The sequence below is a fragment of the Haemaphysalis longicornis genome, unplaced genomic scaffold, assembly GCF_048455015.1.
Source record: "Haemaphysalis longicornis isolate Haplotype H1 unplaced genomic scaffold, Haemaphysalis longicornis Haplotype H1 scaffold_1, whole genome shotgun sequence".
NCBI classification, from domain to species: Eukaryota; Metazoa; Arthropoda; class Arachnida; order Ixodida; family Ixodidae; genus Haemaphysalis; species Haemaphysalis longicornis.
In genome coordinates this window covers 476,211,160-476,333,055 of record NW_027526203.1, presented here as the reverse complement: position 1 = coordinate 476,333,055, position 121,896 = coordinate 476,211,160, and the positions used below count along the sequence as shown (strand labels likewise).

The window sequence follows — 121,896 nt, the reverse complement described above, 5'->3', positions numbered from 1 at the left end:
AGAGGGCAAACTCGGCCATTCAAACACCCTGGATCTGTCAGAGTGACTAATTGGCCGTTTTCATTTCTTAAATTTTCAATTAGGACATCTTGGGGCCACAGCAAAGCACTCTCGGTCGGTGGCTTTTACGCGTGATTATAACATCCGCGCCGGCTTCCTCTAGAAGCAAGGGGAAAAAACGCCGCAGCTTTCTGCATGTAGTGAATCACAAGATCTTAAGCAGGACCCTAATAACGCCCTTAAGATATCAAGGTTACTAACTACAAGGTACCGGGCGCAAGCCAATATTGAGTGGGATTTTAATGTAGCGCCGCCAAACTACACCACTGTTCCTAGAAATTTGCTCTAACAAGAAATCTCGATTTATTCGCTAATAATACTCATCACTGTGGATGTCTTTTTCTTCTTATTTGTGATCAATGGTGATGTGTACTAACCATTGGCATCTTTCGCAACTGATGCAGCCTCATTGAACAGCTTTCAAGTGACACTAAAGGTTGCATTTCACCAGTTTTTCCAGTTTACGTATTGAAATGCAAAAGTTGACGGTGTAGCCACAAGAGGAGTGGCTCCCCAAATTCCAACACCCGGGAACGACCTACGGACCATGCGCAGCCCCGTAACAAGTCTACGCGCACACATTTTACTATCCCCCCCCCTCCCCCTCTCCGGCCTTCCTCAGAAGGCGAGACGGTATGACACGCTCGGCAGGTGGCTGAGTGAATAAGACGGAACCAGGTTCCTGCGACTCCTCGGGGATCGTCGAGGACATCTACCCTTCTTCTCCGAAGTTTGCAGCACAAGGAATTGCTAAGCAACACCGCGGGCAGTCCGATGTTTGTGTGCGCGTACTAAACGCACCAATGTAAGCCCAACTCGTGGCTTGACGTTACGGCGGAAAGCTGGGCTGTTTGGTTCAGAGTACCGAGAGATACACGGCAGCACAAAACCAGAAAAGACGAAGAGAGCCTGATGCACACGGGGCGAGCGCTTCGTCCTTGTTCCGTTGCGCTACCGTTATACTCCTCGGGGAATGAGGTACTCCGGAAAGCAACTGCGAATACAGGTAAGTCATCCTTATTAACTGTAGAAAACAATGGTAGATTCTTTTGCCCCGCGCGTTTCTGCGCCTTTGTGTGAAAACCAGCTCCTATTTATACTTCCGCGCCGTAATCGACAAAGTCATAAATCGATAAGTTCGGATTAGTTGAAATCAGAGCCCTCTACACAAACCTTCAATGACATTCTCCTTTTGGTCGTGGACAATAAAAACAAGTATCTTATTGGTCCTGACAAGGGAAGAATTGTTCATCCTAAATACCTTATTCTACGCAGATACCACGACTGCTTTAGCACGAAGTTATCATCCAAACGGAAAAATGCCGTACAAGTGGACCCACGGTTTCGTAGGTACGCGTGCTCACAAAATGCTCGACAACCTGTTCAACAGAAGCATGCGTACAAAAAGGAATTTTTTTTATAACCAGTCGCTTCGATATTCAGTGTGCTGTCTTTTGACATGGTCCTGGATTTGGATGTACCTCTCGTGGACCGAAGAAAGCACCGTCATCGGCACATCGAATAGTGCGTGCGCGGCCCGTTGATGGAAGAAATCTCCTGTCACTGGAGGGACCATTAAAAATAACCTCAATTAATTAGCCTTTACGGGCTCGTTCACCAAAGCCCTCATGCGTATGGCTCAGTTTCCCTCTGGTGATTGGCGGTGTTTCACAACGTAAACTCCAGGTGAGTGAAATTTTGGTCAGTCCTGCGTCACGTCCTTCGGTGTCCAGGGCTGCCTCCATGCTTACGTCCTCCAGGGTGGGCCTGCATTAGCAAGAAAAAGGCAGAACATGTACAGCCCCAGAAGAGTTGAAGTTTGAGCCGGTTGGTACATAACTTTGAGGGTACGGGGCAGCGCAACAAACGGGACGAAGCACAGACGAGACAAACACAAGCGCTTACTAACAACAAAACGATTGATTGCATCGGGGCGCCAGCTTTATACATGATAGTCAATCACCATAAAAAAAAGAAGGAAAAAATGAGGAGAGACAGGGGACAAGAAACAAGGAAAAAGCGCAAGAAGTTAATTCCTAAACACGCACAGCAATGGCGGCGGGGCACATGTTCCAAGTTTTCGGATAGCGAATTTCTTTCTCAATGAACGATACACTCGGTGTACCAACGTAGCCTTCACCGCACATAACAATGCAAAATACCTCGAAAATCTCGCGTGCCTTCTGCTCCCTACATCGGCCCAAAATGCTGCATTTTTCAAACTACGGCATGCAGCCACAGCTTTAGTAGTGTGCTGCAAGGTGACCGCCAACAAACCCATTGAGGGCATTGGAGTGATCGCACAAATGGTCGTTGATGCAATGACCCGTATGGCCGATGTAATTTTTTTTCGCAACTTCAGATTTGCACCCAGCAACAGGCCGAGGGTGCTTCTTTTCGCAAGTCTTGGCTGCACTGCGCTGGGAATTAGCTTTCCTGCACAAGCGTGAAAGTTTGCTCGGCGGGGTGAAAACGATGCGAACGCCGGCTCTTCAAACTACTTTTTTAATATTGTGCGAAACCTTATGTACGGCAAAATGGCCGCCGTAGCTGAAATGCGTGCCTCAGTGTTGGTACCCTAATGCCTTATGTACTCACACTACGCTGGGCTTCTCTGGCGGCAAATGCTGGGTCCTGCCTAGCCTGACGCATGCGCTCGGTGTCTTGGGCGACACTAGTCCTGCCTAGCCTTCACAGATAATCTGCAAACATATTTATCGGGAACACAAGGCGGTGGGGAGGGGGGAGTTCCATTGTTCACAGGCGCCTTATCATCCCTAATGCGGTTTCCTTGAATGAATTCTGAGCTCCATGCTGTATGCCTGATTAGCATGACGCATGCGCTCGGCGTCTTACGTCTTGGCGCCTTGGCGTTTTCGCCCACGGAGATCGTATTTGCCCACGGCGATGAAACCGTGGGGTATAGAGGTATAAAGCTTTGCCGTAAAAAGGACATTCCGAGCGCAAGGCATTCAAATCAGCAAGACACGAAATCATCAGTGTGCATGGCACACTGCGCCAAGGGAGAGAAGACCACGAGAAGGAATTAGTCCACGCTGGAGGACTGCTTGGCAGGCCCACGCTCCACGGCGGCGACACTTTCTGTGATCCACGGCCTGTGACCTGGGCCGTCGTCAGGAAGCCAAGGCACCATGTCGCCGCCGGCAACGCTGGGCCATGGTGATACCACCATTGCCACTAATCTTCCACTGAGACTGTCTTCACTGCACGGCCTATCATTTCGCAAAGCAGATAGCAGCCCGGTACCGGTACTGGGTACGGCGATACCGGTGAAAACTCTGCGTTCCTACAACCTTCAAGTTCCCCAACTACTCTTCCATGCACCAATCGATACTATGCGGTGAGGCTCCTGAATTACTTCCCTCTTTTGTGGGACTACTAGTTGCTTTTCCGTTTACCCTAGTTTATTGTTCATTAAAATCTCCCATGTAGCTTTTGTTAGGTTCACGTTTTCTTGTTTGCGTATACTAAATAAACTTTCTTCCCACTTATATGGGCCAAACCGGTATTGCGATCTTTTACTCCTGTCTCCAACTATCGCGTCATGATTTCCCGAACCTTAACATCACAAACTCCGAGCAATATCCTAGCAGGCAGTCGCAACGACATCCTGGCAGGTTGGCCAGTATTTTTGAAGGGGTGCGCCTCATTACTGCCTAAATTCAGAGTTTAGGAGAAAGAATTGCGGTTTCGCGAACACACGAGCGAGTATTTATTAGAAGCACGTGCTGGTCGCGTATCGGCTTGCCTCACTGTAAATGTCGTTTGCCATGTCACTGCTCTCTCGCTATGGCGGTGGTAATTTATTAAGAAAGCAGGGAAGAGAAATGAACTGAGGATATTGTTGAACTCAACAGGAAGTTCACCCTCATACAACCCAGTTCAGGGAAGGGAAGTGGGGGTTCCAAAGATAGAGAGAGAGAAAGGGATGGAAGAAGGAGGTGAGTGGGGGACAGTCTTTGTCGCGTGCGTGTCGGCCAAGGCTCGACGGGTACGAACGCTGCACTAGTAATGTCATAACCAGGAAGTTGAGGAGGTGCTGGGAGACCTCCCGTCGGAAAGCGTCCGGTCCCATGGGGAACCGGAAGTCTTCCAGCTTGTGGCTTGGTGCACCGAGTCCCTGGAGTGCGGCCCGGAGTTCCTCCCTCGCGGTGTCATTCTGGCGCAAGAGCACAGTAAGTGCTCGAGCGTCCCTGGCTCTGGGCAGTCGGCGCAAGTGGGGGACGCCCTGGTGGTTCAGGCGGCCTCCCACGTTGCAGCAATTAAGCCGTAGGCGAAGCAGGAGTGACCGGGCGGATCTGCTGATGCGCCCGGGCAGGACCCGTGGGGCCTGACCACTGACCACTCGGGCATGTGGACGCAGGGCCTCCACCCCTCGGGCTAGGATAGTCCTTGCAGCATCGAATGACACCTCATCCCGGGAGGCTGGGACCCCTGCCTGGCGAGCAACACCCTTGGCCAGGGCGTCTGCAACCTCGTTGCCCATGATGTCCACGTGCGATGGCAGCCAGTGAACTCGCAGTGGACACCCCTGGGCCTCCACCGCATGAAGCTTGGCCGCCAGCGACCGCTCTACGTGGGTAGCTCGCAGCTCGCAGATCGGCAGCTCGCAGACGGAGCCCGCAGATCGGCAGCTCGCAGACGGAGGAGGACAGACCGGGAGTCAGTCAGGATGATGGCCCCCCGGACCTCTGCCGCTCTGCCAAGGCCTCCGCGGTTATGCCCAAGGACATGGCGGAGGCCAGCAGAGGGCGCCGATTGGTGATGGCAGGCAGAAAAGGCCCGGAAGACTCTCCAGGCTTTGGCTGGATCCCTACTCGGGTCCATGGAGTAGCAGAGCGACTCCCAGCTCTGCCTCCGCCGTAGCTTGGCTCCCTCCTGCACTGCGCATCCACCTGCCGTTACGCCGTCAAATCTTCCGGACGCCTGCTCCGGATGGCCCGCCATTGCAGCTGGTTGCGCCTGGCCCGGAGTCTCAGGAGCTCCCGCTCTGAGCTCGCACCCCTCGCGCTATTCTCCTTCCCTCTTACCAAGATCATTCCCACCTTCTCACTGCTCGGGACAACGCGCATCCTTTTATTTATTTCGTATTCATTGTTCTGCCTGCAACAGCACGAGTCAGAGTTCTGTTCATTGTGCGCTTGCTTTCATCTCGCGTGTGCTGGAGCCTTTCTGCGTTATTTTTAACGCGTGCTTTCTTTATTTCTCTTGCTACGGTAAAAACTGAAGTGACGTGTACTCCTAGCTAAAAGAACGCGGGGACTACAGGTTTGTGCCTGAGGTTTTCTTTAAGCTAAGAAATGGGGTCATGTGTCAGTTAGTCCAGCAGTTTTAGTAGTTTGTAACGGTTCTGCATATATGTAGTTCTCTTTGACCAATTGATTCAGCTTTTGGCGCGAAGGCTGTATCTAGGGACAGACAGACAGACAGACAGACAGACAGACAGACAGACAGACAGACAGACAGACAGACAGACAGACATTTTCGCGTTCGAGTAGCCAAAGGTAATCTTTTTTGTGAGACAGGCATGGACAATAACAGAAGAATTGACGGTACGAGGAAAGTCTAGGACTGTAATACGAGGGAAACGGAACGGTGTGGGTCGCGATGTCGTCCAAGTGTTGCCTCAATGTAAGTGGCCTTCACGGGGACGCGCACCCTCAGCTGTTTCCGGTGAGAAGTGACCCGGGATGGCGCCGGGGAACTCAATCCGTGGCTGCCACGGCGGGAGCGCTGGGCGAAATGCCTGTCCTGGATTCCTGGCCATGAACAGATCTGGGAAAGTCTCCAGTTCCGTAGCCACTGGACCTGTTGCCCGCCTTGCCTTGACGCCTTGTATCTCATGCGACAACTGTACGCCCACTTCTTTATGCCTTCCCTCATACACATTCCCATTAGGGATTTTACCTTGGTCTCCTGTCGCTTGTAAAATTCTTCTCGCTTGTTCTTGCTAAAGTTTTGCCACATCAGCCACATCATTACAGGGGCTTCATTGCTGCTTGATAAATTTGCCTTCATTCTTTTGGGCCTGCCGAGACGGCACGTGCCATTACTCACGAGCCTGCCAGGATTGACCAATTTTAGGCCAACTTCATCCGGTTCTGTTACTCGTCTTGCGTGGAGAAAAGATGGACTTTCTGGGAATTTTGATGAAGGCCATCTAATAAGGTTTGAGCAAGAAAAAAGTCCTGAGCATTTATGAGCGTGGAGTCAAAAGAATTCAAGATGAGGCGCGCGAGAATCAAGAGAAGGTGATCCGTTTATTGATTGATTGATTGACTGATTGATTGATGATATTTTTATTAAAGAAGAGGGAGGAAAGAAGGTGGCTATCCTAATTCCAGAATTACACTGGCCTCCAACGCCGCTGTGGCTCTCTCTACCAGCCATCGCTCGCAGGCAGGGTCATCTCTGCTCAGGTTGGCCTGCCACTGCTCCCTTGACGTGTTTGTGATTGGGTGTGTACAGTAAAAGCTTGTTAATTCCGACTGCAAGGGGATGCAACCTCAGTTCGAATTCATGGAAGTTCGACCTTACGAATGTGAAGAACGGAAGCCGTACAATGCTACTGGGGAGGAGTACGGGATGTCAGCAGTTAATTGCTTGAGAAAGTCCGCGACTTAAGCTGCATTTTATCCTTCAATGCAAAAGCCAAACTTTTTTTCTCTACTGGGTGAATGTTGCGGAAGGCCTCCTGTCCACGTATACTCCAAAACTGAAAAAGAGGCGGACAGCATTCTGTCCAGGCATTACTTCCAAACGATGGCCGCACTGGCGCTTTGTCCACCCCCTTCTCGTGGTCTTTGGCAGTGACAAGCAGTGTTGCTAGGTCCTCAGAACAAGTGGCCAGAAAATTTCTAAAAGTAGCCGGGAAAGTCGCCACCTCGAACTAAATGTTTGAAAAGTAGCCAGAAAATAGCCATTTTTTGAAAACGATGCTAGCAATTTCTTTTCGATGTAGAGTTGCCACCTGCAGGGTTTTTGACAGCGGGATGGTTGGCAGTCCGTACTTAAAACCGCCCGTCATTGGCCGGGTTTTTGGCCATCGTGCCGCGATTTTTTTGTTTTATTTTTTTGCATTTTGTAAGCGCCAATCCAGCAATTAACTACAACGATAAATACGTGAGAAACGTCAGAAACAGCGGGAAAGGACAGGACGTAGAGTAGAAGACAAATACGCGGCGCTGAAATACGACACACGCGTTTTGCGAGTCCCTGAGAAGGCAAGAGGCTCCCGAACAGCAAGAGGACGTCAGTAGGGACGAAGGAATTCTTGACCGAGAATCCGTACAGCCGGGCTTTACATGTTGCCAAGGCAATGGGGTTGATGTAGATGGTTGAGGATTGAAGGCACGAAGGAGACAGCAAAGGAAGGACAGAGCGCGGTGTACTAGAAATGTATCTCAGAACGGGGAGCAAGTGGGCTGGTTGGAGCATGTTAAAAATTTCTAACATGCACCAACCAGCCCGCTTGCTCCCCGTTCTGAGACAAATATGTGTCGGAAAGTTGTGCAAGGACACGCGAGCAGGGAAAATACGCGGGCTAGCGCGCTTTCTGAGATGGAAGGGGACGAAGGGGAGGAACAATAGAACAAAATACCGCGGGCAGGTGGCACAGTATTACAAGTATTGCACAGTATTGCGCATATTTCTCCGAACGGGAAATATCCCTAGGTGGCCATCATTAATCCGGACCCCTCCGCTACGGCGCGCTTCGTAATCCAGGTGTGGCTTCAACAGCCAGAATTATTTGGAATTACTGAGGCGACATGAGCACATGAGCATCTCTGATGACCGTCGATGCAATCCTTCGGCTTGTTTGGCCGATTTGTGTCGACGAACTGAAATTAATGCACCCGCCCCCCCTCTTTTGAGGCCGACATGTAGTCGATAGTCGGTCCACCGCCGTATATGGCGACCTTCCAAGCAACGTGATCACGCCTGCGCGCAACCTGCCGTAACAGGTGCCTTTCAACATTGCTTTCGGTGCGCCGCCAGCAGAAACTGTTTGAAGGCAAACTGACTGATTGATAGGGAGGTCTAGTGGAGGGCTCCGGATTCATTTTGACCACCTGCGCGCGGGGGGGGGATGGAGTTTTCGCTTCCATCGGAAAAGCGGCCGGGAATCGAACCCGCAATGTCCTCGGCCTCAGCACCACGACGCCATAGCCACTGAGGCAAACTAATGGGGCTGTAGAAATGCACGAAACAAGGTTCAGCAGTGGTGTGAGGATGCGCCAGATGCTGACCGTCTATCGTCGTCGTCACAGTACTCACGGTAGCAGGAGTGCCTGTGGCGAGTGGCGTCCGCCTTGAGGCAGCGGCTCGTGCAGTACGAGGCCAGGCCGCAGTCGATGCACTTGACGCGTCCTGGCTGGCTGCAGTCGGGCCTCTGGCACACGCCCAATGGACCAACTGCGAGTCACACACGACGGAACAAGTCGTGATCGTCTCGCCTGCTGGACTGCTCAGATTTATAACACGCCCAATACGACTCGGAACACTGGCCGAGTTTACAAGTACCATATGAGCACCAACTTTCCAGGGTGGTGACAGAATCGTACAGAATACTCTAGTTTTAAGACCAATGCTTTTCTTTGGCTTTGCCCCGAGCTTCTCCTTCACGGGGTAGGGTGTCGGAACAGGGCGAAAACCGGAACCGAAAAACAAAAAAAAAATTACGCCCACCTCCCCTCGCGGGAACCCTGGTGTGATGCGACGCTGAGGGGGGTTCAAGGGCAAGCGGAGAGCAACCGCCGACCGAAGGGCCGCCGGAGAGCGGCACACCGGTTATATGCGCAGCGCGCCCGAAGGAGAGGATACCGCGGAGAGAGAGAGTACTGCACATGCGCAGCACCGCGCGCAGCGCCGCCCACCGAGAGCGTGCTGGGCCGCACACGCTCACACCTGGGCACGCGCCGGCGCCAGTGCGTCTGCTGCGGCTGTGACGCAACACAATCCAACACAATCCACTTCAATCCAATCCAATCCAATCCTAGTTAAGCCAAGCCAAGCCAAGCCAAGCCAATCCAATCCAATCCAATGCCCCTCGCGAGAGAGTGTTCGCTACCAGAGAGGAGAGCGGGAGAGTGGCTGCGGACAACAACGGACGCACGCAGGAAGGACAGGGCCGCCGACAAGAGATGCTCTGAGCGTCGCATCTAAAAACGATATTTCTGGCCGGAACAAAAACGAAACTGGGACGTTACTTATTATTTCGTTCAGCAGCAAAACCGAAAAAATATCATTTCGTTTTTCGGTTTCAGTGATCAGTTAAGGCATTTCAGGATTCATTTCAAGTTTCATGCGAAGAAATGGGAGATTGCCGCCCGCTGGCATAAGAACGCCTTTCGTCTCGCGGGCGCCCTCCCTCTTCTTCGACACGTCTCTCCGTCTGTCTCAATGGTCAGTGCTGAGCTCCCCGCGTGGTCGCGGCGCGCAGATGGCTGCGATACAGACATCGCACACTTATATATTCATTGACGTACTGGCTTACATAAACGCGAATAATCTGAAACACGACATAGCAATAGAAAAGAAACAATAGAATGTTTGTCGTGAATACAGCAGCCTACACAATAACATCGAAAGCAGCAGATTACAGCGGCACACTCAACGGAAACTGCTACAAGTCTTGTTGCGCTTTTACGCAAATGCCGCCAGCGCGGAGCAGAAAACAATTCAAAACGGCGAAAAGAACAGTGTCGGTCAAGGCATTCCTATCTTTAATAGCTTTTGGAAAAATGCGCTTGAAATGCGGATGTGCGCCATGAATATTCACCAAATTTGTTAATTTTGTCCCTTCGTCTGGCCGTATACGTAAGGGAAGGGGGGGGGGGGGGGGGGGGGGGCTGAAGGTATGACGGTACAGATGATGATCCGTTTCTACCTCTTCTGGTGCAATCTGTTTTTAAGATTAAGCAAATAGAAAAGGTGCGCCGGAGCCTCAGAGTGTCCCATGGGACAGTGTGTGTTAAAGTTGTAACGATAGTATAACAACTTTTCGAGTTACTAGTAACAAAGCAAACGCACAGCAGAATTTTGAATAAATTTAATTTATTCATAAGGCTTTTTGTGTTCAGATCCCAGGCCAATGGGGCATACTCAAGCATTGAGCGTACGCGGGCAGCACGCCGATTTTTCTGGAGGCTTCCCGTGTTCACACCAAAGACTTGTATACTTCGCCACAGTAGGGCACCCCCAAAACAAATAGCGCTCAGATTTTTCGTCTACAAGAGCGTCTGAATCAAGCCTGGGTACCAGGCTAAGCACTGCCTTTATATAGCTTCTGGGGAACAGGGGCCCCAGAATCTGCGGCATCTGCTGCGCCATTTGCAGCTGCGCCATCAAGAAGTATATAAGAAGTGCTTAGTTGTCCGTGTTTTTTTTTGTGTGTGTGTGTGTGTGTGTGTGCAGCTGAGCTATTTAACAGACGCTTTCACAAAAGTAAATAAGAATCACTTGATTTTTTTAGATATCTTCATATTTTTAATGTTTTTAGCATATTTCATAAATGTCCATTGTCATTGCGCGGAGAAGCGAACCGTTATAAATCGTCACGAACCATTATTTTTTTCATTCTGGAGCTGAACCGGAACGGAACTTAAAGCGCGTAGAAAAAAATGCCCCAAATCAAGCGCTTCCGGACGGTTTCCCCTCTTCCGCTAATGCCTTGCGCACACCATCGCCCACCGCGTTCTCGCTCCCATGCGGCTGCCGCCCATGCTAGCATGCAAGCAGGTGTTGAAGGCATGGAAGCGACACGACTCCGCCGCCTCCTCACCGAGCGCGGTAGCGGCCCCGAGAAGACTGTACATCCACCTCATCAGGGGAAGCGCACTTGCAGGGGGACATGCGGCGCATAGTTCGATATGTCGAATGTGCCCGTGATCGGGAGTTCGATACACGCGTACGACAGCGCTATACTTTTGCATGGGATTTCCAAGGGGATCTTCAGACTTTTCGGTATAGACAATAACTCGATGTATCCGTGTTCGATATATCCGTGTTCGACTGTATAGCAGTATAAAAAACCAAGGTCACGAAATCGGAACATTTTTTCGAGAAAAAGTAGCAAACCGTGAAGAGAAACTCATAGAGAACATTTTTCACCCTCTATAATGTTCGCACACATGTTAAAATATGAATAATGACTCATTTAGGCCTTCCATGAAATCGTGCTCTTCTGTCGCTGTGCTCTTCAGTCGCGCGCCTTTTTGTCGCTGTGCGCTTCTTTCGTGTGCGCTTTGTCGCGTGCTCTTTCGACGCCGTGCTGTTAGTCGGTGCTCTTCTGTCACGTGCCCTTTCAGAGAGAGAGAGAGAGAGATAAAACATTTATTATAATGTCCAGCAGTAGTGGGGTGGGGAAAGAAGGGATGGGGCGGCGAGATGTGTGGTGGACCTCCCCGCTACGGCCGCCTACTCACTGCGCGTCTCGGTGGAGACGGCGTTTTCGGCCGTTGCCGCGCGAGGATGTCCATCACCTGCCGGACCGTGCCGCGTTGATGGCCGATGTCGTCGCTTCTTATGGCGAGTGCCATGCTTGGTGGCATTGGGTCTTGGGTGTCTTCTGGGGGCCTGCAGTCCCATAAAAGATGTGGTGTTGTAGCCCTGGCGGCGTTGCAGTGTTGACAGTGGTCGGTCGGGTAAACCATGGGGCAGATGTGCTTGGCAAATACGGGGGTCCATATCGCTTCCGTTTGGAGTTGATGGAGTATCGTCGACTCCGCTCGTGGGAGGTCGGGGTGCGGCGGTGGGTACTTTCGTCTGGTGTCGCGGTACCAGGCTAGAATCTCACCGTATGTGAGGAGCGGCGTGGGTTTGGGGGGGAGCTGTTGGACGGAACGTGCGGGGTCGTGTACGGTCAACGCGTGCTGTTTTGACGCCACCGCGACCCTTGCGGCAGCAAAGCCACCAAAGTTATCAAAGCGAAGCTCTCTATGCCTCACTGGATGGCGACCATCCCGTCGCCAAAACGCACTGCAGGAAAGCCAACTTTACACAACAACGGGTTTCCCAAAACGATTATGATGATGATAAGCGAAGGCGCATCGAGTGCCTCGTGGCAAAAACCCCTGCCGTGGTCGGAGTCGATCCTGGGTTCTACGCCGTCTATCCGACTGCGTCATTCCGACGTGGTCGAAGCAGCTTAGATTTCGGGCCTTGACTTTCCCTCAGGCTGCATGGGAGAAAGCCTCGCGTTTTAATCGCCTTTCTCTCAAGAAAGCGGCCTTGATTTTGTTTACGATGACACAAAGGCGCCAGCAGTTCAACATAGCCGTTAAATTGTCCCATAAAACTGCTGGACTAACGGGGATCCATTGGCTGAATTCAACAAGCCACTGCTCACAAAATGTGAAATAAACATGTTCAACAACAACAACACATTCATGTTCAATGGCCAGTGTCGCTCCCTCGAGGGTCACATGGGACGAAACAGGCACGAAAAAGAAAACTTGAGAGCTTGGCATACTGATTAAAGAAAGCGCTATTTTATGTCTGCCTGGCGCAATTCAATTACGACACAACAAAAGAAGATAGTGTAATAAATTACACTATCTTCCCGTGGGGAACCATGAGAAAGATGCGAAGCATCATGGGGTTCCGTGTAGGTTCCATTGTGTTGCCGTTGTTTTTTTTTTTTTTTTTCATTTATCGGAGCACGAATGGGAACGTAGTGTGAACCCCCATGTAGAGGCAGAGAAATGTAGAGAAATGTAGAGACAGCGAAGAGACCGACACCCGCGTTACCTGATCGAACACCTCCTGGTTCTGGTCTTCCTTTATTGCGTGCTCACGCTCCTACCCCGCTGCCCGCCCTCTTCCTCCTTTTCTCTGGTTGAGCTGCAAGGCGCGTGGCGCTTCCCGTCACAGCTTTCCCACGGGAAATTCAACATCCTCCTCTAAAGTTTTCAGTTCGTCATTTCCGGTGACGTTCAGCTTCGCGTGCCTTCGTTGTATCAGTAGCTTCTTGACGTAGTTTGAATGAGTAAAGGAGATAAGGCGCGTTCGTAGCACATGCTCCCGTCTCGGTTTGTAGCGCAGTGGGAAGAGCGCCACGTACCTCCCGTTGCGGCCAGAGAGTCGTGGAATCGAAACCAGGTGCCGCCTAACTATTTCTTTATTTATAGTGAACTGCGCTGACGTCTGGCCAAATGCCGACGGGGCTGAACGGACGCGCATGCGCAGTAGAGTGCGGACGGCGGACAACAGCGACAACAAGGGAGGGAGGGACACAGCCCCGAGCATGAGATGCTTCGCATCTAAAACGCAAAAGAGACTACGATCTATCAGGAAATTAACATGCTCACATGGGTACTGTTAGATACAACTCTGGCAATTTTTTTATAATCAACAATATTATCCGAATTGTTCAGGCAAGACGTTCTAACACTGCATAACCGTGACACAATCACATTTGAAGAGCGTTTTTCAGAATGTGTTTTTTTATTTTTGATGACAGATTTTTGATGGAAAAGCGTGTTTTAGAGACGGTTGGCACCGAATTTTAAGGCGTAAGTGAATGCAGCTGCGCAGTGATTCGTTCCCTCTTCAATATAGAAATGACCTGCCAACAAAGGCTGGTTCCATGCTCTACCATTGACTGAAAATGGAGTTGGATTTCATAATGTCTTTAGAAAGGAGGGTGCGACTGGATATGTTTGAAAAAATCTGTTCGAAGAGCACGCGAAACCTATAGTCTAAGAAGCACTATAAAAAAATTGTGAAAACAATAGGAAACTACCACGATGTCCACATTTCTGGATTCAAATATGTGCCTCTTGTCACTGAGAATTACCGTCCCATTCCACTCCTTCAAGCGGTTGTTTTCCGGGAGTTTGTTGAACTATAAGTGCCGATTTTCCTGTAAGCGCCGATTTTGATAATAGGCATTTATAGGCATTTTAGGTAGTTAGACACAAACGCCCAAATCGGCATTTATAGGCACTATGAAAACACCATGAAACCTTTATTAATCCCGAATCCATGCTTATATATGAAAGTGGTGCGATATGGGCGCAAGGAACAAAATAGGCATTTGCCTAAATCCGGTCTCCAGTGGTTACGTATGGGGCGGAAACTTTGAGCCTTAGTAAACAACTGGAAAGCAAGCGTACGTCGACTCAGCGGGGCATGAAACGAAGAGTGATGGGATTGAGAAACGAGCTTCCTGAATCAGGGAACAAACTCGAGTTCAAATTAAGGGCTCTAAACTTCTCATGCATTTTTGCAGATTTTGAGGTACGTTTTTGTCAGCATCTACTAAAGGTATCTACATAATTCATGCATCATTTTCTTTCAAATTTTAGGCTATTTTAACGGTACCAGAATTATTGGAATCAGAATAAAATTAAAGTTTTTGGCTTAGAAATGTTGGCTTTATTTGCATATTGAAAATTGCGTTACAAAAAAAAACTGCTGCGGGCATATTTTCAATTCTGGCACAGTACATTTGACAATTTATGTAGATGACAGGGGGAAAATCAGGCCGTTATCCTGGAAGACAGGAAATAATTGTTTTTATTACTGAAAAAGTAAGAAAAGACGTAAAAAATGCTTTTTTGCCACGAACACCACTTCAGTCCTTTATTTCGTAAGCACCATCTTCGTAAGCACCAGCTTCGTAATCACCATTGAAGTCATTTCTTTCTTTTTTTTTTTCCTTTTCAGCCCGTCGTCTGTCCTGCCTTGCCTATTTTGTGAACTCTCATGCAGCTCTGTTCGCAAAGTATCTTAGCTTGTGGTCAACCTCTTTCGGCCACTTGATGGTTGTGTTGTGAACAGGGTTCGACACGAATAATTTCAAAAGGCTGGCTCGTGCGTTGCTATCATCATTGAATGAAAGAACAGAAGCCCGTGTTGCAATCTGGAGAGTGTGAAGCCCAGCAGACAATTTTCGTTGCGCTGCTCCGAAGCACAAATGTAAAAAAAACGTGCACAGCGTCTTTGGATTGCCTTGGCTGAAAAATCAGCTATGCACTGGTTGCCAAGCAATGTTTTAATACAGCTGGTTCCAGAAAAGCTCTTTGATCTGGAGCTGGAAGTTTCTTAATGGGAAGAAATGACAATAAACACGGAGTACATTTTGAAAGATGACGTGGTCACGTGCTACTTTCTTACAAAAAAAACTGTTTTTGAGCCATAAATACGACTTTCTAAGAAAAGTGTGATTATGGAAAGTGTGAATAAGAAAAGCCCAAATTGCGAAGCAAAAAAGTCTTTTTTTTTTACTTTTCCCTTACCGTGCGCCCTTAAGAAAAAGATATGGACTTGGGCAGGTCATGTAGTGAGACGAAATGAGAACCAGTGGTCCACCAGGGTAACGCAGTAATCCCGAGAGACGGGTCTGGAGGAAGGCCACTAGCTCGATGGAGGGACGAAATTAGGAAATTCGGGGGCAACTCGAGCAGCGCAAGGCAGGAGCGGGTGGAGCTCAGTGGGAGAGGCCTTCGTCCTGCAGTGGACCTCAGTAAGCTGTTGCTGTTGATTATGACTCTTATGTGCAGTAAAATGTATATGTATTTTATGTAACAAGTATTAAGCGGTGCATTCAAAGTGTATCGACCTTTGCTCACCGTAAGTGTGTACGCTGTTGTTCATCTTCCTCCACGGCCTTGTAGGCATCACTTTCCTGGCCAGCGATGAGGCGTGGTTAACATCTGGGAGAAAAAGCACAATGCTTACCGCCACTCTCGAGAGATCTTTGAGCACATGAAGACACCGAGGCCCTCCTCCGAGCTTCAGCGACGCCACCCAAGAGAGTGTAATTAAAAACCCCGCAGGTGAATTTTCAAAGTGCTCTTGCAGGCCCATATTTAAGGCCAGCAATGACTTGGCCGTTTTGCTGCTCGTGCCGAGGACGATCCTGGCCGCAACGGTTCCGATGTCGGCGAAAAAAGGATAACACCCGTGTGTGCAAATTTTGGCAAAACTTCAATATCACCAAGTGGTCTAAATTAAACCATACGGCATCCCCATATATAGCTCAAGTGTAGCGTCAGCACGTAACCCCCCAAAAAAGAATGGTTTGTGTTCGGTGGCAGGCCCTATTGAACGACCTGCGAAATATACAGCCTTTGCCAAAATTTTCTAGGCCACGTCCACAGTTTATGGCCCACAAAGAATTCGGAGCGACGGCTTGACATACACGTGTTACCGAGACATTTTATGACAGCAAGAAAAAGAAATGTGCTTTTGCCAGCTTTCTGGCGCAATCGTTTTCCCTCTCGCTCGAGAGATAAGCTCGCATTTGTAGTTAGTTTTAGCCTGCCTACTTTTGGAATGGCCTAGAAACCGCTGACGATGACACACGCCTCAAGTCGCACGAGTCTATGAACAAGCCATGCAGCCCGCGGTGTCAGCGATGTCTTTTCTTGATGACGACGGATGTGACGACGGATCCATTTGCTCATGCAGCTGTTATTGAGTAGCGCCTGCTTGCGCAACTAAAGAAGGCCTTGCGCGCTCGGCACCCTCAACCCAGGCCTAGCGGATGCGGCTGAAATGCTTACGCACCCCGGGGACATTCCTTGGGTGGTTAGTAACCCGTGACGGCGCCAGGAACTTCATGAAGGGTAGCAGGGGGCACCAACAGCTGGGAACGTTGGAACTAAAAAAATCAGTTTCCTCTCTCTGAAGGGTGTTGAAATGTATAAGCGGGGCCCCCAGTACTTAAGAAAGGTGTTGCCTATATGTACTTCGTGTCCAGGTGCCTTTTTACAGTAGAAATGCTTTTAGAAGGGCATACAGACGTCCAGGAGCTGAAACCGGCTTCAAAAAAGCGACGCCAAGAATTTATGGCACGAAATTGACGCCACAGGACCTCTCCGAGTTCACGAAGATATGCTCTACATATAAAACTTTGAAACGACCGAGCCTCGACCAGCTAGCACACGCTGTCTAAATATTTTTAGCCCATCCACGCGTTTGCGGCGCGCTCGTGGGTTTGCAGTTTCACGCCCGTCTTCGTGAAAGGATTGGTTTTATTTCGTGCGTGTTTGTCCTAAAATAATGGCAAGCGCTAGTTTCATTGGCTGTAAGGGGTTTTGGTGCCTATCTATGGCGCGCTTTTTTTGGAGGACAATCACAAGCGGATGTTTTGTACGCACAAGCTGCGCTCGATAACCAGTCCGCGAACTGTCGAGTCGCTAAATTCTGCACTCTTGTGCCTTCGTGCCAGAGCTTCCGTGATATGTGCAAGCTGCTGTGACCTTGAAAATGGGAACTCACCTGGGTCATGGCTGATTACGGGAGGCGTCGTAGAGCTGGGCTCTTCCCACGAGAGCGGAGACGTCTCCACGACCTCTGCGAAGTTTCCATGCTGCAGTCAAGTCTACGCTCTTTCCACTGCGTAGCTTATCTTAGGGGTGTTTACTCAGGTTCAATGGGGAGAGCACTGAAGAAAGCGTAACTCTTAATGCGAAAGCGTTATGTACCAGATGAGGCAAGAAACCGGGCGTTTTTAGAAACCGGGAATTTCGGGGCCACTGGGTGGCCCCAAAATTCCCCACCCCTTCGATAAACGAAAATATAACCCAGGAGCGCGTGGTGACTTGATCACAGCTGTACGCCTATGCCACACGGGTCACGGCTTTCGAGGTACACCTAAGTCTGAATACGCCCGTTGAATGCGTTATAGCTTCCCCTGGCGATTCCTTACTGCTACATCACGCGTGTACATCATGCTGGTTTTATGAAGTTGCCATAATACAGATTCGCAGTATCCGTGTTCCAAGTTCAGGCTGGCCACGCACCTAGCTACTCAAGGGGACTGGCCAATATCGATAGCAGCTGCCGTCAGAAGCAGCTCACGGCCGATTCACCAATACATATTTGGTTGTCACGTCAACCCAGCAGCCAAGAATGTCCAAATGCCCACCCAGGGGAATTTGAGGGTGAAGATGGCAGCTGCTGTAAGAGGCTCAGGACTGATTCCCATTGTCATCATGCCTATCATTCAATGCGCGTAAGCACAATGTAGTACCCAAGTAAGTTTTGTCAGGGGTGGTTGAACCCTCTGTTGGAAATTATGAGTACAATAATATAACCATGGCACGCATTACGGGGCCTCGCAGAATTCTCCCGTTTGATGATTGAAATGCGTTTATATTTCTGAATTTTTTTCTCGCCCAGTTAGTGTTTAAAATTAAAGCGTCCGTAAAAGTAGAAGGCATCAGGCGCAAATCTTTTTACTACTTATTACAAATTCTGAAGTGTTGAGCAAAATTTTATTTGTTGTCATAAAACAAAATAAACCCAGTTCCACTCGGTGAGAAATTTGCTAAAACAGCAGACTTGTGGTTCTCTTGTGCCGGCTGAAATGTCAACGGGCGCTCGGCCAGAAACGGCAGCGCCGTCGCCGCGCAAATTGTACGGTTCGCGCAGAGGAATCGGCGGCTAAACGTCAGCGGTAAGAGGCTACCTCCCCGAACGCGACGGAGGGAAACCGCACCCTGCTAGAGTTCCTCTATATAGCTCCCGCAGGGAGCTAAGAGTTGCGCGACCTCCCGCCATCTTGTTATCCGGATTGCTGCGGGAAAACTGCCCGTCGCGCGTGTAGGAGCCGCGCCGCAACGCTTTTGACGGCGGCCGACGCGCGGTGGGGGGCGCTTCGGTCGGCGGCGCCTTACGGCGGCTACGCTGGATTCCTGCGATGTCGCGCACGCTGCTGCTGCTGCTGCTGCTCCTGGGCGAGGCGCGGTGCTGCCCGCATCGGCGGCTTCGGCGCAGCCGTAGCGGGAGCTTCTCTGCGCGGCATGGATAACCGGAGTGACGTCATCACGGCGGCGCGTGGAAAAGGGTCGCGGTACTCTTAGAGGAACTCTAGACCCTGCGACACCACCGCGCCCTCTATCGGTGAGTTTGGGAAACGGTTTCTGCAAGGCCGCTGCCGGTTCTGAGAATCTGCTCCTATCTCTACGCACGGAGTACGAACAGGACAGGAGGGGAAACGGTGCTTCCTAGAGCTGCCAGATTACGTCACAAGCGCTTGGCCTAGGCAGCACCTCCTGTGTTTTTTTCAATGCCTAAAACATCGCCCGCTTCAGAATAAGCGTGCCTGGGAAGACTGTTTCGCCCACATGTCGTAAGGTGGGGCCCAGAGCTTAACCTAGACCACCCGACCGTGACTGAATTCGAGAACGGCTTGTGCCTGGTTGCCAAGGCAACCGATGTTCGAGATTGCCCAAGTAGCGGTGCTCTGGCCAGCGATATAAAACTGAGTGCCGCTGCGGAGCACGTTTTGCCGACGTTGCCGCTTTCAACCACGCGACGAACCCGAGATTAACCGGCCACGTGGCTAAAGTGCTGGGCGACCATAAAGTTTCTCACTAGCTTACCTAGAGTGGATTCTGGCGCTAGTGCCTACCTTATTCCGCGAAAGCGCTCCATTCTCCATGGGCGATCCCATTCCCGGTAGTTCGGCCGGAAGTTCGGCGTGGCATGGCCGGCAACGACTTTGTGGCTACGCAAATGAAGCTTTTAAAAAAATGCTGCCAAAAGTTCCGTGATTAACAAATTTTACATTGTCTAAAGCTGGTGGGTTCGAGTGCTTACTTTGAGAAATATCTCTGGAGGTTAGAAAGGGGAAAAAAAGCAGGAGTCCTGCATTTTGCTCACGCTCCGTATATATTTATAAATTATTACATACTCTAAACTATAGATATATAGATTCTGAATTTTTCGTTTTTTGCGATATTTAGCTAAACATTAATTATTTATACTGTCTTAAACTGTATTCATGCTTCCTCTCAATACCGTATTATTATCGTCTGCTTCTCCCTTGGCAGGCGAAGCACATGCAACAGCTAGGGATGGAAAAAGTGATTTAGTCGCCCTATATTTATTTGTTTTGTCCAAGCAGATATAAATGAAGCATTATAGGAAGCCTATATATTATCGCAAGTAAGTCTTCAAGCACGCGCGCAAAGCATCATGAAATTGCATTAAAGGCACACTGGAGTGAATTTGTCAAGCTCCCGTTTTTGCTTGCACTGAGTAAACTGGCTCAAATGAACGCACTTTTCATCGTTTATCCGGGCGATAAGGCAGTATTTATTTTATAAAGCCTGAAAGAAGAAAAAATACCATGCGTGGTTTGCGGCGGCTGCACCAACTAACCGCATGCAGTTACGTCAGGTAAGGGTGCTACGTGGTTGGACGATGTCCAAGATTAGCATTCAAACAAGTTTCGACCCGCCGCGGTGGCTCAGTGGCTAAGGCGTTGCGCTACTGAGCACGAGGTCGCGGGTTCGATTCCCGGCCGCGGCGGCAGCTTTTCTGATGGAGGCGAAAAGCAAAAACGCCCGTGTGTACGAGATTTCGGCGCACGTTAAAGATCCCCAGGTGGTCAAAATTAATCCGGAGCCCTCCACTACGGCGCGCCTCATCGCCTGCGTTGCGTCGGCGCGTTAAACCCCCACAATCAATCAATCAATCAAACAAGTTTCGGTTTCGGTTGTGTGAAACAACATGCCTGGTATCCGACGTTATCGTTTGATGGGCATTCTCGATATCTCAATAATCGCCAAACCGCGCTTCTGTCATGTTGATGACTGTAAAACGCCTTAGATAAGCCTACCAGGACGGCTTGGAATCGTAGCAATCACTAGCCGAGGCCTGCGCAGTGGATGAACGCCCTCCGCGTCACCGCAGACGCTCAAATGCCATGCGCTTTTCCCGCATATTCGGAGCTTGTCTCACTCATGCCGTATCGTAAAAAGCGTGTTTGCACTAACCAAGGGTCTCCTGATTCTGGCCTGTGCCCACTGCCCGCAAGCAGTCGGTACTTACGGCAACAGCACGCCAACGAGATCTCGCTAGCGCGTCAGTGTTATTCTGTTCGCGTTCTGCGAACTCTCTCGTGGAGCAATGAACGTTACGACCCAAAAAATGGTGAATTCAGTATAGAAAACATCGCCCGAAAACGAAGAAATCAACTTACAAAAAAAAAATCGCGCCAATCCACCCCGTGAATGTGGTTGGAAAGCAAAGCTGTAAACAGGACCCCCAACGATTAACCATGCGACGTCACTTAAATTCACTCACATCGCTCTACAATAGTAAAACCAGAGAGAAGTGAAATGCACTTAACCACACCATTTATTACTTCAAAGAGATATTCTTGGTAAGGTTAAATCAATGCATGATGCATGAACGGTGGTAGGTTGAGTTGTATTGGTGTAGCACAAGAGTGGAAAGTTTTTGTATAAAGTTAAAGTAAGCTCCAACACGGTGTTAGACGATCTGACTTCTCCGTCTCTGCACCGCGGACGGAGGCAACGACATTTGTGGCAGAGACGGGGGAGGAGGAGCCGGAGGAAGAACTACTTCTGCTCAGATTTCTGAACGGCCAAGAGTGCAGCCCAGGGGAGTGATTCCTTCTTCTGCGGGGCCCATATGCAGTTCGCGCGGCCTGTGTTCTGTCCACCCGCTGAAGCTGGGTAGGTAGAGATGGCCTGGACAGCAGCATCTCCCATTGCTCTTGCTGGGTAGTTGACGGAAAGAAAGGAGGGTGTTCAGGGCTTAAGTCGCACACCCCGATTACGGGGCGGAGTGTTCGTACTTCTGAGCAAAATTTACATTCATTCAGCGTCGTCGCGATACGGATGCATTAAGTGAAGACGCGGAGGCTGTGGGAAGGAGGCCAGATTGTATGAGCCGTAGGGTAGTTTGTAGTTCTCTGGAAAGGTCAGTGTAAGACGAAGGTACGGTCTGTCTCAGAAGGCGATAATGCTGGGTTATCTCCCTGAACGTGACAAGCGGGTGACTGTCCTCGTGCAGCTCCATAGCACGGGAGGTAATAGCGCAGGCTTGTTGGGTGGGCGTATTCATTTCCCTCCATTGAAGCGTAAAGGGGTGTCCAGATGAGCTGAGTGGAACCGTTTGGGGAGTGGTTTTTTAGCACGCGCAGTGCAGGTCAGGACACCCAACACGACAGGTAATTCCAGTAGGCTTGCTGGGAATCGGTGACTACCCTCCGAACCCATGGTTGAGTGAGAGCCAAGGTGATGGCTGCCTTTTCTGCTGCCGTCATTTCTTGGGTCCTAAGCGAGGTACACGCAAGGAGGTTGGTTCTGGAGATAGCCACGATGATGGCGTATTGCTGCCCTAGATGTTTGGAGGCGTCTGTGTGGATAACTGCATGATCCCCACCGAGGGTGGTGTTTAACGCTTGAGCCCGTGCTTTTCGGTGACCCTCGTCATGTGAGGGGTTCAAATTTCTAAGCGAAGCGAGCATCCTTAGTTTCAGTCGCCAAGAGTCTGGGAGCACATCAAGCGGAGTGACATTCTGGGCTGCCCAGCCAATCTGGTGAAGCTTGCGGTTACCCACCCCAGTTCTGATTCGGACCTTCTGGTTAGAAAGATGGCCTTATATCAGGTCTCCCACCGTGTTGTAGAGCCCCGTGCTAAGCAGCCTCTGTGCGGACGCACTCATGAGAAGACCAATGGCCTGCTCGACCGCGATTCTAATCATTATATAAAGCATCTCTATGTCCTCCTCGTCGAGAAGAAGACAGGGGGTTGACGTAAGTGACTCTCGAGAGGACAAAAGCTTCAATTAATCGAAAGGTACCGGATTCCTTTAGGCCTCGCTTCTTGGTGGCAACTCGCCTGATCATGTGTATGATTTGATTAATGCTGTTTTTGAGGCACTGCAAGAAGACGTCACTCTTGGTGTTAGCCTGGAGATGTAGGCCCAGGATCTTGATGCTATGGTTTGGAGTGATGGCCTGGCCATCAAGGAGTATTTGAATGTATTCCTTGATTTGGCGTGAGAGCGGACGACAAGGAGCGGTGATTTTTTACGTGAACACTGGAGGCCACAGGCTTTAGCACATTGGCGTACTAGAAGTGAGATGCCATGCATTGGTGTGAGCTTCCTTTAATTTTTGTAACTCTTAGCACATGAGCAAGGTGCGCACAGGGCCGCTAGGTGGGCGTGAGTGGTCGCGTGACGCTTTCACGTGGCACTCAGCAAGAACGCAGGGGGAAAACCCGTAGATGTTCTTGGTGAGTACACCACCTGTCTTCCCCGTCTTCGCGTGGGCTTGTAGCTAAATCGGTAAGACAACGGGCTCTCGCTTTGTTAGTCCATTAGTTCCAGGTTCGATACCCGGCGGCGCCAGTAAATTCTTTTATTTGTTCGCTGGAGTTTTCTGGTGACACCAACGGTCGCGAAAGAACCCTTGGGGGGTAGAGGTAAAAAGCTTTGCTTTAAAATAGCAAAGAAAACTGACTGTTTTATTCATTACTGCGCTGATTGAGGCCGCGCTTGACGAATGAGCGAATCGGCGACATCGGTGGGCTCCGCAGTTATCAGGCGTAGCGTTGCGCTGCCCTTACCGCGCCATAACAACGATGGTCGCGGCCGTCTCTTTCTGTGATCAAGCCATAAACTTGTTACATAGTAGCGGACGATGGCGTGGCGGCGGTGGCGGCCGGGAAGGTGATAACGCAACAAAGCTTGCATTAAAGCAGAGAGCCCAACTATGTTACTAAAAGCGATTGAAAGAAAAATTAGCGCCAATCCACACTGTGGTAAAAAAATTAGCGCCAATCCACACTGTGAATGTGGTTGGAAAGCAAAGCTGTAAACGACACCCACAGTGATTACCCATGCGACGTCACTTAAATTCACTCACGTCGCTCTACATATTGTGAAACCAGAGGGAAGTGGAATGCACTTAACCACACCCTCTATTACTGTAAGAGATATTCTTGGTAAGGTTAAATTAATGCACGATGCATGAACGGTGGTTGATTGAGTTGTTTGGTGGAACACATGAGTAAAAACTCATTTTTTAAGAAGTTATAGCTCAAACCCAGTGTTAGACGATCTCACTTCTCAGTCTCTGCCTTCGCGGACGGAGGCGATCAGATCGGCTGCAGAAATGGGGGAGGAGCAAGAGAGGAGGGAGAGCATCAGTAAATACTTAAATTCAGATTTCTGAACGGCACAGAGTGCCGCCCAGGGGAGTGGTTCCTTCTTCACTGTAGCGCATATTCAGTCCGCGCCGACTGTGCTCTGCCCAGCAGCTGAAACTGGGTAGGCAGAGAGGGGCTGGACAGCAGCATCTCACATTGCTCTTGTTCGGTGGTTGACGGAAAGAGAGGAGGGTGCTCAGGGCTAAAGTCGCACACCCCGATTATGTGGCAGAGTGTTCCTACTTCTGAGAAAAATTTACATTCAGCGACGTAGCGATTGGGGTTCATTAAGTGAATGCGCGTCGGGTGTGGGAAGGAGCCGGATTGTACGAGCCGTAGGGTAGTTTGTTTTTCTATGGAGAGGTCAGGGTAAGGTGAAGGTAGGGTCTGTCTCAGAAGGCGATAATGCTGGGTTGTGTCCCTGAACGAGAGAAGCGGGTGACTGTCCTCGTGCAGCTCCATAGGATGGGGGGAGGAGGTGAAAGTGCAGGCTGGGTGGTCGTATTCGTTGCCTCCTGTGGAAGCGTTTGCGGGTGTCCAGATGAGCTGAATGGAACCATTTCGTGGTGTTAGCCTGGATGTTGGGAGGCGTATGTGTAGATAACGACATGATGGCCACCGAGGCTGGTGTTGAGCCTTTGAGCCGTGCTTGTCGGCGACCCTCGTCGTGTGAGGGGTTTATATTTCAAAGAAAAGGGAGCATATTTAGTTCTTGTCGCCAAACGTCCAGGAGTATATCAAGCGGATTGGCATTCTGTGCTGCCCAGCTAATCTGGTGAAGGATGCGGCGACCCGCCGCAGTTCTGCTCATTCGGTGCTTCTATACACAAAGATGGCCCTCTAACCGCTTTTCCACCGTCTTGTAGAGCCCCGTGCGAAGCAGCCTTTCGGTAGACGCACTCATGGGAAGACCAGTGGCTTGCTCAACCGCCTTTCTAGTCATTATATAAAGCATCTTAAGTCCTCCTTGCCGTAAAGAAGGCAGGGGGCTGACGTAAGTGATTCGCAAGAGGACAAAGGCTTGAAGTAATCGAAAGGTATCAGATTCCTTGCGGCCTCGCTTCTTGGTGTTAACTTGCCTGATCATGTGTATGATTTTATTGATAGTGTGAGGCCCTGCAATGATCTGTCACTCTTGGTGTTGGTCTGAAGATGTAGGCGCAAAATCTTGATGCTGGGGCTTGGAGTGATGGCCTGGCCATCAAGGGGTATTTCAATGTGTTCCTTGAGGTGTCGTTTGACGTGAGGGCGGACGACCAGAAGCTGATAATTTTTACGTGTTTACTGGAAGCCACAGGTTTTAGCACACTGGCGTACTAGAAGTGAGGTGCCATGGGTTGGTGTGAGCGTCTTTTAATCGCTATCACGTGGCATTCAGCGAGAATGCAGGGGTTGAATCCGTAGATGTGCTTGCTGAGTACACCCCTTTTCTTCCCTATCTTCGCATGGGCTCGTAGCTAAATCGGAAAGATAACGGGTTTTGCTTTGTTGCCCGGTTAGTTCCAGGTTCGATTCCTGGCGGTGCAGTAAATTCTTTTATTTGTTCTCGGGAGTTTTCTGGTGACACCAACGGTCGCGAAAGAACCCTTGGGGGGTAGAGGTAGAAAGCTTTGCTTTAAAAAGATTGTGTGATGTTGTTCAACTCAACACCCGCCTTTCGCTCACTGTTGGATCAACGTTACTCGATCGCCTTATGGTGTTGACGCCAATTTTAACCTGAAGAAATGTGTTTCCCTTGCCAGCCTCGGCTGCTGTCCTAATTTTTATATAGATGCTAAGCGTTTTTATATCTCTTATGTCCAATATTTGGTACTTTGGTTGTGATCTTTATGAGTGAAGCGTCACATTACGCTGCATGTCGTCATAGGTATACGTGCAACACGTCACTGATTCCGTACATTGTGTTCACGCAAAAAACATGGCGAATTCATTGTGAATTTATGCGGGCGAGAACATAGCCCCGGGTACCCACAATTCGCATGGCAGCGTGCGATTGTAGCGGCAGTTTCCCCTCTATAGGTTATATTGAGAAACTCTATGGGGAAGGCTAGCAATTGAGGGATTGATGCGTTTGGAATTGAAAACTACAGGAGGTGATGGCCTAGGTTAAGCTAGCCACATCTGTCGCGGAAGAAGAAACTGCGCGGCCGCCGCGATCGGGATTTCACTGTGCAGCCCCGGAATGAATTGTTGCCGCTATTATTTCGTCTAACAGATGCCGCTACCCTCTCCTTCGCCGTCGAAGCTACGAAGCTTGGTAGTCCGCGTTCGTTTTCATTGCCGCATTATCTGGTCGCACGCCAGCGCTTTGTGCCACGGGCCGCTTCACTTCCTATGTTCCTGTGTAGATTCTTGCTGCGTGCCTCTTCGTGACACACAAGCTACAGCAGACGGGCGAAAAGACTCGAAATGCAACAGCTCAGGTGCTCAAAACTTGCGTCATGCTAAATGTTGCCTTTGTGAAGGGGCTTTTCTGGATTTCCGAAAGGTGGAGCCTTCGTCCGAGATGGTGGGCATGTAAAATGCAATATCCGGAACATTTTAACAGCCGAGCTATTTTACAAGCCGTAAGTTCGACATTGCAGGAAAAAATATTAAGAAATTGGCGAGCGCTCGTGAGCGCGTGCCTCTCGGCGACCGCCCAGCGTCCGCGGCACGCGCAGTGGCATAAGGAAAAAATGGCGAAAACCTCGAGGCGCGACAAAAAGGCGAGCGCTCGTGAGCGCATGCCTTTTGTCGCTCTCTAACACAAAATTTTGAAACCGTTTCTAACACAACATTTTGCGTAGAACAAGCTGTGACGTGAAGCCGCAACTGTTCAAAAAGCGTTGCTAAACCTTAAATACATTTTATCTCAACAGTTCCCAGATGTTCATTGAGAACCACCAGTATTGACTGGCGATAAAAATGTAAAAATACAAGGTTCTTTTTGGTGGTAAACAGCTGTGACCCATAGCTGGTGTCCAAGAGACGGTGGGGTACGATTCCGGCAAACGTGCCACCGGCCAGTCGTGACCTTTGAGGCTGAGATGCGTGACTGTCAATGCAGCCAGCATGTTAGGAGTCAATGGAATTGATAACAGGGGCAACGCAAAATATTTCCAGTGAAAGCACTTGCCAGGAATCGCTTTTTCTTCAACCCAACACTCGGGCCCCACTCCCAAATCACGGAATGGCCTTCGTTACTACTGTAAAGAACGCATCGTTTTAACTCAAAATATCCCACATTTGTGGCAGAAGGGGTTTATACTCCTCATCCCGAACGGCTTCGGTACGTAGCTCGGACGCGCTCCCACTCGGTCGCAGTAAAGCAAATGCGGCCCGTGCAGCAAGACTCTCACCCGTGTTCTCTCGCAGCATGATGGCGCGCGAGGGGTAAACGTGCTGGACGACGCAGGCAGCAACCTCCCGAGGGCTCAGGGGCCGGTAGGCCTCGGTGACGAAGCCGAAGCGTGACGCAGTGAGCTCCCGCAACGCTCCATCTGGCGCCTTACTCAGCGCGGCCCGCAGCTCTGCCAGAGTCACTGGCCGGTCAAGTGGCAGCTCCAGCGATCCCACGCAGTCTCGGCCTCCGCCTGCCAGCAGGCAGATCTGGTACAGTGCTGCCGGGCCTGCGGGGGCGTCGCGCGTGCTTGAAGGCAAGTGCTTGGACAAGGGAGTCGCGGAAGCATATTTAGTACCGAAAATGTCCCTTCCTCGTGGTCTGGTGAGAAAAAGGGCTGTCAGCGAAACGTTGCCGCGCCATTACGGCTCAATGACTAAGCAGTTCTGTTCTTTCACGATTCACTCGCCCCTGACCTCATATCCCTTCTTCAGAGAATGGGAGAAAAAAATGTCGGATCACACGCATAGGTGTAAATCCTTAATACCGCCAAGCTTTACTCGTGCGCTTGTACACTTCATTGCTTGCTTTTGGACGTAGATTGGCCATGTCGTCACAAACGTCGCGCGGACGGGTCGTAACCGTGTGGTCGACGTCCATTCGCCCGTTAACTTTTTGTCCGACGGTACCGAACTGAACGCCGTGCATCAGGCACCTAATCTTCATTAGTTGTTCCGCGTGTGGTTTTGTAGCGTAGCTAGTGCTCACGACGCTCGTCCTCTTTCATGGCCGCCCCGCGACCCAGCATACATTCGCGGTCGGCACCATGTTTCACTGCACCCGCCGCGGTGGTTCAGTGGCTAAGCCGTTGCGCTGCTGAGCACGAGGTCGCGGGTTCGATTCCCGGCCGCGGCGGCCGCTTTTCTGATGGAGGCGAAAAGCAAAAACGCCCGTGTGTGCGAGATCTCGGCGCACGTTAAAGATCCCCAGGTGGTCAAAATTAATCCGGAGCCCTCCACTACGGCGCGCCTCATCGCCTGCGTTGCGTCGGCGCGTTAAACCCCCACAATCAATCAACCATGTTTCACTGCGTAGCGAAGACGCTACTGTTGACGCTGTTTAGACGCCGGCTCCTAGCGCAAAACACGTGATACACGCATAAACCATGGAACATTTCCCCGTCCCGCCGGGTGCAATGATTGATTGATTGATTGATTGATTGATTGATTGATTGATTGATTGATTGATTGATTGATTGATTGATTGATTGATTGATTGATTGATTGATTGATTGATTGATTGATTGATTGGGTTTGTTGATAGATAATGATTTTATCCCATTTATATCGGGGAGATGACACACATCCCCGCAACGAAGAAGTCACTGCATCTGTGTTATACTACTCTTAAAATATCTGCATCCCTCTTAGACGCAGGCTTAAACTAAATTTGTCGTTACAGGCGGTCCTAAGCTGTACTCCCCTCTGCTTTTCCTCCCCCAGCCTTCAATCGTTATTTACACTCGGGGACAACTTACTGTGGCAATGCAGTCAAGGCTACAGAGCCGAACCACACCGTTTTTCTGCGCACCTGGAAGTTGTTAAAAAAATAATTGGCTGGCTCTAACCTAGGCAGTTCAATAATATATGGTTCTTGAGTTTTAGCCTTTGCTTGATAAAGACACTAAATTACTAGGCAGAATATATGAAACAGAGAGCATTATTTTTAAAGCAAAGCTTTCTAGCTCTACCAGCCAACGGTCCTTTCGTGGCGTGCGCGACAACAAACTCCCAACGCGTCGGAGGCGGTGGCGAAGGGCGGGAGGGCGGCGGAAAGTTTCACTCACGGAGCACACTAGAGATGGCGCGGCGAATTTACCCAGCGTTCCCCGCCCAGAAGTGCCTGCTCGCCGGCGGTGGCGTCGGCGGTACGGCTTTGTCATCTGCTTTAGCGATGGTTCATTTGGGCCTGTTTTGGTGCAGCTGTACGCCAATTGCGCGCTTCCCTTGCGCGGATTGATTAACTTGTTCGACAGCACCTTCTGTGTAATCCGGACCCGACAGAATTAAATGGTCGTACGGCAAAGATGCGTTAAGGATTGGTTTGCAGGGCGGGAAAAAATGTCGAGACCACATATAGACATCTGGCCGCTAGAGAAACGCTATACCTTTTGGCCATTGCTTGCCACGAGTGGCACTCCGTTTTCTAAATTGGTGATTAACAATTCGGTTGTGCTTCAAGAGGCATCACAAAAGACCAAAGTAGCAACTGGTTATGATAAATAGCGGTTATAAACGTTCCCTCAACTTTCTCGCAATTCTCATACTTACTAAACTAACTAGTTTAAATCGGTATAAATGGGAATCCCAAAGCTCACATGCCGAATTGTTTCGGTGTCTGTGCTCGTGTCGCGCGGTGGTGTAGCCCCAAGCTAGCACATCAGGATGGCTATGTTCCGCTGTCTCACCCATCGAAAAACGCTCCTCTCCGGTTTTTTTTTTTTTTTTTTTCCTACCGACTTACGACCGGGCTACAGCGGCGGCATCCGCCGCTTCAGCCCGGACGTGGCCGACGCTGCTGCTGCGTTCGGGACGCCGCCCCCGCGAATTCCAGGGAACGGCTGGCAGAATCTCTGGTTGCCCTATTTGTAGAGCCACGTGTGTGAATTCAAGTGACGTCGCGTGGGCAATTGTTCTGGGTGTTGTTTAAAGCTTCGCTTTCCAACCACCTTCACAGCGTGGACTGGAGCCAATTTTTGCAAATTTGCTCCAGCTTGGCCAAATAAAGTTGCCTGGCCAAATAAACTTGCTCTGTCTGTCGGGTGACAGCGACTCATCCGAGTCTGACGATTCAGACGACATGTCGACTGCTTGGGTGAGTGCGGACCATGTGCAATCGTAGCAGACGATGCGGCGAACGTCCCTGACGTCACGGGTGAGACCGTGACGTCCGACTGGCCCGCTTGCAGGCTGGCCTTCGAACGGCCATTTTCCCGCGCGGCGACCGAATTTGAAACTGGTTGCAATAAACGTGCTATAATTAATTCTGTGTTGGCGGCTGACGGCTTTCGGTTCGATTTTACTGGGCCAATAGGTACTCTTTACAGCATAAAAACTGAAAGCGAGAAATTTAGTGTCAGTACTCCTTTAACCGGAAGTACGTCACGATGAAAGGGACGCAAAAGGGACGTTTTCAAAAGGGACAGTTACGAGAATACCGCCCCTGGTCGCGCCATCGAGCGCAGTGTCACCACCTAAATATATTCTTACGCCATGGCCTGGTGCGAACACGCCCCTTACGATACAGGCACAACCCAGGCGATGGGGGAAAACTAAGCTCCCAAAGATGGGGACAAAGCGCATCGCAGTTGAGCGTCTGCGGTGACGCGGAAGGCGTTCATCCACTGCGTATGCCTCGGCTAGTGATTGTTACGATTCCAAGCCGTGCTGGTACGCTTATCTGGCGCATTTTATCGCCGACAACATGGCGGAAGCGCGGTATGCCGAATAATGAGATATCGAGAATGCCCATCCAATGATAAGGTCGGATGCCAAGCATGCATGTTTCACAGAACCGTAACCGAAGCTGGTTTGAATTCTAATCTTGGACATCGTCCAATCACGTAGCACCTTCTATTGACGTCACTGCTGTTAGTTGGTGCGGCCGCCGCAAACCGCGCATGGTAGTTTTTCTAAGGAATTCATCGTACTAGCGAACATTCAGACAGGGACACAGCTAAAGAGAAGACGAAACACGCGCTAGAACTTCAACTCAGTTTATGCCACATAAACAGGAAAACACCAATAAGTACATGAAAAAGGAATGGGTTATCGTGGGGAAAAAAAACGTAATGAAACACTATCACTTATATCACAGGCCACATTACAGCGCCGGTACATATCATATTGCGGAAATTTAACAGACACGTGCAAACAGCCTTCATCCTTCGCCCGCTCTCAACCACCTTCCCCTCTCCAAAAAATTATTTTCCTTTGCGGATAGTGCCAAAGACGGTGCGCTGACGCATACATCCCCCTTTCTTCCTATCAAAAAGGCTTCCACAATTTCTCGGTCGGTTTGTTTCGTCTTCTCTTTAGCTGTGTCCCTGTCTTAACGTTCGCTACTACGATGAATTTCTTAGTATACAGTAACCAACTCGCCCAACTTAGCGCTTTGGTAGTTTTTCTTCTTTCAGGCTTTATACCGCCTTATTGCCCAGATAAAACGATGAAAACTGTGTTTGATGAAAAACGATGAAAAACTGTTATTTGGGCCCTTCTACGCAGTGCAAGCAAAAACAGGAGCGTGACAAATTCACTTCAGTGTTCCTTAAAAAAGAGCCGACGCTGCGCAACATATGTTGTTGAATTTTTAAAACTGCCCTCAACACGAGCACCTCAAAAGCATTTCTAAAGCCCCAAAAGTAAATGCAATGAGCCTCAAGTTTGCGTGGCAGATGGGATTGATTCTTGGCATTTTTTACGGACCAATATGGCGTTAGATTTTAAAATTCGAGGCCCACAATTGAAAATTAGGCAGAGGTGCAGTTCATGTCAATTATTCTAGCGTTTTTCTGTAAACGCTCCCAGCAAATCTTCTTGTTATTAGCGGAAACAAAATCAATTTAAAATGTTTCTTGAATATTGATGCTGCACATGGGAAAAACGAAAATGTGTGCTTATTAATAACAGGTACTTCCGGTCAGTATAAGCGCCAGAAGGATTCCAGCGTTGCTTTCCGTGACGCCTGAAAGATTTCAGTTATCAGCGTGTGACCTTTTGTTTCACGAAGAGGGTTTTCATGCATTGTTAAACTTTGCCGTAGGAAAGGTTTAATGGATCAAGTTCACGGTGTAAGGTACTTTTTAGTATCTTACACAAAGCCTAAAAAGCTGTCACATAAAATTGGCGCGCCGAGTGGGGATCGAAAGGTGACTTAGTTGCATTGGCGGATCCAGAGGTGGTGGGGTGGGCGGGGTCTGGATGTCCTGACCTCCCCCCCCCCCCCTTAATTTTTGAATTTATACCCCCAAGATGACCCCTCAGGTAGCACAAAAAGAGTATAGTTGCTGCTTTTTTCTATTTTTTGTATTTGTGGTTTTCCGAAATTTCGGTGAATAAAAAAGGCTACCATCCTCCTGCTCCTCATCGTCACCATCATCATCATCATCATCATCATCATCGTCACTGACCTTTCCCCCCCTTCCCCAGAAACAAACTGGATCCGCCCCTGCCTGGTGAAGGAACTCGCTCCTTGGCAGCATTCTATACTTTACGCGTACTCTCCATCAGATGGCTCTACTACCAACGACTGCCCGAATCACGGCTGTTCAATGCACCAGTGGAGGGGAAGCCTATGTGGTAACGTTCGTTTTGATTCGTCCGCATGGCCTCGACAAGACAGTGACCTGATGAACGTTATTTCTTCCTATGCACTTTGCCATTAGAGAGTATTTGGTTATTGGTTTTGTCGCGCCTAGAAAATGAACTTGTGTTTGGTGCGTCAATTTGAAGTACTTTGGTGGGACCCCATTGGGTTAGCAGAATTTAGAAAAAATCGTGTACTGCAGGGAATTGGCGTAGTGAGTCCACTGACTACCGTGGCGGCCATGAAGGCCCCTCCCTAGCTAGTAGACAGACATCGGCGGCGGGAGCCCCCATTTGCAGCGTCTCTCCCTTCACCTTTCAACTCCTTGTCACGGTAGCTTAAACACCAGTGCGGGGTCCGTGCTGTCTCCACTTCCCGTCACCATGAATACTCACTGAGGCGCCTCGTGCGGGGCCTTCAGACTATGTAATGTAGGCGTGCTCATTATACTTCCGAAATATCTCTATTACCTTGCTGATGACATGAAAGCAATCAAATGTTAAGTAGCCTTTCCTTTCTCTAAGTTATTAGAAACGGAGGCTGTTGCCTATTCGGCTAACCGTCGGCTTTATAGTAGGCTTATCGGTCTGTGATTTTAAGCTTCTTGTGAAGCAGAATTATGCTGTCCAGTGTATACCTTTGACACCAGGAAGCTTCCTCCCCCACCCCTCAACACCGAGAAGTCCGGGGTCTCCCAACAGCTTGGTATCAGCTGTGAACGCCGCTGAGCACTCCTTTGAGTTTCCCGCTGCGGGTATGACGTGGTGTTCTCTTTTCTCGTTCCGCGCCGGGCCATGTTGTCGAGCTTTGCGGTGCAGTAGGGGCGCTTTTTTCCTCTGAGTTTCTACGCGAGCGTGCTGGCTGCAGTCCGTAATCACTGTTGAGGCTGCGCAGCGCGGCCTTGTTCGCTGGTTAATCACTGTCACGACGCCCCGTGAGGTCCTTGGTGGCGTGTACCTGCCCCGCTGCACTCCGCCTCCAACGGGGTTTTGCGCATGCCCGGCCGTGGCCTATAGCATTGCGGTCATTTTATTGCGTTTTACTAATGCGAATCATGCGCTATGGAAATGCTTGGCGAAATTATTAAAAAAAAGATGGGTATTATAAGGGAGGTTTTTCGCGACGAATATACGCCTGGGTTACGATACACGCTGTAGTGGAGGGCTCCAGATTAATTTTGACCTCCTGGAGAACCACTATAAAATTTTCAAGGCCTGTGTTGTAATTTCTGTTTAAATTTTCGTAATGTTCCGAATAGCCTGTACTCTTCGGACAGATAGCCTCAGCTGATGTGGAGGCATTTACGTGTGTTTAACCCTTAAGCGCCCGCAGGGAAGCTAATTCCCACTTCATTCAAATTCCTCCATAGCCCGCTGGGTTGCATATAGACCTTATGCAAAAACTGGCGCCCTCTTGCGGGAACCGCGTGCACTTCCGCCATGTTGGGGGATTCCCGGATCTCCTGGTACCGCTGTATACATGATAGCCCGGGGTTAGCGACACGCACGTCGGCATTTATCGTTGTCCAAGATGCCCAAATGCTGCCGTGTAACTTGCTGTGCTCAAAGATGATACGAGGACGACCACGAAAATAGCGTACACATCTTTTTTTATTATTATTTCTTAACGGAAGCGTGACTCGAGCCCTGCGTGAAGTTGCTTGCGGGTGTCGACTTCCCTTCGCGCAGTAATTTATAGCTAGATCGCATGCATTGTCAGGAAACGAATAATATGTGCAGGACTAAAAAGGTCCCAAAGTGAGTTGTTTTCTAGCCCTGTGTTTGCCGAGGAGCACTCCTCCCTGCTGGTAGTTAAGCGCACAGCATCGGTCAGCTCATACTTTATCGTGCGGGTAGAGTTTTGAGTCTGCCGTTCGTGCTTTGCGCGCCCGCATTTTCTTTTTATTCTGGACGTTCGGTAGGCTTTTATGGAAGTACTACGCATTCTTTTGTTTGCCAAACGTTACAGGAAATAAGGGATCCGCGAGAGTTGCACCCTTCACGTAGCACCATGAGTAGCGCAAGTAACATACATAGTAACCCGTGTATCGGTCATTTACCGCTCGTCGCCTGCTGTTCGACCGCAGCCTATTTTCCCAAGATCAAATTTTTCAAGCGGAATTTTCTAAGTGGTAGTGTGCACCCAGTTTTATTTTCCACGGCCCAAGCAAAAGACGCTCAGCGGTCGCCACGAGGCACGCGGTCACGAGCGCTCGGTATTTTCTCGCTGTTTAAGGCTTTCGCAGTTTTTTTTTTTTTTTTTTTTTTTCGCTAAAGCCTTACGTGTGCTGGGGATGCTTGGCGGTCGCCGCGAGGCACGCGCTCACCAGCGCTCGGCAATTTATTGGTAAGTTAATTATTCATTGCCAATTTACTGGTAATTTATTGGCAATGTTTAACGCGTTACTCACCACACACGTTGCGCGCTACACTTTTCGGCCAGCTACAACAGCTCCGCTGTTAAAAAATGCCAGGTATGTAATTTATTTTTTAAGTGCTTTTTTTTCGTTTGCAGGTTTCCTCTGCGTCCCAGGGGATCCTTAGCGTATAGCTATATCGAGTGCCCCCCTCCCCCATTTCCACCCCAGGACAGCCCGCAAGTTTCGAAGTGTTTCAGGAATGACCTCCTGAGAAACCCACAGGATGCAAACCGACACAGAGGTACTTTCAAAGCCAAAAAAAAAAGAGGAAAAGAAATGCTACAGCCTCCAACAGCTTCCCTGCCGGTGCCTCCCTGACTGCTTTTTCGATGCATAATGCGTATTTACGAAGTCGCCTGCAAATGTGGGCAAGCAACAGAGAAAGGTCCACAGATCACTCGTCGCTCATTATGCTGCACTTAAATCTGAATACAACACGGCGTCGCGTGCTCGTTTCGTTTTTCTTCCGGTAGATGGCGGCACTTTTGCATAACATATATTCCATGGAGGAAAGAAAAGGGTGGAGAGGCCCTGACCATAGGCGTGCGCACAGGGGGGGCAGGGGGGGCGGCCGCCCCCCCTAATCATCTGAAGGGGGGTACCAAATTTGCCCCATGCCTTGTCGATGTAACACATGAAAGTAAAAATTTCTGTTCATAAATATTTTGTATGTGTTGAAATTCCATCGCACTGAAATAAAAATTTTACGAGCATCCCTCTTTGCACTGCGTTCGGACCGCTAGGCCTTCAGTGGGAAGAGGTCGGTAGTTGCTGTAAGGGGGGGGGGGGGGGGGGGGGGGCGCAGCGGTAAGACATTGCCCCCCCTAATCGATAACTCTGCGCACGCCTATGGCCCTGACGTCACATTTGTGAAGCCGAGTCCCGCCATGACTTGAGCCCACTGAGCCCAGCACTCTATCCCATCATTCTTTGCTGCTTCCGGTTTGATTTGACTAACATGGCGTCGCCCGCCCTGCCCTCCCGCTTCGCAGCGAAAACAGCTTCGTCGATAATTTTTCGGTGCGATGTCATGTTCAAAGCTGTTGATTTCGCTTTCAATTTGCCCATTCCAACCATCACCTAAAGTTTTAATAGAAAAATGGCCTTCGTTTTTGTGATCGAAGGAAGATTTCTCAGCTCTTAAGCCTGGCAAAGTAGCGTTTGTCGTCGTCATAGCAACAGTCTCGCGGGATGGCGAACGCAGACGACGGGATCAGTGTTTGGGGTCGTACAGCACGGCAGTCTTTGCGCGCTACGTCTCAGCAGCAATGAATTTCACTTCACTTCATAACGAAGAAACACAAAGTGATCAAAGAACGAACTGTGGCTCTCGTCAACGCTGAGCGAAGGGGAATTTCCCGGCAGGTCGCCGGCGGCGGCAGCGGCTCGCTCCGCCGATCTCGACGCGACGTAAACGCCGCTGCGGCCAGGGTACGAGTTAAGCCGCCTCCGGCGGCGGCGTTTTCGAACTGGCCTAATCTAAAAACGTTTCTCGTAGCGACTGCGCTGGTTTGCAAGCGCAGCGAGACTGCCACATACCAAGCGCCTTAAAAATTTCTCCGTTTTATTCGCCCAAATTTGGCCACCGCAGTTGTAAACAAGTAAGCAACATTGTCTAATGGCCCCATTGTCTATTGCAGCAGATTGCGCGACGAAGCAAGTACGAGTGTGTGTGTGTTGTGCGCGATTGTGCGCGAGCATGCGAGTTTTTGTTGTGCGCGCGGGTGTATGAGTGTGTGTGGGCGGGAGGGTGAACACGGGGGAAAAGGGAGGTAAGGGTCTGTTAACCGTCCCCACAAGGATCTGTTAACCGTCCCCACAACTCCATGTCACGGCAACGGTTTTGAGGCTCGGACGACGAGCACCGGCAGGCACCGGCGGCTGAGACGCTCGCTGCAATGGGCAAGACGCGCGTAAAACGGGCCAAGGCGGACGCGAGCACGGAGAGTGGAGATGAGGAAACATTGGTAGAGTGCGCAGGGTGCGGGGAATGGTGGGAGTTGAGTAGAACATCTTCAAGACCAAGGAAGAGGCCAAGGCGACACCTAGATATGACTGCAAGCAGTGCACCAGGCTCACCTTCATACAGGAGACGATGACGCAGCGACTTAAAGGGACACTGAAGTGATTTGTAAACAATGTGGGATTACGAGCGCAAATTGTAGACCGGAGTCCCTAGGCCCTGTTTCGACCACTCTGAGCGCGTTTACGCGAATTTATGTAGTAGAAAAATCTATTCGAAAATGCTGTCCTCCTCTCTGCACTCTCGCCCATTTTCTGTGGCGTTTTCGTGTGACGTCAGCAGGAGAGGAGCTGGCAATTGGCTGCGCTACTGCACAGCTCGCCCACCTTCCGCGACCGAGTCAGTCGGCCCAACGTTTAGTCCGCCGGCCGCCGACGGCAGTCATGGCAATTCGCTCGATCAGTTGAAACTAAGCCACAACGTTTGTGAATGGAAGAATGTGCCTGTCTTTACTTCGTTAGTTTGTACACTGTATCTAGCTCCAAGTCAAGGTCGCTTCACACAAGCGCTGCACAAGCGCACATACGACGCTTCGCTGACTGGTACGCCAGTAGGAAAATCTAAGGCCTCTTGAAGGGGGAGAAGAGTCAGCCAAGTCAATATAGTTACTAAGGAAATAAAATCAACTGATATTTTTACCGTACAGCGTAAAACTAGGGTGCGGGAAGCCCTTTTTTGCGCTGGGCGAACAAGCACAGCGGTCAGCAGCACGACTACGCATCTGCGAACGCTTTTCCGTCTAAGAAAGGCAATTGCTAGACGTGAGCTATTGTGGAAACTCGGGGGACGCTTAGTGCACGAGCGCAATACAACAAATACTCTCCTAAGCTGCTTGAAATACCAAAACTAAATAAAAGTATAAACTGGTTATACAATATATACCTTATATTAGCAAGGTCACCAGAGCCCGCCCCGTGGCCCAGTTGTATGGAGCGCTGGGTATGCCATCGCAGGTGTTTTGCAAGTCGCGAGTTCGAATCCCCGCGGGTAGATGGTTTTTTTTTGTTTTTGTTTTTTTTATAAGTCAACTTTTTCGCTTTTCGCCGATGTTTTCTATTCTGGGAGTTCACCTTTTTTTGGGCCGCAACGTTCACTGCTCCACGAACTAGTCCACAGAACTCGCGCAGGCTGGCACTGGCGCGCTAGCGAGTTCTCGTTGGCGTGCTGTTGCCATAAGCACCGACTGCTTGAAGGCACAGGCCAGAATCAACAGACCCTTGGCATGGTGCGAACACGCTTTTTACGATACAGGCATGAGCGAGGCAAGCTCCAAATATGGGGGGAAAGCGCATGCATTTCAGCGTCTGCGGGGGCGCGGAGGGCGTTCATGCACTGCGTAGGCCTCGGCTAGTGAATGCTACGATTCCAAGCCGTCCTGGGAGGTTTATATTATGCATTTTACAGCCGACAACATGGCACAAGCGCGGTACTACGATTACTGGGATATTGAGAATGCCCATCCAACGACGCCATCGGATGTCAAACATGTTGTTTTACAGAACCGAAACTGAAACCGAAACTTGTTTGATTGCTAACATTGGGCAGCGTCCAATCACGGTTCCCCCTCCTCCTAACGTCACAGAACGTCACAGCTTAGTTGGTGCGGCCGCCGCAAACCGCGCATGGTAGTTTTTCTTCTTTCGCGCTTTGTAAAATAGTTACCGATTTGTCAACCGCATAAACGATGAAAAGTGTGCTAATTTGAGCCAGTCTACGCAGTGCAAGCAAAAACGGGAGCTTGACAAATTCACTTCAGTGTCCCTTTAAACGGATCAGCGAAGAATGGGAGCTACGTGTCCAGGGGTAGGATGCCCAAATGTCGGGCGCAAACGAGGCCCATGACCTTACAGTGGCAAAGCTCGAATCCCAATGGCAACAGGAAAAAAAGCTGGAGGACCAGGTAGGAATACTGAAGGGACTAGTCGCCAGTATGCAGTACAGCGGAGTCCCAACATCAACCGCAGGGTTGCAGGAAGTGCAACGCCAGACCGAGAGGAAAGAAGGCGAGACAGATTGCGGTGCTCCTTGGGTGGAAGAGATCGCCGCACCTACTGGAAAAACCACTCAGACGGCTTTGGGCAATGCCAAGGAAAGCAGCACGGAATCCCCGATATTAAAGGAGGACAACAAGCCTCAGGACTGCGCACAACTGGGGATGAAGGAGAGGACACGGGAATAAAGCAGAAGCGACGACCCAGAGAGCCAGTCACTGCTCATGAACAGCAACGAAGAGGAGAAAGGGAGGACAACTCCTGTAAGGTCCCAAGGCAACGGGGAACCAGCAGCGGTAACCGACAGTCCAATGGACTCCGAAGGGTGGCAGTCAGGACGAAGAAAGAGGAAGCGAAGGATCCGGGCTCAGATGCCGACCCAGGTCCAACCAAGCAAACAGCTTGAGACCCAGAAGCAGCCGCAAGCCCAAATGAGCCAGTGCCAAAACACTCCAGCTCATCCAATTAAACAGCATCATGTTGGGGGCAGCAACCTTGAAGTCCGACGCAGAGCGCTGGTTGTGGGTGACACCAACGCGCACAAGCTTAAGCACCGAGCCCTGGGGTGGGCTAAGGGGGATAGGCGCATGTGGTTCTATACCAAGGAGCGTGCAACGCTGCGGGAGGCAGCGGTGAAAGTTGATGAAGAGCTGCGAAAGCACACCAACTGTCAGCACTTGGTTATTCTCCATGCAGGCCAGTCTGACCTCGTAGATGACTGGGACCCCCAGGTAGAGGTGCAGTGGCTGAGGAAAAGGTTGGCCAATGGGTCCAACAGTTCCCTCAGAACCACTACTTCATCTATGCCATTCCAGTCATGGAGGGGAATGCCGAGGAAACAAAGGGCAAAAGGCACCGCTGGAATGAGCTGGTCCAGGGTTTTAGTCGGGTGCTGGGACCACAGGTTGAATTTGTCCGGACAGCCGGCCACATCACGGAGAGGGACATGAGTGGCGACGGATACTCCTGGGAGACAGCCCATGGGTTGGGCACAAGGCTGGGCAAGCGCGTGTGTGCTTTTTTAGGGGTTGCGGTGCGGCAGCACAGTGCCCAAAGATCCCCCAGCACGTTGGGAATGGCAATCCACAAACCCAGCAAACGTTGATGGCTGCGATGGGCAACATGCTCCTGCAGCTGAGCAGGCGCGTCTGAGCGGCAGAAAGCATGGGCTCCCAGCGGCGGTAAGGGAGACTGGGAATACACCCGGGCCCAAGGACACCCCCCATCGTCAGCATGCAAAGAATGCACCAGACTGTAGGAGGCGACGACGTAGGAGGAGACGACGGGCAGGAGTCCAGGCTGTATCGGGCATTGCATACCTCAATATCCAGGGTGGCAGATCGCAAAGCAAGTGGGAAGAGATCTTCAAGGCCCTGGAGGACGAACACTTGTTCATTTATGGTGTGGCTGAGTCACAACTCCGGGAGTCTGAAGTGCCACCTGGACATGCACAGTTCTGTTGGGAGGGGTGCAACAGGGGAGCCGGTGAGCGGAGAGGAGGAGGCGTGGGAGTATTGTTCCGGCAGGATCTCGGGTGGTCCCGAGTGCGTCCAGAGTGCCGGGAACATGTGTGGCTGGCAGGTGACTTGATGGGACAAAGGACGGCAGTAGGTGTGGTGTACATGTGGTGCGGTCAGGCCGACAGGCAGCAAAATGAGAAGCTGTGGAAGTGCTTAAGACAGGACATAAAATACCTTCAGACTGAACACCAGATGCTGATACTGGGCGACTTCAATGGCCACCTAGAAGACCTTGGTGATATGACGGACAGAAATGGCCAGGAGCTTCTGGACACCATGAACAGACACCATCTAGTTCTCGCTAATCTTCAGCACAAGCGTGAGGGCCGAGTGACCTGGTCGTCTGGGAACCGCTCATCAGCAATTGACTTTGGCATAATGTCACAAGGCCTTTACGAGAAGCTTACGAGGATGGAGATTGATGAAGCTGGAACCCAAAGCCTGGGCAGTGATCACAACCGGCTGCTGCTTATGTTTGGGGGAAGGTATGAGAGAAGGAGCAGTGCTAACGTTAGGGCACACTTGACTGAGCAGGAGGTGCAACTCATTGCACAAGTGCTGGAGGAAAAACCTGTGGTTGAGTACTCGAAGTTGGTCAAGCAGGTGCAGGCTGCGAAAAGGATGAAGCAAGGCCGAAGCCAGCGTACCAAGCTGCAAGCATGGGCCAAAGAGATGGTGGAACGCAGCTGTCCAAACTGCACTACAGGAGAGGAAGGCAGCATGTCGACAACATCGGACGGCGGTACGGGCTCAGCAACCTGAGCCAGTTCGCAAACAGCTGTGGGACACCTACAGAGAAAAGAAGTACGTGGCAGCCTGCACCGTACAGAACAGCATCCGACAAGTAAACAAGAAATTCATTGAGGAGTTGAAAAGGAGTGGGCGGGAGGCACCCCGAAAGTTCTGGCAACATGTCCAACGCTCGCACAAGCATGCAGAGTCCAAACAGCAGCTGCGACACCCAGAGACTCAACAGCTTCTGTCAGAGAGGGACAGCAGGGAGCTCATGGTGTCTGTCGTTGCGGCTCTCTTCAGGAAAGAACAGCCGAGTGGCGCCTCAGAAGTGATTGAGCATGGAGGCACTACGCAGGACTGCGCAGAGACCTGCACAGGTGGGCAAGGGCAGGATGGAGGGCCTGCGGCAGACCTAGAAGAGTGGCTTGGGTCGGTAGGGGAAACAGAGTTGAAGTGGGCTCTAACTCACATCCCGACCCGAACAGCGACAGGTCTGGGCGGCTTACCAGCGACTCTGCTGAAGTGTCTGGGCCCAAGGCAGTGTGAGGCATTGCGGGAAATGTTCGGCATGATCCTGGTGACGGGCAGGTGCCCAAAGAGTGGAACTGCAGCCGGATGGTGTTCATTCCGAAGGGAACTGGAGATCGCAGCAGCTGGAAGGCCTGCAGGCCAATCACTGTCACAGCGGTATTGTACCGAGTCTTCACCCAGATCCTTCGCAGACGGCTGCAGGCATGGGCAGAACGAGAGGGAGCCCTGGGAGAGCTCCAAAACGGCTTTCGCAGGGGTAGACGGCTGGATGACAACCTCTACGTCCTGACCCAGTGCATAGAGGTGGCCCGTCTGCAAGGGCGGGAACTGTGGGCTGCCTTCCTGGACGGGGAGAAGGCATACGACAGAGTTGACCACACCTTACTGTGGAAGAAACTACAGGACAAGGGCCTGCCAGTGGAAGTAGTGGGATTGCTGCAGAGCCTGTATGCGGACACAGAAGTGGTAGTGGAATGGCAGGGCGTGTGCTCCCAGCCGGTGCCTGTCGAACGGGGCCTCCGTCAGGGCTGCCCTTTGTCCCCTCTGCTATTCATGCTGTTCCTGGGCGATCTGGAGGCAGAGCTGGAGGGAAGTGCAATAGGCTTTGACTGGACCTATATGGAGGAGGGGAGGACGATCCATCAGCGCCTACCGGGCCTCATGTACGCTGATGATATTGTCCTTACAGCGGACTCTCGTTCAGACCTGCAGCGACTCCTGGACATTTGCACCAAACACGCAGAGCTGTTGGGGCTGAGGTTCAGTGCGCCGAAGTGTGCCATACTTCGCTGGGGGGACACGAGCGCACTACCAGATGGAGAAGCGCTCACAGTGCAGGGGAAGCCTGTCCCTTTTGCAGCGACGTACCGGTACCTGGGTGTGGACTTGACCACCGATCCGGACTACTTGGCTGCACATGAGCGGGGGCTTCGCGGAAAGTCACTGCGCAGCCAGAACATCCTGAGGGCCCGAATCCTCTGGTCCTTCAACAGGGTGGAGGTTGTCAGGAGCCTCTGGAAGATGGTGCACGTCCCGGTGCTCACGTTTGCTAATGCAGTGCTTTGCCTGTCATCAGCCACCCGGAAGTACTTGGAGAGACGACAAAGGGAGGTGGGACGACTGGCCCTGGGTGCCCACCGGTCGACACCAAATGAGGCAGTCCAAGGGGATGTATCCTGGTCCTCATTCGAGGCACGAGAGGCCGTGGCCAAGCTCGGTTTAGAGATCCGAGCATGCTCGCTGAGCAACACGCTCTGGGTACACCGGGTTCACCGGTGTATGCTGTTAGCAGGTGACGCCACAAGGTGGAAGAGACGGGTGCGCGCACTGGGCCACAAGAACGAGGTGCCGCTACCGGTCTTAAATAGCATCAAGGAGACCAGCCTGAGCGGGAAACAGCTGCGGGAGAGAGTGGTAGCTGCGGAAACGAAAAGATGGGCGGACAGGGCCGTGGCGAAACCATCTCTCCGTCTGTACGCGTCACACAAACACACCATTTCTCAGGAGCACTTTGACGACAACTTGCCAGGAAGTGCGATGCTGTTCGAAGCGCGGGCTGGGGTGCTAAGGACGCGGATGTGGAGGCGGAAATGGGACGATGCGGAGGAGGTGATGTGTGCGGTGTGTGGTGAGGAAGAGGAGACTGCAGAACGCATTGCGTTGCGGTGCGAACAATTGAATCAGGCCTCTCAAGCTTGGACGTTCCCTGGTTTCCCTATAGGCGGCGTAAAAATCGACGCCCCACGTGACCAACCTACAGGGCACTTTTCGACCATCAAGTCCACCGGACGGCGCAAGCGAAAAGTTACTTTTGGTATAGAATACAAAACATTCATTCCGTGACTCAAAGAGCCCACACAGTTCGCTTACAATGTGTTATTTAAAAATAATATTAACAATTTTCGCATCAAACATCTGTTGAGCAAAAAAATTGCCCCCACCTCCCCGAAGGTAATCGTGAGGATGTGCGAATGCATTTCTTGCGCCGAGAGTACACGGCGTAGTAATTCTGACATCGCCTTGAGAGGCGCCCAGCCAGCGAACGGTCTAAACTGGAGCAGAGCGAGCAAGAGACTAGCGAGAGAGCGCGCGCGAGCCGACCCACAGAGGTCTGGCGGTTTATCGCTGCATATAAAGGGGGGTACGCCGCTCGAGCGCGCCGAGCCAGGTGGCTGAGAGAGGAGGCGGGCGCGCGAGAGAGAGGGGTGCGCGCGCAGCTGCAGCCAGCGAGGAGAGAGGAGGAGCGAGCGAAGGGGGAGGGGGACGCGCGCAGCGGCGCACGGCAGCTGCCGGGAGAGGAGGTGGTGCGTGACGTCACGGCGCGGGTGAGGAGAGGGATGCGCGCGGCGCACACCACCGCGCCGCGAGGGAGCGGTGAGGGCGTGGCGTCACGTGGTGAGTGACGTCACTGCGCCGTTGCTACCGACGCTCCTCTCCGCTCTGCGCCGTTGCTAGGGAGAGCAGGGCTGCGGACGCCGCCGCCGCCGGCGGTGGATGGTTTGGGGTCGCTTATAAAGTGCATCGCACTTAAAATGTACGCAACTTTTTACGAACAGCCGACTGGTGCACCACCTCGTTGCTGAATTAGCAACCACAAATCCGCCAATTCAAATTGAAACCGGTGCAACGGCCCACCGTTTCTATGTGCGCGGAGCACTGGTTTCGTGACTGTTATTGCTGTTATGTGCTTTTGCGTCCATCAGTTGTTGAGAGGACTGGCAAAACACGGGAATTGAGTGCATGTGGAGTGACAAATGTGGGAAATTCCGCATCGGAAGACAGCTGTCGAGGCCAGAATATTTTATTCTTCCAACAGCTGAGTGTTATGCACTCCGCTAGAAAGACGGTGCAAACGAAACCGTTGTCACCGTCAATACCTCATTTGTGCCCTTCGTTCGAAATCTTAGCGCAAGTGAACGAGATGGCAAAAAAAAATGTTCTCACGGCAGCGACGTACAATTGCAGCGATCGAAATGAAATGATGTCCTGGCCTCTGTAAACTTGCGGATGTCAATAAACGATTTGTTCTCACTTGCTGCTCACTGTGGTCTGTGCCAGTCGAGGCCATCTGGTCACCTGGCGTAACATCACTTCACTAGCGCGGCGCAAGTAAACACGCGGCCAGCGTGCCAGCCAAGAACCAGCAGGAGCAGCCACGGCCGGACTCGACGCTCCTTTCGCGCGCGGGAGGAGAGTCGAGTCCGGCCGTGAAGCAGCGAGCCGGCGGCCGCCGTGCGAGGGCAGCCATGTTATTAAGGAGCTCAAGCGGCCTGTGCAAAAAGCATCCGCCATGTTTACGAAGCCGTGTTTACAGCGCCATCAAGCGGGCGTTCTCGGTAGTTCACGACGCCGCCACTACACTTTTTCTGGCACTACAGGCAAAGCTAGACCTTTGCTTCTCTAAAATCGTCCCTGTTGTGTGATTGAATCCCCACCACCCTAGTGATACCACCATGGCGGAGGCGCTTCGCTTCGTTGCGCATCCCCCGCCAGGGGGCACACTGGGCACGGGCGACACCACGGATGCGAGTGCAGTGCCACCGGGGCGGGTGACTGGTGACGTGGTGCCGAATCCGGTCGGCACTACGAGGCGCCGACTGGAGGAATGGCGAAGACGCGCCCGTTAGCATGAGGAAAGGAGACGACGTACAAAACTTGAGGCTAGGGCGCCGGGGGGATTATATGCCCTAAGGAGTGTCCCCCCGATACAAAGGGGCAGCCACCAAGCCATCATCATCATCATCGTCATCTCAAGAAAAATGACGTCACTTCCTTCACAGTTTTTGCAATGCATTGGGATGCTAGGGGCCTCTCCTGAGTATTCTTATTCCCTCACAGTATTGTGGCGCCATCTAGCGCGATGCCTGCCTACCATGACAGGAAAAAATCGTTCTTTTATCTTCATTCCACTAACTGCCGCTGCAGGTATTGTGATCATATGCCGCAATTTTCTGTCAATCTTGACTTGCGCACATTGAGCACCATAATGGCTACGGGATATGAATTACTAAGTAATCCACTGCGGGCAAAGTAAGGAAATACTATTGATATGATAAGCTGATGTCTTAGCTAGCGTAGTTTTGAGCCCCCTTTTTGCTTTTATGTACTAGGAGTAAGGCTTGGATCAAATCTACCACATGGGAACGTATTTCCCTACGGGCTTTCAGTGCATTCGAATATTTTTGCGCTATTTTCTTTTTTGTTTTGTATGGCTCGGCATCTGACGGCAGAGGAGGTTTACAACCTTTTTATTACCTTCCTGACAATGTAGATAGTGGAAGATTATGTTGATGAGGCTTCAGCTGTATATACCCATTCAAAAGACGCAGAAATTGATAGCATTGCAGACATGGCCAGCTTGTCAAACGCCAATGCTAGCAGGGACATGTTTTGAAGAACATGAATGTAATTATGACCGCTGGGACATACACTCCCTTCAGCAAAAAAAAAGCAGCACGAATTTCGATTTACAGTCACGAGCTTCATTGAAGCATACCGCGTATTACACGTACATGATTTTTGACTTATTGACGCATTATTTTGTTATAGAGTGAAAATTCTTGTAGAGCAAGTAAACCTTTTGCGAAGCAAGGCAACCTGTTTGCGAAACAAGGAAAGATAATGGGCTGGCAGGATACAGGAGATAAAAAAAGGGCCCATCTCCCCGCGAGGGGGACTCGAGTAAATGCGACGCATAGGGGGTGGGTGTATTGCGTTAACGTTTAGTGTTTGGGGAGTTGGTGGTAGTGAATGCGTTGTATCAGCAGCTTCTTGACGTAGCTTGAATGAGTCAAGGATATAAGGCGCGTTCGTAGCCTTCCATTCTGTGTCGGCTTTGTGGCGCAGAGGGAAGAGCACCATGTACCTCGCGTTCCGCCCACAGGTAGTGAATGCGTTCTATCAGCAGCTTCTTGACGTAGTTTGAATGAGTCAAGGATATAAGGCGCGTTCGTAGCCTTCCATTCTGTGTCGGCTTTGTGGCGCAGTGGGTAGAGCACCATGTACCTTGCGTTCCGCCCGCAGGGTCGTGGGATCGAAACCAGGCGCCGGTAAGCATTATTTTTTTATATAGTGTAGGGGGAGGGGTGCGGACCTGTTGTTGAGAGCGAGGAGGGTAGCGTGATGCGGGAGAGGAGGAGTGGGGGAGAGGGCGCACCTGGAACGGCTGTTGCGGACGCCGAGGCACGCCAACGCCGGGTGACATCGTGAGTTAAAGAAATGCTCTGCATTTAAAATTGACAGCGAGAGCGAACGCCGAGAACTGCCCCATCACGGCACGACCGCGCCACGACCACGTCACGACTACGTCACGATCACGCCACAACTGTTGTTGCTCCCGCGCCAAACTACGACGCATGCGCGCCCCACCTGTTGCTGAACGCGATCCGAGCACGCAGAGAACACGCGAGGAGCAGCGGAGAGCAGGCGAGGAGGAGTGGGGGAGAGGGCGCACCTGGAACGGCTGTTGCGGACGCCGAGGCACGTCAACGCCGGGTGACATCGTGAGTTAAAGAAATACTCTGCATTTAATATACGTTCCTTTATTCTTAGGATGAAGATGTGTTTTCATACGCCACGCCCCTTTTCTCACAGGCATTAGCGCCGTACGTGCGGTTAGATATTGTTCAAGGGCAAAAAGCCACAATCGGTCCAAGATAACTTGCACAACATACAAGGTTGGCCTCTGCGCGGCTCTGGCTTCGCGAAGTTTCCTATAAAGTAGGACACTCCTGAATGCCCACAGGGAACAATATCCCCATAGCTGTATTTCTTGTTCCTTGCAACTGCAGGGGTTTTATCTGTTGTAGTTGTGTTCACAGCCTAATAAATAGCGTTTCTGGAAGAACTCACTCATTTATCTTCAATAGAAACCTTATGGGCCTTTAAAGGTTAAGACCTATGATAGTTTAATCCTTTCTGACTTCTTACCGCTGATTTATACGGGCGTTATCACTCCACATCCACAGCGCGAGCAACGGTTCTTTCCTGACGCTTTAAGAATGGGCGCGCTTCCGGAATCAGCTGAGGCGGGGCTCCTACCTGTTTCTCGTAGCCGATGTCTTTGTCACGAAGATTGCTCTCTCATGTTGGCCATATATAATCCCCTTTTTGCGCAATAAACTATATTCGTCAGTCAGCACCCATCCTCACCTTTTGCGTTGCTCTGTTTTTGAACCATCCATTGTTTGTGTTTGTTTGTTTGTTTGTCTGTTTTAAACTTGAATGCATAACCCTCACCCATCTTCGCAGCCCTGAGCCGTGAAACTAGTCAATTCCACGTACCAGCGCAAAAACTGGGCAGGCAGGCACGCGACGCTTTGCGGACTTTTTTTTTTCTTTGGTTTACAAATTCATTCAGCGCTAATATCTACAGCTCTAGCGGAGTTAGGTGTCTACGAGAACACTGGAGTGCACTAAGGCCTCACACTGTGCGAGGCTCGCTTGATTGTACGTACCTTGCGGGCTGCTGTCCATGGGAGCGCCAGGCAGGAAAGCGCTCTCTGATTTCTGGACCCTCGTGGCGGGTGATGGTACCCTGGAAAGAGTAGACGCCACGAACCCCTCATAAACACCGACTAGATAGCCCTCGCCCGAAGCGTTAACCGTCGCAGAGTAGCACATGCTAGAACAATTCCAATGTCTGCTCCCTCACCCGTCGGGGGACACGGCATGTATACCCGGACGGGGGCAGGTTCGACATGAGGCAAAGCGCATTCGCAGCGTCCTTTTCCAAGTGCTTTTGATCGGCTAGTGCGCAACTTTGTTTGCAACGTGCCAGATGTTTGGGGTTTTCTGAAAATCTTGTTAGCATTAGGAAACCAAGGGCAGTCACAAAGGAGAGCTAGGTTCCATCCCCCCCCCCTCCACATCTTCCTACAGGCTTAATTGTTCCTGTACATAAATCTGGGGACTCATGTGACGTCACTAAATACCGACCTATAACTTTGAAGAGCCCTTTTGCGAAAGTTTTTGAAATTGCCCTGTTTCATCACCTATGGTTCTTTTTTAAACGTCAGATCGGGAATGCACAACATGGGTTCTATAAAGGCCGATCCGTAGAAACTAATCTAATGACATTTTTGGAGTACACAAGTTATTATATTGAAAATCGTGGTCAGGTTGATGCCGCGTACTTTGACCTGTCCAAAGCGTTTGACTTAGTTGACCACCAGAGACTGGTTGAAAAGTTAGGAGCATATGGCGTGTGCAATCAACTTTGTACTTTTCTTTATGGATTATTTGTCCGGTAGATGTAGTTACGTGCGCGTTAACAGTGTGCTGTCCAAGCCTTTTATTTCTACTTCTGGCGTTCCACAAGGATCTGTTTTGGGCCCTCTCTTGTTTAATGTATTTATTAACGATATTACATGCTGTGTCGAAAATTCCCGCACACTTTTGTATGCAGATGATATCAAATTGTTTCGAGAAATGTGCACGCATGATGACTGCGTCCTACTTCAGTCTGACATCTTAAATATAGTTAATTGGTGTGCTGAAAATGAGCTGTTAATTAATGTCACCAAAACTTGTGTATTGACTTTCACTAGAAAAAGTCTTGCTGTGCTACATGATTACACACTAAATGGAACAGTGCTCAAACGGGTTAAGAATGTCGTGATCTTGGCATTGTTGTAGATTCAGAACTGCATTTTCGTTCGCATGTTGATTCTGTTGTGAACAAGGCCTACAGCCTCTTGGGAATTGTCTCGCGAATTACGAAGTCTTTTTCTAATCCTTTGTGTTTTGTTCGATTATTCTTAACTATCGTGATCCCAAAACTTCATTTTGTATCTGTTGTTTGGAACAGGTAGGGCATAACAAGTAGCGCTAAGCTTGAAAATGTACAATGGCGTTTTATTAGAATTCTATACGACAGGCATTTCGATCGCCGAGTTTACTATCAGTATGAAAACATGTTGGAGAAATTGCAATTGGCTACGTTGTCTAAAAAGAGGCTTGACGCGGATTTGCTTTTTTTGTTTAAGTCTTTACACAGCATCATTGATTGTGAAGACCTTACGTCATCAATTGGGATTACAGTTCCCTGTAAGTCCTTTCGTGAATTTCTTTTATTTCGAATCAGTTCTATTTGTTCTCCTATGCAGAGATTGCTTAGACTGTACAATGAAAATGCAAGTCACCTTGATATTTTTAACAATTTGCATTTGTTTAAGCTTGCTTTGACTGAAGTGCACTGATCGTTTTTTTTTCTTTCTCCTTCTATTTATTTTTCCTCGTTTCAGGCTACATATATAGTTGTTTGTGTTTGCATCGAATTTTGTGTTTCATCCTGTGCACCACCGCTTAAGGCCATTGGCTGTTGGTGGACACGTAGAAATAAAGATGATGATGATGATGATGATGATGATGATGATGATGATGATGATCTTGTCAGTGACAGCGGCAGTATATGTGGGGATAGCGCCACCGGCCAGCAGCGACCCATATCTAATTACCTCCAGGTTCTTCCCTCGATGACGCGTGCACGAAGGAACCTCTAAAGCCCATTTGTTTTTGTTTACGCATCTATAACAAGGGTACCATTATCCACACGGGCTCAGAAATCGGGGAGCTCTTTCCACCCTGGTGCTCCCATGGCAAGCAGCAGCCCGCAGGGTACGTAAAGTGCCTCCGGATGAAAAATATGCATGTCAGTAGCTGGCCTACACTGCTACAAACAAGATAACCACGAAGCCCCAGAAAGGGTCGAACCGTTCATATTTTGGCGAGTTAAACAACGAAACTGTTTCGGATCCATTGGGTTGCGCACATCCGCCAGGCAATCTGCAGCGGCACCTCAGCACTTACGCGTTTTGATGGCAAACGCTTGAATGGCAAGTTGAATGTCTGAGACGACTTGCTTCCACGTCACGTTGACGAAGCGCTTTGTGCAGTCATGGACAATTGAAACGCGAGCACGAAAAGATTGATTGATTAATTGATTGATTGATTGATTGATTGATTGATTGATTGATTGATTGATTGATTGATTGATTGATTGATTGATTGATTGATTGATTGATTGATTGATTGATTGATTGATTGTAGGGTTTAACGCGCCGATGCAACGCAGGCGATGAGGCGCGCCGTAGTGGAGGGCTCCGGAATAATTTTGACCACCTGGGGATCCTTAACGTGCGCCGAAATATCGTACACGCGAGCGTTTTTGCTTTTCGCCTCCATCAGAAAAGCGGCCGCCGCGGCCGGGAAACGCGAAAATATGAATCAGAACACGCAAAAAGTGCGATTTCTTTCCGTGCAAGTGGAATTGTCGCGTAGCTTTATTATAGTAACAAAGTTTAAACAGGTGTCTTTCCAAATATACGTCTTCTGAGCCGTTATTTTATCTTCACTATCCATTTTCTTCGCTTTTCCGTATTCTGGTTCATATTTTCATGTTCGCATTTCATTTTTTTATGACTGTACGCTTTGCTTTGCGATCCCCTCAACACTTCCGAATGGTTTCAATCTGTCTCCTACGCGTTGCACGGCTGCTTTTCCTGCCGCCAAGCAATAGGCGAGTTTACGACGATGGTAAATTTCGCCGCTCGTCTGCACGCTCGCTTAACTCCATCCTTCGGCTCTCTTCATCTGCGATTTGCTGGCGTGAGCGGCCATCTCTCGCTACTGGCGAGTTTAAAGGGGCTGTGCAGACAAAATGCAAGTTTGGTTGATTCGAAAGATTGCCTCGTTAGAATAACACTGACACCACTTTTAACGCAAACTTCACTAAAATAAGCTATATATAGTAGAACCCCGTCGGTACGTTCTCGGGTCATACGATTTCACGGTTACTAAGCTCTCAATTGTCCAATAGTCGTCAATAAAGTACTAAAACAATCCGCAGAGTATACTAAACCCCTAGAGATAACATTTATAGACTATTAAATAGCGCGTGATTTAGTGCACACAGCATCAGTGATGGAAGCGTAAAGGCCAGGGGAAATATACAGAAGACCAACATAACCACTTCTAGGCGACATATGTAAGTGGTGTACGGGTAGGATACTCCTTCACAAGCAAAGCGACAAACTCCCAATCCCAAAGTGCGTACGACTGGTCGATACCGTCTTGCCAGAACTGTTCACAGCATGTCTGAAGGGGTAGTCCGGAAGCTTGACTGGAAAAACACAGGTTTACTGATAAACGGGAATACTTGAGCCATTTGAGCTTTGCAGACGATACATATAGTCTTGCTAAGTGAGTCTGAAGAACACCTGCAAAAAATGCTTGAGGAACTGCAATCAGAAAGCATGGCCGTCGAGCTAAATATAAATATGAATAAACCTGAAGTAATGATGATAGAAGCATGGAAAGCCCTCTTCAGCATGTGTAACGAAACGCTAGAACAAGTAGAATAATAAAACTACCTCGAACAGATCTTCAGTGCTGATCCCAACCACCAGAAAGAAATTCGGCGTGCAATAGGTATGGGCTGGAATGCACTCGGCAAGCACTCCCAAATAATGAAAGGGAAACTACCTCTATCCCTCAAAAGAAGAATATACTACCAATGCGTCGTTCGGGGGATGAAATACGGAGCGGAAACTTGGCGCTTTACTACACAAATAGAAAGCAAACGGGAACGAGCCCACTTCTCACATGCCCGCTCGTCACCGGAAAACTGGTCATAGGCCAACTCGTCACACCGGACTTTTGTTACAATTTCATCTTGAGATAGAAACTCTCGGGCAAGGTGCCTTTTCGTCGCATGGATTTTGTTGCACCGCGACGGTGTTAACAAACGCTTTGAAGCGCTGATCGGAAATTCGCATTGAAAGCGGGTCTGAGGCAGGTTTCGACGATGGTAACCTCGTTAAAGCTGCTTAAGAGGGCGTGGGGAGGTCTGTGTGACCTCTGCACGTGTGTACAATGCCTTGAAGCGCTGCTTTTTTTTCTTTTGGGGCAGGGAGGGGGGGGGGTGTGGAGAGGTCAGCGTGACCTGCACTTTTGAGCGCTGCTTCACAGGGGTGTTGAGGTTGGGTACTTAGCTGGTACCGATAATGGTACTTTAGTTACAGCTGCAGTTGGGGAGGGTGGTGGATACTTCTTTGTGACAACGTGACGGTGTTACTTGCACGTGTGTTTGAACCCTTTAAAAGCCACTTAAGCGCCATTCCGGGATTCGGGAGAAAGGGGGGGGGGGGGGGAGTTGGCGAGAAGGCCTCGAACTTGTGTTTTGAACGCGGGGCAGAGCAATTTCGCCATGGAAATTTGGGCCCAGAAAGATTGCCTTTTCGTCGCTTGGATTTCATTTCTCCGCGAAATCGCAAGCAATTAAAGCACTGGCTGGAAAGGGCCGAGAAGAATGGGCTACGGTCAAATCACGTGACCTCTAACAAAGAAGCACCAGGCTGTAAAAGCTGGCGTGCCAGGACGAATATACTCTCCTTCGGTTCTTATGTCTTCTTTAGCGGCCGGGGAAGAACGAAGGTCACGAAAACTCAGCGAGGTGCACCGATGTTTTGTATCAGGGACGTTCCTGTACTTTCCGTAGGCAGAACAGTTCGGACACTTATTGGGCATGCAGGGAGCGGAAACTCTGCAAGGCGAGATAACAACAGACAACTGTTCAGTGGTGGCGGTCAAGGAACTCACGCAGCGGACCCGACCGACATCAACCTTTTGAAGGTGCAACAGGGAATGAACAGGAAAGCTGGTAAGGCGCCATCCGTTCTTCAAATCAATAGGCATGTCTGAATAAAAATTCTGTTCATTTTTTACTTGTTTTGCTGACTCATTTTTTAGTGGCCTAACACGCCTTGCATGTGCCTTTTACACTGCCAGGGAATGAGGGCGAGCCACAGCATCGCATTTGGTTGAGAGAGCTGCATCGGTAAGCGAGCATACGGCTTCCGAGATGCCTGCGCCCAGCACGCGGAAAGGAACCATCCGTATAGCGCCAAAATTCTTATGAATTCTTCCGAAAGAACGCGAGGATATCATTCTTCTGGGGGAGTTCAAGGTATACCTGGTTAACCAAGGGACTTTTTCCAACAGCTGCTGTAAGTAACATCTACCATATTCATGTATTTTTCAGATGGCAGGGAGTGACGATTCCCCATTCCTGGCGTACGACAGTGGCGCGACCGCACCCTGGTCTTCGTCACCGCAAAACATTTTGAACGCCCCTCTGCTGCAAAGTGCTGGTATAGATGGAACTTTCAAAGTGACGCCATTACTTTTATCAGATACACACGTTGCATGGTCTGTATCACGGCGCAGTCATCCCCCTGATTTATGCGCTCCTACCAAACAAGAGGAAACGTATCAGCGGTAAGTTCTACTGAAAAAAAATGGCTCCAATCCACTCTGTGAAGGTGATTGGAAAGCAAAGCTTTAAACGATACCCACAACCATTGCCCATGTGACGTCACTTGAATTCACACACGTGGCCCTACAAAGAGTGAAACCAGAGATTCTGCCAGCCGTTACCTGGAATTCGCGGGGGCAGCTTCCCGAACGCAGCAGCAACGTCGGCCACGGCCGGGCTAGAGCGGCGGACGCTGCTGCTGTAGCCCGGCCGTGCGTCGACAGAAAGAAAACGGAGAGGAGCGTTTTTCGAAGAATGAGACAGCGGAACCTAGCCATCCTGATGTGCTAGCTCGGGGCTACACCACCGCGCGACACAAGCGTAGGCACCGAAACAATTCGGCATGTGAGCTTAGTGATTCCCATTTATGCCGACCAAAACTAGTTCGTTTAGGAAGTTTGAGGATTGCGAGAAAGCTGAGGAAACTTTTATAATAACTATTTATCAGAACCACTTGCTACTTTCGCCTTTTGTAATACCTCCTAAAACACAACCGAATTGGTATTCACCAATTTAGAAAATGGAGTCCCATTCGCAGCAAGCAGTGGCCAAAAGGTATAGCGTTTCTCTAGCGGCCAGATGTCTATATGTGGTCTCGACATTTTTTCCCGCCCTGCAAACCAATCCTTAACGTAGCTTTGCCGTACGACCATTTAATTCTGTCGGGTCCGGATTACACAGGAGGTGCTGTCGAACAAGTTAATCAAGCCGCGCAAGGGAAGCGCGCAATTGACGCGCAGCTGCACCAAAACAAGCCCAAAACAACCGTCGCTAAAGCAGACGACAAAGTCCTGCAGCTGACAAGAGTAGGCACCTCCGCGCGGGGAACGCTGGGTAAATTCGCCGCGCCATCTACAGTGTGCTCCGTGAGTAAAACCGTCTCCGCCCCCCCCCCCCCTCGCCTACGCCGCGTTGAGGGTTCATTGTCCGGCACGCCGCGAAAGAACCGTTGGCTGGTAGAGGTAGAAAGCTTTGCTTCAAAAGAATTTAAGGTGTCTGATTTACGGCGTGCATAGACCTATGACGCTATTATTCTAAATTTATTTTCAGGCTCTTTGTTCAGACTGCTATGGTGACTAACGGGGCATTCGAGGTCGTATACTGCGACTTCGAGTCGGCAGTGATTGCAGCCTGTTCACATCATTTTCTCCAGACATGGATTCAGGGATGCTTTTTCCATCTTTGCCAGTCGGCGTACCGAAAGCTGCTCAAGTTGTGTATGCAAGCAGGCTACGGCAATGATGAAGAATTCGCCGTTCAGGTAATTTTCACCCATGCAATCGTCATGAATGTTAGCGCTCCATTCATAAAGGCGATATATTTTAAATCTAAATTGTTTTGAAATTAAAATAACGCTGTTGCCCTATTTTCAATACGCACATATTGGTCTTGTGGAAATGATCCCCAACTGAGCGCCAGAAACAGCCAAATATAAAACATATCTATACTCTCGGTTAAACCAAAACTTTGAAATAAATTCAAAGTGTTTCGTTTTCCAGACACTCATGCTGCTGGCATTGGCATTCCTGCTGGTTTGTGAGGTTCCCGACGCTTTCGACGACTTTCTAGAAGTCTGGCCAAGCGGCCCCACAGATTTAGCCAAGTACTTCGAAGTACTGTACATTGCGCCGTCAACGACCAACTACATAGGTCGTCGATGGCGCAATGGAATACAAAGTGTCATGTTCCCGCCCTATCTGTGGTCCGTGCATGAGGCCGTACAGCAAGATATTCCGCTCACTAACAACTCTCCCGAGGCCTTGCATCGCGGCTTCCAGTTCTCTTATGTCTGGTTATTATTTGAGTGTGCTCATTAAAGAAATAAATAATTTCAATCGTTACTTTTTCGTTTCAGTCAAACTTCGAGGGCTGTTTCCCAAACCTGTGGGCTTTCTTGAAGTGCGTGCAGGATGAGTAAGGACTGCAGGAACTTAAGATGGTCCAGTTAGACGTCAGACAGCACCCCTCACGCCTTGCACGCAAATACCAAGATGTGCGCGATCACATCGCCGGAATCCTGGCTGATCACGACAGCGGAGCCCCAGTCAACGCACATGCTACCCGATTTTCTCTACTTCACCGTCGCCCAGTTAGACGTCAGACAGCACCCCTCACGCCTTGCACGCAAATACCAAGATGTGCGCGATCACATCGCAGGAATCCTGGCTGATCACGACAGCGGAGCCCCAGTCAACGCACATGCTACCCGATTTTCTCTACTTCACCGTCGCACAGTTGCAATGTGACCGTAGGAGCTCTCTAGAGAAAAATCTATGGGCCCTCTACGCAAGCAAACATTCGAAAGGCGTGCGTATCATCTTACATGTCGGCGGTGGGCGAAGGCTTATCGTAGTCGTCGACCCCGGCTGAAGCAGGGGAGCCTGGCTCGCCGAAGGCGTCGGCGAACGAGGGCAGTGGCTCGGACGGCAGCTCCTCTTCGGACTCCTCCGAACTCAAGTCCTTTAGCTCAGGCTCCTCGTCGTCCTCTACGCCTTCGATGATGCCGCTTGGCGTCCCCTTGTCCGGGCTGCGAGGAGAACAACGACACAATGGATGTAACCGCGCTACCTTTGTCTAGCTTTCATGCCAGTTTGTATGCACAACGTTCAGATTTGTAGGAATGAGTACGGCTAAGAATAACAGCCGTAGCTCTGAGAAGATGCGGCAGTTGTTTTCTGCAATATTATGCGCTATGACTGAATTCGCTGCCACAGAGAACGATATATGCGTTCACAGCTGGTAAAATATCGGTTGCTCAGGGGTGTCTTCGCTACCGACGGCCGTACTTTAGTAACTTCGCTGCGCTTTGCATTTTCTCCCGCTGTTTGGCCGCGCCACCGCGGACGACGCTGACATTCCGGAAGCCAAGAAAGGGCGATGAAGAAATGCACTCGCAAAGCGCTGTACGCTACTCAACATTTCTGAAAAAAGCATCTGACCTTTTTTGGCATTTTTCGGTTTAATCATGAACACGGCCCGCATTAAAGTGTTTTTTTAACTTTTCTATTCTCCAGGCGAATAAAAAAGAGCTACCCGATTTCAACACAGGGAGCTGGTCTGCAATCCCATCGATACTACATGACGGTGGCTATCAGCCGGCCTTTGCTGCTCCTAGTGCCCCGACCCCTCGTTGCCCACAGGCTGATTTGATTTTATACTTTAATGAAAGGGTCGCGTGAAATAGTCAAAGATCGTGGAGCTAGTCCGCGCGCCTCCTTAGCTGGCGGCCGGGGAGGTGATCTGGCAGGAGGCGGCTGGCGGCGACTTCATAGGGTTGCATAAGTTTAATGAGATTAATTTTTGCATTCTTACGAAGAAAAACAAGCTCCAAAAATTGTTCGCGTAGCCCAGCCGTTGTTATGCGGCATCCGCATAACAATTTACGCTAACGACATCACTTTTTGAAACGAGAAGTAGGCCTTCATTATTACTAAATCATCATGCACGGACTCCAGGCAGCTCTGCTCTTTTTTGAAGGTATCATGACAACAGCCGACATGCAGATATCACCCACCAAGTCTACGGTACTGAAAATAGGAGCCAGTGCTTCTGGACATGGTAATGTTCACCTTTTTATCGGCACTCATAAAGTTTGTGAACCGCATGAAGTCTATCTAGATCAAATTACTAAGCCAACAACAAATAAAACACCACCGCGTGGATTCAACAACTTAGAAATAACTGAGATACAGTAATGTCATTTTAAAACAAATAGGCAAGAATTCTGAGGTGCCGGCACGGACCTCATTCGACAGGCGGATCTTGCTGTTGGGCAGGCCCACTCGTCGCAGCCAATTCGTCCTAGGAAAACTGGTCATATGGAAACTTGGCAAAGAGGGCATCTCGTTCTAGGTGACCCCGTACTAGGAAAAGTGGTAGCGCTGACCTTCTATTCCTTGGAAATGTCGCCTCGCAGTTCCAGTTTTGGCGGATGTCGAGGAGAAGCCGGGAGGGAGTTGGTGGCTTCTACCCTGATAATTATTCCCAGGTTGACCTCATCAGTGTTCGTGGGGTCCTCTCCTTTTGTTCGCTTGCAGGTGGTGGTTGAAATGGTTTTTACATTTTACCACAAGTTCCTCTGTCCCTTTCTTATTTCCTATCTTGTCGCGAAAAAAAAATGCTCAGTTTTTTACCGGGTGGGGGGCCACCTTTTTTTGTCCTGTCTTCAGTTTCGCTTCTTTTGTTATTGTAGTTATTTTGACCCAGAGATCATAATTTGTTACTCTACTCTATCTTCTACGGTTCCTTTTTGATGGATATCGTGGAGGGGGAGGGAGAGGGGCACTTAACTGGCTTCAGTCTGACAGTTTCACCCACGTTGACATCTCGTATTTCCTGTGTTGGCCTCTTGTTTGTTTGCATATATTCAGGTTTCTTTTGCTTACTTTTCTTATCCTTCCAAAATGTGTGTGTGTGTGTGGGGGGGGGGGCAGAGGTGGGTCAACTTTTAAGTCCAGCCTTGGCTTTCACTCCCATAGATAGCTCAAAGTAACAAAGCAAATAATGGAACTAAAGTTAACCGGTTGACAATCATCGCTGGTCAAAAGACAAAAACAAAAGATCAAAATATTAAAAACCGAAAATGCAGAACAAAATAGGAAAGGTATACCCAATACAGTGCGGTCACCCAATTACCTAAAAATAAAAATTTGAATTAAAAAACAACGGGCAAACGAAATCTGATATAAAAGACTCACGTGATTAGCTGCACAAAGCAAAATAAAAAACAGTAAGACACTCTGTCTGGTCTGGCGTGTTCGTCGAAAGCCACAAGGAAACATTAAAGCTGGTGAATTGAAGGAGGAGTGCAAGAATGTTTACGCATAAGTAGAGAATTATACGAGTTTTTTTACCCTTTCATTTGAACATAATAGACGAAAAACGTAAATTGTGACGAGTTGGCCAGATGTCCAGTTGCCCGAGGTTACGAGTTTCCCTAGTGCGAGATGCCCTATGACGACTTGCCCTTTGTGACGAGTTAACCTATGACGAGTTGGCTGTGACGAGTTCACCTTTGACGAGTTCTCTTAGACCCCTTGCTGTTCTTACATCCCGAATCACCTACGGCAGCACCCGTTTCAATATGAATCCTACTCAGCTGAAGCATCTCAAAATCTTATAGACCACAAACCACTCCCCATGCAACATACGTTGTCTTAAAGACATCTTGACGCAGCTTTAAGCATCTCGATACGGCTAATTTTACTCGAAGTATAGTAAATGTATACTACGAGCAGTGTCAAGTAGCTTATTTGTAAGCGTTTTCAAGATGTCTGGGTAAAAACAACATACTTGGAACTCCCCACTAAGACAAAGTGATAACGCCTTAAAACGCCTTTCTTGAGATCTTTTTTGTCCCGCACACGATGTTTAGTATACCTTTATTGTAAGCGCCTTATTAAAATGTTCGTTTAAACATGCGTTCTTTGGATCGTGCCATGCAAGCACCAAGCCGTTCACAAGCGCCTTTTAGTGGGGAGGAGGTTAACTTAGGGAACAGATATGTTTTTGTTTTAAAAAAAACCCTAAAGGCCCTCTGGGGAGGGTATTACATAGGGTAAGTGGTGTTGCAGTGGTGTCAGAAAAACTACAAAAACAACAAAATAAACACAAGAACCAAAAATGACAAAAACAATTTACATCGCTAGAGGGAAACAAATAGGAAAAATTCAGTAGAACAATAAGAACAGCTATTAGTACAGTAACTAGAACGAACTACACAGAATATTACCACACGCATTATTACCACACATCATTTGACAGCGAAAGAACTGAGTGAAAGGAGGCAGTGAAATGATACACATTATACATTGATATTTTTGCTCGGAGCATTAGTAAACTTAATGTATTCGGTTCAGTAACAATGTTTGTTTGATGGTAGATTATTCCAGTCTATTATGGTACGAGAAACAAATGATTCGGCAAAAGCGAGGGTACGACATGTGATGCGTTTGATTTTGCATGAATTATCTTGACACGGAAAAATGGCTGTGGGTTCACATATGAATTCGTTACGAAGGGACACATGGTAGTACAGTTTATGAAATAATGTTAAGCGAGATATGTGGCCACGATGCGATAAGGCTTCGAGTTCAGCACGATTTTTTTAATGCGGTTACGTTGGTATACGGTGAGTAATCAGAAAAGATGAAGCGGACAGCACGGTTTTGCAAAGCTTCTAAGTCATTTATTAGATATGCCTGATGAAGGTCCCAAATGGCTGATGCGTTGTCTAGTTCAGGGCGTATTAGTGTGATATATGCCAACTTTCGTAAACGCGCGGGAGCATGTCTGAGCTTACGTTTGAAGAAACCAAGAGAACGGTTAGCAGACGCGAGGATATGGTTAATGTGATTATTCCATGCCAAGTTACTGGTCAGATGCACGCCAAGGTATTTATAGGCATAGGTCGGCGTACTCACTCGTGAGTACACTCATTTGTACTCATTTGTACTCAAACTCACGAGTGAGTACGATGATGAGTGAGTACACACCCAGAAAAAAAAGTGAGTATGATGACGAGTGAGTACAGGGGTAAGTCAACTACTCGTGAGTACAGTACTCATGAGTACACTACTCATGAGTATGAGTACTCATGAGTACAGCATTCATGAGTACGAGTACTCATGAGTTTGAGTACTAATGAGTATGAGTACTCACGAGTACACAGTACTCATGAGTACACAGTACTCGTGAGTACATAGTACTCATGAGTACATAGTACTCATGAGTACACAGTACTCGTGAATACACAGTACTCATGAGTACATAGTACTCATGAGTACACAGTACTCATGAGTACAATACTCATGAATACTGGTTTTGCGAGCGCTTGCACTCTTGATTATGTGCACTCGTGAGTACAGTACTGCAAACAAGTTTTATCACGAGCTCGAGTTTGGACGCGCGTTTACGAGTCGCAAACATTAGCAGTGCCGCTGTGCAGCTTAACTGTCAAGGATGTCAAAATTAGACAACGAAAACTGCACCTCCCCCCTTTCCCGGTCCCTGTTTGGCGCTGTAAGCGTTTCGCGGCTGTCGCTTGCAAAGGGGTCACGGTGAAGAGGGAAAAACGAGGGGGTGAGGACCCGGCGGGAAACGCGGCCGCAGTTGCTCTTCTCCTACGGCACTTGTTGACTGCCGCAGTTATTTTTGTTGACGCGGCCTGTGAACGCATGGCGGCTTCATTGCGCGTGCTCCCTTCCAGTTGTTTTAGGGGAGAGGCGGTTGAGGCTGCTAACAATGGACGCATTAGGCGTACTGAAATCCCTCTTTTTCGGTTTTCAGAAGTTTCCGTAGACGCATGTCGCGCTGTGTAGTCGTTTTGTGAACCGAACCGCTCATTTCAACAGTCGCAGTTAGTTTACTTAACTCGCGTCAAACCGACTACGTGGTTTGTAACGTTTGTCTCACCGAAATTGTCCGCACCCTTTCGCTGTGAGTATTCAAGCGAAAATTAGGCTGATGTACGTGCGCCCATATGGTTTTATTAGGTTCCCGTTTTGAAACATTTTGTTCAGGTTCGCTAGTAATATGGTCTCGTGTAGTGCCATTTACAAGTGAGCATATAGCCCCACCGTACAGGTGCGGTGGTGGAATTTGCCCAAGCAATGCAAATAAAATATCCGAGTACACCTAAGCACGTTTGTGAGTTGTGAATCGGACGTCATAATATCCAGTTGAATGCGTGCGACGCCTTGTTTAGCCTCACATATTTTGTCGCAGAGCTCTGGCATCTTGCCGCTGGAGGAGCGTTTTGCTTTCGAATGGCTTTAGTACTTTCGAGTGGCAACCCCATTCGCCGCTTCTCGTTTATGCCACCGTGTAATGACGACGCTGACGATGATGATGAATTTCGGTGGTTGTTATTCCTCTACCCTTCACTACTGTTTACAGGCGGGCGCACACCCCTCGCTAGCAGCTACTGTCGAGTTAAAGGAGCCATGAAGACAAAATACAAGTTGGGTGTATTAGAGAGACTGCTTAGTCCCGATAACAATGATACCGATATCATCGCAATCTTCGAACAAATAACGGAGATATTGAAGAAAACGTGTGAAGAAGTCGCGACCCCCTAGCCAATTTCCCGCAACTTTTCTATGACGTCACGGAACCTTGTTTGTGCGATTGGCGGCCGCCTAACTGACCTGTCGCGACGACACATGACTGGACGTCTGTAATGGGGCCTCTAGTTCCATTTGGCCTCATCACTTGAATGCTAACGTGCAGTTAACGAACTGAAAATTATGTTTTATTGTTGGCCTGTATGACGTCATTCCTGCTCATAACACGTCACTGTGGCGCAAAATTTGAAAGTTTTTAAATACTTCTTGCTTTTTTTTTTCGTTAAAAAACATCTTTTGGGGCTGTAATGGCGCTGAGTGAGATAGTGAATCCTAGTTCTTTCATATTACACGAAGTTGTATTTTCTCTTCATGGCTCCTTTAAGCTCGCACTGTGGGAGGCCTCGTGAAGAAATCGTTTTGATGTGATGAACGCCAACGCCAGACGCTGGGATTGTCGCTTAAGCTCACGTCTTGGAACATCTCGTAAAACATGTCGATTGCACATAACGACGCCACCGCTTTTTTTGATCGATCGCTGTCAGCTTCATCCGCACTGCTCGAGATAAGAGCTGCAGATTTCCACGGTGCAACCAACCAACCAACACGGCAATACAGTGACGTCAGTGCAAGCTATCACGCCTCCGAAAAACGCGTCTGCAAACTTTGTTCTCGAGTGCACGAAGCACGGCAGCGCAGTTCGACACTGCTGGAACGGCTGCCAAGCACCGGCAGCAACTGGGTGCCCTGCGGCTCTCGACTGCGAGCGATACCCCCTCCACGCCCCCCTCCCCCCCCCCCCCCCGAACACACACACGCACAGTGTTTGGACTGGGCCATTCCTGCTCAGTCACCACTGTTGCGACGTTGCCCTGCTCAGTCCGTCATCGACGCGGCGCAGAGCAGAGCGATGAAGTTGTCGAGCCGACGGCGATTTTAAGCTGCATTTATATACACTATATACAAAGGTAGCAAGAGTGTTACATGGCTCGCACAAAGGCGATAGCACTTCTCAACTCAGTGCCTCCAATGAAATGCCGCTGCACAGCCGCTGCTTCAGGGCTGGTTTTATCCCCCGGGGTTCCGCCGCAGCCGCGTGCAGTTCGAATCTTTCCAATCAGGACTATCACTGGCCGCAATTTGAAAGCGAAGGGATTGCGTCAGCCGAGCCACGACAAGAAAGGGAAGGCGACTCAGCGGCGCTGTCTCCAGGGTCTACTTGCTGCATGTCTTTTTCGGGCCGGTCGTCCCAGGCATGATTTGGTGCGGCCGTCTCGATGGGAAAAGGAGAGTAGACTCGGCGGCGCTGTGTGCCGCCAAGTCGCGGCACGTCTGCCGCGAGCTGTTTGACCGAGGCGCGAATCGGGCCCACCGTCGGCGTGTCGCCAGGTGCAGCAAATTTGTGTCGGGCGCTCTGGTTAACCGCACACACACGCACACAAAAATTAGTGATTAAGGTCAGACCCGTGGGGGTTTTGACCGTGCTGTTAACGGAAATAGACACAACGACGCCTAGCGCCCCTGTCCTGTCCCTTTCTCGCGGCGGGACCTCCCTCTTTGGCTTTTCGCGCGGTAGCCGGTTTTCGTCTTTCTGTTTATCTGTTACATTGCGGGCTGGCGGCGCTTGCGAGGGGTGCGGTTGCGCAATGTTCGCTGAATGCGGAACAGTGGCGGCAGCGTCTCTTTCCCGCTGGTTTTAAAGACGATAGCCTTTCTTTGGCCACTTGAGCGGGACAATGTTGGCCTGTAAGTCGGTCTGTCTGTGTCTGTCATAAAGATAATTTATTATTGCAACTTAATATCACGCCCCGCTGTATACATGGGAGCTACGGGGTCACAGTTAAGTAGCTTTATGTACATAATGTGCCCTCTCTACAACTGGCCAACTGCCCTGCGATTCAGCCGCTCGGCCAAAAGTTAAAAGAATCCTTAATCGAGGGCTTCATATTGGCAAAATATTCCCTCGCTACTAAAGCTGGTACCATGCTTCCTATTTGTCAGCTTTGTTCAACAAAAATAAAACATTAGGAATATTTGAACCCAGACATAAATACGAAAGTGATATGAAAGTGAAAGTCTCAGGCTACAACCCCGCGCGCTTCGAAGACACATGGAGTCTCGGGAGTTCTTATTTACAGACATGAATTATACACGGAACCGTAGCCATACAAGCTTGGCTAACAGCCGTGCGCTTTCTGACGCTACGGGCGTCGACAGTGCATTATTTATATGTACAGTGGAGCACACAACGACTAAACGTTGCCGCGCTTTCGAGCTATTACGGGAACTGTACGTCATGAAACTAAGAAAAAAAAATAAACACCAGAGCACGGAGTCAGAAATGCATCTGAAGGGCGATTTTTTTTTTCCCTCTTCGCTGAGCCGCCTCGTTGGCGCGCCGGCACCGGGAGCGCGAGCGTGAAAGTACAAAGAAAGAGTGTGCAACCGGCGGCACAAGGCGGCGAAAAATCCGCTTTTTTGTTTGTTTGTTTTGCTGACCTCGGTTAACCCACGCCATCGACCAATGAGAGGCATCCCATTGCCTGTTGCCCTCAGCTCCTTTCCTGGCACCGTGATAGCATCCCTGGAGAGAAAGAAAGAAGCGACGCGCCACCCTGACGCCTTTCCCTGCCTCCCGAACACACGACGGACCGAGTCCGCCGTCCAATCGGTCACGTGATGAGACGTCACGGTCCGCCGCGGTCCGATCCAAAGCAGAGCGCATCCACACGGCGGGCCGGCTGAGCGGATCGCGAATGGCCGACCGTATGAACTCACAAGCCAGAAGGGTGAACACAGGCGCCGTTTGGCCGCGACAACATGTTGTAAAGCACGAGCCTGCACGAAACCTTTCATCCCCACAATAACGGCAACGACAGCCGCCGCCGTCGTTCGCATGAAGGCGACACGACGAGCGGCGACGGCGGGGCGATCCGGGCTGCATACGGCTCGTCACCGCTCGCTGGAACCGAACTCTTCCCTAAATTGAGGTCCACATGCGTGAAACAAAGTGATAATCATAGCTAACATCGCACTAGTAAGAGTCAGGACTCGCAAGAAAAAGCGCGAATGAAGTATGCGTCGCGATTGTAAGCCTAGCCCGTCGCTTATCCAACCGCGGGTGATTGACAGGCTCCTTCGAGCGCTTCGAAACAGCCGCGCTGCCCGCGCTATTCTCTATTGGCGCAGCTGGATGCGGCTCCGCCCACGCGACGCGGCCGCTGTTATGATGTCGTGGTCCGCCGTCGAGACTGCGGACCGAAAAGCCTCGGCGAATATTTGGACCGCGAAGGCCGCGGTCCTGCGCGGTCCAACGGCGGCGCGCGAACTGGTGACGTCTTATCACGGGATGCGCGGACCGCGGTCCAAATAATCGTTTTGGTCCGCCGTGTGGATCGGCGAACACGCAAGCCTTAGCCAAGAGGTAAACACATCAGGGAGGGAGTACTTGAGGCGATTGCGCCGTGAAACTTGCAACTTCGCGCTGCGTAGCGCGAGGTATTGCAGTGTCGCCCGTTCCTCTTTCGTTCTGTCCCGGCGCCGGTCCACGCAACCAACGACATCGCACCCGGATTTTTAGATATGGCCCCGACAAGCGAGCAAGACGCACGGCGCCCGAAATGCACCATACGTGCCGAACGACCGCACACCAATTATAGGGGAGTGTCCTAGATAAAACGAGGCGCACAGCGCACGAAACGCACCAGAGGTGACGAACGACATCCAACTTGAACCAGTCGAGCTGACCACGGCGAACGAAATGCACAGCGCATGGAACGCCGCCAAGCCAGCACACACAGAAAAAACTGCTATTCGCGACATCCTCCGCTCACGCTGCTGCTATCCCGACTTGGCCAGCGAATGTTACAACCTCAGAAATCACGTGGCCACAAGCAACAAAAGACCCAGCGCACGCGGTTCAACCCTGCCGGAACGTACGAGCTTTCCGACACCCGCTGCTTCAGCCCGAGTCCAGCGGACGAACGACATCACACTCGTGCAGGTAGGTCCGTCGACGAGCAACGACACGGCCAGCGCATGCGGCATGTCCGAGCCAGAACGAACAAGATCCCCGGCATCCGCGCTCCGACCGAGACTCACACGATAAACACTATTTCGTACAAGAGGACGCAACCGCGAGCAAGCGGACTCGGGACGAACGGAGCCTGCTTTTATGGGAGAGATAGCGATTATAGCATTCTCGAAACAACGGGCAAAAGACGAGGGCTTGAGCGACGACACGGACACAACAAAAAGACGCCCGCATCTTCCCACGGGGGGAACTCGAGTAAATGCGTCGCATCTACTCGAGTCAAGCAAAGCGTCACGTCAAGCGTAAGCCATGCAAAGACGCCCTTGACTGAATTCCGAACGCGCGCTCCGCCGCTTATATACGTTGAGGGGACTGCGTAAGCCGGTCCCAGTCGACGACGTTGGCGTACTTGTAAAGCGGCGTGGACTCTAGGTGTTTGAGCCAACCGCGGATGTTGCTTGGCCGGAGAACGGCACACCGGTTATATGCGCAGCGCGCCCGAAGGAGAGGAAACCGCGGAAGAGAGAGTACTGCACATGCGCCGGCCCAAGCGCGTCTGCCGCGGCTATGACGCAACGTGCCGCGGCTATGACGCAACACAATCCAACACAATCCACTTTAATCCAATCCAATCCAATCCAATCCAAGCTAAGCCAATCCAATCCAAGCCAATCCAATCGAATCCAATCCAATGCCCCTCGCGAGAGAGTGTTCGAATCCAATCCAATGCCCCTCGCGAGAGATGTGTTCGCTTTCGCCTCGACTCGACGCGCATGCGCAGTGAGCGTGCGGACTACGGACGCCAACGCGGGTGACATCGTGAGTTACTGAAATGCTCTGCATTTAAAACGACAACGAATGAACCCGATCCAGACGAAGGCATCGAATGCCCTAACAATGAAGTCATGTTTGCGACGCAAAGGAATGTGGGACCGAACGGACGGCACGAACTACGCCCGCTTCCCCACCACAACGGTTTCACTTCCGAAACAACCACGGCAACTGCATGCGAGCACGGAGCCGCAAAGACTTTGACCGATCAGCCATGCCACCCTACGAAAACGCCACGCTACGGCACACTAAACGAAAAGCCAATCGGCTCCCGCATCATACGCAACGCACACGTCAATTCAAGCAACGTCCTCAACACGCCGAACTATGCCATCCCTACACAGCACAGCTCGCCACCGGACGTCTACGCGCCCACATGCATCAAGCACGCGACGAGTTACGCGAACACAATCGCCGACGGAAGCGGCGCGACTAACGCAACGCCGTAAACACTGTCAAGTTCAGGTTTGACGAAGTGAATCCCACGGCACACACACAATAAAAGAAAGCAGATTTGAAATTCACCGAAGCTCAACGAGACGAACACCCTCTTAACGAAGTTTCTAGTATCCGGAACAACAAAAAACAAACGCCGGCATCGAGCATCTGTGAATAAGCGGACAGTGATCTCGACACGAGCGGACGTTAATCTACAGAAACGCTTCATGAATTGTGCCTGGGGGAAGGCACAATTCTGATTTGGAGCACGATTAGGAGAGTATCAGCGCGCCCGGAAACGAAAACGGACGACAAAAGCTGCCACCCGAAGACACGCAGAAAACAGCAGTTTACGGCCACGGCCGCACCGACAAGCCCCGAGCTCCCCTGAGCCCGATCCTGTGTTTTTCTAATCAATTAAACATTTTATTTTTTTCTATTTAGTCTTTCATTCGAGATACGACCTAGCTAACAGTGCAAATAAGTTGATTATTCGTGAGTAATACAAATTAAGTACTCATGAGTACAGATTGAGTACTCATGAGTGCATAATGAGTAGTACTCATGATTGCAGAATGAGTAGTACTCATGATTGCAGAATGAGTAGTACTCATGAGTACAGAAGATTGAGTACTCATGAGTACAGATTGAGTACTCATGAGTACTGGGTGAGTACTCATGAGTACAGATTGAGTACGAATACTCGTGAGGACAAATGAGTTGGAGTACAAGTGAGTATGATTACAAATGAGTATTTGATGAGTGAGTACGAGTGATTTTGTGAACAGACGAGCTTTTTGAGTCTGAGTTTGATTGAGTACAGCGTGAATGAAAAAAATTGTGATTGAGTTTGAGTGAGTTCTTTCTGTTTTGCCGACCTATGTTTATAGGTGGAAGTTCTCTCTACGAGGCTGCCGTTTAATATGTAAGGTGCTGAATTTTGGGAGGATTGATTAGTAAAAGACATCACTTCTGTTTTAGCAAGATTTATGGCTATTATCCAGGTTGAGCACCATGTGTTTATAGCGTTTAGGTCAGACTGAAGAATGTCGTGGTCATGGTTAGATTGAATTTTGCGGTATAATACGCAGCCATCCTCAAATAGTCTGATGTTAGATTTAACGGAGTCTGGGAGATAATTAATATAAACTAGACAAATCAAGGGCATTTGCACAGTGGCGGTGGTGACAGAAGTATCGACGCCGAAGTAACCGCTGCCTCTCAACTTTGCAGTTTCCAGCGAAGCAGCCCAGCAGTAAAGTGGATCCGGGTGATATCGCCGCCACACAGGGATCATCGATAATTCGTCCGTACGCCCGTCTGCAAAATGACTTCACCAGTGCAAACAGGATAAATCGACTACACCCAGCCGGACCCGACGCATTTGAACAGTGGCGGTGGTGACAGTAGTGTCGACGCCGAAGTAACCACTGCCTCTCAACTTTGCAGGTTGGTGTAATTTAGACTGCCCCATCTGTACCTTTTCTATATATTGTCACCACTGCCACTGTCACTGTTATTGCTTTTTTGAGCTATTTCGTGTACGCGGCGTAATGGCGAATAACGTTCCATGTTTGGTCTGTAACGAGCCACTTCCCGATAAGGGCTCTAACGTGATATGCGTCAAGTGCGACTGCGCCTATCATCTTGGATTATGCTCTGGCCTTTCTAAGAGCAAGAAAAAAATTAGCGCCAATCCACACTGTGAATGTGGTTGGAAAGCAAAGCTGTAAACGACACCCACAACGATTACTCATGCGACGTCACTTAAATTCACTCACGTCACTCTACATATTGTGAAACCAGAGGGAAGTGGAATGCACTTAACCACACCCTCTATTACTGTAAGAGATATTCTTGGTAAGGTTAAATTAATGCACGATGCATGAACGGTGGTTGATTGAGTTGTTTGGTGGAACGCATGAGTAAAAACTCATTTTTTAAGAAATTATAGCTCAAACCCGGTGTTAGACGATCTCACTTCTCAGTCTCTGCCTTCGCGGACGGAGGCGATCAGATCGGCTGCAGAAATGGGGGAGGAGCAAGAGAGGAGGGAGAGCATCAGTAAATACTTAAATTCAGATTTCTGAACGGCACAGAGTGCCGCCCAGGGGAGTGGTTCCTTCTTCACTGTAGCGCATATTCAGTCCGCGCCGACTGTGCTCTGCCCAGCAGCTGAAACTGGGTAGGCAGAGAGGGGCTGGACAGCAGCATCTCACATTGCTCTTGTTCGGTGGTTGACGGAAAGAGAGGAGGCTGCTCAGGGCTAAAGTCGCACACCCCGATTATGTGGCAGAGTGTTCCTACTTCTGAGAAAAATTTACATTCAGTGACGTAGCGATTGGGGTTCATTAAGTGAATGCGCGTCGGGTGTGGGAAGGAGCCGGATTGTACGAGCCGTAGGGTAGTTTGTTTTTCTATGGAGAGGTCAGGGTAAGGTGAAGGTAGGGTCTGTCTCAGAAGGCGATAATGCTGGGTTGTGTCCCTGAACCAGAGAAGCGGGTGACTGTCCTCGTGCAGCTCCATAGGATGGGGTGGAGGAGGTAAAAGTGCAGGCTGGGTGGTCGTATTCGTTGCCTCCTATGGAAGCGTTTGCGGGTGTCCAGATGAGCTGAATGGAACCATTTCGTGAGTGGTTTTAGCACGCGCCGTGCAGGTCGGGATACCAAAACCGACTGGTTATTCTGGTAGACTCGTTGGGAATCGGTGACTACCTTACGAACCCCTGTTAGAGTGAGAGCCAAGGCGATGGCTGCCTTTTCTGCTGCCGTCATTTCTTCGGTCTCTAGTGCGGCACCCGCAAGAAGGTTGGTTCTGGAGGTAGCCTCCATGATGGCGTACTGCTAGCCTGGATGTTGGGAGGCGTATGTGTAGATAACGACATGATGGCCACCGAGGCTGGTGTTGAGCCTTTGAGCCGTGCTTGTCGGCGACCCTCGTCGTGTGAGGGGTTTATATTTCAAAGAAAAGGGAGCATATTTAGTTCTTGTCGCCAAACGTCCAGGAGTATATCAAGCGGATTGGCATTCTGTGCTGCCCAGCTAATCTGGTGAAGGATGCGGCGACCCGCCGCAGTTCTGCTCATTCGGTGCTTCTATACACAAAGATGGCCCTCTAACCGCTTTTCCACCGTCTTGTAGAGCCCCGTGCGAAGCAGCCTTTCGGTAGACGCACTCATGGGAAGACCAGTGGCTTGCTCAACCGCCTTTCTAGTCATTATATAAAGCATCTTAAGTCGTCCTTGCCGTAAAGAAGGCAGGGGGCTGACGTAAGTGATTCGCAAGAGGACAAAGGCTTGAAGTAATCGAAAGGTATCAGATTCCTTGCGGCCTCGCTTCTTGGTGTTAACTTGCCTGATCATGTGTATGATTTTATTGATAGTGTGAGGCCCTGTAATGATCTGTCACTCTTGGTGTTGGTCTGAAGATGTAGGCGCAAAATCTTGATGCTGGGGCTTGGAGTGATGGCCTGGCCATCAAGGGGTATTTCAATGTGTTCCTTGAGGTGTCGTTTGACGTGAGGGCGGACGACCAGAAGCTGATAATTTTTACGTGTTTACTGGAAGCCACAGGTTTTAGCACACTGGCGTACTAGAAGTGAGGTGCCATGGGTTGGTGTGAGCTTCTTTTAATCGCTATCACGTGGCATTCAGCGAGAATGCAGGGGTTGAACCCGTAGATGTGCTTGCTGAGTACACCCCTTTTCTTCCCTATCTTCGCAAGGGCTCGTAGCTAAATCGGTAAGATAACGGGCTTTTGCTTTGTTACCCGGTTAGTTGCAGGTTCGATTCCTGGCGGTGCAGTAGATTCTTTTATTTGTTCTCGGGAGTTTTCTGGTGACACCAACGGTCGCGAAAGAACCCTTGGGGGGTAGATGTAGAAAGCTTTGCTTTAAAACTGGACATGCCATGCGTGCCTTGTTTCAGCAAACCGTACTACCGATGGTGTTCTACAACACCAGAATAATTCCTCTCTGGAAGCAGTTCTGTTAGATTAGAACCTACCACAGATTAGAAGCAAGGTCGATTCTCTAATGGAAATGAAGAACACAGTTGAAAATATGGAAAAATCAGTGCAGTGGTTATCCGACAAGTACGATGACGTGTCAGAAGGAATGAAAAAGCAGGCGACTGAAATAACCACCTTGAAAACTAAAGTCGAACGGATGGCTGCTGACAACGCAAGGAGTGATCTGCTGAAATTACAGCAGCAGGTTAACAGCCTTGAAAAATACAGCAGGAGACAAAACATTAAGATACATGGTCTGCCACTAACTGCCAACGAAGACTTGATGAGCAAAGTAAATGATATCGCCACAGAACTGAAACTGGCTCCGTTAACTGAAGCGGACATTGAAGGCCTCCACGGGCTGCCGTCTAAGCGAAATAATATTCCAGCTGTGATCCTCCGTTTTTCGTCACGCATCACTCGGGACGAATGGATGGAGCAACGGAGTCACTCGAAGGCTACTAATTCTGTTGTATATTTCTTGGAAAATTTGACTGCGCTGAACAAAAAGCTGCTTTGGATGATGAGAGAAAGATGCGCAGAAAAACCAGTACGGTATGCGTGGCAAGTTGAGGTAAATCTGTTTGCCCGCAAGGCAGACGGTCAGCGTGCCATTCGTATGGAGACCGAAGCCGACCTTGATAAGATATGCTAGGCCTCAAACTTGATGTGTCCTGCTGAATTCTTCTTTCCCTTCATGGCAGATGCCCTAACAGAATACTATGACACGGAAACGTTTGATCGCCTTGTTAAATCCTTCTGTGTTAGCAAAAATAACATCTTTTCAGTTTTTCATGTCAATATCCGGAGTTTGAAATCGAAAGTGTCTCAAATCGACCATGTTTTGCAAACACGTGCATGTAGCTTTGACGTGATTGCGTTCACCGAGACATGGTTTAGAGACGAACATGACGCCGTAGGTTTACAGGGGTACAAGACAGAGGGCGTGTACCGAACCAATCAAAAAGGAGGTGGAACGTCAATTTACATCAAAGATAACATAACATGTGAAGTGCTCCTAGAATTTTCTAATGTTTGCAATGACTACGAGACTATTGCTGTTCAGTGTTTCGAAACAATTATTTTGCCAGTTTATCGCCCTCCATCCGGTAATATTCAGGAATTCTTGAACTTTCTTACCACTTGCTTTGAATATGCATTACAATTCAATCTTAAGATTATTCTTGTCGGTAAGCTTAGCATTGACATGTCTGCCTCTACCTTGCAGTTGCAAAATTTTCAAGGCATTATTGAATTGTTTTGCCGTAATTTAATTGTTTCACTAACGAGAATCACATTGGAAAATGCGACGGTTATTGATTTGTGCGTCACCAATTTTGAACCAAGTACTTTTCATGCAGGTATATTGTCGGTCGACTTAGCGACCATTTACCAATTTTTTGTTTCTTTCAAAACGTTAGAAATAAGAAGAAAATTGTGCAGGATAACCCTGTATTCACTCGTAAATTCACTGAGTCAGCCTTGTATGCTTTTCATGTCATGCTGGAAGACACACACTGGAATGGCGTGTATAATCGCAAATCCTGATCTGTCTTACGACCTTTTTATTAGCAAAGTTAAACAATGCTATGATAATGCATTCCCACTGCAACCGATTAAAAAATACAGGCAGTCCACAAAACCATGCGTACCGCGGGAATTGTGCAAAAGAATTAAAGCAAGAGATAAGCTCCTCGATAAGTTCATTCGCAAAAAATATGCCCAAATATTTTCGCAATAAAAGCGTTTAAGGAACAGGCTCAATTCTGACCTTCTAAAAGCTAAGCAACAGTATTATAAATTAAAGTGCTCGTGTATCGCAACAGAACCCAAAAAACTTTGGAAACTAGCGTGGACTATCATCGGCAACCCTTCTACTTTAATCCCATCTACGCACACGTTTGATGACAGAGGATATAGTAACGAATTTCTTGCCGAAAAATTTAATCAACATTTTGTTACGTCATGTGTATCCGAAGCAGTATATCAGTCAAACGCTGATATTGATCACGCAAATTTGTCTGTTTCCAATAACACTATTTTTATCTCACCATGCACGGAAGTCGACATATATTCTTTTCTGCAATCTTTATCTAATAACACGTCAGCCGGTTACGACGACATTAAGGCTCAGCCTATTAAAGCTGTCGCGAATTTTTTGTGCATGCCTTCGCTTCATATTTTTAATCAAGCGTTCACTACTGCCCTCTTTCCGAATGCAATGAAAATTGCCCGAGTAGCCGTATTGCATAAAGCTGGTCCAATGGACAATACCAACAACTATAGACCCATTTCAGTCCTTCGAAGTTTCTCGAAGTTACTAGAATACTTAATAAAGGAAAGGTTAACCAAGTTTCTCGATTCGACTGGCGCGATTCTGGATCAACAATTTGGCTTTCGTAAAAATCGTTCTACCGAAATGGCATTGTTAAATATTAAAGAAAGAATACTGAATAATTTTGAAAATAAAAAATATACCATTGGACTTTTTCTAGATTTCAGAAAGGCATTTGACTCAATTAAGCATGCCATATTGTTTGGTAAGCTTCCCTTCTATGGGATTCGAGGTGTCGCCTTGAATTTGGTGCGCAGTTACTTATCCGAACGCTTACAGTTTACCAGCCTCAATGGCTACCGATTGCCCGGACTAGGGAACCACTCCCACTTTAGAAAGCTCAAATAAACGTTTTCTCTCCTCTCTCTCTCTCGACAAAAAGTATTTCCTGTGGTGTCCGTCAAGGTCCCATTTTGGGCCCACTGCTGTTTATTTTATACATTATTGACATTGTACATATTCCTTCCACTCCTGTTATTACGCTCTATGCCGATGATACCAGTGTGTTTTTTTTTTCTGGTCTGTCTTTGCGTAACTTAGAAACATCTGCTAATAACTGGCTCATTAAGCTATCAAAGTGGTTGACTCTAAATAAACTTGAATTACACGTCAGAAAAACAAAATATGAAATATGTTGTTGTTAAACCCAGAAACAAGCTCGATGATTATGACCCTTTGGTACAATTTCGGAACACTTCTGTCGAACGAATGACCGCTTTTAAATTTCTAGGAATTCTTTTTGATGAAAACCTCAGTTGGACTCTTCATATTAGTAAGGTACACTCCGTTGTGTCACGGTTTGTTGGTTTGCTTTATAAAATTAGAGGTCTGGTCCCGATCTCACTCATGCGCCAAATCTACTACGCGCTAGTGCAGTCTCATCTTCATTATTGTCTTTTAGTATGGGGAAGCACGATGGCCATTAATTTAAACAGACTTCTAGTACTACAAAAAAAGCTCTTCGCTGCATTGAGAATGTACCTTGAACGCACCCCTCTGCCCCGTTATTTCTGCATCACGTTATTTTTACAATACCTCAGTTGTTTGACCTTAACCTTAGTATTTATATTCGTAGGGAAATATCAAAGAACTCAACATTTTTAGAACAATATATAGCAGTAAATGTGCATTACGATCTTCGACCGAGTTGTTTTAGGACGCCAATGATCCCAACAAACTATGGTATGCAAAAATTAGACCACCAAATTCCCACCTATCTAAATAAGCACCCAGCTGTTGTAGAATTACTGCAACACACCACGTCTTGGCTCGCGCTAAAGAAAAAAATTAAACATTACTTAATGTCTGGAATTCTGTAGCACTACTCCGTGTAGTTTGTATAGCACTACTCTGTGTAATTTGTATAGCACTACTCTGTGTAGTTTGTTATCATTTTTGTTGTGCGCCTGTTGTGCTTGCTGCTATATTACTTATGATAAATGTACAATTTTGGCTTTTTCTGCATTTTATTGCAATTAAGCGTGGAATTACGTAGCGTTACTCTGTGTAGTTTATAATTATTTGTGTTGTGCGCCTATTTTAATTGCTACTATATTGTTTCGAAAAATGTGTAATCTTGTTTTTTCTACATCACCTTTGTATAGCTAGTTGTCATGTTTTGTTTCTTACCGTTGCTGTGCAATGTTGCAATGTTACATGTCCGGGGTTGATGGCCGCCGTCAGGCAGAGTTAATCTGCCGTTTGCCTCTCCTCTCGAGACATGGTTTGTTTAAATAAAAATTAACTGAACTGAGTACACTTCCCTGAGGGACACCAGATGTTACGGGGACTAGAGATGAGTTTTGATTGTTAACTGATGTAAATTTCATCCTGTTAGAAAGTCTTTTATCCATGTGACAACAGTAGGGTCGATATTCAGTATCGTAAGCTTGTGAATAAGTAGATGGTGAGGGACAAGATCAAATGCTTTTGAAAAGTCCAGAGAAGTGGCGTCGACTTTGATTCCAGCGTCTATAGATGAATGTAATTCGTGAATGAAGCCAGCTAGTTGGGTATCACATGAAAAGACTTTACGGAAAGTGTAGTTAATGATCTGGGAGTGTATCATATGCTCGATTAGTTTGCATATGGCACTGGTTAAAGAAATGGGGCGATAGTTCAAAGGTGAGGTACGATCACCAGATTTGAAAAACAGAACAACCTTCGCCACCTTCCAGTCATGGGGTATAACACCGGCTGATAGAGACTGCTGGAATAGGGCGGATAATACTGGGAATATGCGTTGCCCTATATTTTTTAGAATAGTTTTATTTAAACCAGTGTTGTCAGCCGAAGAAGAAATTTAGAGATTAGTCAGGAGAGAATATATGCCAGCCTCGGTTATTGTTATTTCTGGCATACATGCATCAGTGCGACTGCGAATGGTCGCCTGTGGGTGGAAAGATTCAACTGTAAATATACCAAGGAAAATGTTTTGTTCAGTAGTTCCGAACAGTCTCTGCCAGTTATTATTACGCCGTTCTGATCACTGAAAACGATGTCGGGATTATGCTTGGGATTAATGACACACCAGAAACGCTAAGGGTTATTTGTTAGCACCGATGATAACTCACGTTGGAAAAACTCTAAGCGCGTGGTTTTGAGCAATTCTTGATATTCTCTGTCACGTGCCCTATACCGATGCCAAGAAACAGATAATTTACTTTTGTCAGCTTGCCTGAATAATCTTTTCTTCTTGTTGTTTAGAATATAACGAATATAACTTACGAAGCAAGACAAGCGGGTGGGAATGGTGCATTTGTTTATGCCACATATCAAGCAACAACTTCTGGGGCTCGAGAAATCAACAACGAAGTAATACAGCCGCGAATATTCGTCGGAATGAAAATAATTGCAAGAGAGGCTCTCAGCATTGCCTGAAGCAGACAGCCTAATTCCACAGCTCTAGATAATAACTCGTTGCTGTACGGAGTGCCGAAGCTACGAACATGGTTTTCATAAATGGCCTCATAATGTATGGGCGAAGTACACAAGTATTAACATCCAAAGGGTCTACAGCCCAACCACGAAAAAATTTAAAAAACGCGTGCTTGCCGTCACTAAAAATGTTTAGTCGTTGGCGGTGTACCTAAATGAGGAATTTATTTGACTTAATAAAAATCTTACTTACTGAATAGTATTCTTGTATTTTTATCATCAAAAATATTCTATTTCTCAGTTTAGGCGTTTGTCGTGGTAGTGGTCGTCGTTCTCAACACCACCAATAGTTCCTCTGTCGCTTCAATTTAAACCACAACTTCCACGACAACCATTGCTCGTAGTGTAAGCGTGTAAGGAGAACTCAGACTTTTTCACGCGATCACATGGCTGTTTTTCATGAAAACATGCCTTTAAGAAAGGAAATAGATGGTGTGTTTAGTGCATCTTCAAAATACGTTGATCAAGCTTTTGTATGCGTAAAAACTGCCGCATTTCCCGAAGGGCCCGGAAACAACTCGGCGCGAGGAACATAGTGTGTAAAGCAATATTTCTTACGCTCGTCTTTAACGAGCTGGTAATTCACCGCACAATTCCGAAAATTTTCGAATGCTTCCCGAGGCTACGGTTTGAAAACAAGTGCCGCTTGAGCTTGTAAACTTTTGACATTAGCTTTTTTGTGACGGAAAGCAATGCTAAAACGGGTCAACGAGCAGTAAGACGAATACACAGATAACCACCCTAGCTCGCGCACATCCTTTATAGACGGGGCGTTGTGTATACAACCATAAAAATGAATATCTAGGATGTGGAATCACAACGGGAAACGCGTGTAGCGTGAATACATGATAAAGGCAAGTGGGTGGCAACGCTACATTTTTTTTTCATTGGCGTCTCTCATGCTGTAGCGCTGTTTTTCTTATGTTTCGTTCACATTCTCAGATAATGGCGTACTGACCGCATCACTTTAAAGGAGCCATGAAGAGAAAATGCAAGTTGGTTTGATTCGAAAGATTTCGTGTTTTATAGTGCCCCCAGCGCTTGTACGGATACAAACGGTGCTTTATTCACTGAGAAATTAAACAATTTAGGTTAAAATTTTTATTTTCCCGCTCAATCGTGCGTTTTCGTGGTCCCAAGTGACATCACTGGAACCGACCGCTCTGCAGCCTAGAGTACCTTCATTCACGCATCCGCCGTACAGGGTAGAGACACGTATACGCTGGCGCCGCCATTTTCGGTTGCTCGCTCGCCGCCGAAGCAAGTCATTGTGTCAAAACCGCGCTAAAATTATCGCCGCAACGCGGTTTACTGAAGAAGTTTGAATCATATTGTCTGTTTCGCGTTGCTAGGTCTCGTGGGAAACGAAAAGAATAACGCGTTGAGCCCGTTGGCCCAATTGCGGCGGCACGGGACCGTTCAAAGGTTGTCTCCACCCTGTACAGCGGTGTTGGTTTGTTCCCGCGTTTCTTTACGTTCCGTAACCTAGATGGCGCCACCATACCGTGGCAAGCGTTTGGTTTGTTTTTGCCCGAATTTAAACCTGGCTTGTTTTTGTTCTGGGAGAAAATATTCGTTCCCTGAAACAGTGCTCGCTCGACAAATGGGGTCACGTAAAACACCGTTGCTTGCGTCAATCGGCCAGTGTCGTCTGAGACAACCCCAAGCCCCGTAGTGCTGTGCAGCTAAACAAGCATGCTGTGCGCAGTACGAACAGCAGAACGCATCAGTACTTCTATGTTTACATGTGCTTTCGTAACTTCCACTGTTTGTCCCATCATTCTTATTGCTTTGTAAAGAATGTGCCCTAAATTTAAGCGCAAATCGCTCGTTCGTCTAGTTTGTAAGTTCTACCTAATTTGCGTCTGCTTCTGCCAGCCTCCGCCAATCGCAGAGCTTAGCTCATGTGACGACATAGGTTCTGTTGCGGGAAATGAGCTGGTGGGTCGCATGACCGTTCCCGTTTTTCGTAATTATGTAGCTTATTTGAGCGAAGTTTACGTTAAAAGTGGTGTCAGTATGATTCTAACGAGACAATCTTTTGAATGAACCAAACTTGTGTTTTCTCTTCATGGCTCCTTTAAAAGGAATAAAAGTGAAAAAAGCATGTCCCACCGAGTTAAACACCTGAGTAGTAGTGTCTCCCAGGCTTCACTCATTCTGCCTGTTGCTGAAAATGCAAATACGTTACTCTGCAGCAAAAATAACACCCTAACAATGAGAAGCAAGAAGTTTGTAGAAATTTCGAATGTGCGCAACGTTTCCTAGAGATTGCACAATATAGCGAGCCGATAAAAGGCGTATAAGCACAGAGACTGTGAATCAAACCCTTCATAAGAACCCTTTTACGTGCAAAAAATCCTATATTCACCGTTGCGTTTAAGAGCACAGCCTGTCTTGTAGACATTAGAAATGCCAGAGAATAGTTGCACAAGCTGCAGCCGCAAACCAAAACTCAACTATACAATAACCCTAGCCACAGATAACCCAAAAGAAAGCAATATATCATTGATTGATTGTAGGGTTTAACGCGCTGACGCAGCGCGGGCGATGAAGCGCGCCGTAGTGGAGGGCTCCGGATTGATTTTGAACACCTGGGGTTCTTTAACGTGCGCCGAAAGCTCAAACACACAGGCGTTTTTGCTTTTCGCCTCCATCAGAAAAGCCACCGCCGCGGCCGGGAATCGAACCCGCGTTCTCGGGCTCAGCAGCACAACGCCAAAGGAAAACAATATAAATAATGGAGGAATTCACGTTGCTGCGAACACAAGGTGGTGGGGTTAATACCCCATCTGTTTGCAAAAACCCGAATGAAATGCAGGTCCCGCAGTTTTGTAATCTGAGCCATAAATAAGAAAAGTTGCACTACAGTATGGCAGGGGCCAATTTAAAAATATTGCATTCCGCTAACCATTATCATGTTTTCGCCTTATATTTGTTCTTGATGCGATAATTCGTCTTTCGATATTCGTGATACGTGCTTTTGTGCATTTCTGTCTGAAACAACACTGACTGAGCATTCGTCTTACTGCTTGATTCATTTTCATTGCTTTCTGTCATGTAAAGTAGTATGACAAAAGCAGAATGGAATACCAGCTAGTCGGAAACATGTGTTTATGAAGAAAGTTTGCAAGTTCGTTGCTAGTTTATAACATTAGTGTTTTACTTCTGCTAATGCATACTTGAGCAACGATCACTATCGGATCTCCCCAAAATATTCTGTCATGTTCAAGGCACTGTCCTGCACTTTTATCAATTCCAAGCCTTTGCTGGTTAATGAACTTTGGATGGGTTTTTTTGTTCTTTTGGATTAGGATATCTTTATGCTACAGTAAAAGCCTTCTGCATGCTTGTTTACCATAAGAGGAAAGGCTTTGTTTACCTTGATTTAAAATAGATTCAGTGCTTAAGACGTGTACATTTTTGTTTTCTGTTTTTGCCGGCCTCTGGCCTACCACTTCATGCTACCTTTTCAAGCCATGGATGTGAGCAAAGCTGCTTAGGAGGTGTTGCTGATCGTGTCCATGTGCAATTATTCCGGCACGTGCATGTACGAGGTAGAGTAGAACATTTTTTGTTTGCATCAGTTAACCCCTTTCTCTTTATATCTGATATAATAAATGGCATTTTACTTGCAGACCCATGTTGTTTCATTGTCACAAAACTGAAAAAATACTGGCATGCTTCATTCTTTTGTTTTTATCTTTGCACAAGATAAATTAAAGCAGAAGTTTCCAGGAACTTTCGCACCTTTCGAAGCAATGTGACTGTGCATTGCCGGACGCATAACTTGGGATCTCTCTAGGGAATATTTTCCCTGGGTGTAATACACACTACCGTCTAATCCCGCTTCTCAACTTAATGTGACGAGGGAGATCACGATACTGTTTTGTTGTGTTAACAAGTAAAATGCATGTGTTAACGTTGTGTTAACAAGTAAATGTTGGGCTGTGTGTTAATGTTGTGTTAACAAGTAAAAGCAAGTAAAATGCGATCGGTGATCCCACTCTTGAGGGTGTACAAGGCTCATCAGAAAAGAAAATGTTTTGTTTTTGCCACTGCTTTATAAAGCGACGGACATTTCATTTTCCCCCTTACTAGATGAATAGTGGTCAAGGGGTGACATCATTAACGTGCTGCTCATGCAGGAAAGGGATGCTGCCATTCAGTCGCTGTAGTTTAGTAATGTACTAATACATTATTGTACGTGAGCAGGGGTAGACGTTACAATAGTATAGCCCACTTATATAGCAAACCCTGTTTTAACGAAATACCGGCTATAAAGAACAAATTTTCGTTTCCCGTTAACTATTTGTATACATACTATTTAATGTTAAGATACAGCGAAAAACGGATACAATGAACTGATTTCTGTTTCCCGGTGCGTTCGTTGTAAGCGGGCTGGACTGTATTGCTTTTCGCCCTTGATGGATCAAGTAGCCTTGTGGAGCATTGTACATTTCCCCAATTGGAGTAGCCTTACTGTACCCTTTTCAGCGATGGCAACAGTAGCGTCGTTAGGTTTATTTCATTTCATTTATTTCATTTATTGTCCCTTCAAGGCCCGAAGGCGTTACAGAAGGGAGTGGAGTTAATACATAAAGCAAACACAGGAAAGGATATCAAAAACAGAAAAAATCGAGAAAAACAAAACTAAACAAAAACGCACATTAACGAAAGTGTTTTTCTATAGCATTTTTAGATGCAGACAAATCGGTTATGCTAGCAATTAAGGCGGGGAGGTGGTTCCATGCAGCGGTGGTTTTTGGAATAAATGAGTAGAAAAATAAATTCGAGCGGAACTGTGAAACAAACAATTTATGGAGGTGATCAGTTCGAGACTATATATATGAAGGTGCAGAGAAAAGTTGACTTCTTAATTCCGGATTGTAATAGTAAATTTTGTGCAGTAGTACTAATCGAGCTAGTTTCCCACGGTGTGAAAGGAGAGGAAGGTTTAAGGTAGCCTTCATAGATGTTACACTTGCTGTCCGAGAGTAGTTAGCGAGAGTAAAACGTACACTACGATTTTGAACAGATTATATTGCCTTTGTTAGATATTCTACTCCAGGGTCCCAGACAGAAGAGGCATATTCAAACTTAGGGCGTATTAGTGTTTTGTAAAGAAGTAGCTTTACGTTAACTGGGGTCATTGAGAAATTGAGACGGAGGTAACCAAGCATGCGGTTGGCATTGTTGGTGATATGGTTAATTTCAGTTTGCCAGGAAAGGCTAGATGTTATGTAGACGCCTGAGTACTTATATGAGGTGACCTCTTCTAGTGCAGAATCCATAATGCGATAATTGTGTAAGTTAGGCGGAGCAGTACTGAGCGAAATTCTCAGTAGTTTGCACTTTTGGCTGTTAAGACGCATATTTTAAGTATCACACCAGGTATAAGTCTTATCTAGATCAGACTGTAATGTTAGAGTGTCAGAATTTGATGATATTACTATGTATTACTATGTTTACCATGTGAATTCCACCACAAACGCATTTTATGTGTTCACAGTACAATTATCGCATATGCTGGGTGGATCAGGTTTTCGCAGGATGTGATACGCGATTTACCTGCACTAAAAGAGAGGAGCTGTACATTTGTGCTTGCTGCCCTTGGTGCTACCGCTTTGCATAGCTGCCCTTGTGTCTAGTTTTCTTACCTTCAGATTGCATCTTGGGATATTTACGGCTATGTTCGTTAGTTTTTCCGAAGTTGTTACATTTGTTCGGAGGTCTGATTTGGAGTGCAGTCAAAATGATATTCAAGCAGGAGTGACGAAGGCTTCTAATTTCTGTTTCATATCTGGGAGATCAAGTGCTTTGACAATAGTGAGCTGGAAGCTGTGTAGCCAGATACAGAGAAATTGGACAGGCTTGCAAAGCTTAGAGCTTTGTCACTAGTAGCTTAGCAATGTGTGCTACACAATTAGGTCAAATTTCCTCAGTTAAATGCGCGTTCGTTCTCTTTTTGCTGCTATTTGTTCAGTAAAATCTCAGTAATCATAAAATAACCCAATAGATGACCCGTTGCAGCGTGGATAACTATGCACAGTGTCATTCATGTCGATTTCAACAAAACCGGCTCCCGAGTTAAGACTACTTTTATGACACCACTGTTTTGCTAGAGTGCACTTCCAGCGTGTAACATCAGTCCTACATGCTGCACGGTGTGGTGGCGGCCATGAAAGTCGCAGGTAGCTCCAGGTACAGTCTCTTACCGCTAACCAACCAGGATGAATCAGCTGGAGAAATTAAGGTTACACATGCAGTAAAAGGTAAAAATTTGGCTGAGAGTTGTTAATTGCCCAGTTTAGGGGAAATTCCCAAGGTGAAGTAAGTTTCTGAAAAGAAACATTTTATATCCTCCTGTAGCCATACGGCTGCATTTCAGGTGGATGTCAAATTTTGCCTCGCAGTGGCTGAAAGCTGTACCATAAATCCTCATCCGTGCAGCTGGCAAAACCAGCCATCGCATCTCTGACGCTAATATAAGCCCTAAACCTGACTGCTCTGAATACTTCGAAACCCACACAATAAACGCTCCACTCCCCATTCGGCCCTAGCCACGCGGCAATCCCTGACTGGCGCGCTGCTCGTAACATGTTATGCACATGGCCTGGCATCAACCGTTAGGCTGCCAAGCTTTCACCACGTCACGCGAGTGTAGATGTCGAAAGGCTCTCAGTTCTCGGCGGTTTTTTCCCGTCCAATGGTTCAAATTTATTCAAAATTTTGAAGCTTGCACTAAGTCGCGCAAGACTTGAACCGTAGCGAAGCTCGAGGATTTCTTTCTATGTAAGCACTGAAGGACACACCCCCACGCATTGCATTAGGTTTGAAATTGTTTATTTACATGTTCTGCCGTCGTTTCCTACTGTGGTAGTAGTAGTCATCATCATATCCATCTCTATCGTCGTCTTCCTCATGCATGACTGGTGGGCTCAGATCGTTTTGTCCGCAGGCTTTCACATTTCTCCCAAAGTGGAACGCGCCAGCATGCGCTAAACGGGCGGCACACGGCTTCGCTAACTGGGCGTCTGTATACCGGGAGATTTCTTGGGCTCGCGCTACAGAAAAATGTGTTTTTGTTTACTTCGTTTCAACAACTTCATCGTAATACTACCCTGCGTACGAAACTGAGCTTCATTGTAGCGCAGTTACGGGATAGGGGATAGGATATTCCCCAAAATTACGGGGAGCTAGACAGCACTGCCCGCATCTTGCGAGAATCATCGAGATAGTGGGAGGAGATTTGGGCTAGACCTGTGGACGCTGGCACTCTGTGTGCTGATGACGGGCACGCCGTGCATCCGAGCCTCTGGTCCCACTGCGGTCGGGAGCGGCCACGCGACGGGGCTCCGGCGGGGTGCCTCGAGGGCCAGTGGCTGCGTGGTGGCCTTGTCCAGCTGCGTCTCGAAGCCGTCGTTGGCCCGCAGTTCTGGAAATGGGGCACCCTTAGCACCTGCGTAGAGCACCCGCTCTTCAGCAGCGCGACGCGTGCCAACTGCGAGAGAGGCATTGCGCGTACGGGATGAAATGGAGATTGGTGCAGAAAAAAACACCTAATACACACACGGGAACAAGCAATATTCATTTCAACCCGCTTAGTGACGCAAATGAACCAAAGCAGGCGTGCTTGTGCACCTTGAGCACTGCACCGATCGTGTCGTAATTCGTCTGATTTTTTGCACACAGGCGTGTGTTCGGTCTGTATTACAGTGTCTCCATATAGAGCAAATCGATTGTTGGTAAGAAACTATCCTATGCACTTCTTTGTGCGTGCGTGTTATTTTCGCCAAAGTATGCCAGAAACCAATGTCAGCTACTCCAGCAGCATGACTCAACTGACCGGAATTACTTACACTCACATGTTGCAAACGAAAATGGTATCACCAATTTTGAGATACATTTCCGTGCTGTTCGGCGATGGATTGGGGTTGTTCTGCAGTGTAGATTTACTGTCTTTGTTCATGCTTTTCTGGCTTTTCTGGCTCAATTCTTTGTCACCCAGTTTAGTGTCACTGCTTTTTGACTTACTGCTGTCTTTTTCAAGCGAAGCTCCCCCGCACGGGGCACCTTCAGTAATCTTGGTGACGGTATTGGCAACACCGCGGAACCCGAGCCCCCATACTCACGCTGTAATCTAACGTGGCTAGGAGTTTTAAGGTGAAGGCTAGAAACCGCAAACGGTGGCCGTCGGAGCCCAGGTCAAGCTCCGGCGTATGGGCTCCCTGTCTGTTTACCAGGCAGGGAGCTCAGGGACCTCTTCAGCTATTAGGGTAAGGCTGACGAAGAAAGTACCCCCGTCTCCCTGCTTTTATACTATGCCGTATGGTATTTTCAAACCCGCCCCCCCTCCCCCCAAACGTGATCGGTCCCTGAAAAGGGGCCGCACCGAAGTTTCATTCTCACCTCTTCCAACAACTGTCTTTTAAACAACCGTGAATAACTATGCTCGTTTTCTTGTGATAGAGACAGCTGACTCAGCAAGACCTGTCGCTTCCCTGTCCGTATTCTTGGTTTCTAAATTTCTGCAAAGAACAATAGGTGGAAAATATCAAGCAAAAAAGCTCAGGACCGGAGAAATCCTAGTAGAATTCAATGCCGAACAACAAGCCCGCACTCTTCTTGCACAAACCCGCATCCATGACCTGGACATCAGGTTCACACCCCACGGGAGCCTCAACAGCTCCCAAGGGTGTGATTTCTAAGACAGATCTCCTTACCGAGACAGATGTGGACCTTCTTGAAGGTTTAAAGGATCAGGGTGTCACAGCCGTGCGCCGCATCACGATGCGCAGTGATAAGTTAATCCCCACGAAACATATTATCCTGACCTTTAACCATTCCTTGCTTCCTGGACATATCAACGCAGGCTTCATTCGATGCTCCATTCGTCCTTATATTCCGAACCCTCGCCGCTGCTTCAAGTGCCAGCGGTTCGTGCACAGTACAACCACTTGCCGTGACAAAACACCTGTGTGATATGCGCCGCGCAGGACCACTCCACCGACAACTGTGATTGTGAAAACCTCACATGTGTAAACTGCAGGGGCCCAGATGCGGCCTACTTCAGGAAATCCGAGAAGTTCCAAGTAGAAAAGAAAATAATCGATCTCAAGGTTACAGAAAACATCACCTTCCCAGAGGGGCGGAAGAGGTTCGCCTGTTTCCCCTGGGGAGGTATGCCGACGCAGCTCGCAGGGGGGCGGAGCGGCGTCTGGTTTCCACAGGGACCCAGTTCAGCGAGTCTGACTTCGTCCCTCTCCCGCCCCCCGCTGGGTTTCCTCCGGCAGCCCAACCCGTCACCCCACCGCTTGCTGAGGCAGCAGCGGTTGTGGTGCCAACCGCTTTCGTCGGGGCCGATGCCGCTCCCGCCTCTGCCTCCCCGTCCTCCAGTGCGTTGGAGGGTGCCGAGGGGATGGACACCGGGGGCCCCGCGTCGGCTCCCACCGCCACCGCACCACCCGTGCCAGTTCTGGCGCCCCCGACGCCCGTGGTGGTGGCGGCTCAAATGAAGGGCCCACGAAGGGGGCCAAGTCCGGGGGGCCCGGTTCGACGGGCACCCCGAGGACATCGGACGACGAGATGCACGTCGCGCCGTTCTTGCCTGCAACGCACCGCAAGGAGCGGCCTCCGAAGTCCAAGCCAACAGAAAGGCCCAAAAAGCCCCCTCCAAGAGTACAAGCCCCGAAAGACACATGAACACACATACACACACTCCAGCAGCTGCTAAATCTTCATAATGGGAAGAGAAGATATTATTCAATGGAACTGTAGAGGCCTCCTTAAAAACCTTGATGATGTCTATGAGATATGACATTCGAATCAACCAAGTGTGATGTGTCTTCAGGAAACACATTTGAACTCTAAACTCACAAATTTCTTGAATAGCTACATGGTATTTAGAAAGGACAGGACTGGTGGTGGTACGTCTTCAAGTGGTATGGCCATGGGGTCCAGGAAATCTTTAGCCTGTCACCCTAGTCACCTGAACACTGTCCTTGAGGCTGTCGCAGTTCGCGCAATTATATTCAACAGGTTAATAACAGTATGCTCTCTCTCTACATTCGTCCTGATTACATGCTATCAAGCACCGAGTTTGAGGCTCTGATAGACCAGTTACCAGAACCATTTCTTTTATTAGGAGACCTCAAGGCTCATAACCCCCTTTGGGGTTCTTCCCGCACGGATGTTCGAGGACACCTCATCGAGAAGTTTCTAACATCATTGGGAGCATGCCTTTTTAACAAAAAACAGCCTACATACCATAATCTAGGACACAACACATATTCATACATTGACTTGGCACTCGGTTCTGCAGTTCTCTTTCCATCACTCGAGTGGGACGTGGGCACACACCCATATGGTAGCGACCACTTCCCAACGAGATTAACATATATAGATAAAGGCCCCAACAGTTCATCTTCCCGTAGCAAGTTTGACGAAGCAAAAGCTAACTGGAGCACTTTCACAGATACATCTAAACTACAGCACACAGCCACACAGCCAACTCCTCACGGCGCACATCCTTGATGCTGCCAGAAAGTCCATTCCCCAGGTTTCGGGTGCCTCACGCAACCCAAGAAGGCTTTGGTGGAACTAGGACTGCAGGCGAGCACGAGAGGCCCAGAACAAGGCGTGGGGTGTCCTTCGCCGGTACCCCACGTCGGATAACCTGATTTCCTTTAGACGGGCAAAAGCACTTGGGAACCGTGTGCGCTGTGAGGCAAAACGAGAGAGTTGCCGCACCTTCTTAACATCCATTAATTTATACACGGACACACACAAAGTCTGGACACATATACGTAAGCTCAAAGGACAACAAACACACAGCCTACCCCTGGTTAGCACAACAGGGGACACACTCGAAGACCAGGCTGACACACTTGCACAACACTTCCAACACGTGTCCAGTTCAGCACACTACACTAACAGTTTCATGAAACACAAAATGTCTTGCGAAAAGAAGTCCCTGCGTGATAGCAACAAGTCGCACACTTCTACAATTCGCTTTTTTTTAATTCATGAGCTGAAGGCTGCTCTGACCACATGTAAACCTTCAGCTCCAGGTGCAGATAAGATTACATACACCAACACCTACACACAGACACTCTTGAAACACTCCTACACCTATACAAGAAAATATGGCTTTCGGGGCCCATTCCACGCTCTTGGAGGGAGGACGTAGTTGTGGCTTTCTTGAAGGCAGGGAACGACCCTTCCTCTCCTGCAAGCTGTAGGCCCATTGCCCTTACCAGCTGCCTGTGTAAGCTTCTAGAGAAGATGATTAACCGGAGGCTCGTGTACTTTCTTGAGTACAATGGTCTTCTCGAGAGCTGCGAGGCAGGCTTCCGGGCAGGGTGATCCACAAATGACGAACTAGTAGCATTATAATCATACATTAAAGACGCCTTTATACACAAACAGTACTGCATGACCGTATTTTTCGGCATCGAAAAAGCTTATGATACGGCACGGCGTTACGGCATTCTTGCAGTCTTAAAATCTTCTGGCATAACAGGTAACATGTTGAACACTCTTGATAGTTACTTGTCAAAACGAACGTTTCGTGTCAGAGTTGGGTTCGCACTGTCAAGTGTTCACATTCAAGAAAATGGCGTGCCTCAGACCGGAGTTTTGAGCTGAACGCTCTTCATTGTCAAGATGAACTCGCTTCGGAAAGCATTGCCTCCATCGATCTCCTGTTTAGTGTATGTGGATGATGTAGAAATATCTTTTAAATCTTGTAACATATCCATATGTGAACGTCAGGTCCAGCTTGGGGTAAACAAACTTTCTCGCTGGGCAGACTAAAATGGCGTCATCCCGCGGCTTAAAATGGCTTAATCCCGCGAAAAGTACCTGTGTCGTGTTCTCAAAGAGGCGTGGAGTAAGGCCCGATCCTGAAATAACTCTCAATGGCGACCCAATTCCTGTTAATAACGAACACAAGTTTTTGGGTGTGGTGATTGACGAAAATTCACATTCATCTTCCATATCAAACAGCTCAAGCAAAAATGTATAAAAACCATGAATATTCTGAAAGCCCTTTCTCACCAATCATACGGTGCAGACAAACAACTCCTGCTGGGCCTCTATACCGCTTTGGTAGGGTATCGCTTGCATTACGGAAGTGTTGTCTATGGGTAAGCCACGAACACAGCACTAAAAATGCTTGACCCAGTGCTGCCCTTGGGGCTTCACCTCTCGTGTGGCGCTTTCCGTTCAAGCCCTATCCAAAGCCTGTACGTCGAATGCGACAAATGGTGCCTAGATCACCAGCGAACTTACGTTGATCTTTTATATGCTTCTAGAATCGCATCGATCGATAACCATCCTTTTAATCCTGCTTTTATGGATACATCCATGACACAGCTCTTTTTAAATCGCCCATCCGTTCCTGTTCCCTGCTCACAAAGAGTGAGAGAGGAGGCGGCTTTACTTAATGTCTCTTTTTTAAACATCTTGAAATCATCTTGCATTTATTTTATAGCACCATGGCACCTTCGCACTGTGTCGTGTGACTTGTCTTTCATCCAACTTGATAAAAATAGGGTACCGAGAAATGCAATTCTGCAGCTCTTTCTGTCACTGCAGGAGAAGAACCAGTGCACAGAATTTTACACCGACGCCTCCAAAACTGCCTCCTCCGTGTCATGTGCTTCTCCGTGTCATTAAAGCTTCTGAATCAATGAATGTAACTTGTAGCATCTTCACAGCAGAGGCTTATGGAACCTTTCTTGCTGTGAATCATATTGTCAAATGTCATATCGCAAAATCAGTCATTTACACTGATTCACTAAGCGTTGTACGGGCATTATCATCCCAAAAGAAGTAAAAAAATTACATCATCACAATTATGTCGGCATATGGTGCAAACCTTGAGGTGACAGTTTTTGGGTCCCAGGCCACTCAGGGATCGCTGGAAATGAGTCAGCAGACGAATGGCCGCTGCTGCACTCACAAACATGGTGCACATAACAACAGTACCCTACACCGACTTCAAACCACATATAAAACAACAACTACGTAAAACATGGCAAAAACATTGGAGTGAACAGACAGACAACAAACTGCACATTGTAAAACCACACTTGGGACGATACACAACCGACACACAGAGGTGGCCTTGGCAAGGTTACGGATAGGCCACACACATGTAACACACTCCCATCTGCTCACTGGATCCCCAAGACCCATGTGCAGCGTGTGTGGAGAGGGCCTATCCGTAATCCACATACTCATTCAATGCACGGAACTTGACATAACATGACGCAAACACTTCCCACAGCTATACACACGACATATTCCACAACACCCGTCGTACTTCTTAGGAGACGAGCCGATGTTTTCAATCAAACGCATTTTTGAGTTTCTCACCGAGGTAAAATTTTTGCATCTCCTTTCTTATCATGCATCTTGACAACCTGGCCCTTCACACCAATCATCTTCATTACGCTGTGTCTTTGTTTATTTTTACTGAAATGTCTTACTTTTACTTTCTAGTCGCTCTCATATAATGACTTTTTTTGGTTCTCTTTGCCCTTAGTTGGCCTTGCGCCATTAAAAACTAAACATCATCATTCAAGCGAAGCTTGTATTGGCGCACTTGCACCATGGGTTGTGGCATACGCCAAAACGCCTTGCGGCAAAGCCAACTGTATCCATGTGCTCTAATGACGACGACGACGACGGCGACGACGATGATAATGCCGATGCCATTGAAGTGTTTGAACGTACCCACTCGGGGGGATTGGCCAGGGATAAAGTGTTGACTGCGCCCCTGTCGGAACTAACAGATTAGTCGACGCGATAAAACGAAGAAGTTAGTGACCCGAGCCGACTGTCTCTTCTATCTCTCTTCTCTCTCTTTCCCGGTGCGACGGGTCGTTTCCAGCGTGGGTATACACCATTTTCCATAAGCAGCCGGGAAAGGAGGAAAATACTCTCAAACCAGTTCTCTCGGCGGCCGACCAGCGTTGCCTGAGCGCGCTGGGCTGCTAACATCGCTCGGCGCGGTGTGCTCCGCTGCGTAGTTCAGGAGTATTTCGCACCGTGTGCTTAGTTTGCGGAACTCTAAACTGTTTTAGCCAATGCTGCGATGCCGTTCAAGGAGCAAACGTCGCTTGGTCAGCACTGCGCGGTGGTGGGTTATTGAACAACCAGAGAAAGCGAGAAACAGTCGCTGACAGCACGCATGTGCACGACACTGCCTGGAGAAAATGCAGTGCGGTTGCGGCGTGTTTTTGCGGCATCGCTTCCCAACGCACACCGATTTGAGATATCGGTGGATTCCGTTGATAAATCGCAACGACTTTGTACCAACGACTAACTCCAGGGTTTGTTGGGTGCACTTGGACGGCAAGCAGACGGAGCAAAATCCATTTTTCACACGCAAAGCTGCGACAGGGAACGGAACCCCCTGAAATGTTAGAAGCAACTTTATCCTTTACAATACCGCATTGATTGGTTGGTTGATTGATTCATTCATTCATTCATTCATTATGGTGTTTAACGCCCCGACGCTTCATGGGTGATGAGGCGCGCCGTAGTGGAGGGCTGCGGGTTAATTTTGACCACTTGGGGATCTTTCACGAGCGCCGATACAATACAACACTACAAGAACTTCTGGTTCCTTGTAGTCAATTTAAAATACCATATATTGTTTGGTCATTACAGCCGATTGGCATTAAACAATCCCCTTTTCATCTAATCTAACCTTTAAAATCACGGCGTCTTGTTTACTTTTTTTAAGGCCAACGCATTACACGGCCAAACGATATGAAAGGATAACTTTCTCCATCGCACACTGCTGGTCGATAGCAGGATAAGCAGGCAGCTAAATGTGGAAACGCAGCTCGAGATACGCGTGAACGCTGCATTTGGAAAATAGCTCAACCTGTTCACAACGCGGTCAAAGGAAAAGCTTCTAATCATTTTGCGTTGCCACGGAATCTAAAGTATTACAATTACAAAACAGTTACTGCTGGTCGCGTAAAGCATATGTGGTGCAAGCAGCGGTTTCACAAAGGTGGGCTCCGAGCAACAGGCCACATGCGCTGCGCAGAGTTAAGTCAATCATGATCACGATCATGATCAACCAATATTAACTCGCCCGAACGTCAACCCTTTTGCTCAACCTTCGAATAGTAATTTGACTGGTTGTGCGGTCGTGTTATTTTTCCGCGCGGGTAATTTCGTTTCGTCAGTAACCGTCATAAGTCTAGTTAAGAAAGATTATATTGCATTGCAATGTCAACAGCGTAGCAATCGCCTCGTCGAAAGTCCATCGCGAGCACGGATCACCGTGACCCACATATGCTGTGCGCGCTCCGCATTCGACGTCCGCGCTTCCGTAAACATGACTAATCGGTGAACATAACAAGCACGGTGGCATTGAAAACACGTATTTACTCCCCGATATCGATTTCTATGTCAGTCGGTGCCATACCGGTACGTTTGCATCGCGGAACTGCGGAGCACCACCGGCACCACCACCACACTGCTACTGCTGCTCGCAACAGCCGGGGTCGGAATTTCCCGCTCTGGCAGCAAATTAGGACCTAAAATCCGTCCGCAGATGATGAAAACAAAACAGAACACACACACACAAGCACTGCAACCGCTAACTTAACGCCAAACCACTACGGTTCACTCGGTAATGCACGGATACCGAGCAGACGCGCGCCAAGAACGGCGCACTTAACAGCCCAGCGCGGAGGTTTCGGCGGTCGCTTCATAGACGGCGCTAGCGTCTGGTCAGAAAAAGCAAATGGCGGCGCCCACCTCTAGCAAGGAAAATGGTGTATACCTTCCGCGCTGGCTCAGTGGCTAAGGCGTTGCGCTGCTGAGCACGAGGACGCGGGTTCGATTCCCGACCGCGGCGGCCGCATTTCTGATGGAGGCGAAAAGCAAAAACGTCCGTGTGTATGAGGTTTGGGCGCGCGTTAAAGATCCCCAGGTGGCCAAAATCAATCCTGAGCCCTTGACTACGGCTCGCCTCATCGCCTGCGTTGCTCCGGCGCGTTAAACCCTACAATCAATCAAAATCCATCGGGAGTTAATGAATCGTCACTGACAATTAGGTGGGATCGGTTTCGGAGGAACATGGACCTAACGCCTTGAAGGTCTTGGAGGAGTACCACGCAGAACTGCCCTTCGGCGAGGAGCAGTTGTGGGATACCGGTAGGGATTCCCTGGTGCGCATACATCTGCTCCCCCCAGTACGGTGAACGGGGACGTATGCCCTCCATTGTCTCGCGGCTTGCCGTTAGTGAACGCGGTCGAGAGGTTGGTTGCACCTCGACTGCCGTTCATGTGCATCCGTCGTTTGACGCAAGGTCGTGCGCAGTTCGGAATCAAAGGTCATGTCGTCAACATTCCCATCAACGTCCACACGACTGTGAAGATTCGCGTGCACCCCTGTTTCCAGAGAGAACGGGGTTTTTGTGTGTGCGTATGCGCGCGTGCGCGTGTGCGTGTGCGTGTGCGTGCGTGTGCGTGTGCGTGTGCGTGTGCGTGTGCGTGTGTGCGTGTGCGTGTGCGTGTGCGTGTGTGCGTGTGTGTGTGCGTGTGCGTGTGCGTGTGTGTGTGTGTGTGTGTGTGTGTGTGTGTGTGTGTGTGTGTGTGTGTGTGTGTGTGTGTGTGTGTGTGTGTGTATGTGTGTGTGTGTGTGTGTGTGTGTTTACAGTGCTACTGTCCTTCGCCCGTGGTCTCTTTCTGCGTGTACTGTCTTTGCGTGTTTTATTTTCAGCCAGTTGAAGATTTTCTTTTGTCGTGTAGTTTCTCTGCTCTTTGCCCATACTTCTTTTTTGCTGAACATTTAACATTTTATTGGTTTATTTTAAGGCGCCATCCATTCGCCTTAAGTTATCGTATTGAAATGGTTATGTGAAATTCATCACTTTTTTATTGTTTTGCCGAATACTCTAACCTGTATGAAAAGGTTAACAATCGCGCTATTGAAGATGATGCTTTTAAAAAAAAAGACACTCGTCTGGACTGGATTGGGGTACTGTTATTAGCATCCCGCAAAGAAGACCTTAGACGGGCAGTGTCAAAATTTTGTTTGTCACGCGCAACGCCCCGACAACTACTTACTACCCAGTAAGTGTCATGGTAAAATGAGCATTACATGCATCGGACGGTGTTGTTCAGCATAGACCCAATAAGGAGGTGGTGTGTCCACTACGTGGGTGTGTCTGACTCGCACAGTCTTTGTCTTCGCATGGTGCTGTTTTGTGTAGTTTTTAAATACGGTATTCTTTCTTAAACTACTTAAATTCGAATATTTTGGTCTGTCTGTCTGTCTGTCTGTCCGTCCGTCCGTCCGTCTGTCCGTTTTGTCAATATTGTGGAGCAGAAAGAAAAAAACTAGTCATATTTGAGGCAAAACGTATCAACGGACAACTGGTACTCGCAGTGTTCTTTAATTGTGCGCAGCAAATAAAAAATACGCGTTTAAAACTATATTCTGAACCCAAAATGCAGAAAGATCTCGCGCGAGCCTGAACCTCGTGGCAGTATTCCAAAGTCCAAGAGTAACAAAGAGGTTGCAGTAGAGCAGTGGAACGCGGTAAGAGCAGACCGACGCTGTGTTGATCGTGGGAGGATCGAAAGGGAAGGGAGGGGAGACAAGAGGCATCTACGTGGCAGAGGCGGCAGAAGGCTGTCGCCTCACGACGACATTTGCAGTGAAGTGAGCAGATACGCGGCCTGGCGGCGGCCATATTTTTTGCTCTTTTTGAGTCGCCAGCCACGTGTGTTGCAGAGTCGCCTCCCAGTCGTCAGTTTGCAGATTTCTTCCTACTGAGAAGGAGTAAGCTTTGTTTGCTCAGTTGAGCTGGGGTGGGGGTGCTGTCAAAAGAGCTCACGTTTTCGGCTTCGGATGTAGCAGTAGAGGACGAAGACGAGGAAGAGGGCGACGAGCACCACATTGACAGCGATAGCGGCCACCCAGGCGCTCGGCAGGCCCTGCTCTTCCTGCGGCCCGGCCGGCTGGTCTTGCCATGGTGGCTGCGGCTGTGGACACAAATGCCAACCTCAGTCGGGCCCACAGGGGGGAAGCAAGTAGCAAAAACACATCCCGGCGTAAGATAAGCAATTCATTTTCTTTTACGCCCTGATTAAAAAGGTAAATTGGGAGATTGATCTTGTTGACAGTACCGCTTAGGTTTCGGGTTGGGTACAAAAATAACGCCAGAATAAAGGCCATGACTCATTTTAAATGCGGAGCATTTCTTAGGCTCGCGATGTCACTCGTCGATGTTGTCGGCGCCGTCCACACGCTCACTGCGCATGCGCGTCGCGTCGAGGCGCAGGTGCGCGTCTCTCCCCCGTACCCTCCTCGCTCTCAACAACAGGTGCGGCGGTGCGGGAGGAGCGCGTGTACCCCGTGCGCTCCGTCGCTCTCAACAAAGCTGCGGCGGTGCGGGGGGAGCGCGTCTGTCCGCGCATGCGTCGTAGCTACCCGTGCGCTGCGTCGCGCTCAACAGTAACGGCGGCAGAGCGTGTACACGTGATAACGGCGTGGTGGGTGCGTGGAAAGTTCGCGCGCTTGTGTACGGAAGTGTGCGCATGCGCGTCTCTCCCCCGTACTCCTCTCCCTCGAACGCGGGTGGTGTGTGTATAAGCGGCGGAGCGCGCGTTCGGAATTCAGTCAAGGGCGTCTTTGCTTGGCTTTCGCTTGACTTGACGCTTTGCTTGACGGCACCAAGCAATAAAGACAGACTTTAACTTTACACTCCTTGCCTTCGCTTCTCCTTCATTCAATAAATAAGAATAATAAAGACGAAATAACAATTAAGCATTCCCAAACCATACCCAATTACGCAACATTCACGCGATACCCCCACCACTGTGCGACGCATTTACTCGAGTTCCCGCCGTGGGAAGATGCGGGCGGGTTTTTTTTCATATGCCGCCGGCAGGAATTACCACGGCCGCAAAATAAGACCCGGCACCAGCGGGGCCACATCTGATACGGCGCTTTTTGGATAAACAGTGCGCGGTGCATCAAAGAGAACGAGCACACGATCCTCCCCGTGCGGCTGCGAGTTCGCCGCCGATAAAAAGTCACGTGCCGCCGATAGCAACTGCACCAAAGTACACCGCGAAACACATGCCGCCGCACACATGCGGCCAGATTTTTCGTTCGCTTTTCCAGCCTTGAGCGGAGTGCGGGATTCATGGTGTCAACAAAGCTTGCCCGTAGCAGACGACAGTCTGAGCAGCGCAATAGCGTAAGTACGTCACCTCTGAGGAGCGCAGCATCATGGGAGGGAAGGCTCGCGCGTCGTCAACAGCGGAGAGTAAGTTGAAAGGAGGAGGAAACGCGGCGCGACGATAATGCGCGGTTTTTGATTTACGATTTCTCAGCTAATACTCATCGCTTTAACAAAATTCTTGCGGGAGGAGATTGCTAATACATTGCTTTATTTGGTTACATGTACATCCATGCATCGGCGGAAGGTATTTCAGGACCCCTTTAAAGGAAACCGTCAAATGTTTGAGGTTCCTCTGTGTAAGGTTTTCTCTTGAATACCTTTCAAGTGTTTCCAAAAAACGTCTATCAGGAGATTTAAAAGATGTCCTTTTTCCAGTTCCGCTGTACAGAACTATGTACCGCATTGTGACAGGGCAAGATGTACTGTGTCGCGTCAAAAGGATGGCAGTCCCAGCACGAATGAAAACATTCTTTTTTAAACTTCATTCGGGAACTCTTGCGGTGAAAACATGGATGGCTGAAAAGGGGTTGTTTGTGCCATGGACAACAGTTATATTTTGTGTAAGAAACCCGAAACAATAGACCACGTTTTCATGGACTGCTGGGATGCCGTCTTTTTTTTTTTTGGGGGGGGGGGGACGTCCTTCAGCGAACCCAGAAAAAAGACTTGCCTCTGCCGTATGATCTGATAATGCTTTTGGGACTACACGCCATCTGGCTGAGTCGTATGGCGGTGCGCCACTCTGATTCTGACGAGAAGACTGTCAGCAAGTACTTTGCTCAGAATGTTTGTATGCTGAAGGAAGTAATTAATATGCAGTGCCCGGAGCTTACGTGGTTACCCATTTTGGAGAAATTGTCTACTTAGCTGTTTATAATAGTTTTCGCCCACCGAAGCTCGGTAGGCGGGTTTTAAACCGACACTGATGTGACTGTTTGTTCAAAATGCAATAAATAAAAAAAAGGTTCGTGGCCGAGTGGTCTGAAGCGCTAGGATTACTGTTTTGCAAGTCGCAAGTTCGAATACCCGAGGGTAAACGCTTTTTTTTTGTAATTTGATTTTTTCGTTTGCGGCCGATGTTTTCTAAACTGAGTTCACCATTTTTGGGCCGTAACGTTCACTGCTCCACGAGCGAGTTCGCAGAACGCGCGCAGACTGACACTGACGCGCTAGCGAGTTCTCGTTGGCGAGCACCGACTACTTGCGGGCGGTGGGCACAGGCCAGAATCAGCAGACCCTTGGCCTGGTGCGAACACGCTTTTTACGATACAGGCATGAGTGAGGAAAGCTCCGAATATGCGGGAAAAGCGCATGGCATTTGAGCGTCTGCGGTGACGCGGAGGCCGTTCATCCACTGCGTAGGCCTCGGCTAGTGATTGCTACCATTCCAAGCCATCCTGGGAGGCATATCTTCAGCATTTTACAGCCGACAACATGGCAGAAGCGCGGTACGACGATTACTGAGATATTGAGAATGCCCATCCAACGATGCCGTCGGGTGTCAAGCATGTTGTTTTACAAAACCGAAACCAAAACTTGTTTGAATGCTAACCTTGGACATCGTCCAATCAAGGTGCATCTCCTCCTGTCGTCACAGCCTTGAGTTGGTGCGGCCGCCACAGACCGCGCATGGTAGTTTTTCTTCTTTTCCGCTTTATAAAATAATTACCTACTTATCAACCGGATCAACGACGAAACGTGTGGTAATTTGAGCCAGTCTACGCAGTGCGAGCAAAACTGGAGCTTGACAAATTCACTTCAGTGTCCCTTTAATAAGTGGGACTCAAAGAAACAACAGAATGCGTTTCAAGTTCTGAAACGAGCTGTGAGCAAGAAGCCAGTTCTAATGGCGCCAGACTTTTCAAGAGGTTTCGTAATTCAGTGTGAAGCGCGCGATCGTGGCATTGACGCTGTGCTATGCAACAGGATGGTAACGGCCAGGAACGACCAATTTTGTACTTAAGTGGTAAGCTAACTTGCAGAGAATTGGCGTGTAGTACCTCGTAAAAAGAATTATTCGCCGTCGTGGGGGCAGTGCAGGAATGGGCCTGCTATATACGTTGCCGGCTTCCAGTTTTTAGTGGAGATCGAGTGACCATTGCCTGCTAACCTGGATAAATAACATGCCGTCTAAAAGCGGCCGGTTGCTAAGGTGGAGTATCATAATGCAGCAGCACAATCTTGTCGTTAGTTATAAGAAAGGAAAGTTGAACGGTGACTCAAACGCACTAATCCCTGCGTTATAAATTAGGCTGTCTTCGACCTACACGTGACCGTCATTTCGTCCCTTCGCGAACAGCTTCGCAGGTAGAGGAGAGCAAAGTTAACGCCATCATTTGCTGCCTCAGTTACTTGTTTTGCGTAAGAAGTGATTTCAAGGGATCAACTTTGGTTTGTGATTGCTTCATTTGTTTGACACATCGTTTCAGTTGTGAATTTTAACTGAATTGCGTCCCACATGTGCCTCTCGATGTAGAGGGACTAAATTCGGGATGGACACGTAACTGGGGATTATTTTTTTCGAGTCTGGTGCTGTGACGGACGACAGAGGGTGCTTGATTGCACTGGGTGTTGGATGTTGTCGGTCGGTTTTGGCAAGCTGCAGAACGATCAACGAACGGTGTTGCGAAACGAGACAACCGGGCTGGTCGAGACGCGTGACGGCGGCATCCGAGCGGCATCCGAGCGGCTTCTCTGGCGGCGCTGCAGTTGTGCCACAGCGCCTGGCACTTGACCGGGAGGAATCTCGCCCCGCGCTGTCCAACGTGTCCAAACATGTCCGGGGGCAGATTGTCTGATGCACCCATTCCTTGATTTTAAACAGCGTGCAGCGGAGGGCCCTGATTGGAGAAATGTGAGCTGCTGGCGGCTAGATCACGGGTGATTTAATATCCCGAGCCGAGAGAAGCCGGGCGACGGATACACCGGGCTGAGACGTGCTCCCGCGTTCGTGCGAGCCAAATATATGCAAAGCCCTGGTACACGAGTGCTTCATCGCTCAGCTCACCGCCGCACTGGCCGCGCGCTGAGCCAGGCACTTTCATAACAATATGCGCTGACCGACTCACAGGGCGACGCGCAGAGCCGAGCCCGTCGCCCTAACTGTTCGCTCTGCAGGTGCCGACGCGCGCCTGCTCTTTTCGCGTGGCGCCGGGGGAGGCGATCTGTCACTGCCAACTGGCTAATACCACTCATAATAAGTGACAGCTCTCGCAATTATGCCGATTAAGCATGTAAACGCATTCTGATGAAAATCTATCAATCGATATTTTCTGTCTGATAACCATTATGAGTGTCGGGTTTTAAACTCCGTTTGAGATCATGTTCATAGCTGCATACACCGAAAATACTGCTGCTTGATTTGTTTCTCGGTTCCCAGCCTGTATGAAAATTGTCTTCAGTGTAATCTTCCCGAATCGCTAAATAATATACCGAGGGATAATCTATTTCAAGCAATCATTCGCTGATTTTTTTTTTGTTTTGTTTTGCGAACTCACTCCTTCAAGTTAGCGCTGCATCTCGCTGCTCTCATTTTTTAGTTTACAGTATAGTGGTCTTATAAGCTGTAGTAAATAATACTTATTTTGCAGTAATCATTTTTTCTAGTGTACCAAAAAAATTTAAAACAATGTGCATTATCAAGTATATTTGTTTTGTGTGTGCATAGCAAGTATCATCTGCTTACATGGTTAACTGGCCACCTTATCGAAGCAGTTCTCTCTAAGCAGGGTACACATCCCAGTTTTGCCTTGTGTAATGACTACTTACTAGAAAAAACAATCTGGGACACTTCTTCATTTCATATTTTTTCTCCTGCTATCCCCCCCCCCCCCCCCCCCACACACACACACACCGTGCCACATAGAGTTTATATTCTTGTTACCCGTGGGGGATCGGATGCATTCGCGAGAGACCCCGGGTTTTCTCTTTTAATTAAACGTCTAAAAAAGCCTAATCGTAATCTTTGGCCCAAAAGGCACCAAATCGCTCCGAAAAATAAAATTCCGAATTTGGGCTACCCATAATTACCAAACATTCGAGGCGTCCCTCGTGCACACGTGCTAGGCCGATGTGGCGCCCGATGCTCCGCTTCAGGCGAACCTGTGCGCGAAATTTGACCGCTAACGTCGCCAGCACCAAAAAAGCCATTGCGGAGAATACAGCTCAACCACGACGCCTACCATGCCGTGATAACTTTGTCCGATTAACTTAACGGTAAATGGACTCCGGTATCGCTTATTTCTGTTACAGATTTTTTTTTTTGAAACAGGAAAAATCGGAAAGATTCACCGCTCACTGTGGTGCCGAGTAACCATGTGATGCGCCGTGGGTGTGCATCCCGTTGTACCTTCTATAGTATACGCGTTCATGAATACACCACAAGGCAGTTGCTGTTCCCGAACCCAGCGTGTCAGACTGAACTCTTCATCAGCCGGTTTGCGACTTATGCAGTAGTCCTAACGTAAAGCCTAACGAAATACCAAGCAACCTGAAACCAACGCCGCCTGTATTACATCGCCTGACGCGTCACGTGCTTTCCAATGCAAACATAGGGCACGTCCAGGCTAGAGTGGAAGCGCGCACTCTGTTCGCGCGCCGCCACTCTATTCCGGCTGTGAGTAGAAACGCTCAGTTCGGTCGCTCATCCGCGATGTGGCGCACGTCGACGGATACTTCGCTTTAGGTCATTGCATAAATATTGTCTTATAGTTGCCCCGAAGCCGCGCTGCCCTGCGGGCACTGCCCCAGACTCATGCGCGCGGGAATGCTAGCTAGGTGGAAAGGGAAATATAGAGCAACAGGAACGTGGAGGAAAGCAAAGGTTAGGAGAGGCCCTGACGTCACGTTTTGTGAAGCCGCTCGCATTCCATCCAGACCTCCATTGGGCCCACTACCCTTTCCCATTCTCTTCCGTTTCGCCTCGGCTTCTCCGTCGCTACTTCCGTTCAAAGGCCGAACGCTGAAAAAACATGCTGACGACGTGCAGTCGGTTGCAAAATCAGCCGTATAGCCCGCTCCGCTCATTTCATTCCCACCCAATGCTCGGTAGGCGCGCCGTAAAAAATTGTCGGGGGAATTCAGCCTAATTGAGCTGCCGTGGCTGTAAAAACCCAAGCAACACTTTCGGCGGACGTCTATGAAATGCCACAACTTTCACTTTCTGCAATGCATTGGGGATGCTAGGGGCCACAGTCCTGAGTATTGTTTCCTCCTAGAATACAGGAAAGCTGTTTCGCGATTTTCAGCACATGTCATACAGGCGGCGTTGGTTAAACTCATGACGTCGGAACTTAAAATGTAACGTTAGGCCTAACGTGAGGACTGCACATGCCCGCTGAATATACCATTGAATGTCGCGCGCCTTTATGCACGTTGCCTTCGTTGCCGCATGGCGCGCCGCAGTTTATGAGGACGTCAGGCCAGGATATGCCCGTGTTCACAGCCAATGGGCGCGCTTCTTTTAACGCACACACTGTGGGTTTCCCGTGACGTCGCTGTGCGCAGAGGTGGGGCCGCAATGCCGCGTGCACCTCAGAAAAGTCACCTGGGATGGAAGGCAGCGGGCGAACGCAGCCCGTTAGCAAAAGGGGCAAAGGTGCTTGCCTTTGCGGTGTCGTTGCTGCTGGGGGCCGCCCGTTTGCTTCTTGACTGGCTCCTGCTGGCGGCCATTCCGCCTTCACCGGAGCCCCGGAGCCCGGCCGCTGCTCCCGGAGCCACCGCTGTCATCTGGACTGCGCCACTGCAGGGGTGACGACTGGTCAGTTCCGCCCTCTTACAACAACTCATACTTCAGTGGACTACAAATCTGATCTCGGTGTTCTTTTGTTGGTTTTGCTGTGGTATGGCGGCCACTCCTTAACTGGACTCGTTGAAAATGGCGAGATGACTGGAAATAAAAGAAAAAGGAAGGGCTCTCTTGCGCATTCTACAAAATATGAGATAACTGGGGGAAAAAACAAATGCTAAGGCCGTCAAGAGCAGTCCGGAGAAGCATGCAGTGTCGGGACGTATTCACCATAATATATACGTATTAAGAAACTCTATAATAATCACGACAGTCTTTATAGATAGCGACCTGCCCATAGCAGCCGGCGACAATGGGAGCCAGGGCGCGCAAAAATTGTTGTGTAGGGACGGCGCGCTCCATCAGGTGGCGCTAAATTTAATCCCCATCCTCCCCAGCTTCGCTTCGCTCGCAGTGCGACCTGCGACTGCTGGCACAAAAGGTAGCGGTCGAACCAATTCAACACCGACTGCACCGATCCGTACCTATAATACCAGCCAGCACCAGGAATTTACTGTTCAGCCTAGACCCGCTTCATGGCTCTGCAAACTTCAGCGTACGCAAGTAAACTACTTCGCTATAATATGTGCCTGTTCAACTGGCAATCGTTGTGGGTGTCGTTTACAGCTTTGCTTTCCAACCACATTAACAGTGTGGATTGGCGCTAATTTTTTTTTTTTTTTGCCACCCAATACCCTGCCACATGCAACTCCTGCCCCCACCCAGGCACCCTGTACCACATTGTATGGGAGTGCCAGCAATACCCTTCCCTCACCCCTAACCCCAACCCTACTTATGAGCAGTGGGTGGAGCTGCTGACCAGCTCCGACCTTCCACACCAGCGACGATTGGTGGAGAGGGCACGGATGGCCAGCATAGCCCAAGGCATCCCGGACTAAGGAAGTCTCCCACCGGGCGGGTGCCCTAACATCAGCACCTGGTCTCCAATAAAGTTTATTCATCATCATTGTTTTGTTTATTCAGAAAATAGGGGGAAAGCTTCTTTTCGTTTAAAAGTCTGTCATAATCGGGGAAGTAACTATCTGCAATCGCGGCATGAACAGTATCTCAGCCAGCTGATGTCTCCGCTGTAATGCCTATAGAAGCTCTGTTAATAGCGCAAATACAGTTACTCTAATCTCATTTACCGACACGAGGGAACGACACGAAATAGACGAGATTTTAATAGCGGTATTTGCACTATTTACAGAGCTACTAGGTACTGTAGGGGAGACACAGCAGGTGGCCGAGATACTGTCCGTGCCGGGCTCACTGCTATTGTCGTTTTCGTCTTTATTCCGGTCTCGGCCCCATCCACCACGCGAAGCTGATACTAGCGTTACTAGATAAGGTTAGACTTGCCGATACTTGACAGCCTATTCTTCGCCAAGAAGGCTATACCGTAATCATATCTCCTTACCTTGTAATTAAAAAAAACATATCTATTTTTTGTTCTTTCATTCAACCGATAAAGCTTTCAACAAAATGATGACAATGTTTGCCACCCTACATTTATTTCTCAGCGTAACGCACCAGCCACATTTCCTGCTTAGGCGGTTAGAATATGCAGCCGCATCACCAAAAAACGTAAGTTATGTAATGTGAAACGGCAGAAAAGGCTTCAAACGAATGCAGAAGTGCAGCCACAAAACCGCGGCCTTCCAAAGGCCACTTCGCAATGGTTGTCGCCGATTGAGCGCTGTAGCTTCGGTGACATGTGGCTAGACTTACCGCTTGCAAACGCAAGTAAAAGTTTATAAACACGGTGATCGGTATATTTCGTGATTACGCTCGCAACAGCACTACAGCTTCGGCCCCCGCTGCTTTCGTTCGTGCTTTCCCAGCGGCTGCAAGGAACCAGTTGCGACGGCGCTGTGAGTAGCTTGGGTGCCGTATTACGGGTTAGGAGGAGGCGGAGAGTTTTAAGGCTGACCTTGGTTCTATAAACGTTCGCTTGGGGTGCAGGTTGACGAGTTAGTGGAAGAGCTAAAAACCGAAAGGCAACAAAACTGGCGCAGGCAGAAAACACGCGTATAAAGAGGGACCCCATTCCGGCAAGCAATGGCGTACGCAACGGAGCAAGTGCGCTGAGTGTGCCTAGCTCCGAGGCAGGAAAACGGGAGCCCAGGGCCGCTGCGAGTCGGGGCGATGGCGGACGTGACAGCGCTTGTCACCGAGAAAGGCCTGGCGCGCGGCCGTTGAAGAAGGGAAGGGGTCGCTGCTAGGCAAGAGCTACGCAGAGATGATCAGCAAAAAAGCCCTGGGAAAAACACCGGTGCAGCTAAAGGAGCCAAGGGAGCGCCGGGTCACCATTGTGGGCAATTCGAACATGCGCAGGGCAGAGACAGTGATAACAAAGAGGGTAGGGGAGGACGAGAGAGTTATGGCTAGCACGTTCCCCGGGAAAACGGCTGACGTAGCGATAGCAAAGGCGAAAAAGCAGGTGTGGGAGACAATGACGGACAGGCACCTAGTGGTGATAATGTGGGGAATAAACGACGTGTTTCAGGGACTAGGAAGAGGAATAGCGAAGCAGGTGGCTAGGGGGTCAGTGAACTGAGGGCGATTCCGGACGACGTCCAGATCGCGGTCTGCACGGTGCCGAAGATGAATGCCAAGGAGGCCACGTATCAAGGGTAGTGGTAGAAGCGAACAAGGAAATTTGGACGCTCGCTAAAGCAAGGAATTTTGAGGTGGTGGACCTCAACCGGAAAGTGCACCGTGCGGGCTGGGAGCAGGCGTTTGTTACAGACGGCATGCATTTCAGTAAGCACCTAGCGGAGCAGGTGGGGAGGCGACTAGCTCTGCGGGCGGTAGCTTTTTAGCTACCACCATTCCTGAAGCTGGACTAAATAATAGGCACAGTGAAAATGCGGCATGGGTACGCAATAGCGATCGAGGCCAAAAGTATATCGCAAAGGAAAGTGCCCAAGTTAGCGCACAGAAGCTTAGAAAGAGGCATGAGATAGCAGTGCAGGCGAGCGAAGAGGTAAGCGGCGTCCCCCTGTGACCTATGCTCATTCGAAATATCGGGAAAAAATTAACCGAAAGAAAGAGGGAGCAGCGGCCAAGATTAACGACATAAATATACACGGGGCAGATCACGGGAAAAATGGTTAGAGGTTCATAGTCAACTAGAAACAGGAAAAAACCGAAGTGTATGCCTTCAAAAAAACTTCTCTTCAAGGTTTAGAAGAGCCGCCAGTAATGCATGAATATATATAGCAATGCTGCAACAGAACAGTAGGTAATAGAAAAGGGGGAGGGGTCGGCATACTTATTCAACAAGGAAACTATTGGCACATGTAAAGTAACTTGTGGGTTAAAGGCACGCTAGCGGGAAGAGGAACGCTGTTGAGAGTAGCCTCTCTGTGGTCAGGGGATGATAGTTGGGTTAGAGAAAATAATGAAAAACTGGTACGCTGCACTAAGCGGGACCTCGATCAGTTAAGACAATCGGGAGGGGTGATTTTAGTGGAGGACGTAAATGCCCACATTGCGGAACTGGACGGATACTAGTACCGCAATGGTAAGCAAGTACTAGATATGTGTGAAGAACATAATCTCATCGCAGTAAACAGAGAGAATAAATATAAAGGACAAATAACTTGGGAACAAGGGGGAAAAGCAGTCTAGTACATCGGTCGGCGTACTCACTCGTGAGTACACTCATTTGTACTCATTTGTACTCAAACTCACGAGTGAGTACGATGATGAGTGATCACACAGCCAGAAAAAAACAGTGAGTACGATGACGAGTGAGTACAGGGGTAAGTCCACTACTCGTGAGTACAGTACTCATGAGTACACTACTCATGAGTATGAGTACTCATGAGTACAGTATTCATGAGTATGGGTACTCATGAGTTTGAGTACTAATGAGTATGAGTACTCATGAGTACACAGTACTCATGAGTACACAGCACTCATGAGTACAATACTCATAAATACTGTGTACTCATGAGTACTGTGTATTCATGAGTATATGCACTCCTGAGTACAGTAGTGCAAAGAAGTTTTATCACGAGCTGGAGTCCGGACGCGCGTGTACGAGTCGCAAACATTTAGCGGTGCCGCTGTGCAGCTTAACTGTCAAGGATGGTAAAATTAGACAACGAAAACTGCACCTCCCTCCTTTCCCGGTCCCTGTTTGGCGCTGTAAGCGTTTTTCGGCGGTCGCTCGCAAAGGGGTCACGGTGAAGAGGGAAAAAGGAGGGGGTGAGGGCCCGGCGGGAAACGCGGCCGCAGTTGCTCTTCTCTGATGGGACTTGTTGACTGCCGCAGTTATTTTTATTGACGCGGCCTGTGAACGCGTGGCGGCTTCATTGCTCTTGCGCCCTTCCAATTGTTTTAGGGGAGAGGCGGTGGAGGCTGCTAACAACGCACGAACTAGGCGTACTGAAGTCCCTCTTTTTCAGTCTTCAGAAGTTTCCGTAGACGCATGTCACGCTGTGTAGTCGTTTCGTGAGCCGAACCGCGCATTTCAACAGTCGCAGTTAATTTACGTAACTCGCGTCAAACCGACTGCGTGGTTTGTAACGTTCGCTGTGCGTATTGAAGCGACAGTTTGGCTGATGTACGTGCGCCCATATGGTTTTATTAGGTTCCCGTTTTGAAACATTTTGCTCAGGTTCGCTAGTAATATGGTCTCGTGTAGTGCCATTTACAAGTGAGCATATAGCCCCACCGTGCTCTACGGCGTGCAGGCGCGGCGGTGGAATTTGCCCCAGCAATGGAAATAAAATATCCCAGTACACCTAAGCACGTTTGTGAGTTGTCAATCGGACATCATAATATCCAGTTCAACGCGTGCGGCGCCTTGTTTTGCCTCGCTTATTTTGTCGAAAAGCTCTGTCATCTTGCCGCTGGAGGAGCGTTTTGCTTTCGAATGGCTTTACTTTCGAGTGGCAACCCGATTCGCCGCTTCTAGTTTATGCCACCGTGTAATGAGGGCGCTGACGATGATGGTGAATTTCGGGTGGTTGTTATTCCCCTACCTTCACTACTGTTTACAGGGGGGGCGACCACCCCTCGCTAGCAACTATACCGCCGAGTTTAAGCTCGCACTGTGAAAGGCCTCGTGAAGGAATTGTTTTGAATTGATGAACGCCAACGCCAGACGCCGGGATTGTCGCTTAAGCTCGCATCTTGGAACGTCTCGTAAAACATGTGGATTGCACATAACGACGTCACCGGACTTTTTGATCGATCGCTGTCAGCTTCATCCGCGTTGCTCGAGATAAGAGCTGCAGATTTTCACTGTGCAACCAACCCACCAACACGGCAATACAGTGACGTCAGTGCAAGCTATCACGCCTCCGAAAAACACGTCTACAAACTTTTTTCTCGAGTACACAAAGCACGGCAGAGCAGTTATACGCTGCTGTAACGGCTGCCAAGTACCGGCAGCAACTGGGTGCCCTGCGGCCCTCGACTGCGACCAATACCCTCTCCACGCCCCCCCCCCCCCCCCCCCCCCCGAACACACACACACACACTTGGGACTGGGCCATTCTAGCTCAGTCACCACTGTTCGATTCACTTCACTTTATTTCCTTAAAGACCCCACAGGGGGGTGTTACATAAGGGGCGCGTTGTACAACATAGATACAAAAGCCACAGGTGCAGATGCATAGATGCATAGATACAGATGCATAGATGTTGCGACGTTGCCCTGCTCAGTCCGCCATCGACGCGGCGCAGAGGAGAGCGATGAAGTTGCTGAGCCGACGGGAGCCGACGGTGATTTTAAGCTGCATTCATATACAATATATACAAAGGTAGCAAGAGCGTTACATGGCTCGCACAAAGGCACTTCTCAACTCAGTGCCTCCGATGAAATGCCGCCGCACAGCCGCTGCTTCAGGGCTGGTTTTATACCCCCGGGGTTCCGCCGCAGCCGCGTGCAGTTCGAATCTTTCCAAACAGGACTATCACTGGCCGCAGTTTGAATCCGGCGAATGCAGGCGAAGTGATTGCGTCAGCCGAGCCACGAATGGGAAAGGGGAGGCGACTCAGCGGCGCCGTCTCCAGAGTCTACTCGTCGCTGCGTGTCTTTTGCGGGCCGGTCGTCCCAAGCATGATTTGGTGCGGCCGCCTCGATGGGAAAAGGAGAGTAGACTCGGTGGCGCCGTGTGCCGCCAGTTGCGGTACGTCTGCCGCGGGCTGGCTGACCGAGGCGCGAATAGGGCCCACCGTCGGCGCGTCGCCAGGTGCAGCAAATTTGTGTCGGGTGCTCTGGTTAACCGCACACACACGCATAGAAAAATTAGTAAGATCAGACCCGTGTGCGTTTTGGCCTAGCTGTTAACGGAAATAGACACAACGACGCGTAGCGCCCGTCCTGTCCCTTTTTCGTGGCGGGACCTCCCTCTTTGGCTTTTCGCGCGCTAGCCGGTTTTTGTCTTTCTGTTCATCTCTTACTTTGCGGGCTGGCTGCGGTTGCGAGGGGTACGGTTGCGCAATGTTCGCAGAATTCGGAACAGCGGCGGCAGCGTCTCTTTCCAGATGGTTTTAAAGACGATAGTCTTTCTTTGGCCACTTGAGCGCGACAATGTTGGCCTGTCAGTCTGTCTGTCTGTGTCCGTCATAAAGATAATTCATTATTGCAACTTAATATCACGCCCCGCTGTACAGATGGGAGCTACTGGGGTCGCCGTTAAGTAGCTTCATGTACATAATGCGCCCTCTCTACAACTGGCCAACTGCCCCGCGATTCAGCCGCGATTCAGCCCGCGATTCAAAACGCGAGTGCATACGTCCCGTTTCGCTCTCTCCCGTGTACGTGCCTTCGCGCAGCGGGAAGCCCTACGACAATGCACCGTGTAGGACATTTTCTTCTCGGGCTCCTCTGTCCTCATGTATATGTAATCTCATTATTTCGAATTATATAAACATTTTATTTTTTTCTGTTTAGCCTTTCATTCGAGCCACGACCTAGCTAAGATGTTGCAGTCGACAGGATCATGATTTAAGGCAACGGGAGGACGAACGGACGAACAACCTGGACGGACCGAACCACGACTACGAGAGTGCAGCACGCAGACATGGGGCACCGACGCACTCCACGCCAGCGGTGGTCGACACAGTGGTGACTTCAACGGAACGCTACGTCCTATGCTGTACGAAGAAACAGCAGTTCGTGAGCGCACTACGATTACGAGGGCTACCCTGCTCTGGCCGTAAGGACGACATCATCTTGCGTCTTCTAGAGGACAACGAACAACGTCGCCATCTCTCCAAACGAATGAATGTGCCAACGCTACTTCAGGCTGCCTCCGACAACAAACGGCAGAAGACCCTGCAAGCGGCGCTGTTTGAGAGCAGAAGGCTGCGTGATGAACGAGAAAATTTTCTGAGACAACTGGCGAGAGTCGGCCGCACGTTTTCCACGGTGCCTGGACTGCACGAGATCCGAGCACAGGCAGAATGCACGACGGCACGCACATGAACGAGACGACGCATGCAAAATTGTGATTGCGTGCTCGCCGGACCTTTCCAAGGTAATCGCCACGATTACGGAGACGCATCGAAGGTCAGTGCATTTCTGGCGAGATCACGAACACACGTTGCTCTGCTACATCGCCCACGAGCTACATCGCCCACGCGCAGGTCATTCCAGCAACGAGCAACGAGACGCGCAACGTACGCAACGCGCACGAGCCAGAAGGCACCACGTTCCTGGCACCCGCTCTTCCGCTACATACGTACACGAACGGAACGCTGAGAGCACGGAACGCAACGGAGCCGGTAAGTACATTTTCCGCACGTGCTGTCCCGGCGCGGGTCCACGCAACCAACGACATCGCATCCGGATTGGTGGATATGGCCACGACAAGCGAGCAAGACGCACGGCGCCCGAAATGCACCATACGTGGCGAACGACCACACCCCAATTATAGGGGAGTTTCCTAGATAAAACGAGACGCACAGCGCACGAAACGCACCAGAAGTGACGAACGACATCCAACTTGAACCAGTGGAGCTGACCACGGAGAACGAAATGCACAACGCACGGAACGCCACCAAGCCGCAGCACACACGGAGGAAACTGCTGTTCGCGACATCCTCCGCTCCCACTGCAGGTGCTATCCGGACTTGGCCAGCGAATGTTGCAACCGCAGAAATCACCTGGCCGCAAGCAACAAAAGACCCAGCGCACGCGGTTCAACCCTACTGGAAAGTACGAGCTCTCCGACACCCGCTGCTCCCGCCCGAGTCCAGCGGACGAACGGCATGACACTCGTGCAAGTAGGTCCGTCAACGAGCAACGACACGGCCAGCGCATGCGACATGTCCGAGCCAGAATTAACAAGATCACCGGCACCCGCGCTCCGATCGAGACTCACACGACAAACACCATTTCGTACAAGAGGACGCAACCGCGAGCAAGCGGACTCGCCATAAACGGATCCTGCTTGTATGGGAGAGATAGCGATAGCATTCTCGAAACAACGCGCAAAAGACGAGGTCTTGAGCGACGACACGGACACGGCAAGAACGGCAACGAATGAACCCGATCCAGACGAAGCATCGAATGCCCTGAGGATGAAGTCACGCTTGCGACGCCGAGGAATGTGGGACCGAACGGACGGCACGAACTACGCCCGCTTCCCCACCACAACGGTTTCACTTCCGAAACAACCACGGCGACTGCGAGCACGGAGCCGCAACGACTTTGACCGATCAGCCATGCCACCCTACGAAAACGCCCCGCTACGGCACACTAAACGAAAAGCCAAACGGCTCCCACACCATACGCAACGCACGCGTCAATCAAGCAACGTCCTCAACGCGCCGAACTATGCCATCCCTACACAGCGCAGCTCGCCACCGGACAAACCAGACGTCTACGCCCCCACATGCATCAAGCACGCGACGAGCTACACGAACACAATCGCCGACGGAAGCGGCGCAACCAACGCAACGCCGTAAACACTGTCAAGTTCAGGTCTGACGAAGTGAATCCCACGGCACACACACAATAAAATCAAGCAGATTTGAAATTCACGGAAACTCAACGAGACGAACACCCTCTTAACGAAGTTTCTAGTATCTGGAACAACAAAAAACAAACGCCAGCAGCGAGCATCTGTGAACAAGCGGACACTGATCTGGATACGAACGGACGTCAATCTACGCGAACGCTTCATTGTGCCTGGGGGCAAGCGCATTTCGGATTCAGAGCACGATTAGGATACGTATCAGCGCGCCCGGAAACGAAAATGGACGACAAAAGCTGCCACCCAAAGACACGCAGAAAAACGCAGTTTACGGCCACGGCCGCACCGACAAGCCCCGAGCTCCCCTGAGCCCGACCCGGCCTGAGAACAAGACTAGACGCCAGGCGCAACGCGAGTGCTTACGTTCCGTTTCGCTTTCTCACATGCACAGTGTACTTGCCTTCGCACAGTAAGTCGCCCAACGACAGTGCACCGCGTCAGACGTTTTCTTCCTCTGTCCTGATTTATATGTAACCCGTGTTTTTCTAGTCAATTAAACAATTTATTTTTTCTACTTAGTCTTTCATTCGAGCTACGACCTAGCTAACAGTGCAGATAAGTTGATTATTCGTGAGTAATACAAATTGAGTACTCATGAGTACTGATTGAGTACTCATGAGTGCAGAATGAGTAGTACTCATGAGTGCAGAATGAGTAGTACTCGTGAGTGCAGAATGAGTAGTACTCGCGAGTGCAGAATGAGTAGTACTCATGAGTAGTACTCATTGAGTACTTATGAGTACAGATTGAGTACTCATGAGTACAGAGTGAGTACTCATGAGTACAGATTCAGTACTCATGAGTACAGATTGAGTACGAATACTCGTGAGGACAAATGAGTTTGAGTACAAGTGAGTACGATTACAAATGAGTATTTCATGAGTGAGTACGAGTGATTTTGTGAACAGACGAACTTTTTGAGTCTGAGTTTGATTGAGTACAGCGTAAATAAAAAAAAATGTGATTGAGTTTGAGTGAGTTCTTTCTGTTTTGCCGACCTATGGTCTAGTATAGACTACAGCCTCCTATCTGAAGTAGTGTATGAACGGTTAACTCTAATGGACATAGATGACATAGGAGCCGACAGCTTAGGAAGTGGTCATTAATGGATAATTTTGACTTTTGGAAAAATTAAAGGTTTCACGACTTGACGGGGTTTCACAACTTGAAATTAAACGATAAGCAGACAGCTAATATTGCCAAAAGCCCGGAGGCATAACTCGAGAGACAGCCTACTATGTTGGGATTACAGTGAACTAATAGGCTTTATTCAAGGAAAGATAAGGAACGCAATAGACCGCAGCTGCTGGTAAGGAAAAAGAAAGCCAAGAAGCTGGTGGAACAAGGAAATCAAGGAAGCTATAACACAAAGACAGCAAGCATCGAGAGAGCACAGGGAGGCCAAGCAAGTCGGAATGCAAACAGAGGAAATAACTCTGAAGTGGAATCGGTTCTGCCTAAAGGAGTTGGAAGTGCAAAAACTTGTACATTAAAAACGAGAAAGCGAACGGTGGGTATCGAATACATGGGTAAAGGATAAAGGCGTGCCGAGAAAGTTTTGTAACCATCTAAAGAACTAAGGAAAAAATTTACTAGGCCACCCAAGCACTGTTTATAGTGTAGTGCAACTGTTCTCAACCATGGCTGTGACGGCGATCCCTTTCTGCCTTGAGAATTTTGAAGGGGGACCCCCTATGGACTATGTTGCTCCGTGTCATAATGTCAAATAGTTTGCACTTTCAGCTAAAGTAGCCCACATACTTATTAACGCGATAGCGTTACTGGGATGATTTTTTTATTTTCCCGTGGCTGCTGGGCGTCTGCTACCAGCCATGCTCATCAAGTGTCCACGGAAGTCGTCATCGCTGCCACCCGGAAACTACGACTGGGGCACACAGATGCGCGGGTTCGCCTAAATGGGGAATATGGCGCAGCGGCAACTGATGTGTGGCAAGGATTGCAATGATACCACGGTGGAGAAGAAAGAAACGATACGCATTTTCAGCAGGTATCGCGCCTGCGCAGTGAAGTTTGTTCTACTCCCTTTGGAATGTAGCATTCTTGGCAGACACGGTCGCCAGCCGCGCTCGCACCTCACGCCATCACTGATTGACTGATTGTAGGGTTTAACGCGCCGACGCAGTGCAGGCGATGAGGTGCGCCGTAGTGGAGGCCTCCTGATAAATTTTTACCACCTGGGGATCTTTAACGTGCGCCGAAATCTCGCGCACACGGGCGTTTTACAGCGAAGCTGTTAGCCTCTCGTAGGTGTGAAAATTTCGTGTCGAAAACAAAATCCCAGGCAGGACCCAGCATTTCTTCCCAAGATGCGGAGCGCATGCGTCAGGCTAATCGGGCGTACAGCATAGAGCTCAGCAGTCGTGTAGTGAAAAAACTACGAAACAAGCATCGAAACCGTGTAATGGATGATAAGGCATCGGTGAACAATGGGAACCCCCCCATATGTGTTCTGTTAAAGATTGGGTTTGCAGCTGCTCTCGAAAGGGGAGGAGCGTTGACGTCATTCGAGGGATAGCGCATGAGTAGGCTAGGCAGGACCCAGCAGTTCTCGGCCAAACTCCGAGCGCATGTGCCAGGACCCAGCATTGGCCGCCAGAGAAGCCGAGTGCAGGCGACCGGGCCCGCCGAGACAACGAGGATCCTTTCGTACCCTCCCCCATCAGCATGTGCAGTGGTTTAGAGCAGCTGCGCTGGACACCCACTTTCGCAGGGCGGGATGGCATCCATTTTTTTTTTACTTTTCACCTCCATCAGAAAAGCGGCCGCCGCGGCCGGGAATCGAACCCGCGTCCTCGTGCTCAGCAGCACAACGCTCTAGCCACTGAGCTCATGTCATCACACCAAAGTTTCTCCTCCAGAGGAAGTTAAAAAGTTTTAATTGTGGTTAACTTACGGGCCGAAGCCACACCTGGGATATGAGGCGGCACGTAGTAAAGGGCTCGAGATTAATTTCGACCCTTCAACGTGCGCCGAAATCTCGACGCACGGGTGTTTCGGTTCTCTGCTTCCAGCAGGGAAACGCCCGCTGCAGCCGGGAATCGAACCCACAATCTTGGGCCCAGCAGCGCCACGCCTTATCCACTGAGCCACTGCGGCACGTTTCCCACCGCAACTGCTGCCGGCACCAAGATTTGGTCACCAATAAAAGCAAGCACTTAAATAAGGAAAATGATTAACTCCAGTATCTCAAAAAACAAGGTTATCTGAAAGTATCTCGAAGTATATCAAAGTACCTCAAAAATCATACATAATGAGCTGAAATGAGCTAAAATAAAGCCCAGTATTGCACGAGTTTTCAAACTACTGTTCGATATCATCGCGGTTCTGTCTTCACCGCAAGCTCTGTTTGGCAAATGACAGATAGCGCCCCGCGGCCGAAGATATGTCACGTAAAATGCTCATCATGGCTCTAGAGTCAAGCGCCAGAGCCAATCTCACTATCGCCAAAACAGAGATGTAACCAATTGCCTAGATTATAAAAAGGCTAAAGAGAAGAAGAAAAAAAGAAGAAACGATGGCTCACGCAGCCACTGATCATGTGCAGGATATCGCAGAACTCACCGTAATTCAAACTTACCAGCACCGAATAAAACCAAATAAACACTATGATCAGGACAGTATATAAGGCAGCCCTCAACCTCGCAATTTCTATTGTGAGACGAACTAACCAAGTGTGGACCCCCGGGGTAACGAAAGAGATACCCAGAGGTGCACGTCTAGAAGGGAAAGGCCAGCAACTCGATTGAGGGACGAGATTGGAAAATTTTGAGGCAAAGAACGGATTACGGCAGCGCAGGCCAACGGTAGAGGCTTGCGTCCTGCAGCAGGCATAAATAGGCTGTTGATGATGATGATGAAAAGGTTATCAAATTGGGTCTTCATAACGCTCTTGAAGAAATCAGAGAAACCACTCTCCCTGCGTCAAAGAAGCGGCTGGGAAACCAATATCCCGACGAGCCGTCGTATGGAAGACTTCCCCCCCATTCCCCACCACCACCACCGCCAGAAAAGAAACGACTGCACGCAAGGATGTACATGTACATGTCACTGATCCAGCGACTCCTAAAAAACAATTTTCTACCAAAACATCTATCCAAACCTGCGCAATTACGGGCGATCTGCCAGGACCAAATTCATTTGAGGAAAGTTGCGAAATCATGTGAATGCGATTACACCGACAGCGAAATGTATGAACGTACGAGGCAGCAATCGTCGTAGTTAACTACGCTGCCAATCATTGTGACTGCATGACCCACCATATGCAGGATCGAAGAAGCGGAAGTTGGAGTCATCCTACTTGAAGACAGTAGAATAGGTTTTAATCTATGTTATAGCCGCAAAGGACAGGAAGTGGAACAGCATATCCCGGGACTGATATATGCAGATGACATAGTACTACTAGCAGATAGTGAACAGTGTCTCCAACAGCTCACGGATATGTGCGGCGAAAAAGCCACTGAACTGGGGTTAAGGTTTATCACAGTAAAGTCGGGAGTTCTGGTTTTTATGACGACGCTCGTAACGAATCGGTATTCGTTCAACAAGCAACAATACCGCGGTAACGAAATACAAGTATCTGGGCGTATGGATAAACGAAGGCCTGACCTGTAAAAACGCATGAGGAGCGTTTAAGAATGAAAGAGAAAAGAAGCGCCTCTATCAGAAACACAGGGCACTATGGGGATATAGCAATATGCAGTAGTGAGGGGAATCTGGAAGGGTGTAATGGTACCGGCACTCACCTTTTCAAGCGTAGTAGTGTGTGTCAAATCAGATTCAATCAGGAGGGTGGTAGGTCAATTGGCATTAGCATTCCACAATAAAACAGGAGGGTGGTAGGTCAATTGGCATTAGAATTCCACAATAAAACAACAAATTAGGCAGTGCAGGGAGACATGGGATGGGCCTCCTTTTAAGTGAGAGAAGCACAGGGCAAAATTTGTTTTGGAGAACGACTTAGAAATATTGATGACCAGAGATGGGCTGCCAAAGTGTTACGGTACGTTTACATGAAAAGCGTGGACACACAGTGGAGGAAACTAACCAGAAGGCTCAGGACGAAGTATATCCAACCTGGAAGCTAGGGGTAATTGACAAAGGACATAAGAAATGAAGTGAAAGAATCAGCGACAACAAAGTGGTAAAAGAGGATGCATGAATAAAGTCCGTAAATAAACTACAGAATCAGGATAAACTAAAGAATATATCGTATATATACAGAGTGTGAGATTGGCAAGAGAGCCCAGCCTGCACCACTAATGTATCGCAGGAAGTATACATACAGTTAAACCGGTATATAACGAATTTTACAAAAATTCGCAATTTTTCTTTACTTGCAGGCTTTCATGCAGGTTTGGAGTTGAGGCTCGCGTGAATGAAGCAGAAACAAAACCAAAATGCTAGACATCAGTGAAGGTAAACTGATCACCCTTCAAGGATTTACTGCACAGTGAAAAACTGCGTGAGTTGCGCCTGCTGCTTTCGCACGAGCTTATGCACGAGACGGCGTTCGACGGAAGCAAGTTCACTTACCCCCGTATTCACAAATGTAACTTAAGTATAACCAGAGTCCTTCAATGCTTTTCATTTGAAGGACTCTGGTATAACTTTTGCCGTATGCTGAAAGAGCGCCTCTTCGCGAACTCGATGCTCTTTTCCGCGCTTAACCTTGTTCAGAGGGTGCCAGCTGGGTGCTAGCCGTACCGTGCGGCGACATTCGTCTTCCTCGCCGGCGGACACGGCATTTAAATTTGTCGGCTTGTCTTCAAAAGACAAAAAAAATTGTTTTCTAGCAGCAGTGCTCGTCACCGACGAACAGATAATAATGGAGACGTGTGACTACACTCCGACAAGCAGGCCTAGAAACTAACCGACGCCACACTCACACGTGGAAACGCATGGTAGTTTGTGGCGCGGGCGAAGTTCGCTAAATTAGTGCATTTCTTCAGCCGATTTTTTAGAAAAAGTGCAAACAACAATGACTCATTAGCGCAGAGAATTCGTTAAATCAAGGTTAGCTGTCGCAACGCCTTCGTTACACTGAGGTCGCAAACACACGGGTTTCAATGGGGCTAGCAATGGGGAATTGAAAAAAATTCGTTAAATCCAGGAAATCGTTACATGTCGTTACATCCAGGTTTAACTGCATATATATATATATATATATATATATATATATATATATATATATATATATATATATATATATGACAGACAATAAGGGTTGGCCGTCAAGAAAACCTCGGAAAGCAAAGGGCAGGTTGTAGTGGGTCATAGAAAGACATGAAGAATTTTTTGAGTCGAAAAGAAAGTGGTGAAAAAATGCCCGCCGCGTGGGATCCGAACCCACGACCTCCAGAATACCGGTCATATATATATATGACAGAAATAAGAATTGGCAGTCAAGAAGACCTCGGAAAGCAAAGGGGAGGATGTAGTAGCTCAAGATAAAGAATTTGGAAAATAAGAAAGTGGAGAAAAAATGCCCGCCAGGTGGGATCTGAACCCACGACCTTCAGAATACCGGTCTGGTGCACCAGACCGGTATCGCACCAGACCGGTATTCTGGAGGTCGTGGGTTCGGATCCCACCTGGCGGGCATTTTTTCTCCACTTTCTTATTTTCCAAATTCTTTATCTTGAGGTACTACATCCTCCCCTTTGCTTTCCGAGGTCTTCTTGACTGCCAGTTCTTATTTCTGTCTTATTTTCAACGAGCCCCTCATTTCCTATATATATATGTATATATATATATATATATATGCACAAAATAGAAGTACGCTCTTCGGAGACTTTATTTCCAACGTTTCGACCTGAGACAGGAGGACCTGTCTCAGGTCGAAACGTTGGAAATAAAGTCTCCGAAGAGCGTACTTCTATTTTGTGCGTATTCCTGCAGCAACTAAGGACTCCACTTCACGACTATATATATATATATATATATATATATATATATATATATATATATATATATATATATATATATATATATATGTATGTAGCAGAACAGAGAGATACGGGACGAGGGACTCGGTAAAGATACATATCAAGGTTGCAGTCGTCATTGCCAGTGCTATTCGGCTTTTTTCGAAATATATAATAGGGCCGAATGACGTGTGCTTGTCACGTTTCTTTTGATTCATTGATAAATAAGCGAAAATATAAGTCGAGAAAAAATCCGCCGTTCCCGGAAAACGGCGGATTTTTTCTCGACTTATATTTTCGCTTATTTATCAATGAATCAAAAGAAACGTGACAAGCACACGTCATTCGGCCCTATTATATATTTCGAAAAAAGCCGAATAGCACTGGCAATGACGACTGCAACCTTGATATGTATATATATATATATATATATATATATATATATATATATATATATATATATATATATATATATATATATATATATATATATATATGTATGTATATATATCGCTGTTGGGTCTCGCTGTCCATGGTTGCAGTGAAACGTTAAGACAGTATACGCTTCTAAAACGCCTTTAATTGGGCGTCTGTTCTGTTGAAGGCCGACCTTTACCCGGACGTTTTGTGTTTACTTTCTCCCTACATGTATCACATGCATGTAGTGCGTGCGTGCATGTGTTTGTGTGTTCATGGGGGTATGTATTTGTGTGTTTTGTGCATGCGTGTTATGCAGTAGATATTGTAATGTATCACGCAAAAACAAGCCGGCTGAAGTAAGTCCTGCTTACTCCAATAGTCATGAAAATATGCCAACGTTAAGTACGTTTACCGCACGCCAAGTCAAAATGAAGAGCGACAGTATTAGAGATGCAAAGTAGGCTTGGTGCTGCACTCTTTTTGCGGGCGTGCGGTGATAAAACCAGAGTCGCGCACGCTTAGCGATAATTGCCCATAAGTCGAGTTACCAAATCACACGTGCAAAGAAACCAGAGGGACGTCAATGAAAGCAGCATGGCGTCTTTAAAAGTTAAACGACGCACAACTGTTACTCATTGCTGCGAACACTCGCAGTTGTTAGTCAAAGGCGAAAAGTCTGCGAAATGTGGCAGCACGCGCACTGGTCGCCTTTTGATACCATCAAGACGAAAACTGCCACTTTTTCTCGCTTCTGTGACGTAAGGTCCATCTATGCACAAAAGTGCTCTTTGCAGCTACCTGAGAGAGATTTCTAAATGTGAGGACCTAGTGCAAGATGAAGGTATTCCGATGATTCGTACAATACTATTCTAAGCGTTCCATTGCACCACGATGAGCTCTGGGCACAGTCATCTCTTACCTGCTGCATCTCCAAACGTTCAAGAAGCGTGGCTCCTTAGAAGCGAGCGTCTACGCACGGTCTCAGCAGCACTGCGGCGTCGTGCTCCCATCGTGCCCTGTAGACTCCTGTTTAATGTTAGATGAAGCCGTCGGAATCCCCCGGAGTCGTGCCTTTACCGACAGCCTGTGTCCACCAACTAAATCGCGGTCGCTTTCAACAAGGCGCGTCTCCGGGGTAACCGTCCGACGGCCAATCGATGTCGATACGTAGCATCGACCAAATGGCCAAGTTTTGCACCGTGGGCGCATCACAAGTCGATCCAGTGGCCCGGCTCCGGGCTCTGCTGCAGCGGACATGTCCTGAGCATCGCTGAGCATAGAAGACTCTGAAAAGACTGCGCGCGAAGAACGAGTCAAGGCGGAACTTCAGCAGCTATCACAGCGTTCGACTGCGGCTTTACAGAGAGAGAGAGAGAGAGACAGACAGACAGACAAAGAGACAACTTTTATTTGCACCCGCCTAAAATGACGAGGGAGAGAGCATAAGCCTAGATCCGCCTAACCGTCTGCCGGAATCCCTTGGGATTCGGCGGCGGTCGGGGCGAGACCGATGACTTAATTTGCGTTGCTCTTCTGCTTTATGGTTGAGTAATAAGGTCTCCCAAGATTACACATTTTTTGTTCTCGTCGTTATAGGAAGGGCATGTCCAGGTCATGTGGACCAGGTCTGCAATGCTATTGCAGTGAGTGCATCTGGGGTAAACACTTCCGGATGCCATTTGCTGTACAGTTGAGGGTTCGGAAACACCCCGGTTTGCAATTTCCTCCACATAACTTCCTCTTTTTTGCTGAGCTGTTTATCCGCCGCGGGATAGGTCTTGCGACCAAGCTTATAATGAGAAATTATTTCCTGAAATGTCCTGAGTTCGTCACCTGAACGAAGCGGTTCCTTGCGTGGAGGTGGTCTAGGCCCACAATCACCCTAGTATCAACAGTCTTCTTGTCGATAACCTGCTCCTTCAGCTGCAGCATGACATCGCATACAGACAGGTGTGGTCTGAAGCCTATCATAGTATCAGGATACAGGTTTTGATCTTCCATGAATCTATTCAGTCTAGTTTGGATTACGTGCTCCATCAATTTTCCAACACAAGATGTGATGGAAATTGGTCGGAGGTGCTCAAAGCTTAGCTTCTTCCCTGGATTCGGAATCAAGACCAGGTTCGGAGCTTTCCACTCTTGCGGTATCTCTCTTGTCCCAGCATTTTTGCATATACGTTGTTAGATTACTAATGGAACCGTCGTCAAGGTTCCTGAGCATCCTGTTGCTGATTTTATCCGGCCCGGCAGCCGTTTTGGTTCTGAGGCGGTTTATTTCAGCCCTCACTTCCGCGACCGTGATCGTACTGTCGAGGTCCGGGTTTTCCGAGCCCGAGTAGTCAGGAAGACCCTCAACTCCAGCACAACTGAGGTATCGATCCCTAACCTTGGTTAACAGTTTCTTCGTCGGACCTTCATATTTATACACGATCTTTTGAAGCTGCTGTCGAGCATCTGTCCTAGTTTTCTCTGGATCTAATAGATGTCGGAGTAGCCGACGTGTTCCGGCACTGCTAATTTTCATATCCATTCGATCACAGATTACCCAATTTTGCTTAGTGAGTTCTAAAGCATGCTATTCAATTTCTTTGTTTAATGCAGCAAGTTGCTTTCGGAGATTCCTGTCACCTTTCTTGCTGATCTTTAGCTCCAACTCTTTCTTTTTCTTCCATAAACTCACAAGATGGCTATCAACCACGTCCTGATCATCTTCAAGTTCAATCTCTTAGGTGGCGTCCTGAACAGATTGAATAACCCCCTTACTCCAATCGTTATTATTATTATTTATCGGGCCCTGTACCGACCTTATTCTTCTAAATGTATCCCAATATGTAGCCTTAACTCTCCTCTTACTGACCACTGGTCGGCCATTCTCAACCATGACCTCTAGAATCCTATGCTCGCTACCTAGGTCTTCACCGGTGCTGCACCACGTGGCCTTGATGCCACTACCGACGAAGGTTAGATCTGGTGTCGTGACTGCAGATACGCTATTTCCCTTCCTCACCGGCTTCATCGGGTCTGTAATGAGGAACAATCCACGTTGTTGAATTGTATCCCATAGATTTCTGCCCTTAACCTGCGTGAATTTATAACCCCATGCCGGATGGTGCGCATTAAAACCTCCCACTATCAAAAGTAGACTGCTTTTTCTAATACCTTTACTTTTCGTAAAAAGATCGCCAAAGTCACATTTGCGCTGTTTGGGTGAACTATACACGTTCAGGATGAAGAGATTATTGTCTTTGCGCTTTCTAGGTATGAGTTCTACCAAAACATGATCGATCTGCGCATTCCCCGACCCGTGCTGCAGCGTTGTAATGTTTCTTTTTACAAAGGTTATCACTTGGGTATCGATTACTCGACCCCGTATGGGATTTGTAACCCGCTAATGTAGCATTTTCCCCGTAATAACTCCCGCTCGATCGCCATTGTTCAAAAAGGACTGTCAAACCGCCCGTTTACGTGAGAAACCCTACAGTTCCACTGCCAAAGCGTGTTGTTGCAGTGGGACAGAGCCATCTTGCTTTTGAGCCTCTTTGTAAAGCCATTGCATCTGCTTGTCCCTAAAGTCAAATTCACCCCTCATCTGCGCAATAACATTGTCTACTTGTTTCAGCTGCTCAAGTACCGTCTGAAGCATTC

At 48.9% G+C, this 121,896-nt stretch overlaps 1 protein-coding gene across 1 annotated transcript; it reads right to left on the bottom strand.

Moving 5' to 3' along the window:
- Window positions 1-204: 204 nt before the first annotated feature.
- On the bottom strand, window positions 205-96,945 carry LOC144162761 (uncharacterized). Its single transcript, XM_077693411.1, has 10 exons — window positions 96,934-96,945; window positions 94,748-94,895; window positions 84,135-84,375; window positions 56,551-56,754; window positions 48,370-48,449; window positions 27,348-27,617; window positions 17,311-17,385; window positions 15,657-15,740; window positions 8,359-8,496; window positions 205-1,827 (listed from the first exon to the last, which is right to left on the bottom strand). Exons 1-10 carry the CDS (start codon window positions 96,943-96,945, stop codon window positions 1,808-1,810), a joined length of 1,272 nt encoding a protein of 423 aa, XP_077549537.1. The 3' UTR covers window positions 205-1,807.
- Window positions 96,946-121,896: the final 24,951 nt, after the last annotated feature.

Excerpts from the sequence above, each read along its gene's own strand:
- LOC144162761 (XM_077693411.1), bottom strand. Across the intron at positions 48,450-56,550 it reads CCTTCGCCCACCGCCGACAT|GGTACCATCACCCGCCACGA; the intron begins GTAAGATGATAC and ends TACTCTTTCCAG. Across the intron at positions 1,828-8,358 it reads CCACAGGCACTCCTGCTACC|GCCCACCCTGGAGGACGTAA; the intron begins GTGAGTACTGTG and ends TTGCTAATGCAG.